The sequence below is a fragment of the Muscardinus avellanarius genome (genome assembly GCF_963383645.1).
Source record: "Muscardinus avellanarius genome assembly, chromosome: 3".
In the NCBI taxonomy this organism is placed as follows: Eukaryota; Metazoa; Chordata; class Mammalia; order Rodentia; family Gliridae; genus Muscardinus; species Muscardinus avellanarius.
Genome location: NC_137788.1, coordinates 34,165,247 through 34,289,553, shown reverse-complemented (window position 1 = coordinate 34,289,553; position 124,307 = coordinate 34,165,247). Strand labels below are relative to the sequence as shown.

The window sequence follows — 124,307 nt, the reverse complement described above, 5'->3', positions numbered from 1 at the left end:
GTAGGCACTACCCCTTGCCAGCCCTCAGATTATATATATATATATATTGGCAGTACTGGAGATGGAACCCAGGGGCATTTTAGTTTTTATTTTGAAACAGGGCCTCACTAAGTTGCTGAGGCTGGCCACAAATCTGTGAACCTCCTTTCTCAGCCCCACAAGTACTAGAATTACAGGCATGTGCCACCAAGCCAGCTAGCCCTTGGGTTTTTGCAGGTTCTTTACCCTAGCTCACTCCCATCACTGCACCTGGTCTTGCCACCACATGCCACCAGACCTCAGACCTCCAGCCCAGGGACAGAACCAGGCCTCGGAGCCACATGCGCGTGCCTGCAACACCAGAGCCACCGCACTGCTCATGGAGGCCAGCACCCAGCCCCAGGGACCAGCCGCTGTCAGAGCCCCAGGAGCCTCGAGGCACTGTGGAGACTGGTCCTGGACCCTGACGAGGGCCAGGCAGCAATCTACAGGCAGACCTTTGTGTGCGCGGGAGGGCTCAAGATTAAGGCTGGGGTGACATGGCTCCCAGGACCTCGGAGAGACTGCATCTGAAACATTCATGTGCAGAGTTTGCCCTTTAACTCCTGTGTCTCCTACGAGTGTCTGAGCTCATTCTCCCCTGTTCTTGCCCCTTGACTGGCCTCCCTGGGCAGTTAGCACAGACTGATTTAGGAGCTGGGAAGAAGAGGGAAGAGAGAAAGCAAGACACCCATCCCTGACAAGGGTGCACCAATCATGGCCGTGTAGACCACCAAGTTAGCACTCCAGGTAAGGTGAAGAGGCGTCCACAGCATCTGTGTCCCTCATCTGTGCCACCAACACACTTTCCTAGAGTCTTAAATTCCAGCGTTCTTTTTCTCGAGTGCCAAATGAGGTTTGTCAATAGGTCACAGACATCCAGTGGGAAGATTAAGCTTTCCCGTCTCCATCACCACCCTGAGCTGCCCGTAAAGCACCTCTGTTCCCTAATGCCATAGGAGGCGTGAGATGCTGTTAATAGCCCAATTTGGTTGTAATGCATTTCTGTATTTAAAAGATGATTTTGTAAGTATATTTCACACTTAAAAGACAAAAGAAAGTGGAACCGATTGCTGTTCAGCTCACATAAGGCTGTTACAGGCTGCAAAGCAATGGGTGACAGTGTGACTTAGATTGCCGGTGAGAGCAAGAAAGCCAGGAAGCTCAAGTCGGCGTGAGAGTTCCCAAACAGGATGGCTGCCCAGACAGGCCGTGAGACAACGGGTAGGACACTTCTGTTTGGTTCCTGTGTATGGTGGCCAGCTGCCTCTTTCCACACAGTCCAACAGGACTTGAGTTAACCATCCCCAAGTAGCTGCAGCCCCATCATGCGTCCGGTGGCTCAGGGCGGCAGGGTCCAGAAGGCTGGAGGAGGGCGGGCAGCATGAGGGCCTGGGCTCTGACTCCATGTGTGGACCGCTGAGCAGACCTGGCTGCAGGGATGTGCAAGGCAGACACCTGCCCAGCCTCCCCGGAGCCTCACACTGCCACCGCAGGTTCCCACACCATAGTCCCTTTCGGTGAGTCCCTACCCAAGCATCTGCCTCCTTCCCTAAGAGAAGCAAGACCTCAGGGACAAATTCATGGCTGCCATCTGTCATCTTCCATGGCTGCCCATGGGGAAGGCGGCCTTTTCTGCAATCAGTCCCTCAGCTACAGTGTAACCTGTGGCCTTCACATTTATTCCCAGTAATCAAGATTTCCAGAAGAAGCGTGGGAAAGCGTGTAAAGAAACACTTACCAGAGCCCCACCCACCCACCCACCAGGGGCCTCTCAACCCAGTAGCCTGGAGAGCACTGCAGAGGGAGGAAGGATGTCTTGAGCTCCTGGATTCTGGAAGCAGCCCATGGCCAAACAGCGCTGCTGGCAGGCAGCTGCATCTGCTTACAGGGTGTGGTGGGGCTCACAGGAGCTGGCCACCTGCAGTTGGCCTAGAAGGACAGCATTGTTGACCCTCATGAGATCACAGAGGCAGTGGTGTTGGCCCCGCCCACTTCCCAGGCCCCTGGCTCAGGCTCCCTGTGTGCCAAGCCCCGAGTGTCCTGGGAGCTGCTGGCCAGGGGCCAGGGGCCTGTGGGAGCTCAGGGCTGGCACCACCTATGCTCCCCCAGGAGCCAGCAGGACATGAAGGTCATAGGCCTCCTCCTCCCTCCTCCTCCATTTTTCCCTGAGTGCTCCCACCCTGGCCATGGTGGCTGCCAGGCCCTGCCTGCCTTAAACATCCAATCTGAAAGGATGCGGGCTGGTGAGACCTGCTGCCCAGCTGGAGGCTGGCTGTGTGGGGGTGCTGGCGGCGTGTACACCTGCATGCACAGCAGAGAGTGAGGCTCCCGGGCTGTGGGCAGGGCACAAGGGCCCCAGCTCCAACCCTCATTCCAAGCCGCCTCAAATTATGTATATACACAAAGGCCATTTGAAAGGGAGGGACCATAGCTTTTGTCAGTGCCCCAAAAAGCATAAGGACCCTCTGACCCAGGCTGACTAGTCTCAGAGCCCTGCTGGTCTTATGGCAGGCTTAGACCAGGCAGGGAGAAGCAGGCAGGAGGCCTCCAGCCAGCCCTAAGTTCTGGGCTGGGCCCTCTTTAAAAGCTTTCTCCAGTGCCTGGGGGCAACGAGAATCTTCTGGTTGGCAAGGGCTCCTAGGAGGCCCCTAGCAGAGGGTGAGGGAGGGAAGACAGCGCTTCTGGGGCCTTTGAGAGGCTATGCTGAGGCCCTGGGAGACCAGCCCTCTGGGAGAATCCCAGTTTGCCCAGAGGCTCTACGCTGGCTAAGTCCTTTCCGGCTTTTTCCTGCCCTAGGCCCCACATGTGTGGCAGGCCCCTTCCTGCTGGCCTCCGCCCTCCTCCTCTCTCCAGCCCCACCCAGCCTCCTCCAGTCTGTGAGCCCTCCAGGAACATCAGCACCCCAAGCTCCCCATGAGGCCCTGGGCTAACCTGAGAGCCTAGGGCCCTGGGAGGAGAGGCCAGCAGGGAGACATCCCACAATTTCTTCTGAGGAAGACCTCCCACCATGGCCCCCAGGAAGAGATTGGCACAGACTCCGCTGTGGGAGCCCCTCCTGGAGCTCCCAGGCCAGCCGCCCCTCCAGGAGCTGCCCCCAGAAGAGTCCCCGCCAGAGGACTCGGGCCTCAAGGAAGCTACACACACACACACCCTCTATGTGGGCCACCTGAACCCCCAGTTCTCGGTGCCCGTGCTCGCCTGCCTGCTGCGGGACACCCTGGAGCGACTGGAGCTGCCCGTAGCCCGGGAGCACATCGAGGTGGTACGGCGGCCAAAGACGGCCTATGCGCTGGTGAGGGTCTCCAGCAACGCGACTGCCCTGGCCTCCCTCCCCTGGCGCCTGCAGATGGCCTTGGAGGAGCAGCTGATCCTCAAGGAGCTGACGGCTCGCGGGAAAGAGCTGGTGTTGAGTGAGGCCGGGGGGCCCCCAAACTACAGAGAGGTAAGTGGGGCTTCCCCAAGCAGGCCCAGAGGCACACAGGGAGGCCCGTGTGTGAACAAGCCTAGAGTTCAGCGGAAGGGAGGGGTCTTTGAGAAGCCGGGGACTTGCAGGCTGCTACTCAAGTGATACTGGCCTGAGGCTCAGACTGGCAGCTTTCACCCGAGGATGCTGGCCCTTACTGTGGGCCTTCAGCCTGAGCTTGCACAGAAAGGCTGGGGTGGGGGCTCCTCCCTGCACCCTTTGGCATTCCAGCCTCTGGGCCTGGAGACCCTCAGACACACAAGGGTCCTGTTCTCCCCTTGGCCCACTTCATTTGTTCAGTTGACAAACACCCACACCACCCTCTCCCTGGGCTGCCCTCAAGGAGTCCTCTGTCTGTGAGCAGAGCCAGATTGCACCAGTCACAAGGCCAAGGTGGCTGTGGGAGGGCACAGGACAGTCCTTGCTGCTCTCTGGGCAGAAATTCACAGGAGACATGAGATCCAGGCTGGGACCTAGGGAACTAGACAGGCATTCAGGGAAGGACATTCCGGGCAGAGAGGCCAGCACATGAAAAGGGATAGAAGGGTGTTGTGCTTGCAGGGCAAGCTGCTTGGTGCCCCTGGAGCTCAGGCCAGAGGCTGCAGGGACTCTGAGAAAGGGGGCTGGGCCAGAGGGGGCCCAAATCACCACCGTATCGACCAGGGCAGAGCAGGGAGGGGCTGGCTTCGTCAGGGTGGGAGGCTCCAGTGCATGTGATCTTGGTTTCTCTTCTCTTTGGGTTGCAGCCCCAGGTGTTTAAACTGTTGCAGAATGACACACCTGTGCCACCTTTTGACACTTGTCTGCCTGTTTTCATGGTTATATGATCTTATGTTTCTGAGACTGCTAAGTCTTCTCTGGGGAGTTGCAGGGCTGGGAGGGCTGCACCCCTTAACTCCATGCTGACGTGGCAGCCCTGGAGAAATGAAGGCAGCTGGGAGCCAGGGACAGGTTTCCAGGGGGCATAGGCATCTGACTTGTACTGGGGGCGGTGGGGAGGACATGGGACGAGAAGAGCTCTCAAGGGAGGCCCAGACTGGGAAAGTGGCCAGAACTCTGGAACTGAGCAGAAGCCACAGAAGGGTGCTCAGAGGGGCCAGGAAAGCAGAGACTGGGGGACGTGTGAGTGGCCAGAAGTGGCAGGTGGGAGTTTTAGGGAGTTTGGGAAGCAGATGGGGCCTCTCAGTTCAAAGACATGCAGCTCAGCATAGAAACCTTTGTGTGCCAAGGCACCTCCTGTCTGCAACCCAGGTGGGAGCAGGTAGGCCTCCCAGGCCCTGGCAGAAGGCCCCTTACATCAGGCATCCCACAACTTGGGAAGAGCCCAGCCCAGCACCGGAAGGGACAGCAGCCAATTTGCATCCTTGAGCCAGCAGGGTGGCCCCATGTGGCTGCAGGAGAGTGGGCAGAACTGGGCCCCTCAGTCTAAAAGGGGGCTCCAGGATGCCACAGGGGCTGGGCCTCTGGCAGGGTGTGGTTGGGGGTTCGGTATCTGTCTCAAGGCAGAGGCCCATACACCCAGCTCTTGACTCGCACTCCAGCAGGAGGAGGACAGCGGACCCAGCCCGGGTCCCAGCCCAGGCCCCAGCCCAGGCCCCAGCCCAGGCCTGAGCCTGCCACTGCGGGCCCAGCCTGTACACTCTTCACCTAAGCAGCTCTGGGCCTGGCGGCGACAAAGCATTCCCCAGAACCGGCCTAGTGGTGTGCGCTCTGACAGCGCCATCGTGCACCAGGAGATCCTGGGCCAGGAGCAGCTCTTCCAGGGCACCTTCCTCGGCAGCGAGACCCGGAACATGGAGTTTAAGCGGGGCAGCGGAGAGTACCTCAACCTGGCCTTCAAGCACCATGTGCGGCGCTACGTATGCGCCTTCCTCAACAGCGAGGGCGGCAGCCTGCTGGTGGGCGTGGAGGACAGCGGCCTGGTGCAGGGCATCCGCTGCAACCACCGCGATGAGGACCGCGCACGCCTGCTGGTGGACTCCATCCTGCAGGGCTTCAAGCCCCAGGTCTTCCCCGACGCCTACACCCTCACCTTCATCCCTGTCGTCAGCACCTCCACCTGTGTGCCCCTCAAGGTGAGCCTGCGGGAAGAGCAGGCTGGCATCGTCATTGCCCAGCAGGAGGTGGCCCGAGCGCCTCTCTGAGCGCCGTGGGGTGGGGGGAAAGCGGGGTGGGGGAGCTCCACTAGGCTGTCAGAGCGGGATGGGGCTGCCAGCATCAGAAGAGGCACCCGCCTGAGCTGCCATTGTCCCTGCCTAGGTGCTCCGCCTGACCGTGCACACCCCCAAGGCCCAGGGCGAGCCGCAGCTGTACGAGACTGACCAGGGGGAGGTGTTCCTGCGGCGCGAGGGGAGCATCCAGGGCCCACTGTCCGTCAGCGCCATCCAGGAGTGGTGCAGGCAGGTGAGGTGGTCCAGCTGAGCCAGAGCCCTCTGGCCACTCACTGAGCAGCCACCGTGTGTCCCTGGGTCCTGCATCACCCTGCGAGCGGAGGGGGGACTTGGAGTAAAGCAGCCCCACCTTATGCCACACGGCGTGGTGGCTGGAGAAGAGGCCCAGGCAGTCTCCCATCAAAGGCCTCTGCCCCACTTCCCATGCATGGTGCTGACACTACGCCCCAGCCCGCTCAGGCAGTCAGGGTACTCCACTGTGGAGTGGCAGGGAGAGACGAGAGGTTAGAATAGCGAAGAATTAAGCCAGGCATGGTGGCGCATGCTCATAATCCCAGCATTTGGGAGGCTGAGGCAGGTGGATCAAGGTTTGCAGACAGCCTCAGCTACTTAGGCCCTTTGTAACCTAGTGAGATACTGTTTCAAAATAAAGAATAAGAAATAGGACTGGGAGTGTAGTTTGGAGGTAGAATGCTCCTAGGTTCCATTCCCAGTACCACAAAAAAAAAAAAAAAATATATATATATATATATATATATATCGAGGAGTTAGGACTGTGTCCACCCGCCTGAGCCTGGGGTGAACCCCTCTGGGGAAACCCTGCAAGGGGTGGGGCAGGAGAGTGCTGGATACAGTCTTAGGAAGAAGTTTTTTCAAGAAGGAACTACTAGGTGGGGGCCAACAGAGGCAGCAAGGGTCACTGTCAGAACAAGGGAAGGATGTGGCCAGGTGGCCAGCCCGCATCCTAGGAGGCTGCAGACAAGGTCTCTGTCCCAGAAGCTGTAACTTCTCAGGACAACAGGGATGGCCAGCTAGGGTGACACAAATCTGTAATCCCAGTACTTGGGAGGCTGAGACAAGGATTGCAGGTTTGAGGCTAGCCTCAACAACTTAGCAAGACCTTCTGTAATTTAGCAAGACCTCATTTCAAAATTAAAAAAAGAACTGGGGGGTGTAGCTCAAAGGTAGACTGTCCCTAGTGCAAAAACAAAAACAAAGCTAGATCCAGGCTGCAGCTTGGCCAAGGAACCTGGCTCCCCAGGCCCAGGTTCACCCTGACGGTGGGTGGGCAGCCTGGGATGGTGTCAGCTTGGCTGTCTACTGCCACACTGTCCTTCAGAAGTGGACGGCGGAGCTGGGGAAGCTGGAGGAGAAGGTGAAGGTGCTGACCACGGAGAAGGAACAGCTCCAGCAGCAGCTGCAGCAGCGCCAGCCAGTGTCCTGCACCTGCTGTGTCCTGTGAGGCCAGCGGGCAGCAGCGGAATGTCCGCTCCACAAGGCGAGGAGGGAAGTCTTGGTCTGGGCTACATCCACACAATAAAGGCACCAGGGCCGCACAGAGGCCAACAGGGCCCTGGCTTCCTCACTCCAAGCCCTGCTGGTGCCCACATAGCGCTACCCCTGAGCAGGCCCTGGTTTGCACAGCAATGGCTGCCCTCGGCGCATCCCCAGCGCATGTTACCTTCAGAAAGGACTTGGCCAGACGCCCCTGAATGGGCCTCTAGGGGCCAGCTGCCTGTCCCCAGATGCTCCATTTGCCAAGCCGGGGTCTGTGGCTCTCTCTCCTTGGCTGGACAGTGCCAGGAAGGAATTCACCATCTAGGAAGGTCCCTTGAGGCACAGTTGGTAACTGTTAATGGGGCAAACAGGCTTCTCTGAAGCCTTCACCCCTAATTTGCTGGAACCTGTGATTGTAAAAATTCCTTAATAAATTACTTACACCTAGGGTGCCCGTGGTTATTTCTAGGCCCCATAGTCAATCGGTCCTTGTCCCATGCCAGCCCACTTCTGTCCAGGAGGAAGAGCCCACAGTTACAAAGGGCCCGCAGCCTCCCCTCTAAAGTCTGTGTCCCACTCCCCATGCGCGGTGGCTGACACCCCACCCCTGACTCCTTGGGGGTCAAGAGCCCAGTCAGTCTCCAGGCCAGCTCTCATCTAGATGACCAGGTTCCTTGGGCAGGACGCTGACCTCTTTTGGCCTCTCTGCCTGTAGGACAGTGACAGTGGGCAGGGCAGGGGCATGTTATCACACCAGGAAATGCCCAGTGTTTCTGCTGGCCGCGGCACAGAGCAGCAGGTGCACAGGGTCTGAGTCCCATTGCAAGCCCCCTCCAGGCCCTGGAAAGGCCCCCTGCTATCTCCATGAGCTGAGCCAAGACTGAAGCCTGAGCCCGACCCTGCAAGCCTGTGCTCAGCCTGCTACACTCCCGCCCCTCGCACCAGCTGCGCCAACCAGCTTGGCTCACCCGCACTGCGCCTCGGCCTGCGCGCTGGCTGCTCCCCTGCCTGGGAGAGAGATGTTCCCCAGGCAGCTGGTGACTTGTTCCTCTCCACCATCCAGCCTGTGCTCGATCATCTCACCCCACCTCCGCTCTCCTCTCCCCTCCTGCCTCTTTTCTCTCCATAGGACTGTTAACTATTGGGTGTTTTCCCTCAGAGAGATACATGCTGAGTGGATGGGGATTTTTTTTTATCTATGTTCAGAACCTAATACAAGGCTGACATGTGGGAGATATCCAAAAATGATTAACTGGTTTGTCAACTTGACTGGATTATGAGAAATGCCCAGTTTTGTGACTGAGCGTGTTGGTGAGATGATTGGCTTATGTAATGGCCCATTGAGGAGGAAGTCCTGTCCTGAATGTGGACGGCACTGTTCTGATAGGTGAAGGACCTGTGGATGGATGAGTGGTTCTTCCTAAGCAAAACACGTCTGCTCTCACCTGGGATAGTGGCCTTCAGCCCTTTTGCTCCTCCCACCGGACTTTCACTAACATTTCTCTTTTCCTGGCCTTTCCATCTTAGACTGGGACTGTATCATCAGTTGCTCCTATTCTTTTATTTTTTTAAGGTACTAGGCATTGAACCCAGGGGTATTCTGCCTCTGAGTTACACCTCCAGCCCTGTTTTTTTTTTTGTTTTTTTTTTTTGCGGGTCTGGTGATGGAACCCAGGGGCATTCAACTTCTGAGCTATACCCCCTGCCCTATTTGTGTGTGTGTGTGTGTGTGTGTGTGTGTGTGTGTGTGTGTGTGGTACTGGGGTTCCTGGAAGCCCTTCTACTTCTGGGCTACACTCCCAGACCTATTTTATACTTTATTTATTTATTTATTTATTTATTTATTTATTTATTTATTTTGGTGGTGCTGGGGTTCCTGGAAGCCCTTCTACCTCCAGGCTACACTCCCAGGCCTATTTTTACATTTTTATTTGGAAACAGGGTCTCCTAAGCCAGCGCGTGCGGCTAGCTTCGAACCTGCACGATCCTCCTGTCTCTGCCTCTCAAGCGCGGGGATTACAAGCGTGTGCCACCACGCCTGGCTATTTTATACTTTTTATTTGGAAACAGGATCTCTTAAGCCAGTGCGGCTGGCTTCAAACCTGTGCGATCTTCCTGTCTCCGTCTCCCAAGTGCAGGGATTAAAAGCGTGCGGTACCATGCCCGGCCCCTGCCCGTTTTTTTAGTCTTTATTTTGAAACAGGGTCTCACTAAGTTGTAGAGGGCCTAAGTGGCTGAAGCTGTCTGTGAACCACGATCCTCTGGTCTCAGCCTCCCAAATGCTGGGATTACAAGCATGTACCACGATGCCTGACTCCAGCCCTATTTTTATTTTGAAACAGGATCTCCCTAGGTTGCTGAGTCTCAGGACATTGCTGAGGACATCTTCAAACCAGAGTTCCTCCTGTCTCAGCCTCCTAGGTACTTGGATTACAGGCGTGACCACTGTGCCCAGCTGGGTCGCTCCTATTCTAAGACTCCAGCTCTTGCATCCTCCAGCAGCTGCTGCTTCTTCCGGCTCTCCACATGCAGGCGGCCACGTGGGACATTGCTTTGGGCTCTAAGCTGATTTGATAAACCCCTTTACAATATACTTACCTTTTGAGTTCTGTTGTCCTAGTGAACCCTAATATACCCAATAAATATAGTGAAACAATCAAGGCTACACTAAATTTCTGATTTGAGCTACCAGAAAATCACACAACTGTCAAACGGCACCTTGCAGGATTGGGGTTGCAACCACTTCAGTTGATCGCCTCGCTGCTGTGGCCACATCCACGGGGTAGAAAGAGAACAGCTCTGGAGGCCAGCCCCACCCACATTCCTCACCAGCTAGGGACACCTATGGGACCAGTCACAGCTGCTCGGAGACCTGGGTTTCCCATACAGGACACAACCCCAGCCTCGGTCCCAACCCATTCTGGTGACAAAAACAGGTGAGACCACGATGCATGTGTCCTGACGGTTACCAGACTCCTGCTGACACCAGAGAACTAGGTTTTAACGAGGACTTCAGCAAGGGAAACAGCACCTATAGAGGGCCCAGGCTGCTCCAGGAACACAGGGAGACACACTGTCATTGATTGCTCAGGTGGGTAGAGTCTGGTAATTTTCCACTGGCACAGTTCCCAAAGTCTCTGGGGTGAGACTCAGAACATCGGGCAGTTACAATCAACTCGTCCTGGGAACCACCAAGTTAACTTTTGCAGCTGGCACCATCGTCCTGGGCAAACATCCAGCCTTGAGGCTCCATCTGGGCTTTATGATGGGACTGAAAGGCTGTGGGTGCTATCGCTGCTGAAAAAGCACAAGGGTGGGGGAGAAGAAAACACACACCAGCCCCAACAGGCAAGTGATGTGCTCACACACAGAGCCAGGCCGAGCCTGACTCAACAGTTTAGGCGGCAAAGAAGGACCAACATGAAGACAGGGCCCATCTCAGCCACCATCAGACACCTGCAGGTCCTCCGTGTTCTTCAGCAAAAGCAACCTGGGTGACCGTGGCTGTTGACCCACAGGCCCAAAGTCTTCTCAGGAGCAAAGCTAGGAGGAAACTGGTAAGGTATCCCTGCTGCATGGCCTCCAGAATTAGTGACTTTTAAGTGGACTAAGTGGAGCTAGGGTATGTTTAGGTTTCCCCCGTAACAATTTCACCTTGTGCAAACATCCTGCTTCTGTGGTTTTCTCAGGGCCTCACTGTTGAAAAGAGCACAAGGGCAGAGAAGCCCCCTGGCTGCTGCTGAGGGTCACAGTTCAGTGCACCCAGGGCTGTATTCATGTCGCAGCCTCAGTCCCTCCACGTGCTCCGTCTAACTGTTGCCCACTGTGCTGCTGCAGTCACCGGAGCTGCTTGAGGGCTACACAAAGAATGCATTCTTCAGGCTGGGTGTGGGGCTTCATGGTCGAGTGCTAGCCCAGCATTTACAAAGCCCGAGGCTCAATGCCCAGCACTGAAGGGGGGAGGGGACAAGCCAGAGGCACCTTTGGCACCTTCCCCATGACAGGTTCCATGTTTGCTGGTCCAGGCATCACAATCCTCACACTCACTACTGAAAAGTAACCATTTTCTGCACAGGCTGGGAGTCAGGCTTAGCTCAGCTGCTCCAGACTGTTCATAGCCACCCATCTAACCCTTGGGCCCAAAGGGGGCTATCTAAGCACTGGGGAGCATGTTGCTTGCTAGCTTTACTCCCACCAGGGAGTAGATGCTGGGCGTGGAGAGCTATCCTCCTAGGCCATCTGGCTTTGGCCACTGTCCCTCCTCTGGTCCCTTCTGCAGCCAGCATGGCAGGAGTGGCTGGGCTCTGCGCATGGCCTGTGCTTGGCAGTGGGTCAGTTCAGGTATTCTTTGCCCAGGGGCAGGAGTGTGACTACAGGAAACTCTTCAAAATGCCCACACTCGGCCAAGTCCTATCTTAGGGACACTCCTATCTGGATCCAAGGGGCATGTTGCCCCTCTGTGGGGACAGTGGGACCAGTGGGTGGGAAGGTCAGAATTACGCCCTGTTGGCCATACTCAAGCCTGAGTCAGGCGTTTGAGCCCTGTGGACATGAAGATGTTCAGCTCAGTCTGAGAATGGAGGTAGGCATCGGTTGTCAGAGGCAGGAAGACAGGCTCCAGGCCTTGAGGGTGGCGGTGGCCTTGGACCAGGGAGCAAGACAAATGGGAGTCCTGAGGTAGGGGGCTGAGCCAACCAGTAAGAGGAACAATTTCCTCCTCCAAACCTGGGCCTCAAATTTCGGCAAGTGAAGGCTGCTACTAGGGGGTTAAAGGCAGGGCCGGCTCTGAGAGGTGCCCCGTGGCCAGGTGGGTAGGTGCCATTAGTAGCACCCCACGACTTCACTTTGAGGAAATACCCCAGGACAGTGACCCTGAGCTGATGGGCCTGTCCCCTGGAGGTAGAGGATGGAGGCAGCGGGGAGAAGGCAGGCCTGCTGGCTAAGCCCTGGCTGGGCTCCCCACTGGAGGAAGGCCCCTACACAGCCACCTGTGCTTCCTTCCCCTCCTATGAAGCAGCGTAATCTGTGCTGACATGAGCCAAGAGGAGAGGCTTTGTTGGAAAATTCTGGTTCCTATTAACAAGGAAGACTCATCTATCAGATGAAAACAAACTGTAAAGGTATCCCTTGGGCTGGGCGTGGTGGCACATGTTTGTAATCCCAGCATTTGAGAGGCTGAGACAGGAGGATCGCAGTTCGCAAACAGCCTCAGCTAATTAGTGTGGCCCTTTGCAACTCAGTGAGACCCTGTTTCAAAATAAAGAATAAGCCGGGCGTGGTGGCACATGCTTGTAATCCCCACGCTTGGGAGGCAGAGACAAAAGACCCTGTTTCTAATTTAAAAATATAAAATGGGTCTGGGAGTGTAGCCCGGAGGTAGAAGGGTTTCCAGAAAGCCCAGTACCACCAAAAACTAAATAAATAAATAGAACCAGGGGTGTCGCTCAGAGGTAAAATGCCCCTGGGTCCCACCCCCAGTACCACACACACACATAAAAAAGATGCCCCTGGGTTTAATCCCCAGTAAAACACACACACACTCAGATCACTTGCTGGAGGCTGCTCCCGGTGAACAAGGGCAGGGCAGGGAGGGAGGTGCCTGGCATTGGCAGCTCGGGGCTGCACAAGGGACCCCAGCAGCATGCTGACTTCTCTCACCCAGCCAGTGACGTGAAAGGATGCATTGTTTATTTAAGTTAAGAGTGTACATTAAGTCCAGCCAGAATACAGTGGGTATGTGGCTGTGCCTATGACATCACCCTAAGAAAATAGCATTTCATGTTGCATTTCAACTGCAGTAACACCATTCTGGAAGAAGAAGGTACCCTTGAGTCAAAGCCATCTACCTGTGAGAGGGTCATAGAGGCAGTTTCTCCCAAAGATCCTTTGGGTTGTCTTTAAATGACCCCTTGATGCAAGGAGCATTCCTGGCCTCAGAACAGGAAGAGCAGCTAGTGCCCGAGGTTTATGAATCACACTTCAGAGACAGACTTCTTGCGTTTCATGTGGCATCACACTGACCATCCTCCGGGTGATGAGGACTGTGGCTGGCACTGAGAGTCCCACAACTCAAAGCAGGACTGATTTCTTTCAGCTCTGGTCTCACTCTGAGCGGCGAGTGGTGCCCACAGGCTGCCAGCCTCGCGTGATGGAGGTGCCAGCTACAGTGTCCGGGCTTGCTTCATCCCACGGCTTGCTGGGTAATGGCTGAGGTGCACAGGACAGCGCACTAGAATCCACGAGGCCGCGAGGTAGTTGGAGAACAGGGTGGTCAAAGGGCCTCCACCAGCCGTGGCCATCAGCGCCTGCCCAGACCCAGCTTCCCACCTCAGGAACGACTGGAGCTGCACGGCAGGCAGCGCTGGACGTCCACAGAGCCGGTGCACACGCTGGGACATGTGAATAGCAAAGTTTTCCAAATAGCTTTCTCCCCATAACAAAATAATCTTAATAAAAACATAATTTAAAGGAAGTGTCAAAAGCGAGTGTACAATCATAGCTGTAAACTCTATCAAAGTCGAAGGCTCTCTTGAAGAATCATCCCTGTTTAAAAAAAGAAGTTAGCAATTAAATGATGTAGATTAAAGCAGACAGACTTTGTAGTCAGCTGCCACGGGGAACAATGCCTATTTTCATACCAGAACAATAGTAGGAGCCTAGTATGAATAATTAGATGCTAAACTTGTAATTCTCACAGAATCAAACACTTTTAAGACCTCACAGTGACCTCAGCCCTGACAAGTGCTTTGTCCACAGCACCAACCTCCTCCAGGCCACTGCCAGGCGGCTCCAAAGACCGGCTTTGCTGTTGGGGTTCTCCTTATGTCAGCTCCTTGGACTGCCAGACACCTATGGCAAACTCCTTGCCTGAGAACTAGTGTGCACCTATGCTACATGTGTATCGCAGCCAAGACCTGCCCCATGCTGGCTGGCTTCCCACGCTGCCCACGGGTTCACAGCACAGGTCAGGTGGCCAAGCAGGGCAAAAGGGGAAGAGGTGGCCAAGCAGGGCAAAAGGGGAAGCAGTCAAGGCCATGGAATTAGATCAGCACTGGGCCAGCCTCAGAGGCCCTGGCCGTGAATGCTGGATCCAGGGTAGGCTGCTTGTTTGCACCTCAAGGCAAGAACTCAGCTTACCTGTGCTGGGACTGCCAACAAAAGGGGAAGATACTCAGAACCCGGGCGCTCCTTCCACCCGACTCCTGACACCTGGCCTCCTGCCCAATACTCTCACTAACAGAATGCACTTCTGCCAACACAGTCCACTCCCGTATCTTAAGGGACTTTTCAAATTCACGGCAGTGCCCACAGTTACTGCACTTTATAGACTTATACACACCATCACTACAAAGACATGCAAAGTCTGCACACCAGCTGATGGATTTTGAAGGACTTCTGGAAAAAGTAATCAACGCTAAGCTATTGCAAGCAGTGTCAGTTCTGAAGCAACTGCTGACGGGAGCATGAGGCACTGCAAAATGACACGCCATGCCAGCACGCCTGTCACCCCTGCAGTCTCCACGAAACAATGGCCTGAGGGCCCGGCCCCCAGCGTGCCCCAGCAAGTGGCCATGGGGTACCTGCCCACTGACTGTGGCCCCCAAGCCCCCAAGCAGGTGGGTGGCTTGGAGGAGGGATGGCCACTGGTGCCCACACCAACTTTACCACCTACATTCTCTGGCAGATACAAATCTTTAGCACTAAACTGTCACAATATTCTTATAATCCTGGTATGTTACCCCCGTTTTTGTAAAAAACTAAAGCTTAAAAATACCACTTACCTTACCAGCTCAGTCATGATTTATTGATGGAAACTTCAGTTCCGTGATTTCAGAGTCAGGGGAGCTGCTCCCGCTTCTGTCACTGTAGGTGTCCCTGTGGGGTGCAGATGCTTTATTCCTAGCTCCTGCCAGAAACAGACCTCACTCCCCTGTCTTTGCAGCCAGTTACTTCAGGGACACTGTCTACACACAAGTCAGGCTCCTTGCCACATACTACTATGCTTAGCTGGAGGCCGCTGAGGGGCCCTTCCTCTCCTTCCGGGAGAGATTACCCACTCGTGCTTCAGTTCTGGTTTGACAGCCATCGCTCAGCAGCCAGTGTGAGACAAGGGCAGCAATGGGCACAAAGCAGGCCACCCCCTGGGCTGTGGCCCACTCCCTACCAGGCTGGATGGGCCTCCGCCAAACACCATCTGCCCAACAGCACCACAAGAACCGGATGCTGCAGAGTAGAGGCCTCGCCAACATTCGGCGGGAGCAGCCTGAAAAAGGCCAGCCACAGAGCGGGGCCCTCCCATTACACTTCATCTGAGGACACCCCGCCTGGCACCTGGGGCTTCTCAGGACTGCCTGTGTGCAGTCACTGTGGTGAGTCAGTGACCCCCACAGGAATGAAGACAGGGGTGAGCTACTAAAGCATGTCCCCACCTGGGCGAGAGCCGGCAGCCTTTCTGGAGGTAGTGTGGGAGCCGCCCTACGGAGGCCAGGAGGAGGCCAAAGTAGGGCGGGGAGGGCTTGATAGGCCTGGACAGGAACTCAGGGTGGTACTGAACCCCAACAAAGTAAGGATGACCTGAAACAGAAATTCAAAAGGACCTATTAGATATGCTGTGCACAAAATTTAAAAGAAGAGAAAAAGAGTTTGTTAAATGGGCCCAGGGTAGGGGAAGCAGTTTAGTGGAAAGCATGCGTGAGGCCAGGGGTCCAACCCTCAGTACCACACACACCACCACCCCAAAAAAAAAGAGACCCTAAAATTATTTGAAAATATCACCCCCCAAGTGTGGGTGATCAAACACCATTTCCCCAGCACTGCCGCCCCTCCCTCCCAGCTATGGCTTGTCTCCACAGCCCCACTGACTCTCTGGATCCCATGATTTCCGCAGGTTGAGTTCAGCTCAAATGGAGGCTGGAAGGGGTTCAATACCAGGTCTAACCTCTGGGCCTGAAGGAGGAGCTCAGGCTGAGGGCAGCTGGCCGTGTGCGGAAGGCTGAGCATAGGGATGACTTCCCAGGGCTCCTGACCCCTTGCCACAAACACCTGTTCCCTCACAGGGCAGTGCTGTTTCCTAACTCTTCCAGATCAGAGGCAACAACAGTTTTACATTTTCCCACATACCAAGAGAACCTTCTGAGGTTTTCCATTAAACTCAACTGCCCAAGCAATCACCTTCCAGCTCCACGATCTCCATCCTCTCGCCTTCAACATCTTGGCCAACGAACTTCAAGCCTTGCTCTTCCAAGCACTTTTTCAGGACTGGATTCACCTATTTAAGCATGAGAAACAGCTGTGCTCATCTTGCCGTCACTGTGATTCCAGAGTAACGGGAAGGAGTGAGCACGAGGCCTCACCTCAAATCGGTGACGGTGCCTCTCTTCCAAGTAGTCTGCGTCTCCGTAGAGTTTCCCTGACAGAAACCAGGCTGAGTGTAAGTATCTGACTTCACAAATAACCTGCTCATACCACAACCTACTTCCCTGTCCACTTGTTATCGCCCACCAGGCTATGTACTATTCTAATTCTGCCAACCAAGCTAGCCTGCTCTTGGCAGAATTTATACATTACCTCAGACCTCAGCTCCTTCTAATCACACTAAGGAGAACCATAACAGGCTTTCATCACCTCCCTCGAACACATGACTGCAAAACGATAAAGCTGCTGGGAAACAGAACAGAACTGGCAAGCAGCCTGAGCCCTGACTGCAGCATGGGAGGGACGCAATTCAGAGCTCCACGGATGGCCTCTGAGGACACACAATCCAGTCACGCTCCTCCCCACAGATGCCCTCCAAGAAGGTGCAGTGTGCAAACAGGTGGCCAGACTGACTTGTTCTTAGTTGCCCAGTGAGGCCCCGAATCCACAGGACCATCAGAACTGGAAGGATACAAAGATCATGCTCAAGGAACTCAGACCAGGCTGCCACAGAATCCCCGCCAGACACAGGGGCCGCTGCCAATGGCTTACAGGCAGGATGGCCCTGTGGGCAAGGAAAAACCCAATGGAGTCATTTTCTTAACTGTTTTTTCTCTCAATGTCCCTAAATTTTTAACATCTATTGGTATGTTGTTAAAACTGATTCATTGGTGGCGCACGCTTGTAATCCCAGCATTCGGGAGGTGAGCCTGGAGGATTGCAGTTCGCAGATAGCCTCAGCTACTTAATGAGGCCCTCTGCAACTCAGTGAGACCCAGTTTCAATATAAAGAATAAACAAACAAACAAAAAAAATAGGGCAGGGGGTGTAGCTCGGAGATCAAATGCCCCTGGGTTTCATCCCCAGACCCACAAAAAAAAAAAAAAAAAAAATTGATTCATGCTAAACCACACGAGACTGGTGTTTTTGTTTTTGTATGAAAATCACATTTCATACATTTCAACATGAAAGTAAAGAAAAAAGAAAAGTAACATATTACAGGGGGTTTAATTTATGTCTCGTCCTGTTGAGGTGTCCACACCTCAGGGTTTGCCAGTGACCTCTGTAAGACCCACACTGCTGCCCTGGCTATTACAGTGCATCCTAAAGAGGGCAAATAAGAGTGGAAAAAAGAACTTCAAAAGCAAGAATAAAAACATCTTTTTGAGGCCACCCTGACTCTTCGGGGCCACAGCACCACCCTAAGACAGGCCCTGGATGAGCTGAGCCGCGGCTGGCCAGTGCAGGGTCTTACTCATGACCGAGTTCTTGGTCTGGAACAGGGTTCTCCTCTTGCCCAGTCGCATGGTTCCGCCCATCTGCCCAGGGTTGTGTTCTGGCATGTCTATGACCTGGAGAGGTTCGGAAAACAAACACAGATCTCCAAACTTTGCTTCTGTTGGGAGGTGGACCTCCTCTACGGAACAGAGCCCACCCATGAGCAGGCTACCTCTTCAGCCTTTCCTGGCAAGGAAACTGCCTCCCAACAATCATTCTTAACCTTTGGGCAGGGGTTCAGTCCTTCAGCCTGCCCTGATGCTGTTGCTGCCCCCAGCACCTGGGCTCACAAGGGCCACCAGGCTGTTATGCATTCTAAGAACTAATTCAGCAGCAAGGATATGAGACTAGCCATGCCATGAAGGCCTGTCATCGCCATGGCCCGAGCAACTGCTTGTAGCCCAGGATGCAGAGCCAGCAGGGGCTGGACAAGTGTCAGTGAGCGGGTGGACCATGGCACCCCAGAGAACACGGCACAGCTCCCCTCCTCCCCACCCCAAAGTCCCATGCTTCAAGATATCCGTCTTCCCCTCCTGAGGCCTTCCTAGTAGCAAAGTTCAGTCTCATGTCAAAAATCACTTCCTGATGCTAACTGCCACAAGATCAAGAACCTCATCCATCTTGTTATCAGTGCACACAGCAGGTACAAGACACTGGTGAATGCTCAAAAAGCAAATGCCTTTTAATATGACTATCACTCCTGGGCTGGGATTCAAAGACTAAGAAAGGCACTGCCCCTCCCCAGTGAGCCTTAATGTCACAGGTCGACAGTGCCACATGCCCCAGGACTGCTGCTAGAGATACCACGAGTTAAAATATACATAAAGTGATGAGAAACCACACATGGTGGCGCACATCAGTAATCCCAGGACTTGGGAGACAGGAAGATCGAAGGTTCAAGGACAGTCTCAGCAACTTAGCGGAACCCTGTTTCAAAATAAAAATTAAAAAGGGCTGGGATGTAGTTCAGAGGTAAAATGTCCAAGTTCAATCCCCAGCAGCAAAAAAAAGAAAAAGAAAAAAAAAAAAAAAAAGAAGAAAAAAAAAAAGAAAAAAAAAAGAGAACAGAGGTAAATATTCATAATAAATAGTATTATTTATTATGGGCTCCTAGGAACCCAGAGGAGCGAGAATGGAGAATTATTTTAATCAGGAATCCACTCTAGGTAGCTGGGCTGGTATCTTTCTTAAAGGCTTTCTGTGGTATGCTGGAAAGACCAGTAAAGAATTGCAAAGTAAATGAAAGTTTTTCTTATGTGTTAGGTGTGAGAACACAAGACCTTGGTGTCCTTTGGGAGGAGCTGTGTGGTCTAACCGCCCGTATTCCATCATTAGTCATATCATGAACCTCTTCTACCCCCTTCTTACCCCCCCAGGAGGTTTGAACACTTGACTCACCACGGGATGACTAGTCTTAGGGTCAAACTCTGTAGAATTGGCATCTGTAAAGTCAAAATACTTGGGTTATAGAAACAGTTATATAAGTAAAACTAAATAGTTTCATTGCTAAGCATTAAATTACGACCCCCTCGCTCATTTAAAATCAATGATTTGAATAAAAACTAGGGACAGCATTTTTAAGATATACAATCCTGAATACACAAACACAGGTTAGATATTTCCATCAAATCCTTAACTTTATGGGAAGTCAAGTTGTAGAAAATGGGGAGATCAAAACCAATGGCACAACCTAAGGCTCTTCACGTAGTCTTCAGGACAGTTCTTAGATGGGTGCCTTGATTTTCTTCACATTTTGTCATGGACGCCATCTCTCCAAAATGAGCAAGAAGATCTATCTTCTACTTTTCTTTCATCCTTAGCATCCAATATGCTGCCTTATTCAACTACCTGGCTCAACTGATAGCAAATTAAATTTTTTCAATGCTAATAATCTTTCTATCCATCCTTTATTGAACTTACCATCTAACACAAGCAAAACCACTAAAGACTAAAAGGAAAAGGACCGAGCTGCTAGTGCGTGTCGCTCCTTTCTGTGTGAACGCTAAGCACTGTTTCCCCGGGGTTGAACCAGAGCCTGGTCTCCACTCCAGTGTCAGCTCATCACCAGCCACCCACCCATCTGGGAACCCGAGGAGGAGGCAGGGGTCAGGTTGTGCGAAGGTCCAGAGAGCCTTGAGAGCCAGTTCTGAGGTGGCAGATGGAGCGCTGGTCCTGCCAGGACTCAGAAACCAGAACCAGGGGCTGCTGCCTGCCATGCCTGCCATGCGGAGCCACTGCCCCCAAGGCTGTGCAACAGCCTCCCAGAAGAAGCGAAATGAAACCCAGCCAGCCACAGCAAGCCACACAAGAATCACCTGTGCTGTGCAGGCCAAACTGCTTCGGGTCGCCTCACTTATTTTTCAGAGAACTGACAGGTCTTTCTGAAAATCTAGTACTTGTCACCTGGGCTAGAGAGAACAAGTGGCTATGCCAGGCCACTCCACTGTGGTGCCATGAGCCACACTGTGAGTACACCCTCTGCCTGGTCTGGCCTGTGACTTGCTTTGGCCAACACGACAGTGATAAGCTGGACAAGCGCTTGTGCAGTGGGCCCGTCCTTTCCTAGAGGAAAACTTTGGCTGAATTAATAAATGATGAGTGATTGTATGGAGACGCCATCTTGGTGTCTCTTACCTTGTCATCCCAGCACATTTCTTGAAAATTCAACCACTGCCAAGCAAAGGCTGAATCCCAGGCAGGAGTGAACAACCCCAGGACACTACACAGCAGAAAACCACCTCACAGAGTCACTTACAGGACACCGATATCTGCTAAGTCATGGCTACTCTAGCAGCTCTTGATTTTGGAGTAATTTGTAATATACAAGGCAGATTATGTGAACATTTCCTATTTGCTGTTAGGGACTATCTGCATGCATTATTTCAAATAACTTTTACCAGTATATGAAATAGTACCATTCTGACTTCCATTTTACACACACACACAAAACCAGAGGCCCAGTAAGTTGCCCAAAATTACCCATAATAACTGACAAAGTAGGAACTTAATCTCAGGTCTGACAGCTCCAGGGCCCCAGTTTGTAACAACTGAAAAGGCCTCACACAGGCTGAGTGTGCTTACCTGGAACCAGCTGGATAAAGTGAGGGACCATGGAGAATGGGAAACGCAGGGGCAGAGCTGAAGGACACTTGCCCAGCTGCTCCCTCCTGCCACCCTGTGTGGAGGAGCTGGAGAGTGGTGACCCCCCACTACACCCCCTCTCACAGCCCCACCTCCAACACACAACAGCTTCCCGCCCTCCAGGACACAGGTAAGCAGAAATATGAGTCTGTAAGTGTACCTTACCTTGCCATCCCAGCACATTTCTTGAAAATTCAACCACTGCCAACTGCATTCCTAGGCACACACCTTCCAGGGGGAGGAAAAAGCACATCAAACTCCACTGAGAAGGCACTTCCCACATTTCCCACCAGGACTAGAAGCACAAACTTGTAATCCTCTGCTATAAGCAAGCACCCCATGGTGTTACGTTCATCTAGATCTTTAACACTGGGTTTAGGTGTACATAAAGAATCCAGGTACTGCAAAGTTGTCCCTTTGGAGAAGTAAGCAATTTCCCTCCCTCCCATTTATTTATTTTGTGGTACTGGGAACTGAACCCAGGGGCTTTCTACCCCCAGGCTACACCCCCAACAGGATCCAAGCAGCAGAGGGACTCACTAAATCGCCAAGGCCGACTGTGAACCTGCAATCCCAGCCTCCCAATCACTAGGATTACAAGTGTGCGCCACCACGCCTGGTTCATTCAGTCTTTAAAAAATTTAGAACACTGGACGCCGGGTGTGGTGGCACACTCTTGTAATCCCCGCGCTTGGGGGCTGAGACAAGAGGATCGCGCAGGTTCAAAGCCAGCCTCCGCTGGCTTAAGAGACCGTTTACAAATAAAAAATATAAAATAGGTCTGGGAGTGTACCCCGGAAGTAGAAGGCCCTGGGTTCTATCCCCAGTACCACCAAAAAAAAAAAAAAAAATAGAACACTGGCAAGGACCCAAAATCATTTTGCCCAACTACAGTTGTCTGGTGTGTCAAGTGAGGGAGACATAAAACTCAGTCTCGCACTCAAACAGAACTTTCTAATACTTCATTCTCTCAAAACTCCACAGGACGGACGTGATGGCGCACGCTTGGAGTCCCCGCGCTTGGGAGGCGGAGACAGGAGGATCACACAGGTTCAAAGCCAACCGTGCTGGCTTAGGCCTGGGAGTGTAGCCCAGAGGTAGAAGGGCTTCCAGGAACCCCAGTACCACAAAAAAAAAAAAAAAAAAAAAAAAAAAAAAAAAATCCACAGTATCTACATGTAGTTCAAAAACTTCCTATTATTAGAAAGTCTCGATATCTCCCCCAAAGGCTTCTACTTGAGCAGCCACCTAGATATACAGCATGTATGCAGTGTTCAAATATCTCCCTTACTTATTTACAGACCCCAGGGCACCTTTTCTCACTCTTTCCTACTCAGAATAAAGAGTGCACACCACAGCTCCTTACCCAAAAAAGGCCTTTTCTGTTTCCGAGCCCAAGAGATTGCATGGATTTTTCCTTCAGTACCTCGAACACCAAATCCTCCTGGAACCAGCACTCCACTGCACAAGAGAACAAACCACAAGACAACTCCCCTTTTCCACTAGCCCAGCTGCAAGACCCACCAAACAAGCCAATGCCAAGGAGTTACTCCATATATTATACTACTGAGATTAAGACTGTATAGTTTTAAAGATACAATGTCAATGAGCTGCACCTGGAAACACTATAAACAGCACACAATACCATGGACTTGAGTCACATGAGAAAATGCTCATACAAGTAGAAAAAGGTAGCATACATCGCTGTAATACTGCACTTATCCCAAGCTCTTTATTCATATTTTTTTTTTTTTTTTGGTGGTACTGGGGTTCCTGGAAGCCCTTCTACCTCCGGGCTACACTCCCAGACCTATTTTTACATTTTTAAAATTTGGAAACGGTCTCCTAAGCCAGTGCACATGGATAGCTTCGAACCTGCGCGATCCTCCTGTCTCTGCCTCCCAAGTGTGGGGATTACAAGTGTGCGCCACCACGCCCGGCTTATTCATAATTTTTAACATACATTCGACAAACTCCCCTAAGTCAAAAGGGGGCCTCCCTTTTCTCCTAATAGTAGACTTTTGTGGCTATATTTGTGGGATAGATTAAAATCACCATGATCTGAAGTGGGAGGGTTTCACAGTGTCCTCCTCCTATATAAAATGGCTGAACAGAAAAGGGGGGGGCTCAGTAGCATGCCATACTGACCAAGTGCATCAACAGCAGTTGTACAGCAGTACAACTGCTCTAGTGAATTAAAAATTCTGGCTAATTTTTCACTATTATACATGATGCCACCACGGCAAGAGGTGTAGCTCAGTGGTAGGTAAAGTGCTTGCCAGACCCTGGGTTCAATCCCTAGCACTACAAAGGAAGTAAAATAACAACTGCCAAAAACAATTTATGAGACTCCAATGGTAGCTACTCATCAAATGTTTTGGAAGACCAATCTTTAAATAAGCTTCATGATGAGAGAGACGCACAACACAAACAGCATCAAAAAATTCAGAGGTTCTTTCTGACCCAACAATACGGAAAGCTGTATTTCTGTAAAGCTTAAATCATATGGTAGTCTCTTTAATATTTGAAAGACATTTTAACATTTGTAACATGAACAAAGCCCCTAAATGCCACTGCAGAGAACACTACTTACTGAGCGCTGCAGAGTTTCTGCCAAGCCTCGTGGTAGCGCACAGGCTCCTCTTGCAGGGTGCTGGGCTCCAGGTCTGTGGAATCTATGTACTGGGGCAGCGGGCAGGACAGAGAAGAAGCGGTGTGATGCCTACTGTACTTTCACAGTTCTTAAATCACAGTTCTTAAATAAGTTATCAATGTTCCATCTCCCATGATATGTGTGTGTGTGTGTGTGTGTGTGTGTGTGTGTGTGTGTGTGTGTGTGTTTGGTGGTACTGGGGTTCCTGGAAGCCCTTCTACCTCTGGGCTACACTCCCAGACCTATTTTATATTTTTATTTGGAAACAGGGTCTCTTAATCCAGCGCGGCTGGCTTCGAACCTGCACGATCCTCCTGTCTCCGCCTCCCAAGAGCGGGGATTACAAGCGTGCGCCACCACGCCCGGCTGATTTTGGTTTTAACTCTTCCCATTTGTCCTTTGGCTACTTGCCCATAGCACTTACCTTGAGATAACTTGTGGAATAGAAAAATTTATCACTCAAAAAATTACTGATCATCATCTACATTTCTATTACATTAAGATTAGAGGCAATTCTGTTTAAAATAACTCCAAAAACAATTTTTATATTTTATTTTCACATTGAAAACCAGTCAGATTTGCTTCTACCTCAAGGAGCATGTTTAGGTTAAATGAATGCAGCTGTGAAGCCGCAAATGTTAGTTAGTTAGTTAGTTTATTTATTTATTTACTTTGGTGGCTCTGGAGGTGAAACCCAGGGGCTTTCTACCTCCGGGCTATACTCCCAGACCTATTTTATATTTTATTTGGAAACAGGGTCTCACTAAGTTGCTGAGAGCCTCACTAAGTAGCTGAGGCTGGCTTCGAACCTGTGCGATCCTCCTGTCTCAGCCTCCCAAGCACTGGGATTACAAGCGTGCGCCACCATGCCCGGCGCAAATTTTTTCATTTAAAATTTTAAATACATGAGTTTCCTTCAAAATTGGTTAACTCCTAAACTCACCCTATCTGTCCACTTTGACTACTATTTTTTGTTTAAATGTTCTCTCTAGCCGGGTGTGGTGGCGCACACTTGTAATCCCCGTGCTTGGGAGGCGAAGATAGGAGGATTGCGCAGGTTCGGAGCCAGCCTTGCTGGCCTAAGAGACCCTGTTTCCAAATTTAAAAAATATAAAAACAGGTCTAGGAGTGTAGCCCAGGGAGGTAGGAGGGCTTCTAGGAACCCCAGTACCACCAAAAAAACCCAAAACAAAACAAAACAAAATAAAATAAATGTTCTCCCTAGACCATCTTCCACAGAGTTTTGTTTCTGTTTTTCTCAACTGCACTGATGTTTAATTCACATAAAATAAAACTCAAGCATTAAACTGGGTATCGTGGTTCATGCTTGTAATCCCAATACTTGGGAGGCTGAGACAGGAGGATTGCAGGTTCAAAGCCAGTTGCATTAACTGAGCAAGGCCTTCAGCAACTTAGTGAGAATCTATTTCAAATAAAGAATAAAAAAACAGGGCTGGGGTACAGCTCAGAGGTAGAATGCCCCTGGGTTCCATGCCCAGACCGGCAAAAAAAAAAAAAAAAAAAAAAACCCCACATGTAAGTGTAACCACTCTTCTCATCAGGATAGAGCAGTGCCATTATCACACAACATTCCCTCTGCAGACAGACCCCTCCCTGCATCTCCAGAAACCCCTGGAGCTGACTTCCATCATCGCCGGCTGGTTTCACCTGTCCTAAAACCTCATGGGGATGAAGTCAAACAGCATGCAGCCTTTCGTGTCTGGCTTCTTTTGCCTAGTATGTTTCTGAGATTCATCCACATTGCAGTACCAGAAGTTTGCTCCTTTTACTGACCTGCTAAAGGACATTTAGGTTGTTTCTGTATTTGGGCTGGTATGAATACCTGTCTGACTGTGTAAAAATCTTCTTTTGTAGACAATGTTTTAATTTCTTATGAGTAAATACCTGGGAGTAGAATTATCGGGCCATGTCTACCTTGGTTTGCAACTGCCAGACTGTTTCTAAAATGGCTGTCATATTTGACATTCCCAGCAGCAAGAAATTACAGTGGCAGTGAAGTATGTGAGTCCTTGTCCTAGTGGATGTGCAGAAATCTCGCTGTGCCTTAATCTACATTTATTCCCCTGACAACTAAAAATGCTAGGATCTTTTCATGTATATCACATGCACTTTCCTCTGGAAATTTCCGTTAAAATCTTCTGTCCACCTTTTTATAAGGCTGTACATCTTTTCTCTACTCCCCCCTACCTAATACCTCACAGTTACTTCTCTGAACCTCAGAGTTATACCTGGGCTGGCCCAGTTCATGGGAATGGTGACAAGGACTCGCTGATTGTCTACAGACTGCCCCCAGTTCACTTTTCTACCCACTGAGCTCGCACCTGCTCCACAAGAGCCCTTGAATGAGCTGCCTCTGCCTCTGCCTTCCCCACCCCCACCTGCCAGGGCCTCAAGGAAGCCTGCCCTCCCCACGTCTACCAAGGCAAGCCCGTCCTCTCTCCTGTGTGCTCCTCCTTCTCTAAGAGACGCAACATTCCTGAAAGGCAGGGATTGGTGATCTTTCCCCCCCGCCTCTGTCATCTAATACGATAGCAGTGGGCTAACTGCAAGAGTATAAAATAAATAAATGATGGAAATACCTAGCAAAAAATGAGATCATTTGACTCTTAAGCAAATAACAGGACATTCTGCAGGAACTTGAGCATCAGCACAAAGCAAATGAAATTATCACGCTGAGGAACATGTGGAAAACTGTAGCCGATGGTGGGGATGGCTGCATGGGGGCCCAACACGGAACCCGCTTCACTTCTAACTCTTCTCCTGAAAAGCTCCACCACGAGGGCTGTGAAGAGCAGATCTAAAGGAAAGAGCTGGGACCTGGGCACGGTGGCACATGCTTGCAATCCCAGCTACTCAAAAGACGGAAGAGGGGAGACTGCATGTTAAAGGCCAGCCTGGCCAACTTAGTGAGACTTCATCTCAAAAAGGGGGTTGGAATAGGTGGAAGGACTTCCTCCAAGGAGAGCAAACGCACGCAGTGCTTATTACTAAGGCCCAGTATAGGTCAGCACTTTGTTAATTCATTTTTGTTTCTTTGTTTTGTGGTAATCTAACTCAGAGCTACATCCCTCAGCCCTTTTAATTATTTTGCAACAGAATCTTGCTAAGTTGCTGAGGGTATCACTAATTTACTGAAGCTGGCCTCAAACCTGTGAACCTCCTGCCCCAGCTTCCCAAGTACTATGATTATAAGCATGCAACACTGTACCTGGCACATTACTTCATTTACTTCTTACAACCCAGGAGGAAGGAACAGTCACGATTTCCTTTATATAGGGAACTGTGACAGGAAGAGTGTTAAGGTTGTCCAGGGTCAGGCAACAGAACTAGAATGTGAGCTTTGGCCATGTGGTTATCGAATTTGTTTGTTTAGTGCTACTAGGGATTAAACTCAGGGGCATCCTACCTCTGAGCTATATGCCCAGCCCTATTTTATTTTTTATTTTTAAGCAGGGTCTAAGTAGTTGAGGCTGGCTGTGAACATGTGATCCTCCTATCTCAGCATCCCAAGTACTGGGATTATAGGCCTGCGCTACTGCACCCAACTGGAATCTGGAATCTTAACCATGATACTCTATTGCCACTGGAAGAGACAGGTAGGGCTAAGTCCTGACAGTCTGCCAGCTCGGCTTCTACCCACCGTGTCACAGAGAAGAAGAATGACTGGGAGCGGTTTCTAGGCAGTGCCAGTGCCGTCAACATGCAGTGGTCCTCTGTCGACCATGCCCTCCTACTCTACAGGGCAATTGTGTCTGGTCACCTGATAGTCAGGTCCAGGCATTCAGTCCTCTACTCTGACCATCTCTCCCCTTCAATATTTCTGAAAAATAGTTTTCTCAGAGTCAGGATCCAAACACAAACCCTTCTTATTCCTAAAAAGAAATCTAGAGTTCCAAAAACAAAGCAGAGATGCATGCAGCTTCTAGGTGAATGCAGACTGCTTCCCTGTTTGCCCTGTGGCTGAGCCTGCGCCATCCCTCCTTACCTTGATTTCCAATTTGTGGTTGATGGCCAATGCGGAATGCTCCAGAGCTTTAATGACAGAGGCATACGAGTCTGAGAATTTGGTATATTTTCCCACAAGGGCAATAGAGCAGGTCTCCAGCAAACGATCATATCTATCAAACAAAGATCAAGAAACACCAAATTACCTGGAATGTACACACCTTCATGAGACCAAAGTTGCTTTTGCAAAATAAGAAAAACGCGTCTGGGAAGACTACAGTGGGAGCAACCCCCACCCAAGTGCTGTGTAGGGACCAGGAAAGCAGAGCAAACTCCACATCAGGGCATCTTTGTAAAAATGGTAGGATGCAGTGGGCACGGCGGCACACCCCTACAGACTCTGTAACTGGGGGACAGAGACAGGAGGAAGCCAGGTTTGAGACTAGCCTCAGCAACTTAGCAAGATACTAGGGAGACTGTTTCGAAACAAAAAATAAAAAGGGCTGGGGCACAACTCAGAGTCTAGAAGCTATTTTAAAGAGATGGTTTCAAAAGATCACGCAAATGTGTTTTAAAAGAATTTCAATCCCAAAGGGCAAAAAAAAATTGGTATAGACAGAGAAAGACAATTCACAGAAGTTAATAAAGGGAAGAGTCAAATAAATCATGGGACATTCATACAACAGAGAAGTCCATACTCGTTAGAATTTTCATTGTGAAATTTAATTAGTAACAGAGCAAAATGTGTATAATGGTTTATGAAAAAAGGACTGTGTGGGCCATTTTGGTAGCTACATGCAAATGGAACTGTAAGATATCCATGTAAATGGAAAAAGACCCAAAAGAAAATGTCAAAATTAAAATATCACGGAGCAACAGAATGGACGCTTCCTCAGTGTACTTTACCATCTCCCCAGTGCCTCGATGCACCTGCGAGGCACACCGCTGCTCCGAGGTGCTGAGGGGGGAGCTCAGAAGATATGGGAAAGCATCTGAGCTTCAGGAGGGGTGGCAGCCCTGCAGAGCCCTCCTGGTGTAGGGTGAGCAGCATGTTCCCAAACACAGCACTGGGTCGGGGCATGTAACCTACAAGAGTTCCAGCCAAGGCCGGCATTCGCATGGGAAAGGATGCATGGTCTGAACTCACTGCCTGGAAGTCTGGGAACTGGCCCAGCGCTGCCAGGACCTCCTCACCTATGGTGGTAACCACAGGATGCCTTTAAAACCCTTTCTTAGCAAGCTGAGCATCTCTTACCATGAACAGCTCAATGATTAGAGAGCAGAAGTGCTAACAAGCTACAACACAACTGAGTTCCCTGCATCCCTACAAAGTAGGAAGGAGGCTGGCACTCCCAGCTCTTTATGGGGAAGCAAACCTGTCTGCCATCTCTTTCCACTTCATCAGCATTTTCCGTGGCTGCCTCTCAATAGGAAGGTCAAGTCTCCGAAGAAAATAATCTACAACCCCTTGCTCTTCTAGCAACAAAGGGACCCGGTAGATGGAGGAGACATCATGGACGCAGATTACCTGTTTTTAAAAAAGCATGTGATTTAACAATAACTAACTGGGCTTAGAACCTCCTATTAGCTATGAGATCTTTGGAAAAAGTTCTCATCTGAAAATAGAAAAAAGGGCAATTTTCTAGAAAAATTAAATTACCAAAACCAACTCAAGGCCAGGCGTGGTGGCGCACGCTTGTAATCCCCGTGCTTGGGAGGTGGAGACAGGAGGATTGTGCAGGTTCGAAGCCAGCTGTGCTGGCTTAAGAGACCCTGTTTCCAAATAAAAAAGTATAAAAAAAATAGGTCTGGGAGTGTAGTCTGGAGGTAGAAGGGTTTCCAGGAACCCCAGCACCACCAAAAAACAACAACAACAACAACAACAACAACAACTCAAGAAAAAATTTTTTAAAAAGTGACTAATCCACTAGAACACGGATATAAAATTCCAAAAAAATTTTAAAAATCACAAGCCAAAACAAAAATGTAGCTTAAAAAAATTGATCATCATGTACAAGGAGGACCTGTCCCAATGGGATCCTCAGGGGAACCGTCAAAACCCAAAGACCAGACCCCTGGACTAGTCTTCAGGGGTGGGAAGCACTTCTTGGTATCTCTAAAGCTCCCTGAGTGATTCCAATATGCAGTCAAGTTCAAAAACCAATGCATTAGGAAATTTAAGAGTAGAACTCATCACACAAACAGATAAACTTCTTGGATGCAGACTTGATAAAAATTCAAAACCAATTCATAATAAAATTCCTAGGTAAATTAAGAATGTTAGGGAAAATCTGAACACATAAAAACCTACATTAAATATAATATGGTTTTAATTAAGTTTAATATTGTTTATTATTAAAAGTGCAAAACAAGGTAACAATAGACAACCAGCACATTCAGTGCCACTGTAGAGAGTGGTCATTATAATTAGATAAGAAACAAAACTTGAACTGGAAAACAAGAACAATTACCACTAAGTGCACACACATAACTCATTCATAAAAAACAAGAGGTTTTACAGGTAAGCAAAATCAGACTTTACAGAATTTCAGTAAGGGTGGTAGAGGTTGTAGATAAAGGCCAGAAGTCACCAGAATGCCCTTTATGTGGCCCACCTCTCACCAGGAAACACAAGATTTTAAAATGCCATTATAATAACAAATATGAATAGCTATAAATAAATCTAAACAACTTTAGGAAGACAAATAGATATAAAAACACTTTTATGGAATATAGTCGGGCGTGGTGGTGCACGCTTGTAATCCCAGTATTCGGGAGGCTGAAACCAGAAGATCATGGTTTGCAGACAACTCAGCTACTTAGTGAAGCCCTTTGCAACTCAGTGAGACCCGGTTTCAAAATAAAGAATAAAAAAATAGGGCTCGGGGTACAGCTCAAAGGTAGAATGCCCCTGGGTTCCATCCCCAGTACCGCCAAAAAAAAAAAAAAAAGCACCTTTAAGGAATATAAAGAAAATTACAGAATATTATCAAAGAATAATTCAACAAATGGAGCTAGGACAACTGGATATCTGCATGCAAAGCAATGAATTTCAACTCTTACCTCATGCTACACACAAAAATTAACTCAAATGGAATATTTAAGCTGGGTGTGGTGGCGCGCGCTTGTAATCCCAGTACTTGGGAGGCTGAGACAGGAGGATCACAGGTTCACAGCCAGTCTCAGCTTCTTAGTGAGGCCCTTTGCAACTTAAGTGAAAACCTGTTTCAAAATAAAGAACTAAAAATAGAACTGGGGGTATAGCTCAGAGGTAGAATGCCCCTGGGTTCAATCTCCAGTACCATTAAAAAAAAAAAGGACCACTTAAGATACAAAACTATAAAACTTAAAGGCAAGTTACAGACTGGAAAATATTGCTAATCATACACCTGATAAAAGACTCATATGCAGGCTACACAAGGAACTCTTACAACACAAAAACATAAACAACCCAATTTCAAAAACAGTCAAAGATCTAAAATTAAAAATACCTCATATTTCTAATAGTGAATAATTTTAATGAAAATCAGTTGTTATAGAATTGAATTTCCTTTAAAATAATTTAAAGTACATGATAAAGGGCTGTTGAGAACAAGGAAATTACTTTGCACTCCACACATTCAAGTTCATTATAAAACAGAATCCTTCTGACAAAGCTCCTGGCTCAGGAATGACACCCAGGAGTCCTGACCCCAGCCCCAGATGACCCCACTCCCAGAGGCCACCTCCTCTTCCTGCTCTATTCACACCAATGCCAGGCCAGGGATTTCAACTGACATATTCACCTATGTCTTCTCATATTTGTGTACACTCTTGTTTTAACCCCACTGCTTCACTGTCCCCTCTCCAAGCCAGCCGGGTTCTGTTGCTCCTGACCCTCGGTCCTCTGTAGTAAAGCAAACTCTCCACAGTCTGAAATTCCTTGGCCTCCACTTCCCTCTGGTCTCTTTCAGTCCAACCTGCTGCTAGGGATCAGTGTCCCCCAACTGGCCATGTGACTGGACACCTGGTCCCAGATGGCAGTACTGGAAGGTGCTGGGGAACCAAAAAGAGGCCGGGCCTAATGGGAGGTCTCTGGGAGCCTTGCCCTCAAACGTAATTACTTCTTGAGTTCTCCTAAGAAAGTTATTATAAGAAGAGCAAACCTGGCCCCTCCTTCTCTCTCTACTTCCTAACTTAAGGTTTAATCCTTTCTCCACCACCAACCATGAGGCCTTCCTAGAGCATGGGATATACTATTTGGACTTTCAGCCTCCATAACTGTGAGCTAAATAAACCTCTCTTCTTTATTAAGTCCACTGCCTCAGGCATTTTGTCAGAGTGATAAAAAAAACTGACTAATACAAGGACCAATGCCACAATTCCAACTTATCATCACCAGAATTTCCATACTAAGCACTACACTTAGGTACCTAACAGGTTCCAAACTTCTGGATTTCCTGTACCACCGGTCCTCTCTTTTAGCATAGCAACAAACAGACTAAAATACATGTGAGAGTCCACAACACCCCAATGCCAGGCATCAAAAACAAAAAGATAAGTAAGATGGTTCTTGCCTTCCAGAAGCTTGAAAAGTCTGTGAAGGAAGGCAAACATGGACACCAAGAGGCATAGGGCAGGTTCACCAGCAGTGAGTGTGAGACACACAGAATAGGTCAGAGAAGGAGGTGATTAACCCTGGGGCTTGAGGGCGAGGAGGCTTGTTACCATGTCCTAGGTAGGCCCTGAAGGACAAGCATGAATAGGAGGCTTCTAGGCCAACAGGAAGAGAGGGACACTGAGTTCTGGCTGAAGTTAGCCAAGTGTAAAGCAGAACAACAGAAAGACTGTGAGGTATTAGGCGAACAGACACAGCCTGAATGGATCATAAAGAAGAGTGAAGTGTCAGGAGAGGTCCAGGCATGTGTGGGGAACCAGGAACAGGAGGGGATGGTGAATCACAACAATGCCCGTTCTACTCGGCCCCTCTAGCATAGAATATGAAATCACAGCAAGGCTCACGAAGTGTCCCCCAACTGGCCATGTGACTGGACACCTGGTCCCAGATGCTGATCATGGCCAAAAGGCTTCAAGTAACGAGAAACAAACACCAGTTTCCATAGAGATGCAATTTCTACATACCTGTTCAGGTTCGACATGGCAGAACATTGATATCTTCTCTTTCACTGACGTATCAAGAGGATTTGAGCACCTGCACACGATCTAGCAGTAAAGAAAACACGCCAGCTCAGACAGAAGGAAGGGTAATAAAACTGGGTTTTCTCACTGATGGAAATTAAAATAGACACCACATTGCTCAGATGGATGAAAACGTTAGCCCTCAGCACGCTGCACATAATCCATGAAAATATTATCTGTTTTCAAAACTGAAATTCCTAGCCGGGCGTGGTGGCGCACGCTTGTAATCCCCGCGTTTGGGAGGCAGAGACAGGAGGATCGCACAGGTTTGAAGCCAGCTGCGCACGCTGGCTTAGGAGACCCTGTTTCCAAATTTAAAAAATGTAAAAAATAGGTCTGGGAATGTAGCCCGGAGGTAGAAGGGCCTCCAGGAACCCTAGTACCACAAGAAAAAGAAGAAAAAAAAACAAAAAGAACAAAAAAACAAAACTAAAATTCCTAAATCCCAAGTTGGAGAAACAAGAGGATGACAGAATAAATAGACAAATGAATGAACCTTAGGAGCTAACTGGGATTTTCCTCTTCAATGACTGTTCTTGGGCAGAGGGAAAAGGAGTCTAAATGAAGGACAGAGGTGAGAAATAAGGCACAGGGAGTATAAGACTCACACATGCCAGTAAGAAATCTCACACCCTACAGCCCATTAAAGCACTAAATATACTTTTTCTCCCATCAACTATCATGCTAGGCCTTCCAAGCTGGGCTCAGTGGCACACACCTGTAATCCCAGTACTTGGGAGGCTGAGACAGGAGGATCAAAGTTTAGAGGCCAGCCTGCACACAGTAACTTAGCCAGACCCAATTTCAAAATAAAAAAGCCAGGTGTAAAAGCTGGGTGTGGTGGCACAAGCTTGTAATCCCAGCATTTGGGAGACTGGAATAGGAGGATCACAGTTTGAGGACAGCCTCAGCTACTTACTGAGGCTCTTTGCAACTCAATAAGACCCTGTTTTAAAATAAAGAATAAAAAATAGGGATAGGTGTAGCTCAAAGGTAGAATGCCCCTGGGTTCCATCCCCAGACCCGCAAACAACAACAACAACAATAAACAAGCAAACAAACAAAGGGCTGGGGGGGGGAGTAGGTGAGGGGTAGACTGCTCCCATGAAATCCCCAGTCTAACAAAACCAAAAAGCCTGCCAAGAAGACAAAGACTTGCCTATAACAAAGGTGTATGAATTTAGCTAGAAATGAAAGATCACACAGAAAACAGGCAAGCAGGAAATATTACCAGGTCTGGGGAAAGTCCAAGACCCCTGAGTTCCCGAACACTGTTTTGAGTGGGTTTCGTCTTCTGTTCCCCTGTTGAACTTGGCTAATATCCAAAAGAAAAAAAAAAAGGGGGTTAGTTTCTCTATGATGAAGAATTTCCATATATGTCTTTGACCTGAACTCCTTTTTAATATAAAATTTGATCATTTACAGTTTTGCTATTAATTTTGCTGAACTTACATACCCACATATTTACTCCAATAGTTTTAGGGGTGTGTCTGGAAGAACAGCGGAACCTGGCTTTAACCATCCTTCAACTCATCCTACAAAGGCTCTTCAATTCCTGGGGGTTTTTTGGTTCTGGGTATTGGATTAAGAGTCCTGCACAAGCTAAGCACAAGTTTTACCACGAGCCACACACACAGCCCACTTCAACTCTTCTAGCTGGCCCTTCCGGCACACTTTGTTTCTTCTTGACGTTTAGGGTGAGGCATTTCCTGTTCACTCCACTGCTAATCAGGGGTCCCTCCCTCTCATCCCCCTGCCCCACCCCGCTGTACCCTTCTGGTGTCCGCCACGGTAAACCATGTGCATCCTTTTTCTTTCTGTACTAAATTATCTTTATTTCAAGTATTGCTACACTGGTTCTTTTATGTATCTTTAGAACAAAGCTTTTCTTTAGAGCCTTTCTACCTCTTTATTTCTGCCTTCCCAATGATGTGTGGGGGCATTCTTCATCCAATATGCCAGGCACTTAGTGGGCCTTTTCAATCCAGAAGCTTATGCCTAGAAATTTCCATGTTAGATCAAGAGCCAAACAACTTTACAGAAAGGGCCAGGAAGTGAATGTTTTACGGTCTCTGACAGTGTTGGTCTGTCACCACTACTCATCTTTGCTATTTCCAAAAGCAGCCACAGACAACACATCAATGAATGGATACAGTTCTATTACCATCAAACTTTATTTTTTTAAAAAAGGTGATAGGCTGCTTTGGCCCTGAGCCAAAGTGATTTTAATTAGAAGAGATCACACAGATTCACATCATACTTCCCTTTCCATTTCTCTGTTCTTATTTCCGGATAAGCCTACAATTCTGATATTAGAACTCTGGGGCCAGTTCTCTTTCTCACCTTTTTTCTCCGACTTTCTGCCTCTGATCTCTGTCCTACTCCTGAGGCGTTTCCTCAACCTTCCTTCTCTGAACGTTTTCATCTCGCCTGTACTTAACTTCCAAGGACTCCTTTCTGTCTCCCTTCTTATGGCACCCAGTTCTTGTCCAATGCACGCCCTTTGTCTCCTTCTAACCCCTGGCTGCTGGCTTGCTCTTAAAGCCAAGTAGAAGATCTGTGTGAGGGGCAGGCAGGTCCCTGTGGCTATCTGGCTGGCCTGCTTCACTGTGGAACCCTGAGGGCAGTGCTTTTCACCTGACCTAGTCATGCACCAGAGAAGACTCTTACCATCTCCTACACAGAAAGGCCAAACCGGCCATGATGATTCTGGGAGCCAAAAGGTGGAAGAAGGCAAGGTGTCTCGACAATGTAACATCACACTGAACCCCAAGTTCGTAGCTCTGCATCAGTGCCCTCAACTGTCCCTAGTGCCTGCCTATTCAGGCCCCCACCAAGGCCTACAATTTTCCACCAAGGTGGAGAGTCTGATGCCCAAATGTATACACTAGGAAGGGGTGTTAGGGTCCACCTCTCTTCTGAAGCAGCAGTTATAGTGAGTGCTGCCCTCAATCCCACTCCCAAAAACGCCGACGCTGCCCAGCCTGAGCTTCTGGAGGATCTGCAAGGGCAAATGGGTGGCTTCTCTGCTTTCCCCGCTGCAGCCTGGGAGGCCTGACTATGTGACTTTCTACATGTCCATCTGTTTTCTGGCTTCCAAATTTGTATTATTAATGACTCCTCTCAATGATATTCTTACCTTTAAAAAAAAAAAAAAAGAACAAAAAGACGAGTGTGGTAGCACATGCCTGTAATCCTAGTACTTGGGAGGCTCTGAGATAGGAGGATCACAGGTTGAGGTAAGCTTCAGCAACTGGTAAGACTCTCATCAACCTAGCGAGACCTTGTTTCAAAATAAAAAACTAAAATAGGGATGGGGTATAGCTCAGAGGTAGAATACTCCTGGGTTCAATCCCCAGTACCACAAAACAAAACACCCTTGTACTCTGATTCTGCCATGAGTAACAAGTGTGCCTGGTCAATATACCCACTTCAACCACAATTGCTCCAATTCACTTTAAAAATATTTTTCAATGCCGGGCATGGTGGCGCACGCTTGTAATCCCCGCACTTGGGAGGCGGAGACAGGAGGATTCTGCAGGTTCGAAGTCAGCCGCACTGGCTTAAGAGACCCTGTTTCCAAATAAAAATATAAAAAATAGGTGTCTGGGAGTGTAGCCCAGAGGTAGAAGGGTTTCCAGGAACCCCAGTACCACCACCAAAAAAAAAAAAGTTTTTCAGTTATCTTCCCAAAACAAATGATTATGACAAACTTAAATTCACCAAGTCCTTTATCCCTTGCTTCCTACACTGTAAGCATTAAAAATGATTTGATGAGTGAAAATCAACCTTGTCTCCCCAAAGTCAAACTGCAAATGCCTTACCTGAGGAACTAGACTGACGTGGATATTACAGAAGTTCTCCCTTTTGACCTTGAACTGGAACTGGCGGAAGGCCTCGATGAAGGGCATGCTCTCAATATCCCCCACTGTCCCGCCAAGCTGGAAGAGCAATGCTATTTAGACACGAGCACTCAACCTTTCCCTGGTGGTTTCCTTTTCTAACACCTACTCTGTCACCTCGATTCAGCTACCAGGGCAGTGTAAGGTGGGCACCCAGCCATGCAGAATGTCAGTTCTTTGTGCTGCCAGTTGACTCTTTTTTGGGATAAGCTCATAATTCTCCAGTTATTAAAGATCTTTCCATGGCATTTCAAGAAAACAGTCAAATGTGAGAAGTATCAAGAATTTTATGAGAGCCAGCCGTGGTGGTGCACGCTTGTAATCCCAGCATTTGGGAGGCTGAGACCGGAGGATCGCGGTTCAAGGACAGCCTCAGCTACTTAGTGAGGCCCTCTGCAACTTAGTGAGACCTGTTTCAAATTAAAAAGAATACAAAATAGGGCAGGGGGTATAGCTCGGAGGTCAAATGCCCCTGGGTTTCATCCCCAGAACCACGAAAAAAAAAAAAAAGAAAGAAAGAAAGAAAGAAAGAAGAATTTTATGAGAGTTACAGAGCAAAACAAGCTAATCTTATCACCTTAGTTAACCATAAATCAATTTTATAAAAGCACCAGCTATAAGCAAACTGCTGGGACTTTTGAGTCTTCTAGTTTTGAAGGAATGTTGAGGTACAACAACTGTTATCAGCAGAGAGGCATAAAGAAAGCAAACCAAAGGAAGCTCATTTAGGGATGAACACTCCTGCCGGAGAAAAGCCAAGGAATGCCAATTTCTCAGGACACAAATGAAAACATCACACACGCCTTCTAGTACAGCTGACACTAAAGGGGCGCGGAAGTGCTAAAACAGACTTACCGTGTGGACAAGCATTTCCTTCTCCTGTCTGGTCATTGCCCACACTATTGTGTCCTCACTGCCACACACTGAACTGACAGAGATGGGAAGGGCAAGGGCTTTGTTGGGAATGGTCTTGCCAGGTGTTGGTGGCCAGCTAAGGAGATGAAAAAGTGTACGTGTTCACACACAGGTATCATACAAACCTCGATAACACACACTTGAGGTTCCAGGCCATCTTCGTCTACAGGTATTAATGCCTGTCTCATGACCCACTCCTGGATTGCATCTGTGATATGAGGGACAACTGTGAAAGAGAAGAGAAACCTGTAACTAATACTTGTCTGCCAGCACTGACTGAGGCAAACACATTTACTGTTAAAACAAAGTGCTACACTCTTTGCCTGGACAGAGTAACAATGGAATCATAAAAATATTTTTGAGGCTACCCTTAAATGGCCTCAACCAGCCAGGCGTGGTGGCGCACGCTTGTAATCCCCATGCTTGGGAGGCAGAGACAGGAGGATCGGGCAGGTTCGAAGCTAGCCGCGCTGGCTTAAGAGACCCTGTTTCCAAATAAAAGAAGTATAAAATAGGTCTGGGAGTGTAGCCCGGAGACAGAAGGGCTTCCAGGAACCTCAGTACCATAAATAAATAAATAAATAAATAAATAAATAAATAAATAAATAAATAAATAAATAGCCTCAACCAATCTTTGGGCTCACACTCCCCATGGCCTCTTCCCTGGGTTTTAAGTTGTAGCAGAAAGCATCCCACGAGAAGGAGCCCAAGAATGGTATCCTGCACCATCTCAGGGCACCCGCCTCTTGCAGAGTCTGCTCTTCTGGCCACACACAGACAAAAAGGACCACATGGCACCCCTACTGCTCACAGCTGAGGCCGAGGTTTTCAGTTCACTAAACAGTCAACAATCCACGGCAGAGTACAGCACAGCAGAGCGGGAGGGAAGCATCATCTGGGGTCTGGATTCCTGTCTCAGTTCACTGCTCAGTGGCTGAGGTTCTACTTACCTACTCTTAAGCTTGCTTTCCCCCATTTGTTCTGTGAAGATCATAGCTAACTCTTACTTCATGAAGTTGTGGAGATTTTATGAGATGGCTTAGCATGGTCAAGCTCAATGAATGCCAGCTGCTGATAAACACTTTGTGTGTGATACTAGGGACTGAACCCTCTTTGTTTTTTGGTACTAAGGTTTGAGCCCAGGGGTATTCTACTACTGAGTGATGCCCCAGCCCTTTTTTATTTTGTTTTTTTTGTTGTTGTTTTTGTTTTTGGTACTGAGGATTGAACCCAAAGACATCCTACCTCTAAGCTACAACCCCGGGGCCCATTTTTTTAATTTCTTATTTGGAAACAGGGTCTCACTAGTTTGCTGAAAGCTTCACTAAATTGTCAAGGGTGGCTTTGACCATCAAGATTCCTGTCTCAGCCTCTTAAGTACTGGGATTACAAGTGTATGTCACTACTCCTGAAAACTTTTTTATTTTGAAACAAGGTCTCAAAAAGTTGCCCAGGCTGGCCTCAAACAAGTAATCTTCCTGTCTCTGTCTCCTAAGTAGTAAATTACAAATTTGTACCACCATACCACCTTGAGCACTACTTAAAAATCAGAGTTGTGGGGCTCACATTGCAAATCCCTAAGGAGTGGAGATTACTATTTAACTCATTCTGTTTAGTTCTAGTAAACATGTGCAAGGCTATTCATTATTCCACACATAGCAGCCTAAGTGATCTTTTAAAAATGCAAATTACAGCTCAACACTCCCACATATAAACTTCAGCTCTCCCCATAGCTCTGAGTTGATTCCAAACTCCTGGCCTGACCCAGAAGGCCCACCTGCCCAACCTCTCAACAGTCTCCACTGGTCACTGTGCCTCAGCCACACCAGCGTCCCCTTCATTCCTAGAGCCTCCATACTTGCTGGGCCCCTTCCACTCTTCCCACGACCAACTCATCAGCTCAAACGGCCTCTCCCTAGAGGCTTCCTCTGACTTCCTGTCCAAAGTGGCTTTCCCCAGTCAAACCTCGCCTCACCCCATTAATTCCTTCACAGCTCCCATCAGGCTTCTTGTTTTGTCTGTTTATTTTTAATCTCTCCCACAGCCAACCTGAGTAAAGACAGTGACCTCTTTGGTCTTGTTCACTGCACAGTCTCAGGGCCATGAGGCGCTGACCGCACTGAGTATTTAATAAATATTTGATGAATAATGAATAGATGAATAAATACACTGGAGGCCTAGAACAAAGAACTACATAATAAACTTCACTTTATTTCCTAATTGATCCTTCCTATGTGTCAGAAACTCAGGGAGGCACCTTACTGATGTGGCTTCTTAGACCTCTCAGAGAAGCAGGTGCTATACTATCTCCATTTTACCGAAAAGGAATTCACATCTCAAAGACTATGCAATTGGTCCATGTTCATAAGGCTATTAAGTGTCAGGGCCAAGACCCAAATATGACTTGATTAGCCCAGAATTTAATCAGGACTGCTCCAGGCCAGAGCCAGCTGCCACTATGACCCTTAGCTTCCTTATTTTTTCTTTTTTTCTTTTTTTTTTTTGGGGGGGGGCAGTTCTGAGGATGGAACCCAGGGGCATTCTACCTTCAAGCTACATCCCCAGCCCTATTTTTTATTTTTATTTGGTGGTACTGGGGTTCCTGGAAGCCCTTCTACCTCCGAGCTACACTCCCAGACCTATTTTTACATTTTTATTTGGAAACAGGGTCTCCTAAGCCAGCGCGTGCGGCTGGCTTCAATCCTCCTGTCTCTGCCTCCCAAGGCGGGGATTACAAACCTGCGCCATCACACCCGGCTTATTCTTTATTTTGAAACAAGGTTTCACTGAGTTGCAAAGGGCCTCACCAAGTAGTAGCTGAGGCTGTCCTGAACTGTGATCTTCCTGTCTCAGCCTCCCAAATGCTGGGATTATAAGTGTGCACTACCACTCCCAGATGACCCTTAGCTTTCAATTTAGTAAAGTCTAAAGCCAAAAGCAGATCTGCTCTCACAACTCAGGAAAGCCTCCAAATTTTTTCAGTAACTCCCCAAATTTGGGTTGTTGCCATTCCATTAGACCAGTGGTTCTCCATTCCTACCCTTTTATTTTTAATTTACTTATTTATTTTTGCAGTACTGGGGATAGAACCCAGGGGCATTCTACCTCTGAGCTACACTCCCAACCCTACTTTTTAATTCTTATTTTCAAACAGGGTCTCATTAAATTGCTGAGAGCCTCACTAAAGTAGCTGACGCCTGCCACCTGTGATTCTCCTATCTCAACCTTATAAGTACTGGGATTACCACCACAACCGGCTCACCCCTACCTTTTTTTGTGTGTGTGGTACTGGGGTTCCTGGAAGCCCTTTTACCTCGGGGCTACACTCCCAGACCTATTTTTACAGTTTTATTTGGAAACAGGGTCTCCTAAGCCAGCGAGCGCGGCTGGCTTCGAACCAGCGCGATCCTCCTGTCTCTGCCTCCCAAGCACGGGAATTACAAGCGTGCGCCACCATGCCCGGCTCATCCCTATCCTACTTCTCAGGCTCTCCTGGGCCCATGACACTGATCATGATGGATGCTTGTCTCCTTCTCACTGTCTATATGTAGTAAGCCCCAGACACAGAGTCCAGGCCACCTGGCTCCATGTCCTAGCTTAGCTGCCTTCACCACTTCCCAGTCACTGCTGTGTAAAAGCAGTAGCTCTCTGGACTCACACCGTGCCACTGGCTGGACAGACAAGCTTCTGGCTTCCAACTATTTTTTAGTAAATTCCTAATTTTTAACTGAACCATATTTCAGTAATAATACCTTAACAAAATGCTGAAGTCACATAAAAAGTAGTATTTTATACTCAAAAGAAATTAAACTCATTAATATTTTAAAGCTTAAAGGTAAACCCAGTATTACCTTGGACGGTTTTCCCCAAGTAATCTCCTTTGCGTTCCTTGTTAATGACATACTGGTAAATCTTCCCAGTGGTCAGGTTATTGTCCTTGGTGAGACAGATATCAAGGAACCGCTCATAGTTGCCCAAGTCAAGGTCTACTTCTCCACCATCGTCCAGCACAAAAACTTCCCCTGCAGTAAAACATGAGAACATTTAGTTAAGTGAAAAATACATAAACCACAATATAACTTGAATCCTGAAATATAAACACTCAGAACAAAGTCTGCATTAACCTGATATGAAGAATAGAAATCCATTTCTCCAAACCTAAAATACAACACCAAAAAGAAAAATTACTAACCGTTCTTCAAGACATAACTTCCTACTTCCAGCTTGTCAACAAACTTGCTCTCTATTGGGAAGAGCTATAAAACAGCAAATGGAAGGAAACCCCAGCCCAGAAAGCTATGGGTAAAGGACACTACAGTAGCAGTATTGCCTCAGCTGCTTCCTAGAGAAAAGGCACTTTCAGAAAGCCTCCCACTTGAGCAAAATAAGTTTAAAGTATAACAAAAAAATGACTTTATCCAAAATTTCTGACACACGCATAGGAAGGCTGCAACGATTATAAAAACTAGCTTCTGTGTTATACTTTAGTTCTCAACAAGATTGGGAAACTGCCCCAAGTTTCCCCCATTCCCTTGTTTCATATTTATTCCTTCTAATTTTCTTCTAGAAATTTTGCCTAGAGTGATTCATTCTTACCACTGTAAAAGGAGACAAGCTCAAAACCAAGAAAGAAAAAAATGTTTGATTCTCCCCCCAGAAGATAATTCATCCTTTGCATAAGAACTTTATATTAAACATTCCTGCAAGGGCTGGATACAGATGTAGCACAGTGGTAGAGTGCTTGTCTAGCAAGCAAAAAGCCTTGGATTCAATCCCAAACATCTTGAGAAAAATTAAAAATCCCTCAAGTACATGGATCTTTTTCTGATGCTATCTGTTACACAGGGATTTCTGCACTAGTGATACTTATGCTCCTTATAGATTTTTTTACCTGGATATTAGAGAGGAGTACAAATATAGAATTTTTAAAACTTAAAGTTATATATATATAGTATATAGTATATATGTGTGTGTGTGTGTGTGTGTGTGTGTGTGTGTGTGTGTGTGTATTTTTTTTCCAGAACTGGGGATGGGCATTCTACCACTGAGCAACCCCTCCCCCAGCCCTATTTTTTTATTCTTTTATTTTGAAACACTGAGTTGCAAAGGGCCTCACTAAGTAGCTGAGGCTGTCTGCAAACTGCGATCCCTCAGTTTCAGTCCCCCAAATGCTGGGATTACAAGTGTGCACCACCATGCCCGGCTTAAAGTTATATTTTTAACAGTACATCTCCCCAATTTTAAACAATGAATATGAGGTAACTCACCACACAGTACAAGGAAGTAAAATGCTATTTTCCTACCTAACGGCTTTAGCTTTTCATCACTCACCTCAAAGTCTCTTCATTTATATTATTCAAGCTTCATCAGCAAAACAGTCCGAAGCTTAAAGATCCTCCTAACCAAGCATGTGCCTGTTACTGGAATCTCTACGAAGTGGCCCTTGGTCTACTTGGACGCTTCCACCAAAGGCAACTCACTGCTACTGCTCTTTTTTGTTTTGTTTTGTTTTGCTGGTGGTACTAGAAATTGAACCCAGGGGTGTTTTACAACCTGATTTACAGGCCATTTTTATCTTCTTACTTTGAACAAGTTCTTTACAACCTCTGAGCTATACCCCCAGCCCAATTTTATTTATTTTTACTTTGGAACAGGTTCTTACTATGTTGTTGAGGCTCTCCTGGAACCCATAATTCTACTGTCTCAGTCTCCCAAGCACTGGGATTAAAGGCATGTGCCACCATGTCAGGCAAGGAGCAGCAGCAGCTTCTTCTTCTTTTTTGCAGTACTGGGGATTGAACCCAGGGGCATTTTACCTCTCAGCTATACCAAGCCCTATTTTTTTTTTTTTTTTTTTTTTTTGGTACTGGGGTTCCTGGAAACCCTTCTACCTCCGGGCTACACTCCCAGACCTATTTTATACTTTTTATTTGGAAACAGGGTCTCTTAAGTCAAAGTGGCTGGCTTCGAACCTGCTCGATCCTCCTGTCTCAGCCTCCCAAGCGTGGGGATTACAAGCGTGCACCACCACGCCCGGCCCAAGCCCTATTTTTTATTCTTTATTTTGAAACCGGATCTCACCAAGCTGCAGAGGGCCTCAATAAGTAGCTGAAGCTGGCTGGGAATCTGCTATCCTCCCATCTCAGTCTCCCAAGTACTGGGATTACAAATGTGTTCCACCATGCCCAGATTAACTCACAGTTTCTTGAAGCTGGATCTTTCTTATACTGGGCCAAAATCTATTTCCTTACAACTTCTATCCACTCATGTAACTTCTAAAGGAAAGGTTCACAAACAATAAGCACACTCTCTCTTCTCAAACATATCAAGAAGGTTTTATGTTACTGGTACCTTATTTCAAGAGAAATGACCAATTTTCATTTTGCTGCTAGAAAAAGATCATTTCTATTACAGTACCTCCTATCCTCTAACCAATAAGTGGCCTACTAAGATTTCTGCTTCATGTCATTTAGATAAGAAAAAGCATTGCCGAGCCAGGCTTGGTGCCACACACTTGTAATCCCAGCATTCAGGAGGCTGAGACAGGAGGAGGATCACGGTTCACAGACAGCCTCAGCTACTTAGTAAGGCTCTCTGCAACTTAGACCCTGTTTCAAAATAAAGAAAAAGCACCACTGTCCACCTGGTGCTCAAGAGCTGACATGTTCCTACACACACAATTATTATTTAAGAAAAGGGGGAAGTCAGGTGTGGTGGCGCACACTTGTAATCTCAGTACTTAATTCCAGTACTTAGGAGGCTGAGACAGGAGAATCATGGGTTCAAGGCCAACCTCAGCGACTTAGTGATGCCCTCTGCAACATAGTTTCAAAATAAAAAAATAAAATAGGTCTGGGGGTATAGTCCATAAGTGGAAGGCCCCTGGATTTAATCCCTAGTACCACAAATGAGAGGGGGGGAGGGGGGAATGGCTTAGGCTTACCATGCTCATAAGGTGAGAAAGTTCCTGCATCAATGTTAATGTAGGGGTCGATTTTAATTGAAGTTACATGTAAGCCACATGACTTCAGTATTGTGCCCACACTGCTGGCAATGATTCCTTTTCCAATTCCTGATATAACACCACCAGTAACCAAAATGTACTTCATTTTCCTTTTTAACCTAGAAGTAAAAAAAAAATTAAAGACAAAACACATCTCGATAAATCAAACTTCACTTATACTGGTTGTGCCAGTTACTAGACACGAACCCACTTGGGCACATCTCATGACTTTGGAAGGTTCTTATCAGGTTCAAACAGGATTATAATACAGGTTTCTTGGATTACTGAATGATATTAGCCAAATAAGAATAGAAAAACAAGCACTACACTATAATTTTGTTTAAAGCTTTAACAATAACCTTGAGAGACAAAAAAAAATAGCTCTAAGCTAGTTGCTAAAATACTATACCACAACTGGGCATGGTGGTGCATGCATGTAATCCCAGTATTAAGGAAACTGAGACAGGAAGATCACAGGTTTGAGGACAGCCTCAGCAATGTACTGAAACTCTCAGCAACCTAGTGAGACCCTTTTTCAAAATCTAAATAATAAAACAGCGCTGAGGGGAATAGACGGAAGAATGCCCCTGGGTTCAATTCCCAGTACCACACACACACACACACTAAAACAACAACAACAATACTATGCCACAAATATTGACCAACATCACTGGCAGACAAGTGCCTCATTACTTTCCCTATATGGGAATAAAATTTGCAATCTTGGATAAGCACTCCAATTTGCCATAAAAGAAATGTCTTTGGCCAAACTACAATGTATCACAGAGAAAACAACTCCTCTAAGTTATGGAAGACAGGCTAAAAGAAAGAACCTGGACTTTTTTTTTTTTTGGTGGTACTGGGGATGGAACCCTTCTACCTCCGGGCTACATCCCAGATCTATTTCATATTTTTATTTGGAAACATGGTCTCTTAAGCCAGTGAGGCTGGCTTCGAACCTGCATGATCCTCCTGTCTCCACCTCCCAAGCACTGGGATTAAAAGCTTATGCCACCATACCCAGCGAACCTGGACTTTTAAGTTACAGTTATTCCTTCAATTACAGGTAATTCTCTTCTGTAATTTAACAGCAACTTGCTTCTTGACAGCAACCCCTCCCAGGTACACTACCAAGAGAGATGGAATATATATTGAAGGAAATGGAACTTGGGTAGTAAGCCAGTCTGAAGCACACAATGGGCAGAGGAGCCAGAAAGGGGAGACTAGAGTAAACCCAAGGAGTAGCACAGTCCTGGCAGGGGGTGGAAGAAATAGACTTGTTGAGAGATGAGTAGCAGAGTCAAGACTCAGTAGAAAACAGCAGGGACAAGCAGTGAGGAGACAGTGACAGGCTCAACAGAGAGGATTTATCAGTAAGTCCCCAGCTTCAGGGGCCCAGGAACATCATTTGATAGGCAAACCCAAATGTGACCCAAAGAGAAATGCAATCACCACGTCATAGAGAATGCTTGCTTTGGCATGGGAAGTATGTTTTTCTCCCCTAAGAATGTTCCAAGTGAAGCCAAATTATAACAAAAATAAACTGAGAAAGGAACAAGGAAAGGGGAGTTCTGCTTGAAGCATTCCCCTGCCCTACTCCTCACCAGAGCAAGAATGAACACACTTGACAAGGGAATGAGAATGCTCAGAATGCCTTCCTCTTGGAAGGAAAGACACCATTCCTGCTTTCTATACACCGCTGCAGCAGTTTAAAAAGTCTTGTTCTTTGGACTCCGCAAACCACGTAAGGGTTTCCCAAAAAGGGTTTTATGGACAAATAAATCAGAGAAATGCTGACTAAACACAGCCATACGGTTTCTTTAATGCAAGGCCCACCTCTGGGAGTATTTAATAAGTTAATGTGCACTGTTATCCCCCAAAAGGGAGATACAGGATGAAGATTCCTCAAACTTATTTGATCCAAGCTTCCTATTATTTGGGGGAGACACTACTCTCACCAAAACCTCACAGTTGAATGGTTTCTTACTGTCACAGAACACCACACCTAGCTACATTTTAGATTATGTCCTTACCAGACATGTCTTGCCATACCCTTGCCTCACTAACTAAACTCTGAATATTCCTAAAAATCCTCAGCCACCCTGAGATTACTTTTACAGAATGGGTTACTTCTTCAAAAGATTCATCTATTTGCAGCTTTTTCCCCAGTTGTATTCTAAGAGGGCAACACCTCTTGGGGGTGGGGGGCGATTCTGGCAGTTTCCCACAGAGGCTGACAATAAATATCTCAACAGAGATCTGGTGGAGTCTGAGAGGACTCATGCCCATAGTTTACAAACTACCTACTATGTGAGAGCTACTCAAAGTGTGTGTGGACCACAAAAATTGAAATTTGGGCTCAGACTTCAAGTTGTTGACATTCCAGTTTGACACAGAACATTTACAAATGAATGATGCAGAAGGACAACATATAAAGGCTATAAAAGGGAAAGAAGAGCAGAATGCCGGGGGCTGAGGTGGTGGCGGCTGAGGTGGTGGCGTACACTCTTAATCCCAGTACTTGGGAGGCTGAGACATGAGGATCGCGGGTTCACAGCCACCTCAGCTACTTAGTGAGGCCCTCTGCAACTTAGTAAGACCTTGTTTTATTTCTTTATTATTATTTTTTTTTTTGGTGGTACTGGGGGTGGAACCCAGAGGCTTTCTACCTCCGGGCTATACTCCCAGACATTTTTTATATTTTATTTGGAAACAGGGTCTCACTAAGTTGCTGAAAGCCTCACTAAGTAGCTGAGGCTGGCTTCGAACCTGTGCGATCCTCCTGTCTCAGCCTCCCAAGCCCGGGGATTACAAGTGTGGGCCACCACGCCCGGCTGTAAGACCTTGTTTAAAAGTAAAGAAAAAAATAGAAAATAGAATGCTCCTGGGTTCAATCCCCAGTACTGGAAAAAAAAAAAAAAAAGGAGCAGAAGCAGAAAGCATTCAGTGCCAAGATCAAGATAAAATACCATCGCCTATGAGAGGCCTGGGGTGGGGAAGGATCCAGACCTCTTCTGTCGTGTAGACCTGAGTTGTAATGGGCCTTGAAGGGCTGACTGCGTGGCCTAAAGCATGGGATAGGGAACAGAGTTAACATACAGGGAGAAAAAGGTAGCATCAAGAAAATGGTAGGGGGTGATGGAACCGGTTAGGCAAGGGGCCAATTCCTGCAGACTTGATCGCCCAACCTGAATTTATTCTGAAGGTGATGGGAAGACTTTGGAAGGTTTATAAGCACATAAGCAATATAAATAAATCAAGATACATCTGAGAAATTCACCAAAGATGAAAAAACCCTTTCTTTAAACATTCAAAGTTTTAAGGTCAAGTTCCAGCTCCATCGCTGGTTCGCTGAGGCCTCGCTCCGATCCCTCGAGCTGCCTGAAGCCCAAGTTCACACTGCCTTAAAACAGGGTGAGGACCTCCGCACTGCCCGCGTCACAGGCTGCCGAGGGTTCAGGAGGAGAACGAGTGCGACCTAAGTGCGCCACGCACACGTAAGCAACTTCTCCAGAACGCCAGCATCCTCACCCGGGGTGGCCGGGAAGGAGGGGAGAGCTGCGGAGCCAAGGGGCAGCCTGGGGGCCGTGGGTCCCTTTCTCCATGGGGTCGGTACTGGCGGGGGCCAAGGGCCGCCTGGCCCACTCCCACCGCTGCAGGCGGCGAAGGGCCCGGAGCCCCCTCCGGGAGGGCGAGCCCAGCGGAGGCCCGAGGGCAGCGGCAGCCGGGGTGGAGCGGCGGCCGCCGGGGTTTCCCGGACCGCAGAGCTCTGGGGCGGCTCCGCGCCTCTACGGCCCTCTCTGTCCCAGCGGCCAGGCGGAGCGGACCTAGCGCTGCCCGGCGCTGCAGCGCGGACCCCGCGGCCTTCGCGGCGGCCCTCTCCCCAGCCCCTCTTCCCAGCTACGCCCGGCCACGCGGCCCGCGCGCGGGAGCCGGCACCTCGCGCGCCGGGGCCGCCCGCCCCACTCCCATTAGGCAGACAGCCCATTGGACAGGACGCCGGGCCACCTCGTCCCTGATTGGTGGGCAGAGACGTCTGTCACCCGGTGCGGGGCCGTCCGCGCCGGGCTCGGCCGGCGCCGCCGATTCCTGCAAGGGAGAGCAATTCCTCCAGGATCCTCGAAGTCAGCCTACCTGAGACCCGCTTCAGATCCTTCTATAGGCTACAGAGGGAGGCCGGCACCGCGCGCGGCGAGCCCCGGGCAGCCAGTGCTCGGCCCCGGCCGCATGCGCCGGCTGTCTTTCTGGGAGGCGGGCTCTAGGCGGTGCGCACGCAGAGGGCGGAGGCGGGGCGGGCCCCGGGGCGCGCGGGCGGGGCCGGAGTGCGCAGGCGCACTGCACGCCGCCCGGCCCCGCGGGTCTGCGCCCGGGCTCCGGCCTGCGCGGTGGGTCCCTGCTGCCTCTGCAGGGGAGGTGTCTGTGCTGTGACTCACGCCTGGCAAATCCGCCGCCTGGCTTCGTCTCCTTCCGCAGCAGCCTTCGGAGGACGCTCCGCACTCTTTCTCTCATGGCTGCCAGGACGACATCTCCTAAAGTGTCTGCAGTGAACCATGTTATGAGTCTCTGGCGGTGCCACCCAGCCCCTTTCCTGCCCGGTCCTCAGGACCTAGGGACGCCGGCAGTGTCACCTCGGCCTGAAAGAGATGCTCCTCGTCTGCATCCCTTTCCCCACATGTGTCCTGATGGAGGGGGCTGCTTTAGAGGGAATAGGGTCGCGAGGCTAGTGTGGTCCAGCTGACAGTTCCTGAGCACCCACTGTGGGCCACGCGCTGCGCTAGGGACCCTGCCCTCGGACTAACGTTATAGTGAGGCAAACTGATGCATTCATTGTGCTTCATGGGGATTTTGATAAGTGCCTACTGCTGAAATGCCTAGTGCCAGGGCAGGGAGTGCCCAGCGGGCACTGACCAAGTGGCTAGGGGTCGGGGATTCGGGCAGGGAATTCTTCTCTGAAAAAGTGACTCTCCCTTGATGTTTACTAGCAAAGATGGGGAAGGGAGACGTGGCAAAAGAAGGTGAGGCAGAAGGGAAAGCCTGTGTACTGTACAGGCTATCTGGGCCAGAAGAGCATGGCACAGCTGAGTTGAAATGCCAGTGTGGCTGAGACAGACAGAGCAGGCTAGAGCTTGGGTAGGGCCACCCCCATACAGAGGGTTATAGAACAAATCAGGAATTATCTTTCTCCTAAGGTTAGTGGAAACCCATAGAAACGTCTGGGGAGAGGGCTTTGTCTTTGAATAGTGAAGAACTCTATGCACAAGGTTTGTTTGTTTTGTAGTAGTAGTTGTTGTTGTTATTATTATTATTATTATTATTATTATTATTATTATTATTATTGTGGTGGTGCTGGGGATGGAACCCAGGGGCATTCTACCTCCGATCCACACTCCTAACCCCATTTTTTTATTCTTTATTTTGAAAGAGTCTCACTGAGTTGCAAAGGGCCTCACTAAATAGCTGAGGCTGTCTGAGCCTCCCAAATGCTGGGATTACAAGTGTGCACCACCACACCTGGCTTATTTAGTTTTTTGTTTGGTTTGGTTTTTTGCCAAACACTACACAAAGGTATCCATGAAAAGCCAGTCTCAACCCTAAACCCTAGGATCCCCGTTTTCTTCTCTGGAAGCAATTTTCCACAGCTCCTTCATTTAAAAGAGTTAAAAGAGCCGGGCGTGGTGGCGCACGCTTGTAATCCCCGCGTTTGGGAGGCAGAGACAGGAGGATCGCGCAGGTTCGAAGCCAGCAGTGCGTGCTGGCTTAGGAGACCCTGTTTCCAAACAAAAATGTAAAAAAATAGGTCTGGGAGTGTAGCCCGGAGGTAGAAGGGCTTCCAGGAACCCCAGTACCACCAAAAAAAAAAAAAAAAAAAAAAAAAACAAGAGTTAAAAGAAATATAGGACATGCTCAAGTTTGGTTTTCAGGAAAATGACTCAGGTGGATTCCAGGAAACCAGCTAGGATGCTTCTGTAGTGGCCTCTCTTAGAAGCCTCTGGCTCTTCACATTTGGACCACTTCTCCCATCTTGCCAGCCTGCCCCCGGCACTCAGCTCAGTGCGGTGTGTTTGAAGATGATCTACAGCCACACATTATTTCCAGATGCATTTGATGTTTATCAGAGTGCCTGGAACATAGTAGACACAAAATGTACTTGCTGACAAAATCAAAATGCTAGAAGAAGTAACAAAAGTGAGCCCAGATACTCTTCTGGGAGACCACTTCACACTTCTTCCTAAAACCTCTCCTAGCCCCCCCCCATTCCCTCTCAGTTGCTGATCTTCCCATTTCACCGAAAAAAATAAAAGTCACCAGGAGCACTTCCATATCCATCAATCAACTTTTATTTGAGTGGACAAACTAATTTCTTCTGTTACTGGACAGACTGCCTGTACTCCTGGAGGTCAACCTCTCTTTATTGTTTCAAATGTCATGTCCTCTTTTCAACCCAAGAATGCTTAGTCGTTTTCCTGCATTATCCATGTTTCCGTCTCTACAAGATCATTCCCATTGGCGTGATGAAAACATGATGGAATTTCTCCCATCTTAATCCAGAGCCCCGCTCTTGACTCTGCATCTTTCTCTGGCTACCTCTCTACTTTTCTGGGTTGCTTTTCGGCACAATTCTTAAAAACACGTTGGTACTTGCTAAGAATCTCCAATTTCTTTCTTGAACACATTCCAGTCAGGCTATTGCTCGTGTTCTGTAAAATGCACTGAAACTGCCCCCATCAAAAATTAACCTCCAGGTCCGGTGTGGTGCCACCTGCCTGTAATCTCAGTACTTAGGAGGCTGAGACAGGAGGGTTGACTGAGGCCAGCCTCCGCAACCTAGCGAGACCTTGTTTCAAGAGCAAAAATAAAGGGCTAGGGTTTCTCTCAGAGGTAAAGTGCGCCTGGGGAAGGGAGACGTGGCAAAAGAAGGTGAGGCAGAAGGGAAAGTACCGATCCCCAGGACCAAGAAAAAAATTAATCTCCATGTTTCCAGACCTCTGTATATCAGAAGTCTGAAACAGGTATTTGCTCACAAGTCCTAGACAAAAGTAAAAGTGTGGCTATAGGTGCAAGGTGTGGATGCAAGTGTGTGTTTACCTATTTGACCTGTTCCTCTTGTCCATCCTGGGTTCAGTCTTCTTGTGACCTTCTGGTACAGCCATACCATCCCTAGAGCCTGCCCCCAGATAACCTCTGTCGTAACAATTGCTATAGCTGCCCACTCCCTTTGTAAAATCTGTTCTCTGCTTGGCTTCCAGGAAGCCACATTCAGGTTCTTCCAATTTCACAGCCCTGTCCTTGGTCTCCCTTCCTGGATCTTTACCTTTTCTTCTTCCTGACCCGTGAACATTGGTTTGCCCAGGGCTTAGGCCTAAGGTCTCTTTCTCTGTTTACAATCATCTCTAGACATGTCGTCTTATCCAGACTGTGTGTGTGTGTGTGTGTGTGTGTGTGTGTGTGTGTGTGTGTAGGAAGGATACCAGGGACTGGCCCAGGGGCATTCTACCTCTGAGCTACACCCCCCACCTCTTGTTTTGTTTTATTATTTTAAGAGAATCTTGCTAGCTTGCTGAGAGCCTCCCTATGTTGCTGAGGCTGTCTTCAAACCTGTGATCCTCCCGTCTCAGCCTCCCAAGTACTGGGATTCCAGGTGTGAGCCACCATGTCCTGCATATCCAGACTTTAAACACTAGACTTTAAATCCCATCTTCATTCTGAGGACTTCCAAATTTGTATTCCCAGCCTGGATTCCTTAGAAGTGTAAGGTCCTTCTGAGGACAGTCCTGAAGTTGCATTGCCTTCAGCTGGGACACCACTCCACGCGGACACGGACAGTCTAGAGTTCCCGAATGGAATCAGGCTGAGGCAGACTTTCTGTTAACATCCAGGTAGTCAATACTTTAGACCTCATGAACCCTAAACTACTCAACTCTGCCTTCATAGCATAAAAGAAGCCACATAAATATATGAGTGTGGCTTATCCCAATAAAACTGGCTGTGTTCCAATAAAACCCTTATTTTCAGAAATAGATTTGGTCTGAAGACCAAAGTTCGCCAGCCTCTGAGCCAAACACACATCTCAAATAGCTTCGTCCCTGCCTGTGCTGTTCTTTCCCTTCCTCACAGGTGCTCACACAAAGCTAAGATCGCTCCTCAGTCATCACATACACAAGAACCCCAGCTCAGGCTTTGTTCTGGGAAGCCCAATGAAGACAGTGCCCCTCCTTAAACATCCCGCAGCACATCAGAGACCTATCCTGGGGCGTTCATCACAGTGTGCCAAAATTGCCTGTTTGTCTTCTCTACACCAGATTGGAATCTCTTTGAGGTTACTTAACCTTAGGTCTGCCTCAGTTTCCTTATCAGATACAGTCCTGTTCACCTCTTAGTCACCAGGATCTCACAAATTTAATTCCCCTATTACCCTATAATGCAAATGTCATCAATATTACTATATTTTAAATGATAAAGGTACTACAAAACAAAGACAAATGCCCTCCTGGGGTCAAAGGTGAAGGCTCTCTTGAATCCTTGTTCTGATTTGCTCCCCTCATTCAAACCATCACCAAATCTGTTTATTTTCTCCTCGCCAAACTTCCTTGACTTACCTTTTTTTTTTTTTTTTTTTGCAGGTCTGGATATGGAACCCAGGGGCATTCGACCACTGAGCTATACCCACTGCCCTATTTTTTTATTCTTTATTTTGAAACAAGGTCTCACTAAGTTGCGGAGGGCCTCACTAAGTAGCTGAGGCTGTCTGCAAACCGTGATCCTCCGGTCTCAGCCTCCCGAATGCTGGGATTACAAGCATGCACCACCACACCCGGCCTTGACTTACCTTTTTCACTCTACATTGATATTTTTGTCACTCTTAGCTGATCTTCTCACAGATTATTTGGTGAGAAATAAGGCAGGAGAGAGACCACAACTGTGTGTGTCTGTGTGTGGCACAGTGGGAATTGAACTCAGTGGTATTCTACCTCTGAGCTACACCCCCAGCCCTTTTTATTTTTATTTAGAAACAGTGCTTCACTAGGTTGCTAAGGGTTGTGCTTGCCAAGGCTGTCCTCGAACCTGTAATCTTCCTGTCTCAGCTTCCCAAGTATTGGGATTACAGGCATGTGCCACCCTGCCTGGCTTATGTAGTGTTTAACAAGTATGCAAATTATACAAAATTCAAAAGGTATAAGGAATACATGGAGCCAGGCGTGGTGGCGCATGCTTGTAATCCCTGCGCTTGGGAGGCTGAGACAGGAGGATCGCACGGGTTCAAAGCCAGCTTCAGCTACTTAGTGAGGCTCTCAGCAACTTAGTGAGACCCTGTTTCCAAATAAAATATAAAAAAAAGGTCTGGGAGTATAGCCCGGAGGTAGAAAGCCTCTGGGTTCCACCCCCAGTACCACCAAAAAAAAAAAAAAAAAAAAAAGAATACATGGTAAACAGCTTCCTCTCACACTTGTTCTCCAGTTCCTAATTTCAGAGATTACCAATATTAGCAGTTTCTTATTTATCCATGAAAAAATATGCTGTGAGCCGGGCGTGGTAGTGCACACTTGTAATCCCAGCATTCGAGAGGCTAAGACTGGAGGATCACAATTTGCAGACAGCCTCAGCTACTTAGTGAGACCCTTTGCAACTTAGTAAGAACCTGTTTCAAAATAAAAAATAAAAAAATAGGGCTGGGGGTGTAGCTCAGAGGTGGAATGCCCCTGGGTTCCATCCTCAGATCTGCAAAGAGAGAGAGAGAGACAGCGAGAGAGCGAGAGAGAGAGAGAGCGAGAGAGAGAGAGAGAGAGAGAGAGAGAGAGCGAGAGAGAGAGAGAGAGAGAGAGAGAGAGAGAGAGAGAGAGAGAGAGAGAAAGAGGTGCATACATATATGTCTTTTCATATTGCTTGCTTACTACTTTAATATCACCGTGTTATATTGGGTTTTCCTCATTTGAGCCAACTTTCTTTAATGATGCTACTTAGTGAATCATTTGGTTATATTCTCACTTTGTTCAAGAGAGGATTTAAATCTGTGTGTGTACAGACGCATATGTATATGTGTGTGTAAAACATGAAAGAAAAACAAGGCAAAGAAAGAATAAGGGTAGGAATTTTTTTCTTCAGTGACATTTCAGTTCCTTTAGGATAAAGTCAAAACCACACCATGCTATGAGGCTGTGCACAAACTGGCCTCAGTTTACCTCTCTAGTCACATCACCAACCCATGCTGGAGCCACAGTGAACTCCTGGTTCCCCACACATGCCGTTTAGTCTCTCTCCCTCCCACAGATCTTTGCATCGACTCTGCCCGCACATTTTCTCCAGGTCCCTTTGTCTTCCTGACATCACATCTCAGCTTGGTTTTCACTTCCCCAAAGTAATTTTCTGGAGAGCCTCCCTCCCACAGTTGATATTAAAACTTCTCTTCCATTCTTCTACTGCTGACTAGACTTCCCCAGCTTAGCACTTACCAAATCGTCTTTTAATAATTCATTTCCTTTTCTAAATGTCATACTTTTTTGTAAGCTCTGTGAGGTCAAGGACCCGTTTATCTTATTTGCTATTGCATGTCCCTTCTGTAGCTGGGCCCAGCCCACAATGGAATTTTAGTAAATACTTGTTCTACAAGTGAATGTGTTCAGAAATTAAACTAGGTCACAAACTCTAGAAGTGAGACACAAATTTAACTTCCTGGCAATCCAAGTAAATAGGATCACTAGGAATAGGTAGAAAACCAGCCGGTCATGGTGATTCATGCCTATAATCCTAATACTTGGGAGGCTGAGACAGGAGGATTGCAGGTTCCAGGACAGCCTCAGCAGTGTAGGGAGACTCTCAGAAACCAAGCACGACCCTGTTTAAAAAAAATAAAAATGTCTGAAGATGTAGCTCAGAAGTAGAATTCCCCTGGGTTCAATCCTTGGTACCAATAAACAAACAAATGGTAGAAAACCAGTTATTGCTCAGGAGAAATAACATGTCCTTAAATAATCTTTCATTGACTCATAGTTCTCCTTACTGGCACTCCTAGATCTCCTCTATTTTTCTTGGTAGCACTTATCCGAATTGTAATAGTCAATGGGGTAATTGGTTAGTTGAGGCCTGTCTTCCCCACGAGACTGTACTTCATTTGTTTTTGCTTTTATTATTTATTTATTCATTCATTTTTTTATTGTGCATTGTAGTCATACATCTTAATGGGGTACAAGATGGTAGAGGCATACATGCACACATCACTCACTTAGCCCTTCCCCAATTCCTTCCTCCCACCCGATTCCTTCCTCCTTCCCTCCTTCTCAAGTCTGACTTAGTGATTGACTTTGATATGTTTGTGAATGTACATCATGTACATTCCCTCTTCCTCCCTCTCATTCCCCTCCCTCTAAGCAAGTTAGGTCACCTTATTTGCTTATCTATGGTTTCCCCTTCTTCATCTAGAGTTCCTCCTATGACCCTTTTTCTCCCTAGTTCCACATGTTTTTTACTTTTTGTGATTGATTAATCTCATTTAGCATAATGTTCTCCAGTTCCCTGCAAATGACATAATTTTATTTTTTTATAGCTGAGTAAACTTCCATTGTGTACATATCCCACAGTTTTGTAATCCCTTCATCTGTCGATGGACATCTTGGCTGGTTCCATACTTTGGCAATTGTGAATTGTGCAGCTATGAACATAGATACGTATACATTAGTTTGGTAATTTGGTTTCCATTCTTTTTTTGTAGATACCCAGAAGTGGTATTGCTGGATCATGTGGTAAGTTCGTTCCAATTCTTCTGAAGATCATAATGTTTCCCAAAGTGGTTGCACTAATTTGCAAACCCACCAACAATATATTAGAATTCCTACTTCTCCACATACTTGCCAGCATTTGTTGTTGTGTTTTGAATGATTGCCATTCTAGTTGGAGTTAGTGAAATCTCAGAGTAGTTTTCATTTGCATCTCTCTGATTGCTAATGATGTTGAACTTTTTTTATACATTTATTGGCCATTTGAATTTTCTTCTTTTGTGAAGTGTCTATTTAGTTCACTGGCCCATTTTTTATTTATTTACTTTTTAATTGGTGCATTGTAGTCATATATCAATCACATTGGAGTACAAGACTTGAGAGGATATACAAGCACACATCATCCAATTAGCCCTCATCCAGCCCCCATCCCATTCCCTTCCCCTCCCTCGATCCCATGCTTGTTTGGTGATTAACTTTGATACATATGTTTATGTATCTCCTGCTTTTTAAAGAGGCTCCATCCTCCCCTATTCCATACCCTCTGATTGGTCACCTTAGTTGCTTCACTATAGGGCCCTTTCTATAGCTCAACCTCTTCCTGTTGCCCCTTTCCTCCTAGTTTTCGCTGATTAGGGGAAGCATCTGATTTTTATTTTCTGCGATATTTCTCTGTGCATGCCACGTTGCAAGTACCGATTCCACTCTTGACGGCCCCAGTAGTGGCCTGGCTACCCGGTGGACTGATCCAGACCTTGCTGGCTCAAGCAGCGGCCTTGCCTCATGGGAGGCCCTAATTCTGGTCTCACTGGCCCCGGCACCGGCCTAACCCCTCGGCAGGCTCCGATCCTGGCCTCGGAGGTCCCAGCACCGGCCTAGCCTCACGGCAGGCTCCGATCCCGGCACTGGCCCATTTTTTGATTTGGTTATTTGTTTGCTTAGTGGTGAGTTTCTTGAGTTCTCTGTAAAATCTAGATATTAGTCCTCTATCAGAGGATTATTGGCAAAAAATTTCTCCCATTCTGTCGCTGGCTCTCTGCTAAGGTTCTTGATAGTTTTCTTTGCTGTATAGAAGTGCTTCAGTTTAATGCAGCCCCATGTATTGATCCTCTTCTTAATTTCTTGTGCCTTTGGAGTCTTTTTGAGAAATTTTTACCTGTGCCTGTGTGTTGAAGTATTGGACCTATGCTCTCATCAAGGAGATGCAAAGTCTTTGGTCTGATTTCCAAGTCTTTGATCTATCTTGAATTGACTTGACTCTTGTACAGGATGAGGGATGAGAAAGTGAAGCTTATTTCCTTTTTTTTTTTTTTTTTTTTTTTTGCATATGGTTAGCCTGTTTGCCAACACCATTTGTTGAAGAGGCTTTTTTCTCAGTATATATTTTTGGCCCCTTTGTCAAAAATCAATTGGCTGTAAGTGTGCAGATTTGTTTCTGAGTCTTCTATTCTGCTCGATTGGTCTATGTGTCTGTTTCTGTGCCAGTACCATGCTGTTTTTATTACAATGGCTTTGTAGTATAGTTTTTTTGTGGTGGTACTGGGGGTGGAACCCAGAGGCTTTCTACCTCCGGGCTATGCTCCCAGACCTTTTTTTAAATATTTTATTTGGAAACAGGGTCTCACTAAGTTGCTGAAAGCCTCACTAAGTAGCTGAGGCTGGCTTTGAACCCGTGCAATCCTCCTGTCTCAGCCTCCCAAGTGCAGGGATTACAAGCGTGAGCCACCACGCCCGGCTCTGTAGTATAGTTTAAAGTCAGGTACTGTGATGCCTCCTGCATCGTTCTTGTTACTGAGAACGACTTTGGCTATTCTGGTTGGTTTTTTTTTTTTTTTTTTGGCATTCCAAATGTATTTAAGGACTGATTTTCCTACATCTGTGAGGAATGACCTTGGTAATTTAATGGGTATTGTGTTGAATCTGTAGATCACTTTTGAAAGAATAGCCATTTTGATGATATTTATTCTGCCTATCTAAGAATATGAAAGATCTTTCCATCTCCTAAAATCTTCTTCAATTTCCTTTTTTTATGTTTTATAATTTTCTTTGTAGAGGTCTTTTACCTCCTTGGTTATGTTTATTCCTAAACACTTTATTTTTTTAAGTTGATGAAAAGGAACATAATTCCTGTCACTGAGCTTGGAAATCAGTTTATCCTGGGAGCCTTCATGGAGAGGACACAGGATGAATGGTCTCAGTGACATCTATGCAGCAAACATACAGGTGAGAGCCACAGACCTGATCCTCACAATGACTTGTGGTGTGGCTGATGGCAGCGCCACTGAGTGCAGTTCAGGCAGTGTGGTGCTACAGCGAGCCACCAGGGCGCAGCTCTGGGGAGGCCACCTGAGGACCTGGCTGTGCACAGGGGTGTATTACAAACCATCCTACTCTTCCTACTTAAAGCTTCTCTACCCTAGTGCTGGGAAGACTTTGAGAGGTGTGGAAGGAACCTATTCCAAACATCAAGTCAAATCCAGAGACTTTCAACAGGTAGTTGAGCTCAGGGGTAAAATCCATATTCTCCACAGAATTAATTGATGGCCTCCATAGAGAGCATGATGCCATTTAAGACTAATCTGGCAGAGACATCTGTCTTATGCAGTGCCTATAATAATGTATATTGCTATTACATATGACCATACAGTATAATCATATACTATGACCTCAAGATATCTAGGAAAAAAAATGTAGTAAAAAAAGAAAATAAAGCCACGTTATCAAAACACATGTTCAAGCATAATGATGAACTCTTCGTGACAGGCATGCCATAGCTAACATCATTATACATTCTAGATTTGGGGGGAAATTCTGATTTATTAGAATTTTTTTATTTTTAATAAAAATATTGTACTACTTGTATAGGTATGAGACACCTCCCCCCACCGTGGTAATGGGTATTGAACCCATGGACATACTACCTCTGAGCTACACCCCTGGTCCTTCTTGAATATATTTTTCTTGCTTTGAAATAGGGTCTCACTAAGTTGCTAAGAGTCTTGCTATATGGTTGAGGTTGTCCTCAAACCTGTGATCCTCCTGTCTCAGCCGCTCAAGTACTAGAATTATAGGTGTGCTCCACCACACTCAGCAATATGTGTGACTCTTTGTGAAAATAAATGGGCAAATGAGAAAATTGAAGTTTTCAGATCATATGTCTGCCTTTTGAGTTTAAACAAATGTGGTGAGCCAGGTGTGGTGGCGCACAATTGTAAACCCAGCGCTTGGGAAGCTGAGACAGGAAGATCGCACAGGTTCGAAGCCAGCCTCAGCTACTTAGTGAGACCCTGTTTCCAAGTAAAGTATAAAATAGGTCTGGGAGTGTAGCCCGGAGGTAGAAAGCCCCTGGGTTCCACCCCCAGTACCATCAAAAAAATAAAATAAAATAAAAAAATAAACAAATGTGGTGAACGGAACTTATTTCTAGTCTCTCCACATGTGAGAATCTCAAGCCTTTACAGGTAGTTCAGACACCCCTCATTTCTGAACCTATCTGCAGCACCTGTCACATTGTCTGCATGCAGCAGATGTAATGGATACCCTTCCCCTGACCTACAGAGTCTTTCTGGGTTCTTCTGTCCCAGAATTTATAGCATCCTATTGCGATTATCTGTGTTTGCTACTCTCTGGACTGAGCACAAGAATTGCCTCCTTTCAGCTCTAGTCCTGCAATAAGGGATGGTAAAGTCTACCTAAATCCTTCCCGAGGCCTCCAGAACCACCTCAAGCATACAGTCTACATAGACTGGCACTTGTTATTCAACAGAGCTCCAAGACCAACTCCACCATTTGGTCCCAACCAAACCGTGGCCTCCAACACCCTTCTAGTATCAAAGCTGTAGAGAAAGAGCCCATGTCTAAGGTTCCTAGCACAGAGCTGGGCACATATCAGACCCTCAACAAATAATTGATGAATGGAATTAAGATTATAAAATTACCTCATGACTTTTAACTTCTCTGTGGTCTGGCTTTTTTCCACCTATCTGACCAAGACAGATGAACATTCTTGTAAGAAAGCCAATGATTATATTTCAGTTGGTTAAAAGATACCACAAAAGCCATCCTTACATCAGCCCAGCTCAATAACCCCAGGGTCTCAGTGTTTCCAGGCAATGTCTCCCAGAGGTGATTTGTGGAAAAGAGATCACTAAGGGGTCAGTATGGCAAGATTCCCTGGGCACCCACTGTGCACACAGCATTCTCCCAGCTGCCAGAGAGGCAAGTGACCTAACCTAATGACACACAGGAGATGGACGGTCAGGAGATGGAGAGATTTCAAAGGCAACAAGCACTTAGCGAAGCTATTGTAAGTGCACAAAACTCAATAGTTATAATTTCACATTCTGGGCCAGGCTCCAGACATCTGTATCCAAGATCTATCCAAGAGATATATTTCTGTCTCTGAGAGCAATAGTTCATGCTCCTGTCATTAGTGAATCTCATTTGAAAGATATATTTTAAACCTGGGGGGGGGGCAGGCCACTTCACAACCCCAAGTTTACGTAATTAGCACTTGGATTTCAATTGCACATGATGAGAGGTTTTTTAAATGATTCAACCTTTTAAAACACTACATTCAACATATATTTAACCTGAGCTTAAAGGGATATGGAAAAACTCCCATCTGCTTGTGGGTTTAAGTAACTGGAAAGATTGACGGGAATGACATGGTGAAGGCGGTGTTCTGGAGAAAAGTTCAGGGCTGGTTCTGTGTTGTTTCACTGATTAGAAGTTACTTATATTTTGTAAATTTTTCTGAAGTCTAACAGACATATGAAGAAGTGTGACAGTCATATAAAGTTAGATCTTACATATGTGAGCACACCTCTGTAGCCAGCAGCAGATCAAGAAACAGGACAGTATCGGCACCCTAGGAACTCCCGGCGGCCACTCAAGCGTCATCAAGCAGAAGCTACAACTTGACCACTGCCTCCGTAGATTAACTTTCTCAGGACTCTTCTTAAAGCTAGACTTAGAAGAACGTGGTTTTCTAATAAATCTCTGAAAACCATTTGCTAAAATGGTAAAATACGCCACATTTTGTTTGGCTCCTATAAGCTCTCTGTGTCTCCTTTCTTATTCTCTTCCATGCAGACCCTCTTCCCTTTTAGGTAAACAAATCTTCTTCCTCTCATTCTCATTATGCAAACAAAGCAAAGGACTCTGTAAAATTGGTGTTTCATTCATTCACTTCTCCCATGTGCCAATCACTGCCACGGGCACCAGGTTTACAAAGATAATCCCAATATTGAACCAAATATAGCAGTAGTGAGTGGTGGGGTGCCTTGGAACCCAGAAGGGACCCCTCACCCAGCCATGTGGCCCCAAATCTTCCAGAACGGGCTCTCTAAGGACGGGCAGCCGTCAGTACAGGGATGAGGAAGGCCATGCTGGCCAGGTCAGGGGTCAGGAGGTGTGATGGAGGGAGTACTGAGTGCAGAGGCGCAGAGGCAGGAGGATCAGTCCATTTAAGGAAACTGAAAACTGTTTCTTCCATGTGAAGGAAGAACACATTGAGAAGACATCTGGGTTAAGATGGTAGACGCTGAGCATGGTGGCACACACCTGTCATTCTAGTACTTGAGAGGCTAAGACAGAAAGATCGCAGGTTAGAGGTCACCCCGGACAACTTATCAAGGCCTTGTTTCATAGAAATAAATAAATAAGTAAATAAATAAATAAATAAAAGGCTAGGGGTGTAGCTCAGTGGTAGAACATTCCTGGGTTCAATCCCCAGCCCCCCCCCCACACACACACATACACACACACACACACACACACACACACACGATGGCAGGGTAAACAAACATCAAATATTCCTCCCCACTTGGAACCTCATTCAAACTATAGTAAAAAGATGATGATTGAAGCCAGGCATGGTGGTACATGCCTGTGTAATCCTAGTACTTTGGATGTTGAGACAGGAGGATCTCAGGTTTGAAGCCACTCTCAGCAAGTTAGCAGAGCCCCTCAGCAACCTAGCAAGACCCTGTTTCCAAATAAAAAATAGAAATAGAGCTGGGGGTGTCGCCTGGAGGTAGAATGACCCTGGGTTCAATCCCCAGCACCCACAGAAAGGAGAGAGAGGATTTAAAACTACCTAAGTCTAGGCAGGCAAGGAGAATAGGAAATAGGACAAGAGTAAAAGTCCTAGAAGCAAGAAATCAGATGAGTGTGTAAAATCTGAGCGAATTTCAAAAGAAAGAAAACGCAGCGCCTAAGTGAGCAGTGGGGAAAAACCCAGGATGAATCTGATCACGGACCGGACCAAGGGGACGAGGTGCTGGTTAGCAGGACGGCAGGAAGAGCCGAGGAAATGAAGAGGAACCGGCCACAGCCCTGCTGAAGAACTGCCAGGGTGGACAGCGGAGCTGGCTGGGAAATCTGAGAAGCCAGGCATGTCCACGGCTGGAGCGAGGCCTCCTGGAGCGGGGGTAGAGCTGCAGTCTGTGGAGTGCCCGCCAGTGGGCAAGCCTCTGTGCTGGGCCTGGGGCTCCTGTGGCCACCAAAGCCAGAATGTGGCAAGAGGAGCTGCGTGTGGAGGTGAGAAAGGACAGGCGGGACCCTCCCAGCACCTCTGCATCTGGCCATCGCTGCATCTCCCTTCCTGGGCCAATCCTCACCCCAGCTCCTCTCGCAGCCAGATCTCACTAAGTAGGGAAAAGGCTTCTGGGAAACACAGCCTCAGCTTATACCAGTGCAAAATCAACCCTGGGCCGATCCATGCAGGGCAGCAACAAGACGCAAGGGACCCAGGCGCTGCCACCAAGGGGCCACCATGCCGGGCCAGGACCGCCCATGCCTGGAGAACTGAGAAAGGATCTCCTTCTGCTTAAGCTATTGTGACCCGGATCTCTGTTCCTTCCCTGGAATGCAAAGCCAGGGAAACACCCTCTACTTTTCCACTTGTAGTCATCACTTTATTTTTGCATTCCCTCTGAGTTGTGGATCTGCAGTTTGACATCCGTCCTTTGTCAGACCCTGGGCTTCCCATTCTGGTTGGCGGCCCCCACACACACCCGCGGTCGCTCGCGGTCCAGGCTCAACCCAGCCCTGCCCCCACCCAGGTCTTCCTTCCAGGCAGAAGAGGACTCCCACCACCCTTGACGTTCCTGTTTGCTGCTAGGCTGAGCTCCTGCCTTTCTGGGCTCCTTCTCCCCTCTCTGGCCACTCACAGACATATGAAGTTTTCCCCTGGTGTAACTCCCTCCTCCAGTGTGGTCTCCTGCACATCGTGTGTGTGTGTGTGTGTGTGTGTGTGTGTGTGTGTGTGTGTGTGTGTATCACTGGGGATTGAACCCAGGGACATTCAACCTCCAAGCTACACCCTCAACCCTCAGCCTCGCTCCCATTTTTTATTTTAATACAGGGTCTCGCTAGGTTATTGAGAGTCTTACTAAATTGCTGAGGCTGGTCTCAGACCTATGATCCTCCTGTCTCAGCCTGCCAAGTACTGGGATTACAGGGGTGTGCCACCACAGCCAGCTATATCCCGCACTTCAGAGGCCTCCTTCCCAGGCAGCTGTGGAAAAGGCTTCAAAGGCCCAGTTACCCCCCACAGCCCAGGCCATGCTTCCCCTCCTCATTCAAAGGCCACCATGGCCCCCACCTTACAGGGCTCCAGGATGGAGGCCCAAACCTGTGGAGGCTTTGCTACGATAAATATGCATTTAGGCCCTGGCTGACAGGACGACCTTCCAGGGACCAGGTTCCTTCCATCTTCCTCCTCTGCTTTCCCACGGAGCACTGCCCTGGTCCACCCGCTCGAGCCTGGTTTCTGCCCTGTCTGAGCCCATCCTCACAGAGACGGGGAAAGAAGGGAAGCTTAAGAAGGTTTCCTGTCAAGCAATCCAGGTGGACGTTGCCCCCTGCCCTCTGTTACATCTGAGGCCCCATCTCAGCTGCAGGGGAGGCTGAGAAATGTAGCGCCTGGTAGGGCATCATCTCCCCAGGCAAAAGCTGTTGCTACAGAGGGGTGAACAGATCTGAGGTACAAGTGGAAGCCCCCCATGGCCTGGCTCCTGCCTCAGGCCCTGCAGGAGGACCAGCACTCCCCCTGCTCACCACATTGTGAGCCCAAGCTTTTTCGCTAAAAGCCCAGAGGTTTTTCTCTAAAAGCCTAAAAATGGTCTTAGCTGGTATGGCAGGTGCTGTCAGCTCCCTGCCCAGGTCCTGAGCCCTCCCGGGCATATTACTCTGTCCAAATTAATCCCGAAATCTTCACGCAGGGCTTCCTGTGGCTGCCAGGGCTGGCTGTGGCCGCCCAGCAGGCCTGCTGAGCTGGTAATTAACGCCCTTTCCCCTGAGCCCACTTGAGTCTGTCTCCACCAGCACTGACACAGGCCTTCCTGTTTCTGGGAATGCTCCAGAAAAGCCTGCGCTCCCTTCAGCCCAAGCTCACTGCCAAAGTGGCTCTGAGAGCTGCTCCCCGTTTCCCATTTCATTCTCGCCGCAGCCCTTTGTGGCCGGTTCTCTTCTCCCCATCCTACAGAGGTGGAAACTGAGTCTCAGAAGGACGGACACCTTTCCAGAACATCTCTGTAACCAGCAGAGATGGGGTTTGGACATATATCTGTCTGGCTCCACGCCTGCTCTGTGTCTGGCATCTAAGGAGAGATTCTCCCTACACTGAGAGTCTATAGTCGATAAATACAGGATTTGAGCAGCTAAGGAAAGAGGTAACAGTAACGTCGAACATAGCAGTAGACGTCTGTAAGACTAGGTAGATGATGGCTTCCTGTGCCTCCTTCTGGCTGAGTGCATTTGGGTATTGAGCTAAGGAATCCCCACTCATTCGGGATTGCTTGTGGTTGGACTGTTACTTGAGAGGGGAATAAAGTAAGTGCTATATTTCAAGCCATTATTATTTTGAGTCTTTTTATATTTTAAGCCATTATTATTTTGAGTCTTTTTATATTTTAAGCCATTATTATTTTGAATCTTTTTACATCAATAAAATGATTTTTTAAAATTAGTGCTCCCATTTTTTTTTATGGTACTGGGGATTAACCCCAGGGGCATTCTGCTTCTGAGCTATACCCCCAGCCCCTTTTACTTTTTGATTTGAAGCAGGGTTTTACTAGGTTGCTGACCATCTCTCTATGTTGATCCTACTTATGATCATCCTGTCTCAGCCTCTCAAGTACTGGGATTACAGACATGTACTACCATACCTGGCCCCAATATTTTTTTAAAATTTGAATTTTGGGGAGAACCTATGAAAGACGGCAGCATTTATATGGCCCTGTTAGTGTAACCTTAAGATTTGAGAAAGTCCATATAGGACTTGCTGAAAACAATATTTACATTTTCCTTATAATAAATAATCATAAAAGAAGTAAAATACAAAGTATTTAGGAAGATAGTAAATATTTAATTATAATAAAATTTCCAAATAACATCAATATCTTTTCAAAAATGTTCATGAGAAATCAGCTTTCTACCATGAACATGCTTTTTTTTTTAATATTAGGTTTTATGCCTGAAACGGCTACAGAAGTTCTGATTCTGTTTTTCTAATTATGCTTTCATCAAGTTCATGATCTTCATCATTGACAAGAAACTTTGCCCAAGTACATGCTACAGACAGCAGCGTGTCTATCATTCCCCTCCAGGTGTCAGGAATGCCTTTCTTGTCCTTAATAGAATTAGGATCCTTTGAATTTCCCTCTAACAATGCAATTGTTCTCCAAAACCCCAAAGTTCTGCCTTTTGTTTCATTGACAACATATAATGTTGAATTTTTTTTTTATGATAACATAAAGGGCTTTAGGAGACAATACTACGTTTTTCACATCAAGTGGTTTTTTGTTTTTTTTTTTTTTTTGGTGGTACTGGGGTTCATGGAAACCCTTCTACCTCCAGGTTACACTCCCAGACTATATATATATATATATATATATATATATATATATATATATATATATATATATTATACATACACACACACGCGCGCGCACACACACACACACACATGTATTTTAAATTTGGAAACAGGGTCTCTGAAGCCAGCCTCGCTGATTCTCCTGTCTGCCTCCCAAGTGTGGGGATTACAATCGTGAGCCACCACACCCAGCCACATCAAGTGTTTTTAAACTACAAATTTTTCTTCAAACATATATAGATATACTGCCCATAGAAGTCTAATTTTTCTTTAGGTTTCATGTAATAGCTTCAACCTGGTTCACAGGTAAACCATTTATAATTTCACTTCTGCAAAGGTAAGTCTTTTTCTTTGAGTCCGTAAGTGTCAGCACACATTAATTAATATTGTGTTAGCGGACCCAAGACCACCTTCGGATCTGATGACTTGCTACGACTCACAGAACACAGAACAGCTGTTATACTCGTCATTACAGTTTGTTACGGTGAATGGACACAGATTGGGGTTAGTGAAGGGGAAAAGTGCCTGGGTGAAGTCCAGGAGAAACCAGGCTCGAGTCTCTCGTCTTCCAATGGAGTCACCTAATTCTCCTGACAGCCATGTGGACAAAGATGGCAAAGTGCCGTCAAACATAGAGGCTCACCTGGCCTTGGCACCTGGGATTTTTAATTAAGGGTGAGTCACACAGGGATGCAGCGCCTGCATGGATGACCTTAGCCGTTGCTCTGGCCCACCGAGGTCAAGCGGCATAGCATTGTCCAAGGCCTGAGGCACAGGGATACAGTGTCAGGCAGACATTCCAAGGCTCAGGGGTCATCTTCAAGGAACTGGACCAGGGCTAGTCCACTTGGGCTCAGGAAACACAGGGGTACATAGTTAACCCTTTCTCATACACGCTTATGTGATTCTTAAAATTGCTGATCAGATCCATTCAGAGACTCAAAAATGTCAATTAAGAGTTTGAAAGCTGGGCATGATGGCGCTCACTGTAATCCTAGTACTTGGGAGGCTGAGACAGGAGGACCGCAGGTTTGAGGACAAGCTCAGTAAGTAGTAATACTCTCATCAGTCTAGCTAGACCCTGTTTCAAAATTAAAATAAAATAGGACTGGGGCTATAGCTCAGAAGTAGAATACCCCCATGCTTAATCTACAGTACAACACACACACACACACACACACACACACACGATTTGACACTAAGCCATGTGTGGTAGTGTATACCTGTAATTCAAGTACTTGGTAAGGCTGAGACAGGAGGATTTCAGGTTCGAGGACAGCCTCAGCAATTCAGCAAGGCCCTCAACAACTTAGTGAGACCCTGTTTCAAAAAAAAAAGAAATAAGCCGGGCGTGGTGGGGCACATTTGTAATCCCCGCGCTTGGGAGGTGGAGACAGGAGGATCGCGCAGGTTCGAAGCCAGCCGCGCTGGCTTAAGAGACCCTGTTTCCAAATAAAGTATAAAAATAGGTCTGGGAGTGTAATCCGGAGGTAGAAGGGTTTCCAGGAACCCCAGTACCACCAAAATAAAAATAAAAATAAAATAAATAAGCCGGGCGTGGTGGCGCACGCTTGTAATCCCAGCATTCAGGAGGCTGAGACTAGAGGATTGTGGTTTGCGGACAGACTCAGCTACTTAGTGAGGCTCTCTGCAACTCAGTGAGGCCCTGTTTCAAAATAAAGAATAAAAAATAGGGCGAGAGGTGTAGTTTGGAGGTCAAATGCCTCTGGGTTCCATCCCCAGACCCGCAAAAATAAATAAATAAATAAATAAATAAAGGCTTGTGGTATATCTCAGAGGTAAAATGCCCCTAGGTTCAATCCCTAGTAACACACACACACACACACACACACACACACACACACACACATTTTGAAACTAATTATTATCCTTCAAAAACATTGTAAAGTGAGAGTGATGCCCAATTTTAAATTTTTATTTAATTTTTATTTATTGTCTGTTTGATGCTGGGGAGAGGCATCTTACCTCTAAGCCCTATTTGGGCTTTGTTTTGCAGTACTGGAGATTGAACCCAGGGGCATTCTACCTCTGAGATACACCAACCCTATTTTTTATTCTTTATTTTGAAACAGGGTCTCACTAAGTTTCAGAGGGTCTCACTAAGTAGTTGAGGCTGGCCGCAAACCTGCGACGATCCTCCTGTCTAAGCCTCCAAGTACTGAGATTATAAGTGTGTGCCACCACTCCTGGCTTGGGCTTTGGTTATCAAAGGAAAAAACCTTGCAACCAGTTCCTCCTACTCTTCTTGCAAGGGATGTAACAAAGTTCTAGCTTTGCAATAATAGACACTTGCCATAGATCAAATGTTCTCCTGCAATGGCGGAGTGGTTTGCAGCTAGATACATGGTGTACAGTTAGGTGCAGTGAGAAATGGCCCGGCCACCTTGCATCATGTGACGTTTTCTAGGACATACCACTGTGGACCAAGGCACAGAACTGCAGGGCCCCAAGCACAAATGGGAAATTAACTCTTAGTATATTTGTTGCCTACTGAATGAGGAACATTTTTCAGATCACAGTATTAGTGATTCTGATGACGTCTCAAATATAATTATAAAAAATTCCATTATAGTAGGAAAAGAAATATCCATAAAAATTAAATCCACTTAAATATAAAACACTGGAGGTTGCAATAGGCCTTTATGCCCATAGGCCTTTCTGCCTTTCTATGGATGTTTTATAAACATTTTATTGTATTTGCTCATTACCACTTTAAAGCGTTAGTAAACAAAGTAGGAAATGCTGAAATACTGGTTTTCATTTGACTTAGTAATTAAAATTCTGAAAATTCAACACATTTAAGTAGTACTCATACTCAAGTATTATAAAATATTTTGAAAGTCGGTTTTCTGGAGCTGTAAAATCTGAGAGTCTCTTAAGCAATTGATTTAGTTAATTTATGTCAAGATGTTTTTGTTTTTAAACATAAGATTTAAGTTGTTTTTATTTTTAATTATTTTTATGAGACGTAAAATACACATAACAAGGTGTGTGAAGTTCATGAATCTACATACCTGGTGAGTTTTTACACACGGATACACCAGAATTAAATAGAAGCCGTTTCCATCCCATCACCAGTAACCACTGGTCCAGTTATCGCACGGATTAGATTTGCCTGCTCCACGCGTCACATAAGTAATGCATGTGGCCAAATACATATGTGGTATGTGCCCTTTTACGTGAGCTTTTCACTCCACATCATGCTCAAGAAATTCATCCTTGCTGCATGTGGACAGTGTGTTTCTTTCTCTTGTCAAGTAGTATTCCACTATCTGCATACATAATAGTTTTTCATTCATCTGTTGATGAGCATTTGGGTTGTTTCCCGTTTGGAGGTATTATGAACAAAACTGCTACTTCCTTGTTTGCACAGGTCCAGTCGTGCTATTGGGGAAATAAATCCCTAGAACTAAAATGTATAGTTAGTATACATAAGTTTAATGGCAGAGACAATTTCTTATTTAATTTTTTTCAGTACTAGGGATTGAACCCAAGGGCATTCTACCTCTAAGCTACATCCCCAGCTCTATTTTTCATTCCTTATTTATTTATTTGTTTTGTGGTACTGGGGATGGAACCCAGGGGCCTTCTACCTCCGGGCTACACTCCCAGACCTATTTTATATTTTATTTGGAAACAGGTTCTCACTAAGTTGCAGAGGGCGTCACTAAATAGCTGAGGCTGGCTTCGAACCTGTGCGATCCTCCGGTCTCAGCCTCCCAAGTGCTGGGATTACACAGAGATCTCATGAAGTCCCTGAATATCTCTTTCTCTCTGGGTAGCCATGAAGAAAGGAAGTGTGAAAGTCTCAGCAACTCTGCCTGAGGTGGGGACAAACTGAGGCAGAGCTTACACACCAGGGATCGAGGCCACCCTCTGGGACTGAACGCACACCCTCGCCGGCCTTCCTCTTCCCCCTGCCCTAAGGGAGCACTAATGACTCACTGATGGATCTTCATCTCTGTACCATCAATGAGGGTTTCCTTGACCACGCTGCCTAAGGGAGGCTCCCCCCTCCATAGCTATTCTTTATTTTGCTTAATTTTTATATACCAATTATTACTGATTAAAAGAATTTAATATATTGCATTTCTTATCCCTTCTGGCAATGTCAACTCAAGGCCAAAAGCTTAACCAGGTTTTATTCTCTGTAGCCTCTGCATTGAATTAATGTTTGCCTGCAGGAAGACCTCAAATACATTTGCTGATTAAATAGACAAAGGAATGGCTGGGCGTGGTGGCATGCTTGTAATCCTAGCATATGGGAGGCTGAGACCTGAGGGTAGTGGTTCATGGACAGCCTCAGCTACTTGTGAGGCCCCTTAGCAACTTAGTGCGACCCTGTTTCAAAATAGAGACTAAATAGACAAAGGAATGAATGATCTCTAAGGATCTATGCAGCCCTAGGCACGAGACAGTGATTTTTTAGCTTTGAAAATGGACCAGACAGAACATTGGTGGGTTTTTTCAGGTGGAAAACAGCTTTTTTAGATTCTAAAAGTGCATATTGAGTTAAGTGGGGACCCCCAAGGAACGCATGGTCTCAGAGAGGACCCAGACCCCACATACAGGTACTTAAATGCACCACGAGGCCTCTGACATGGTCTGTGCATGGGGATATACTGACCAGAGGGAGAAAATGCCCCTTCTGCCACGGTAGGTCCAAGAAAGCTTCCTGGAAGAGGCCACCTTTTACATCGAAAAAATGTTTCTCTGGTGGTTTGGGGGGAGGTGGATTTTCAGTCCATTAAAAGGGAGAATGGGAAGACATATAGGCCATAATCTGTCTGTGTAAGTGCCACAGAGAACACCGGGAAGGGCCAGGAGACAGGAGAGTCATGGGTGGCATGAGGACTTTCAAGCCGAGCTTTGTCTAGGAGGCAGTGGAGAGCCACGGGTGGGGCTCAAGCTGGGGGACGGGCCAAGGGAGTATGGTTAGAGCTGGGTTTCTAGCAAGTTACTCCCGGGGGTGACATGGGTGAGGCAGAGAGGGGACAACCAGGGCCTGGGAGGTCGGTGGAGGGCTCCCTTGCTTGTCCACCAGTCCACCTGCAGCTCCAGGTGCAGAGCTGAGATGCCGGCACCAGAGGGCGCTGTGACCTAAGACACCGGCCTCCTGCCATGCTGCCCCCTTTAGCTCACCTGCAGCTGGAGACAGTACCCTGGAGCTCAGGGACCCACCGCTGTCCGGCAATCAGCACACAGGGCCAAGGGCAATCTTTTGTTCCTTGACTTTCTCTTTCGCCGTAACAGTGGCTGAGACTGGGAGGTGCTTGAGGGGAGTGGGGCACAAGGAAAGCTCCCTGCTGCTGTAGAGGATCTGCTCCAAACCCACAATCCTCCCAGTGTGTTCCCTGGGCAGCAGCACCACTTCTTCAATGAACATGTGAGAATTCCTATTTATACAACCCCCGTAACCTGCTGATCGGGCCCTCAGGGGCCCTGCCCCGCTGTCTCTGTACGAGCAAGCCCGAAGTGATTCTGATACAGACTGTGAGTCACTGGTCTGAGAAGGTCCTGCACCACTTACTGAGTGTCACAAAGGACGGAGTCCAACAGTCCTGCATCAGGAGGGTCCGACTCAGAGGAACAAGGGCACCGAGGCTTCCTGTTGAAGCAGGAGTCGGACACGCAGAGGGGGACAGAAAGGCTTTCCCAGCAGAAAACACTGTGCCAAGACCCAGAGGAACAAGAGTTGAGGCTTCCTTTTTTATTTTTTTTGTAGTGGAGACTGAACCTCAGGGGCATTCTACCTCTGAGCTATACCCCAATCCCTTTTTATTGTTTAACTTGAAACAGTTCTTTTTCTTTTTATTTTACTAGTTTGCTGAGAGTCTCACTACTTGCTGAGGCTGTCCTCCAACCTGAGATCCTCCTGACTCAGCCTCCCAAGAACTGGGATTACAGAGCATTGGCCACCATTCCCAGCTCTGATCCTCCTGCTAAACACCAGCTCCAAGGGCCTAAGGCAGACGGCTCAAACTCCGTCCCACCAAATACATTCTTCTGGCTTCCCCTTAGGCCAGGTCTCAGGTTTTGAAAGATGTCATCCTCCAAACAAGTTGTTCTACATAATTAATAATTCATTCACTTCCTACTACTTATTAATCAATATATATATAGCTCCCATCAGAGTTTCTGATTAGTACGAGAAGTCCAGACTTCCTATTCTGAATTAATAATGATAGTGACTGCCATTTGCCTTGGGCCGGCTCTGGACCGGGTTCCCTGCCAAGGCTTTACGTGTACTCACTCCTTCAATCCCCACCACAGACCTCAGAGCCGGGTACTCTTATCACCCCCATTTCAATGAAGAAGAAACTGACACCAGGAGAAGCTATGTCCCTCGCCCGAAGGCATCCAGCTGGATGCGGCCTGGCCCAGGGCCGGTCCTCCTGCGGAGCAGACTCCATCCAGATGCCTCCCTGCATCTTGGGAGTGATGGAGTTCCAGCCCCAAAGGATACCTGGCCTGTCAGCACATACAGTCTTATCCTGCGCAAGTGCTTGACTCCTGCTGTGCATTTAGAGGTCCTAAAATAGCTCATGGTGCCCGTTTCTATCTTGGGAGTTCCCTGGGGTTCTGGGACTCCAGGTCAATCACTGCAACTGCATAGTCCAACCTCTCTCTGTCTCTCCTCCCCCGCCACCTGCTCACAGATGAGAGCGGGGGCAGCTCAGCAGGCAGCCTTCCAGAAGCCCCCTCGAAACGCCCCAAGACTGTGAAACTAGAAAAGAGCTCCCTGCTCCTTGGGCCATCAGTACATCGCGTCCCTCCCTTCCTCCCTGCTTCCTTCCTTCCCAAGCATCTACTGAGCCCCTGCTGCGTCGGGCCTCTGGTGCAGGGGACACGGGGGCAAATAAGTGCTTCGTGCCATTATTTTAATTTCTCATACGTCACAGCATGTCGTTGTGACACGCTCTCGCCACCACAAGGCAACTTCTACCAGGTATCACCAGCAGCAACGCCAGCTACAGTCCTCTATTACTATTCTGCTGAGTCTGGCCTTAAACCTGCGATCCTCCTGCCTTACCTTCCAAGTACTGGGATCACAAGTGTGCACCACCACAGTAAGTATCTTTTAGAGACAGGGATAGAGAAAGATTTCTTATACAGGCTTAAAAGACATTTACTACAAAATACAAGATCAATACACTTGACTGTATTATAAAGTTAAGAATTTGTGTTGAGCTGGGCATGGTGGTGCATGTTTGCAATCTCAGTATTTGGGAGGCTTACACAGGAGGATTGAAGGCTCACAGCCATCCTCAGCTACTTAATAAGGCCCTCTGCAACCTAGAACTCTGTTTCAAATTAAAAAATAAAAAATAGGGCTGGGGGTATAGCTCGGAGGTAGAATGTCCCTGGGTTCAATCCCCAGTATTGCAAAAAAAGAAAAAGAAAAAGAAAAGGAAAAGAATTTAGGTTGAAGCCAAGGCACCTCAGAGAAGGTTAAATGACAAGCAGGGTTGGGGGAATGAGCAAGAAGGTCTTGAGTGTGGAATTCTGAAAGAGCTCCAATTCAGTAAGAAAGGAGACTAAAAAAAACACACAAGGTGTGGAGGCACACACCTATAATTCCATACGTGGGTAGCTGAGACAGGAGGATCACGGGTTCAAGATCAGACTCAGCAGAACAGTACAATTTTCAGCAACTTAGGGAGACCCTGTTTCAAAATAAAACTTTTTTTTTTTGTGGTATTGGGTATGGAACCCTTCTACCTCCGGGCTACACTCCCAGACCTATTTTATATTTTTATTTGGAAACAGGGTCTCCTAAGCCAGCACATTGGCTTCGAACCTGCGCGATTCTCCTGTCTCTGCCTCCTAAGCGCGGGGATTACAAGCGTGCCCCACCACGCCTGGCTCAAAATAAAACATTTAAAAAAATAAAAAAAAGAAATAGGGATGTAACTCAGAGGTTGAATGCATCTGAGTTCAATCTCTGGTACCACAAAAAAAAAAAAAAAAAAGAGAGAATAAAAGTGAAAATGAGCAGCTGTTTTGGTGTTTGGGAGGAGGAGACACATTCAGCTAAAAAGTGTGAGGAGATTTGAGATCATTGCTAATCCAGAAAATGCATATCGAGGCCTCAGTGAAACAGCATTTAGCATCCAGTCACTCTGCAACAAGTAAAAATTGGTAACACCAAGCTGGAAAGAATGGGTGTCCCTAGACCTTTTGCAAACTGTCGGTGGGAATGTATGTTGCTGAAACCATTGTGGAACATTCTGGAATCTTCTCCTTCTCCTCCTCCTTCTTCTTTTTCTCCTTTTCTTTTATTCTTGTTGTGCTGGGAATGGAACCCAGAGGTATTCTACCTCACAGCTCCACCCCCAGTGCTATTTTATTTGGAAACAGAGTCTCACTGAGTTGCTGAGGGCCTCACAAATTGCCGAGGCTGGCTCTGAACCTGTGATCCTCCCATCTCAGCCTCCCAAGTGCTGGGATTACAAGTGTGCACCACCACACCTGGCTTCTGACATTATCTTTTAAAGATGAACAGCCACACAGTGTTTTAGTCAGGCTTTTTGTCACTGTTACCAAAATACTAGACAAGAATAATTTATAGTTGGAAAGGTTTATTAGGCTCACGGTTTCAGAAGTTCAGTCCATGGTTGGCTGTCTCCAAGGCAGACACAGCATGGTGGCAGAGAAAAGCTGCTCCTGTCAACAGGAAAGCAGAGAAAGACAAAGGAGGAGCCAGGGACAGATGTAGTCCCCAAGGTCACACCTCCAGTGACATACCTCTTCCAGTCACACCTCACCTACTTACAGTTACTGCCCAGAAGTTCATCCCAGTTATTAATTCATCAAATGTATTTAGCCACTGACAAGGTTAGAATCCTCACGATTCAACTCCTTCACCTCTGAACATGGCTGTGTTGCCAACACGCGCACTTTCTGGAGGGACAGTCCATCTCCAAACCCTAACGCATGGCTCATGACTCAGTAGCCTCACTCACCACTGTTTACGCAGTAACACCAGAAAACATCTGGGATTGACTGCACTATTTCTTTGTAATTATTCATTACCTCTTCCCCCTGACAGCCTCTTTTTGGCAAAGACCCTTTCCTAGGAGAATTACGGCCAGCTCGCTGCCTCAGAGTGAGAACCAGAAATAAATGTTTGTTGCTATACGCCACCAGAATCTTGGGGCTGTTTGTCCCCATAGAGAATGGTGAAAAATATCAATCCCTCAAGGGATAGTGATGTGCAGACGGCGTCATGCACGTATATGGCACACACAGGCAGCAGTCAAGATGCAAGAACCAGAGAGGTGTGCCCGGTAGGAACTTATCTTGCCAATCTAATAGCGGTCAAGAAGAGTAGCTCTCAGAAGGTTATGCACAACGTGATATCCCTTGGTTGCGTTAAAAATGACAATAAAAGCATGTTTTAATGAATACACATAGTTATATTAAATCATAAGAAGGAAAAGCAGGAAGATAGAAGGAAAACAGGGTTCCTGGGTGGTAGGTTCCTCAGGTCAGGGGTGGGGAGGGCCAGTTCACCCATTAAGTACAGTAGGTACCATGCCTACAGCCCATCAGACTTTTAGGAACTCACAAAACTTCTTTAATATCTTTTACAAAAAGGAAAATGAACTTTCAGATCAAAGGAAATATATAAATATAAAATATATATTATCCAATACCAAAGTAATCATAAAATATACATATGTGTGTATGTATATTTATGTGCATGTGTATATGTGTGTGTGTGTGTGCACATGTGTGTGTGCCCCAAAAGGTAAAAGTGTCCAGGATCCATGAAAGTCAAATACAGTATGGAGGGGAAGCAGCTGAAGGGTTGGGATTGGGGGACTTATGGTTATGTGTAGGTTATGGTCAAGGTATGTACTAGTTTTGCTTTTAAGTGACATGTTAATTATTATAAATAACTAAATTACAGGTGTAATATGCTTGAACCAATGGAAAGAGTGAGTCATAAACCAAAGAAGATGATCATCTAATTTTGTGTGCCTGGGATTCCCTGAAAAACTATTAGCAAAATCTGAATACGTGTAAAAGTATGACTGTAGCATGGTCAACCTGGACACTCATTGTTGGGAGGGGGAGGGGGAGCGGGGGGGGGAGGGCACCAAGCACAGTCTAAATGTATGCCAATTGCAATATGATCCACATAAAAATAAAAAATAAACAACAAAATCACTGAATGTTGAATTTATAAATACTTCCCAGTAAAACCTTGTCAGCACTTTGGTTAGAGATTTGAGCTTGAAAGCTGGGAACATAGCTGAGGGGTAGAGCACTTGCTTAGCTTACATGAAGTCCTGGGTTTGATCCCCAGCGTGGCGGAAGGAAGGAAGGAAGGAAGGAAGGAAGGAAGGGAAGAAGGAAGGAAGGAAGAGAGGAAGGGGCATTTTGAGTTTGTGTCTGTGAACACTGGTTTTTAGCCCAGATTTTGTTTTGAAATGGCTACATCGAATTTCTGATTGAAATTTTAAAATAATCACCTCTACAGATTACTCTCACTGTAATTTTGCAACCACTTAAGTACTTACAACAATTGAAATTTTACTTAAAAGAATCTAGCAACACTTATTTTTCTGTCATAAATGAATGAAATTGCTTAAAATGATGTAAGTGGTCTTTGAATTCAATAGAATGTTGTATCAGGTATTTCTAAATACTAACGAAGCTTTTATTTGCAGAAAGTTCATTATCTGAGCAGTCAGCCTGCAGCTACCTTGGGTGTCATTAAAAGAATAGAGCCCCAGGGGCAGATTCGGGTTTGGGGAAGCCTGGGGTTTTTACAATGGGGGGGTGCTCTTTAAGAAAAAGATCATAAAATTCCAAGCATAAAACTAGTACTACAGGAAGTTTCATGACTGGACCTAATTATCTACCCCTTTTGTGTCTACATCTCTGCCATGTGAGCTGGCAGTTCTGGCCACTAAAGAGGCAGAATATATTTCCACCTTCTGACTCTGGTTTTAGCCCTGTGACTTGCTTTGCCCAATAGAACCGGGCAGGAGTGACACCATGAATCTGGGTTTCTCCTGCTGGTCGCTTTTCAGCTTGAGAGAGACGTTCTCTGTTGAGCACACTGGTCCCAGCAGGAAAATGAGCGACACATGGAGCAGAATCATCCCGCTGCCCCAACCCGGATAACTTGACTCCCAGCTGCTGTTGGCTAAAGCTACTGATCTGCAGATCTGTGCAAAGAAGTCATTGTGCTTGCAAACCCCAGATTTAGAGGTTTTCAAATTTTGTGTATGTTACACAGCGGTATTGCACAATAATTAACAAATGCAGGTATAAATGGGAAGGCATATTTGTAACAAGAATGATCACAGCCGGGCGTGGTGGCAAACGCTTGCAAACCCTGTGCTTGGGAGGTGGAGACAGGAGGATCGCGCTGGCTTAAGAGACCCTGTTTCCAAATAAAAATATAAAATAGGTCTGGGAGTGTAGCCCGGTAGAAGGGTTTCCAGGAACCCCAGTACCACACACACACACAAGAAAAGAATGATCACAATGGAATATAGAATTCTAGCAGCTGATATATAGCTCAAAAGTCTTAGCATCCAGAAAAACACATTCCATTTTTACGGATTGCTGGCTGACATGCCTCTGTAATTTCCTACATTTTTGGCTCCATTCTTTTGGTTGCCTCTTCATTTATGACAACAGTTTTGGAATTTAGTGTTTCTAGAAAGAAGATTCAGCCTTTTCTCCAGCATAGTTTATTTAAAAAATTTTATAGGTCGGGCGTGGTGGTGCACGCTTGTAATCCCCCCTCTTGGGAGGCAGAGACAGGAGGATCGCTCAGGTTCGAAGCCAGCCGCACTGGCTTAAGAGACCCCGTTTCCAAATAAAAAAATATATATATTTTTTTGGTGGTACTGGGGTTCCTGGAAGCCCTGCTACCTCTGGGCTACACTCCCAGACCTATTTTTACATTTTTATTTGGAAACAGGGTCTCTTAAGCCAGTGCGCGCGGCTGGCTTCGAACCTGCGTGATCCTCCTGTCTCTGCCTCCCAAGCGCGGGGATTACAAGCGTGCGCCACCACGCCCGGCCAAATAAAAAAATATTAAAAAATAGGTCTGGGAGTGTAGCCCGGAGGGGTAGAAGGGCTTCCAGGAACGCCAGAACCACAAAAAAAAAAAAAATTATAATTAAGAAAAGTATCAGTTAGCTTCACATCATGCAATTGGCCACATCACAAAAATTTGGGGGGCTGTTGTCAAACCTCAGTTTCTTCAGGACATTTGAAGTTTTCTTGTGCAGTGACTAATCCTAAACCCCCTTTTAATGGATACTCATTATCCAGTTTGTCATCAACACCCTTTTGAAGTAGCGCACTCCAACTCTTAATGCTCTTAGTCAGTTCAGTAGTTTGTGTCAAATCAGCAAGACATTTAAATTTTCCCCCTCATGTATCCAGGCGATGGACTTTTTATCAAGAAAACAAAGACTCCAGGAACCTCTTCATCCCTGCTTTTCCAGTGTATTCACTGCTAATGAGTTACTGCTTCTGGAGCATTTGGAAACATTTGCATTGCCATTGGGTTCTGTTGATTTTCTATGGATTTCTACCGGTTTCATTATTCATTTTATTACTGGAATAATTAATATGTGTTAATTATACAAAATAATGGGTTTCATTGTGAAGTTTCCATACACGCATATAGCCTGCTTTGATCATATCCAAGCTCCCTATGGCCCTCACCTGCCTCACCCTGGTCCTTAATAATCCTGCTGAGTTAATAATCATGTCATCTACCTCTGTATTCCACATATGAGAGAAAACATGTAAAATTGTTTCTGCGTCTATCTTATTTCACTTAACAAGATGATCATCAGATTTTCAAATTTTCCTAAGAAAGCTATGATTTGGTTCTACTTTATGGCGGGGTAATACGCCATTATGTATGCAAACACATAGTGGAGAATTATTGTATACCTCACACTTTCTTGCCCATATATCCATTGATGGGCATGTAGGTTTTATTGCGTGGCTTGGCTATTGTGAATAGTTCTACAATGAACACGGGTGTGCAGGTATCTCTATAGTCTGCTGACTGATTCCTGTGGGTGTATACCCAGGAGTGGTAGAGATGAGTCACGTGGTAGTTCTTTCAGTATCCTGAAGAGCCTTCATGGTGTCTTCCAGTGGCCGTGTTCACTTCCATTCCCATCAACACTGTGTAAGGGTTCCTCCCCTGCCCACTCTGTATCCTTGCCAGCACTTGTTATTTTTTGTCTTCTTGATAATAACCATTCTGACTGGGGTGAGATGGAAGCTCAGCATAGTTCTGATTTGCATTTCCCTCATGGCTAAAGATGATGGACATTTTTTCATATAATTATTGGCCATTTGCACTTCTCAGAAGTGTCCCTTCAGCTCATTTGCCCATCTATTGACTCGGTGACTTGTTCTGTTGGTGCTAAGTCACTGATCATTTTTATGGTTTCTATTTCGTAGTCTACTAAGTTTTAAATATGTTCTGTTCAGTCATTTGACACAGAAATGTAAAGATGGCAAAAACATGATGGTAAACTTATCTGTATTTCCAATCAGAAATCTGCCATTTCTTGGTTGTTTTATTAAAACCCAAGTGTCAGCCGGGCAAGGTGGTGCATGGCTATAATGCCAGTACTTGGGAGGCTGAGATAGGAGGATTGCAGGTTTGAGGACAGCTTCAGCAAGTAGTGAGACTCTCATCAACCTAGCGAGACCTTGTTTCAAAAAAAAAAATTTTTTTAAATAGGGCTGGGGGTGTAACTTGGAGGTAGAATCCTCTAACTAACTCGCTAAAAATAAAAACAAAACAAAACAAAAAACAAAAAAACAAGTATCTCTCAAAGCACAGAGCTCTCCTAGACACTTTCTACTCTTGATTCTATCATCTTTTTCTCTACAGCAGTTAATCTGATGTCAAAGTATACACCTTATTTGCTGTCTGTGTCTTCCAGTAAAAACTAAGCAGTTTTTAGCCAGGCATGATGCTTGTAATCCCAGTACTTGGTGGGCTGAGACAGGAAGAGAGCAGGGTTGTGGCCAGCCTCAACTACTGAGTAAGGCTCTCTGCAACTTAGTGAGAATCTGCTTCAAAATAAAGGATAAAAAAGTAGGACTGTTGGTGTAAAGATGCCTCTGGGTTCAACCCCCAGTGCCAGAAAGAAAGAAAGAAAGAAAGAAAGGAAGAAAGAAAGAAAGAAAGAAAGAAGGGAGGGAGGGAGGGAGGAAGGAAGGAAGGAAGGAGTTTTTAGATCTCTGTTATGTCCCCAAGTCCTAGAACACTGGCAGATGATAAGTATTTATTGAGTGGTCTCCTAACAGACACCATGTGTCTTATTGCCACGGACCCTGTACTCATTTCCTGATCTGCAAAAGCCAGCAACTGTGGCCCCAAGCAGCAGAACTCCTCAACCACATCACCTTTGTACTGAAAGCATCTCCGTTGGTAACCTCATTTCCATAAAAAACGGAGGGGGCTTTTGGATATAACACACTAGTAATCTCTCTCCCAACCCAAAGTCTCTGTTCAACCTGTAATTATCTCGCCCACTTTTATATTCTTAATATAGTATGATTTGACTTAAACATGTTAATTTTACTCCTTCTAAATGATTAACCCCATCTACAACAGCAAATTAGGCATATTCCAAACCAAGCGCATCACGCCCCCTGCAGGAGAGTTGGCGCGCTTTCCAGAAGCATCCCCAGCACCCACCCAACACCACCACCACCCTTTCCTCAGCCCTCCTGCCCCTCTCTCCCATCTCCCCACCACTTCCCAGTCTCACTGCTACCTTCCCTCTCCTGGACCAGCCCCCCCCCATGTCCTCTGGCAGTCTCTGCAATGGTCCATTAGGATGCATGGGAGAGGGGCAGCGGTTTGTAGACTCGGTTATTCTGTGTCTGTCTTCCCCATCTGGAAACTCTGCAAAGTGAAAACCATCCATTAGAGTAACAACAGCTGACCCAGCCGTTGTCCTTGCTGTGGGCTGGTACTGTTCTAAACACATCCCATATATCATCTGACTGAGTCCTCACAAGAGCCGTGGAAGATAAGAACTTCATCTCTCCCTGTTTAGGAATAAGGAGGATGAAGGAAACACTTCCACTGGCGTCATGCACATACAGGAAATTATCAACACCAGTCTCAGTCTATGGGGGTGGAGGGAGTGGAGGGGAAGCCAGGGGGAAGCTCACCAAAAGCTGAGTGCATGCACCTTCCGGTCACTCTGAACTACATTGTACGTGAGGCTATAGTGCACCAATAAAAGTATAGTGAACAAGAGAAAGAAGCTGGGTGTGATGGCGCACGCTCAAAATCCCAGTACTTGGGAGGATGAGACAGGAGGATCTGGGTTCATGGCTAGTATTGGCTACTTAGTGAGGCCCTCGGCAACTTAGTGAGACCCTGTTTCAAAATAAAGAATAAAAAATAGGGCTGGGGGTGTAGCTTGGAGGTCAAATGCCCCTGGGTTCCATCCCCAGACTCACCTACCCCACAAAAAAATAGGGCTGGGGGTATAGCTCATAGGTAGAATGTCCCTGGGTTCCATCCCCAGTGGGGGGGGGGGAGAGAGAGAGAGAGAGAGAGAGAGAGAGAGAGAGAGAGAGAGAGAGAGAGAGAGAGAGAGGAGAAAAGGGAGAAATGAAGAGGCCATAAACAGTGGCATATGCCTGTAATCCTTGGGAGGCTAAGACAGGAGGATGAAGGTTTGAGGACAGCAACCTCAGCAACTTAGTCTCTGTTTTAAAAACAAAAATCAAAATGGTCTGGGGATGTTGCTCAGAGGTAAAATGCCCTTGGGTTCAATCTCTGGTATCACAAAAAAAGTAAAGAGGAAAAAAGGAATAAGGAGACAGAGTGGTCAAGTAACTGTCCAGGGATGCCCAGCTAGCGTGTGGTTGGCAGGACTGGAGCGAGCGCTCTGGTCCAGGCTCCTCAGCTCTTCCCTCCCCCTCTCCTTCCAAGTCTGTCTTGTTTTTCACTATACTCCCAGAGGTCAGCACCGGACACATGATAGGGGTTCGATAAGCACTGGCAGGAGAACGAATAAGTGTGTCTAAACTGTGTACCTACTATGTGCGCAGCACTGTGGGGACACTAAGAATATGGATCCTGCCCTTGGCAAGCTTTCACTTTGACTTTTTTTTTTTTTTTGTACTGAGGATTGAGCCCAGGGGCATTCTACTTCCAAACTGATTGATTTGCGAGAGATCCACTGACACGCGAGATCGGCCAGCCCCGCCCCTGTCCCATATGGGGGTCGAGGACCTAACACAAACTACACCCCAAGCCCCTTTTAACTTTTTTTTTTTTAAAACAGGGCCTCATGGCCGGGCGTGGTGGCGCACGCTTGTAATCCCCGCGCTTGGGAGGCAGAGACAGGAGGATCGCGCAGGTTCGAAGCCAGCCGCGCGCGCTGGCTTAGGAGACCCTGTTTCCAAATAAAAATGCAAAAATAGGTCTGGGAGTGTAGCCCGGAGGTAGAAGGGCTTCCAGGAACCCCAGTACCACCAAAATAAATAAATAAATAAATAAATAAATAAATAAATAAATAAAACAGGGCCTCACTTAAGTTGTTGAGGCTGGCCTCGAACCTGTGATCCCTCTGTCTCAGCCTTCCAAGTACGAAAATTACAGGTGTGTGCCACCACACTCGGCTCACTCTAACTCTAACTCAAAATCACAAGTGAAAGAGAGATGGTTTTCCTGCCTGAGGGATATAGAAAAGGTCCTCAGGCAGGTGCTTTTTTAAGTCACCCAGGAACAGACAGGGCTTACACTGCAGGGGCAGGAGGAGCAGGGCAGGGGAGGGGAGAACCGGCAGGCCTCAAAGGAGCCCCCAAAGGTGCCCGGGGTGCTGGGTGGGAAAGCGGAGTCTGCATTTCTGGGCTTCCAGGGCTGAGGGAGGCGGGCCAGGGAGGAAGAGGTGCCCAGGAAGGGGAGATGTTTTCTTGGGATATGAGCAGGGCTCCACATTTAGGACATTCTGGATCGAGCAAGGTTAAGCCAGATTTCTGTCCTCAAGGGTTTCTTAGAGCCCTTAACATGCTAAAAGTGCCAAGGGCCCACAAACCTGAGATTTATGAGCAACATTTCCAAAATGGTTTATTAACTTAACAACACATTCGTTATAAAGGGAGGGAGAAAAGCAAGTTGGCAAAATAGCTCAAGGCAGAGGAGGGCGGTCCTGAGGCCAGAGAGAACTTTTGACCTCGGCTTAGTGCTGGGAGAGTAAAAGGTTGGTAAGCTTTGGTGACAGCGGCTGAGGCCCAAGCTGGCCGGGCTGGGGAAGGGAGGCAGGAGGTGGAGGCTGACTCTACTGGCCTGCATCTTTCAGCTCTGCGTCAGCACCTTACCTACGTGTGATGCGGTTAACCCTCATCGCTCTGCAAAGGTGCCTCTATTTTCCCTACTTTGAAGTTGAGGCTCTGAGGCTCAGAGAGGCTGCTGGGCCTTCAGTCCTCACCTCACAGCGTCAGTTCCTGAATCCAGACAGGGAGCAAAAGAGTAGGCCTGGCTGGGGCGGGAGCACTGGGGTGAAGAGGGGCCACTCCGTGGAGCCGAGCCTGGAGCTGGGTGGAGCCTGCAGAAGTCCCCAGCGGCAGCACGGCCTCGCGTCCACGCCCCAGGGGAGCGGAACGGGAGGCCCGTGGGCTGGCAGAGGCCGCTGGGCATGGAGCTCCATCACCCTGTCTGCCACAGCAGAGCCATGGTCCCGGCCGGTCATGGTTGGCCACCACCTGCTGGGTGACCCAAGCAAGCCACTGCCCCTCTCTGGGCCTCAGTAGACGTTCACCAGCATTCCTCCCAGCCCTGGATGCTCTCCTCTAGAGTCCTGTCCATACTGACGCTCTGTTGAGGAATCCCAGCTCCCATCCCTCCTAAGGAATTCTGAAAAGTGCTGGGCAGACCTGCTTCATCTCTTCTCTCACTGCAGCTCTCAGATACTTTGGGTCACGAGTGTTTTGACAGTCTCTCCTTTGCAGACACTGTCCCCAGAGCTGGGCTTCTGCTGTCGCAGAGTCCACCCTGTGGGCTGGATGCCCCATGGTTTGCCCACAGGAGCCCGGCCTAGGTTTTCACCCGGGGTAAGATTTGAAGTCAGGTCCGCCTACGCCACATCCCAGCTCCTGAGCCCCGGGCTCAGGGCGGTGTCCAAGCCTGCTGGTCTGGGGATGCTGAGTGGGGCCAGTGCGGGGATGCTGAGCGGGGGGGGAGGGGGAGGGCCGGTGCGGAGAGGCTGGGGGGGGGGAATGCTTAGCGGGGCCGGTGCGGAGATGCTGGGGGGGGGCGGGAATGCTGAGCGGGGCCAGTGCGGGGATGCTGAGCAGGGATTTGGGGGGGGGGGATGCTGAGCGGGGCCGGGGCGGAGATGCTGGGGGGGGCAGGGATGCTGAGCGGGGCCAGTGCGGGGATGCTGAGTGGGGGGGGGATGCTTAGCGGGGCCGGTGCGGAGATGCTGGGGGGGGGAAATGCTTAGCGGGCCGGTGCGGAGATGCTGGGGGGGGGGGCGGGGATGCTGAGCGGGGCCAGTGCGGGGATGCTGAGCAGGGATTTGGGGTGGGGGGGGATGCTGAGCGGGGCCGGTGCGAAGATGCTGGTGGGGGGGATGCTGAGCGGGGCGGTGGGTCATGACTTCAGTCAGACCCGGTGCGAGTCTTAGTTCAGTTACCTCCCAGCTGCATTGCACAGGGAGAGCATCTCCCCACCCCCAGCTCCTTGGTTCTCTTATCTGTGAAAGAACCTTGGCAGGACTTGCCCGCAGAGTCATGGGAGGAAGGACATCACACGTTCCAAGCCTCTTAGCACAGCCCACATAAGTGTCTCCCTGTTTTTAAAATTAAAAAATTTCCCCCAAATGGTCTCATCTTCTCATGCTCACCCCCATGGGCTTGCCAAGAACGACCCAGAAACAAATGAAGAAAGCAATATTCTAGATTCTTTGAACCCTGATGTTAGAGGCATGTTGTCCTGTGAGTCCCTGCATGGCCTGGGAGTTTTACAGTTGTAGAAGTTTAATGGGAGCTGGGCATGGTAGCACAGACCAGTAATCCCAGTACTCAGGAGGCTAAGACAGGAGGATTCCAGGTTCGAGGCCAGCCTCAGCAATCTAGCATGACCCTGTTTCAAAATTACATAAAATAAATGAATAACAAGTAAATAGATAATCAAACTGAGAACACTTCAGGGCTTATGTCTCAGTACCACAAAAAAAAAAAAGAAAGAAAAAGAGAAAAAATCTGGGCATGGTGGCTCACCTTGGAGTCCCAGTACTTGGGAGGCTGAGACACGAGGATCGCAGGTTCAAATCCAGCCCCAGCAACTTAGCAACACCCTTAGAAACTTAGTGAGATCCTATTTCCAAATAAAAGTAAAACTTTAAAAAAGGAGAAAAAGAAAAGAAACACCATGACAACTGAAGTCCACGGTTTGCATCAGGCCCCACTCTGTGCCACGCGAGGGCCCTGGCAATGTGTGACAGGATCCCCCACTACAACATCACACAGGTTAGTCTCAGTGCCCTACAAACCCTGCCCCCATTCATCCCTCCCAACCCCTTGGCAATCTCAGATCTTTTAAGGGCTCCCAGAGGGCCCCCTTCCCCCAGGGCATCCTAGAGTTAGCATCACAAAGTACATAGCCTTTTCAGGCTGGCTTCTTTTACTTGATCTTTTTTTTTTTTTTTTTAAAGATTGTGTTGGCTATGCTGTTGAGAACCAATTAGAAAGAGACAAGCCAGGTGTGCACACTTGTAATCCCAGCATCCAGGAGGCTGAGCCAGGAGGACCGCAGTTCAAGGACAGCCTCAACTACTTAGTGAGGCCCTTTGCAACTCAGTGAGACACTGTTTCAAAAATAAAGACCAAAAAAAAAAAAAAAAAATAGGGCTGGGGGTGTAGCTCGGAGGTAGAATGCCCTTGGGTTCCATCCCCAGTACCACAAGGAAAGAAGGAAAGAAGGAAAGATGGAAAGAAGGAAAGAAAGAAAGAAAGAAAGAAAGAAAGAAAGAGATTAAGAGCAGCAGCAAGGTGAGGAGATGACTCAGGGCCAGCTCGAGCCCTGGCTGGCCCAGCTGGAGGCAGGATTACGAGGAAGGATGCACCTGGACCTGTGCTTGGGAGCTGCTGCCTGCGGGAAGAGCAAGGGTCACCAGGACTGACGGGCATCACAAGGGTTACGCCAGGCCTGGAGAGATTGGTGTTTTCATAGATGTTGCTGTGTTTTTTAATTAACTTAAACACTCTTGTTTTTCCTCTTGGAATTGGAGGTGCCCATAGGACCAGAGAGGTCTACGGTGTGTCCAGGCCCACACCGCCACGCTCGCAGCTCGGCCTGGATGGCAGAGCTCCAGCTCTTTCTCCAGAGGCTGCTGTCAGCTCCTGCTCCACGGCCTCCCTGATGCCTTTGTTAGCACGTTCTCCTCTCGGTGGTCGTCTTGGTGCATAATCGATAAACCACTAACAGAAATAAAAGGCTTCCTGATTTACACACTGCTGACTCCCTGCCTGGAAAACCTCCCCCTTGCCCTCCTTAAAACCTTCCCGGCTTCTCCTTGTACCTGGGGTGGGGTGGGACCACACAGTTTGGAGTCTCAGCAAAATGGCTTGTTAACTTATCCTGTCCTCAGAATTAGTTCAGCTAATTTGAGTCTCAAGGAGCTACCTTAAGCCAAAAGTGGGTGGGGGACGGGGAGCAGTGGAGACAGATCAGAGAGGAGTGTGAGTCACTGTGGAACCTGCCTGGCCTGGTGGCACACGGCCGCAATCGCAGTACTTGGGAGGCTGAGACAGGAGGATCACAGATTCGAGGATGGCCTCGGCAATGTAGGGAGACTCTCAGTAACCTAGTGAGAACCTGTTTTAAAACAAACAAAACGACTGGGGGGTATCTCAGTGGTAGAGTGCCCCTGGGTTCAACCTCCAGTACTATGGGAGGCGGGGGGAACAACACAGTCAGTGTAGAGGGCACATACGTATGTCTCCAGCAAAAGTCCACTGGCCCAGGGCACCCAGTGGCTCCAGACTGTCCTGTGTCCTCCACTCGGCTCTCAGAAGGCACCAAGTAGTCCCCAAGTCTGTGGGGAAGCACAGTGCCACGTGGTACAAACAGGGTGGGAGGGGCCTGTTGCAGGTGGCTCCCAGTGCCAGCCAGTCCTTCCCCGGAGATGGACCAGCCAGCTCTCCACAGACAGTGTGGACCACCCTGTCCCAGCAGCCCCACGGCTCAATTGCAGCACTCCTTAGACGGTGTGGAAATCACTTCTGGACACTCATGTCTCTCTCCCTCGACTAGGAGCTCTTCCAAGGTTGTAGCTTAGACTTACTTATGTGGCACTTTGCAGCAGGAACGGCTTTTCTACATTAATAGGAACCAGTTTTTAATGAGATTCATGGCCTCTCTATGTAACGGTATGTCCCAGCCTAACTTGCGGCTAGGGTGACCAAGTGACAGAGTTTTGTGTGATGCATAAGAATAGAGGTGGTGTGACGGGCCCGATGGCTCATGCCTGTAATCCCAGTACTTGTGAGGCTGAGACAGAATTGTCAGGTCAAGGCCAACCTCATCAACTTAGCAAGACCCTTGGCAACTTAGTGAGATCCTGTTTGAAAATAAAAATAGAGCTGGAAGTGTAGCTCAGAGGCAAAATGCCCCTGGGTCCGATCCCCAGCCATACACATGTGTACACACACACACACACACACACACACACAAGTGGAGTAAACAACTTGTGCTAGACCTTCCCTGGAAAGGGGTGTGCCATGCCTGGCCAGAATGTGGCCATGGTAGTATGTTCTCTTGGACCATGTGGACAAGGGTAATTCTGTAGGAATGGCTGAGCCACCAGAGAGCCATGGTCCCTGATACCTTGAAGATACCACATCAACTTTGAATTGCTTCTAGGAGGCAATAAAAGCTCTTTTTCTCCTTAAGTCTTCCTGAAGCTCAAAATAATCCACCGAAGCAATCATGCCTAACTCAGTGATTGACACTTAGTAAGTGCCCAATAAATTATGGATGGATTATTAAGTCAATTACAAAAAGAGAAACCCTGAATTCCAGCACTTAACACATCGGCTGTTTGCATATTCCCTCTCCACTTTTCTTGACACGCGGATGATACCTTAATAGAGGTATAATTAGAGCAGAAATAGAATTTTTACATCCAGCATTTTTCCTGTAATAGTAATTGCATAATAAACATTTTCTGTGTAAAGTCATATTATCATCATTTTAAACGAGCATGTAATTTTCCACCAAGGAGATCAACCATATTTTATGTAACCACTCCCTCATTACTTGATATATACATTTTCTCCAGTTTTCATAATTACAGAGAATGCTGCAAGGCAGTTGCTTATGATTCTGGTTTTAGCCTCCTCCTTTTGACAGTTTCCTTGCGAATAGGGTTTCTTCCTTTTCTAATATCTTAGGACACCCTCTACCCTCACCAGCCACTCCAAGGTTTTTTCCAATTCAGTTCTGAGCAACATCCACAATGAGATTAAAAATTACAGTAGCAACAGTGGCCCATTACTGGCCACCATATATAACATGCCACACTAGGCACTGTATCTGAACATGCTTTATCACACACATGTGCAACACACATGCAATCCATGCCAGGCCTGGAGAGCACTCATTAAAAGCACAAACCCCGCAGGGACAGTAGTGCACACCTCCAATCCCAGTACTTGAGAGGCTGAGACAGGAAGATCATAAGGCTGAGACCTCAGCAAAGTAGCAAGACCCTGTTTCAAATTAAAAATAAAATAAGGCTGGAGTGTAGCTCAGAGGTAGAATGCCACTGTGTTTGTCCCCACTACCAAAAAAAAAAAAAAAAAAAAAGGTACAAATCCTAGAAACTTCTTAACAGTAAGACTTTGGGTAATTTACTTAACTTACCCAACTTAAGTTACCCAAATGGCCAACTCATTTTCTCATCTATAACATGAAGGTATTAATGTTTTCCTCGGAGGGTTGCTGTGGGGATTAAGTGAGATGCAGTAACAGCTGGCATTTCCTGAGCTCTTACTACATGCCGAGCACCGTACTAAGCTCGATGCTCATTGCCCCTCTGGTCCCCTGCCCGAGCACAGGAGGCCAGCATTTCCATCCCCCGGTTTGCAGCCCAAGCACAGGTAGCGGGAGCCCAAAACACACCTGCCTGGCCGGCTCCGCCCTGAGCGGCTCTCCCAGGGGTCAGCAAAGCCCAGGCTCCTTCCAAAAGGATTAACCTCTTTACCATGCCCATCACGCCGAGCCTCAGAAGCCCAGCTTCTCGGTGTACTCCTTCCCGCCACAGGGCAGCCTGCTTTTCAGGCCTACCCAGCAGTTCTCCCCTCTCCCCATGGTCGCCACAGCAGCGGGAGATTCTCCAGAAACTCAAGGAGGAACAACGACCATTTAGTGAGCATTTCCTCTGGGCCAGACCCTGCACCTGGTGCTGGGACGCAGCAGAGCACACACACATCCAGCTGTGCAGGTCAAGAGAACCAGGCACTGAGCAGTACTGCAAACTGCCCGGTGCGCGGGCCGGGACACACGCACATCACACACACATCCAGTGTCCAGGTCAGGAAAGCCAGGCATGTACAGTACTGCGAAATGCCCGGTGCGTGGGGCCGAGCCACCCCGCTGGCTGGCTGGCAGTGCAGGTGGAGCCCTCACTATGCTCGCCCACAGGTGCCTGGGCTACCGGTTCCCAGGGGACGAGAAGGCCGTAGCGTGATGGTCCTGGTTGCCACGCCAGCAGCCGTGCGGAGGCTACCAGCACAGCGCTGGCCAGCCTCCTGGCCTCTCAAGCCCCAAGGCACAAAGGCAGGGCCAAGACAAAGCTGTGGGACGTGCTTTCTGTGCCCTGAAATAGCGCGGCCCCGCTCCCTGGTCCCGCTCTGCCCCAGCAGACCGGCCTGGAATAGCTCTTTCCCACAGCAAGGTGACCTAGTTAGCAGGTTTCTCCTGTCATATGAGGTTGCCTGAGCGAGACGTTCACCTGCCTCCTTCTACCCAGAGAAACCCCACCCAGCACTTCCTCCCTAAGGCAGCCCCAGTCTCCTGTCTTGGGAGGGGGTAATCATACACAAAGGTACTTTGTAGCTTCAAAGCATGTTCACAAACACTGTCACACTTCCTTCTCGGGGCAGGCTGGGGAGTGAGGATTCATTCTACCTCACAGCTAAGGAATTGAAGGCACAGAGAGGGGAAGCAGCATCAGCAAGAACACACAGCTGTGAGGAGGCAGAGCCAGCACGTGGCCCCGGGCTCCCGAGGCCCAGACAGGGTCCTCAGGGCCCTGAGCGTCCTGGTCATGATGCTGCGCTCTGGGGAGACGCAGTAGCTAAGCCTTCCTCGCCCGGCCATCGCCCGCAGTGGCACTCACCAGTACCTGGTGGCAGAGGCTGAGATCAAGGACTCGGGCTGGGGCCGGGGTTTGAGTTCCTGTATTCATCAGCTCTGTGACCTCGCCCAAGTTGATTCCCCTGTCAGAGTCAGTTTCTGCATCTGGAAAGTAGGAGTAACAATTACACCTGCTTCATAGGGTTGAATACAATATATGTATTCCTTATAGTATCCGTGTCTTTGAGAAAATAGCTATTGTTGTTTATTATGATCACTGATTCCCTGCCCTAGCTAAAAGTAAAACATTTAAGATTGGCTGGTGCCTGCAAAGCTTGACTGTAGCAAAGGCCTTTCTGACTCTTCCCATGCCGTGGGACCAACAGCTGTTTTTACAATAACCCAGCTCTAGCATCTGGTGACTTTCAGAAGCACCGGGACCTGGTTCTGCTGGATGGCCGGAACCATCCCCTTGGAGTTCAAGTGCCACCACAGGGTCTTCTGACTCTCAAGGCAGGGCCCTGTTGAAGGAAGGGAAGGAGGCGTGGGGACAGCGCCCACCCGGGGCACCCCTGTCCCACGCGGTCAGCCATGCATGTGCTCATTTCCTCTGCAAGTGGAACATCACTTTGGTGGGAAACACAGAGAAGGGCAGCATACGCAGCACACGCAGCCCTGACGGCCCCCAGGAGTGGGGCCTTGTGAAGAGAAGATGAGGAAGGAGGCTAGCGCAGGCTGAGCCGCCGCATAGCAGACCGGGTGCCTCCAGGGACTGCCGGCCAATAAGCACGGAGCCAGGCTCACCAGGTCAGACGCGTCCTCTAGGCCCCATCTCTACCAAGTCCTTTTTTGTTTTCTTTACAAGGGACTGAACACAGGGACATTCTAGCTCTGAGCTAACCCCCCAGCCCTATTTTATTTTGAAAAGTGGTCTCACTAGGCTGCTGAAGCCCTCTCTAAGTTGCTGAGGCTGGCCTTGGACTCGCAATCCCCTCTCAGCCTCCCAAATCCTGGGATTACTAGCATGCTCCACCACGCCCAGTTCTACCACTCTTTATACACGGTGCTGCAGATCAGCTTCTTAACTACTTGCAGCCTCAATTTCCTCCTCTGTAAAATGGGGGCACAACAGACACCTCTTGGGGAGGCGGTGAGGACCAGAGGAGTCACCAACGTGCAGCAATCGTGCAGGGAGAGGCTCAGCGGGGGCCAGGTCAGTGTTTGGGAATCTGAACTTGAACGGCCTAGGAAATTAAGCCCCAACATCAGAGATCCATATCAGTATTTGGAAGGAGAGAGACCATGGTCTGGAGCAAACACGGAAGGCTTTCAGATGATGGCGTGTCGGGCCTTGGGTCCTGGTGTTCACGTGTGACCAGGATTGACAGAGAGGTGGGGGGAGGGATTCAGGCTGCAGGCCTAAAGGGCTGAGTCTGGCGGTGGGAAGGTGGCTTCTAAGGAGAACTAGAAGGTCCCATTGGCTTCTAAGAAGAACCAAAGGAGCGTGTGACAAGCTGGGCATGGCGATGTGTACCCAGAGCCCAGCCACTCAGGAAGCTGAGGCTGGAGCCTGACTTTCAGCAAGACCCTGTCTTAAAAAATAAATAAAAATGAAAGGGACTTGTGACCAACCGGGTATTGAGTTGGTCGGCCTTTCAGACCTGGATGACTAGCAGAAATCAGTTCATTTGTCCCCCAAGACGGACCTGTCTTTCTGGGTCAAGTTCTGGGTGGGGCATGGGGGGTGCAGACACCAGCCAGCCACATTCCTGACCCACCAGCCCCCACTCCAGCAGAGCCTCATGGGAAGGGTTTCAGCATGGAAAAACCTGGAACTACGACTCCCATGAGCTCTGACAGGGCGGCCAGAGTGACGGGCAAAGGGGCCAGTCTTGAGGAATGACAGACGAAGGCAGGATGTGGAGGTTCCTCCGGAGCAGGGTGGCTGCCCTGTCCCACGCTTCCCTCCAAGGTCCCTAGGAAAGAACCATGGCCTGGTCTCGTCCTACCTGACCGCCTCCCCTATGGGCAAGGACACAGAGGAGGAGGGGACCGGCTCAACAAAGGGGCATTCTTTGAGCCATGACCGGGAATCAATAGAAGCTTGTTTGTCCTGCTCCCCAGGGAGGGGCCGGGGGCAGGCTGGGGCCCTGGGTAGCCAGAGAACACCTAGTCCTGGGCTGTGTCAGCCTAAAGCAATTGTTTTGGCCTTCGGGGAGCCACACCTGTGGCCCAGCGTACCCAAGCCCACAGCTGCAGGCTGCTCAGGGAAGAAGCAGGTTACCCTCCTGGTCTCTTGGCTCCAAGGACTGCCCACAGTTGGAGAAGACAGTCCCCAAATTGTCCCCCGCTTGAGAAATAGAATGCCTCAGAGTGCCAGCCGGCATCAGTGTGTGTGTGTGTGTGTGTGTGTGTGTGTGTGTGTGTAGCTGGGGACTGAACTCAGGGACATTCTACCTCCAAGCTACCCCCAACCCTTTTTATTCTTTATTTTGAAAGAGGGTCTCATTATGTTGAAGAAGGCCTCACTAAGTAGCTAAGGCTGTCCTTGAACCTGTGATCCTCTGTCTCAGCCTCCCAAGTACTAGGTTTACAGGTGTGTGCCACCACACCTGGCTCAGCATTTTATTTTAAAAAGATGGGTGGGGCCATTGCAGATTCATGGCCAGCCTCAGCTACTAATTGAAGTCTTCTGCATCTTAATGAAACCCCGTTTCAAAATAAAGAATAAAAAAATAGGGCTGGGAATATAGACCAGAGGTAGACTGCCCCTGGGTTTTTAGCTCAGTACCAGAAAAAAAAAAAAAAAAAGTGGAGTGGGGGCTCCAGAGAGCATCTGGCCCATCTTTACCTGCAGAAGCATCTCTAGTGAGGAGGTAGAAAAGAAGTAGGTAGGTAGGGAAGAGGCCTTGGTAGAAAAACTTAATTTCCTGAGGGGCAACGAATACTGATTAACTTCTAAGGCTCCTAAAAAGAGACCAGCTCTTCCAAGGTTCAGAGATAAGAATGACCAAAGCTTCACAAAACCATCTGTTTACTAATCAACAAACCCAGGAGACATCCCTGGAGCAAGTCTGACACTTCTACTGAAAGAAGGAGACCCCTCAAAGACATGCAAATACCCTATGCAAATTTTAAAAACTGCCTCCCAGACTCCAAGTAACAGAGGACTTATAGAGATATATAAACCCCTAGCACAGTCACCAGGACGGTTACCCACTCTGGGAACCCCTCCCCTTTGGGGAGCTTTTCTCTCTCACAGGTCGCGTTGGCTTTGAGAGAAGGTGGGGTGCTATTGAAGGCACTTGGCCCGGGCTATACTTGGGTAGTGACCTGAAGGCCTCCATTGGACATCAAAGCCAACCAGGGCCCCTAGGGGTGACCTGCAGATTGTGTGGACTTTGGGAGAAAGCAGCTTGCAACTGAAGGCATTTGGTTTGGGCAACCCTCAAGTATTGTCCTGAAGGCAGCTGCTGGGCACCAGAGTCCCGACAGCCCTGAAGGGTGTTCTGCCACTTTTCCCTATTCCCTGCTGTTTCCAATAAACTTCTTGCTCCCCTTCCTGCCATCTGCGGGTGTCATTCTTCACTCGCCGCAGACAAGAATCCGGTAAGGAAACGACGTGTTTCTTCTCAAGAAACCCCATTTCACTAGGACTTGGGGACTTGCCCACAATGGTGGGGTGAGTGGCCACAGGGCCTGGTTTGCCCAGTGCAGCAGCAGCTTGGCTTTGTGAAAACAGCACTTATTGGACCAAGCGTAGAAGGCCTGAGACTAAGTCTCAGGCTCGGATTCCTCAGCTGAAAGATGGTAATAACTGTACCTCATCATAGGTAGAATTGTTGGGTGGGGGCAAAGAGGCTCTGGCGTGTGGGCTTCCCAGGCTGTCTAGAATGCTCCCTACCCTGGGGGCTTTGAGGAAAGGGCTCTCAGCTTCACTCTGCTCAGCCAGCTGGGCCAGTGCAGCCCCACCCTCCAGCCCAGCATCTCCCTTGGCACAAAGGACATCCCTGAGTCACCTACCTTCTTTCCTCCACCCGCCATGTACATCAGCCTGGAAGCTCGCAGGGCTGCAAGACCCAGCCATGGCTCCCTGTGCTGAACACATGAGAAACAGCGGCCACTTTACAAAGGAGGAAACCGAGGCTCGGAGGCATGGATGGACTTGGCCGCTGTCACCCAGCTCGAGCGTGGTTGAGCCTGGAGGGAGCCATACATCGCAGAGTCCAAGGTCGACAAATGCAGCTCTTCCTGATCTAAAGTGTGTCCTTCTTCCCAACAGCCCCTTTGGCTGCTGTAGTGTACCCCCAGGCCTGTGGCTTCCACACTTTTGGATAGTTTAACTTTTTCTTATCTGAAACCCAAAATGGCCCCTTGTGTTTGGGTATATGGTGGGACACAGGATGCAGGGGGGGCAGGCTTCGGTACCAGCCAGCAGGTGTGGGGAGGCAAAGATGGCCAAATGGCCTTTACCTGGGCCTTGGCTTGCTACAGATGTACTGCCCGGGGCATCTTCTTCCACCTCCCCAGGTGGCAGGTCCTTCTGGTGAGGCCAACCTGAGAGATGAGGTAAGGCGACACGGCCCTTGCTGACGGGTCCCACTGTAACTCATGCTTGCTTGACCAATGTTCCTCAGTCCCTGGTGCTGTCTCCTCCAGCCAACTCTCTCCTGCCTTCCTGTCCACTCCTCAGGCCTCCAGCCTCCCTTGCCTTGAGCTCGCTGTGACCACAGCACTTGACAGGAGAGTCCGTGTGCACCAGGGTGTCTCACCCTCTGCGCCTGCACCGCATTCTTTGCCCTCCTTCCTGCTCCTAGGGGCGCAACATCTGAGCACCTGTAAAAACCCGACATCCAACCCACCCCCTCGCCTGCACAGGGGTGGACCCCAGAGATCCATCCCCTCTCCAGACTCACCTGATCTCAACGCCTTCGCTGGGTCTTCCTCACAGGTTGCACAAGAGCTACTAATTCTCTTTTTATTTTATTTTTTATTTTTTTGAGGGTCTAGGGATGGAACCCAGGGGCATTCTACCTCCAAGCTACATCCCCAGCCCTATTTTTTATTCTTTACTTTGAAACAGGGTCTCACGAGTTGAGAAGGGCCTCGCTAAGTAGCTGAGGCTGTCTGTGAACTGCGATCCTCCAGTCTCAGGCTCCCGAATGCAGAGATTACAAGCGTGCGCCACCACGCCCGGCTGACTTCTCTTATCCTTAAAACAAAAACAAAGACCACTCTGGACGCCCTCAGTATCCAGTCCCATGGTGTGGCTCAGCGCCCTGTCCTTCATGCCACGAACTCAGGGTTCATATGACCTCCTGGTCTCTCCCTCCCCTTCTGCCAACAGGCTTCATATCCAGCAGGCCTCTGGAGCTGCCCTTGTCCAGTGACACACATGCACAACTACACACACACACACACACACACACACACACACACACACCTGACCCCACACAGCCAAACACACTGTTCAATTCTCATTGCTCACCGTCCCTCCAGACATGCCGCCTCTGTCTCCTTGCTTCCCTCCCTGCTGCGTCCGCTCAGTTCCTCCTCCTCTCTTTCACTTTCCTGCCTATTTCCCCTTCCTGGGACACTTTTCCTTTGTTTCCTCAGGTTCTATCTTCTTTCCTTCTGCCCCTGACAAGATCCTGTCTGGGTTAAGGATTGCCTAGCAGCCACTTACACCTGAGCATGAATTTCAGTCACACACCCTCTCTGGCTGGTGGGAAAGGGTCCATGGCAGTGGTTCCTGGGTTGCAGTGGCCCCCAAGTGGCAGGGTCCTGGGTGTATCCTGAGATTTGGGTTCTGCAGGTTTGGGTCAAGGCTCAGAATTTGTCCTTTCATATGAACAAGCCAAGCAGTGGGGATCCAGGTGCTCTACTCACGGCACATGGAAGGACACTGACTTCTAGAGTTAGGAGCTTTGAGAAGAGATGGGGAGGTGCTTGGGGGGGGGCACCTGAATTTACACCCACACTGAGTCCTGGGTCTTTCCAGGGTGGGTCTCCACGGGCATCAGAGAAAGTCTCACTTTATCCAGAAGCACAGCTATTGCTGCCAGCGTTACAAAGCCTTCCATCCCAGCCATCCCTCCCTGAGCCCTGGGAGGACAGGTGAAGGATGCAGGTGAGGCTTCTAAAGGCCAGGTGAATGACAGCAGCAGGTGAGAACCCAGTGGAGCTATATGCTCATGGGCCAAAGCCGCCCAATGGCTCCTCCTGGGTCCTGCCCTGGCCTCAGCCATCCTGATCTGGTCAGGTGTTGGCAGGAAGTGTGTGTGGTCCTCCTGGAACCTCATTCCCCTCTTTTAATCTTCACTGGGTCTTAAAATATCTGCTTCCTAAATATTTCTGGAACCCAACCGCTCCTCCTCATCTCTATTGCCAACACTCAGGTTCTGGTCCAAGAGCAAGTTCTGGCCTGACAGGTCCACTGTCACAGGACAGTGAGCACTGAGAAGTGGGCATGTCAAGGTCATGGACAAGGGCAGCTTCAGGGCAGATACAGAAGCCTGTGGGGAGAGAGACGCACAGACAGCCAGTGTAGACCCTTGGCTGCCAGACGAAGGCTAGTTCGCCTTCTTCAGTATTGCCCAAGGTTCGTGGCCCTAAGCACTCAGGTACAGATTTTATTTCTTTATAATTCTTGTCATGTCCATTGAATCTGATTCTCACTGAAACCTTGAGACGTAGAGAGGAAAGTGACCATTGTCCCCATTGCACAAGGGAAGGAAACCAAGGCTATAACGCAAGTCAGGTGGGCTGCCCAAAGCCACTCCTCGTCAAGCATTCGTTGACAGCTGATTGGGCTCCAGTGCTGGGAGTCAGAGCTGAAGGAGGCCCATCCCACCAGACCAAAACCAAGAGTGCCCTGCCACACGTGGGATAGAATCCTGTGTGCCCTGCCTGGTCCCACTAGGGACCTATCAATTTTCTAGCCTTGTCTTTTTTATACATTTTCTTCTGTCTTTTGATTCTAGAGACTCACTGGGCATGGTGGTTGTATGCCTGTAATCCCAGTACTTGGGAGGCTGAGACAGGAGGATCACAGGTTCAAGGCTAGTCTCAGCAACTTAAGACCCTCAGCAGCCTAGCAAGACCCTGTTTCAGAATAAAATAGGGCTGGGGTGGGGTAGCTTAAAGGTAGAATGCCTCCAGGATCGATCCCCAGAACCACACACACAAAAAAAACAGAGGCTGTGTTTGATGCCTTGAGGGTAACTGTCCAATAAAAAGGGGTAGAAAAATCTCTCCACGAGAAGGAAACATTTCTTCATATCTCCCATGGGCACAACTAAGGAGTTAGATGTGAAGCCCCCAAGAAAGGATCTTGAGCCGGGCGTGGCGGCACACACTTGTAATCCCCCCCCCTTGGGAGGCGGAGACAGGAGGATGGCGCAGGTTTGAAGCCAGCCGTGCTGGCTTAAGAGACCCTGTTTCCAAATTTAAAAAATATGAAATAGGTCTGGGAGTGTAGCCCGGAGGTAGAAGAGCTTCCAGGAACCCCAGTACCACCAAAAAAAAAAAAAAAAAAAAAAAAAAAAAAAAAAAAGAAAGAAAGAAAAAAAGAAAAAAAAAGAAAAAGAAAAAGTAAGAAAGGATCTTGGGATTGCAGAATAGAGCAGGAGGAGCCAGGGGTCCCTACCTCCGCTTCCTGGGTAGGAGGGGACAAGGGGATCTGGACAGATACTGGGCAAAGGTGGGCTGAGGGCCGGGAGGAGAAAGCAGGTCTTTTCTGAGCATTTGTTTACGTTTTGCTCGGTGGCATGCAGTGGACCCTGACTTCACTTATTGGTGTTGGTAGCCTTGGATCGACTCTTGGGGTCTGGGCTAAGGTGCCAGGCCCTCTTTAGGGTGGCCACAGAGGCTGTACTTGGGCCTCTCAACTCTGGTTTCCATTCTCAGGTAATTGAAAATGGTTCAGCACAAAGCCGAAATAGAGGGACCTTTTGTCTCAAATACAATGAATAATGGAAGCCCCATGTCCGCCTGAGCGGTCATCAAAGGTGACACTGCTCTTCCACAAGACTGAAGCTTTTTGGTGGCAGGTTATTTTTCCTCCTAGTTCTGTTTTTCCTGGCTCCCACCTCCTCAGTAGAAGTCCCTTTCTGTGTGCCTCCAAGGACCACGCCAGCCAGGGCCTTCCAAGTGCCCAGCCGCTCTGGCTCAGTGCATACAAAGGGGCTTTGTGGGTTCCTGGTGAATTAAGCATGGCTGGGTGATGGGGAGGGGAAAACTTGGTGATCTGGTGTGTTGAGACTTGTCAAGTCCCCATTCCTGCAGTCACTGTCCCCTGAAGGGGTGATGTGACAGGATGTCACTGTTAAACTTCTGTAGTGGGAAAGAACTCTCAGGTGCCTTAAAGAGCATTATCCGAGCCAGGTGAGGTTGCACACACCTATAGTTGAGAGGCTGACACAGGAGGATCATAGTTAGAGGCCAGCCTCAGCAACTTAGCTGGTTTTTGTTTCAAAACAAAAAAATAAAAAGGGCTGGGGGAGCAGGTGTGGTAGTGCACACTTGTAATCCCAGCATTCGAAAGGCTGAGACGGGAGAATCCTGGTCCGTGGCTAGCCTCAGCTTTGATGTGTACTCATAACTTAGATGCCTGAAGAGGTTTGTTGTGTTCTGTTCTGTTTTAGCTGCAGAGAGGTGGGAAGAGGTTTGCAGAGGCCTGGGGAGCAGTGGGCCTTGCAGCAGGGCTGGAGCCAGAACTATTTGCCAGAGGGGGTAGAAGGATTTCAATAATTCAGAATCAACAAGGTCACAGTGGTGGGTCCCAGCTCTGAATGAGCCCCGAAAACATTTTAAATTTATCTAGACCATGTGGATTTTATTGTGGTTAATACAGTGCAAAAACTGATTTCACTCTAGCTTATTGACATTTTGTATTTTCCCAAACAATGGATAATGTGAGGGTTTGTGTCTATGTATATATTACAAGGGTTCCCCTATTGCACGTTAATAATAGCTACAAGCAAAATCCACGGATGAATGCTAAAATGTGGGTGACATGTAATGAGAAGTAGAATATGGGTATAGCGCAAAGTATCCACTTCAAATTATTAATTACTGTGGTGGTTTTAACAGATAACAGATGTACACCCGTCCTTTGCTACTCCTCCTCTGGGAAATGGAACTTCATTATCTCTTCCTTGAATGTGGACTGAACTTAATAGCAACTTTACAGTGGCGAATCCTGGCAGACATGATCTGATTAAGGTCGACGTCACCAGCAACAAGTCATATTGATATCATATACCCCCAGTTACTCCAGGAAAGCAGCACTTCACCTCTGTCATCTGCTTCCCCAAGAAACATCAGACAAAGTCTTGGGGGCCATTGTACAAAATACACTTCAAAAGAGTACAAGGTCATACACAAAGAGAACTGAGAAATTATCACGGATTGGAAGAGACTGAGAAGTCGTGATGACTAATTTTCATTTCATTGACAGGTAAAAATGATACCTATTAATAGGATACCATCTGGTGTTTCAATGCATATATACATTGTGTAATGTTCAAGTCAGGGTAAGCATATCTGTCTAGGCAAACATGTGTCGCTTCTTTATGGTGAAGATATTTGAAATCCTTTCTTCTAGCATTTTGAAAATTAAGTACATTGTTGTTGTCTCTAGTTGCCTTGTTATCACAATAGAATACCAGGACTTACCCAGTCTCCAGCTTGTCCCCACACGGTCTCTCCCTTAGCTATCCCCTCCTTCTCCTCTTCCTCCTCCTTCTCCTCCTTCTCCTCCTCCTCTTCTTCCTCCTCCTCCTCCTTCTCCTCCTCCTCCTCCTCCTCCTCTTCCTCCTTCTTCTTCTCCTCCTCTTCCTCCTCCTCCTTCTCCTCTTCCTCCTCCTCCTCTTCCTCTTCCTCCTTCTCCTCCTCTTCCTCCTCCTCCTCCTCCTCTTCCTCTTCCTCCTTCTCCTCCTCTCCCTCCTCCTCTTCCTCCTCTTCCTCCTCCTTCTCCTCCTCTTTCTCCTCTTCCTCCTTCTCCTCCTCCTCCTCTTCCTCCTCCTTCTTCTACTCCTCTTCTTCTTCCTCCTCCTCCTCCTCCTCCTCTTCCTCCTCCTTCTCCTCCTCCTCCTCCTCTTCCTCCTTCTTCTTCTCCTCCTCTTCCTCCTCTTCCTCTTCCTCCTCATTCTCCTCCTCTTTCTCCTCTTCCTTTTTCTCCTCCTCCTCCTTAACAAACCCGTCACCTCACATACTTACCTCTTTTTATGCATGGTGATCAAGTTGGGCCTGTAAGAGAGTCCAGAGAAAAGCTTCTTGGAAGATCTAGGTATTCAATTGAAAGAGTCAGTAATAGGGAACAGTTTGCTCAGAATTTCAAGTTCTTCTCTTTAAATATCAAGAAATGAAACATGGCAACACAGAAAATAAAGTTCTGCTGAAGTCAAGGAGTAGGATGTTTCTGTCAGACAAGGAATTCCTCTCGAGGGTGGAGAGACGGAAGGAAAGAGCTGAGCTCAGAATCCAGGTTGTGGGCTGCTCCAGAAACCCCCTCAACTGGTCCAGTGGAGGCAGATGGGGGACCCTGGAGCAGACATCAGTCAGCTGTCCCCTGGTACTGGATACAACGCTGCCTTGCGGTGGGCCTGGCCACAGGAGAGCAAAGGAGTCTTGGGAACAAGGCTGTCTAGGGAGCAGGACGCTCCTGTCCTCTGAACCACAGCCCCACCCCCACTTCTCCACGTGCCAGGGGTTAGACTAGGAGCGCTCAGCTGCAGACGCCCCTCCACATTTATGAGGGGATGCCCGGGCTGGCTCTCAGCCAACCTCATCTGTTTACCCTGCTCTTCCCCCCCCATGTAAGCCCCACCAACAGGGGGCACCAGAGAGTGCAAGACAGCGGAGGAAGGCAGGACTTGCAGGGGTCAGCTTGCTCTCTCTCTGTTGAGCTCACTGCTGCAACAGCCCTTCCGCCTGACAGTGACAGTCGGTTCCAGTTTCCAGGCTTTCCCCACATACCTGGAACCAACCTCATGAAGGTTCCTCAGATAAATCAGCACAGTCAGGCATGCCACAGTCGCAGGTTCCAGACCAGCCTCAGCAACTTAGCAAGACTCTGTTTCAAAATACAGAATAAGAAGGATGGGGATGTAGCTCGAAGGCAGAAGGCCCCTGGGTTCAATCCCCAGTACCAAAAAAAGGCACACCAGGAAAGGCAGGTGACCATCCTTAGGGCCTGAATCACCCTCAGTCCCTACCTCTGCTTTCTCATTGTTTGTTTTTCCAGTTGTCAAATACTGCTTAGCCGATTCTTTTGTATTACATTCTTTCTCTTAAAACAAGTGGTGTGATTTCTGTTTCATGGATGGGACTGACTTGTATACGTATCTCTCTCCCTCACAGCCTCAGTGGGTCATGGCTAAGCATCACAAGTCTCCAGGGGGGCCTGCCTACACCCTAGTAAGACGAGATCATGAGAGCCTTGGAGTCAGGAAAGAAGGCTCAGCATCCATGGCCTTGACCACAGACTCATGACTATAGACTTCAGGAGTGATACAGGCACAGGCCTTAACCCAAGATGAACCTGTTATACCACAGAAGCAATGGGGAGAGAACAGCCGACACCAAAGACCAGAGAGGAAGGGAGAGGCAGCCAGCCCAGCCTTGAAGTCCCTAAATCCAGGCCCAACACCATCGAGGTTAAGGAAGGCATCTCTGCTACCACCTGTCACCCTGAGGGGGCGGGCTAGGGCGCACCACTGAGAGATGAGAAACTCTGAGGGAGAGTTCCCTATTTTTCCCAAACAAGGGTAAATTTTGCCTTTGTTATTGTTGTTTTGACATAATTTCAGATTTACAAAAAATATATTTACAAAATACCCTTCCTCCAAATGTTATCATTTCACTACAGTTGCTTTAGTCTTCTGTGAGCATGTGTATTTTTTTTCCTGAAAAGATTAAATGATTCCCTTTTATTCCTAACTATTTCAGTGTGGTTGTGGCTTGGGGCAGGGATGTCCCCCAAAGGCTCATGTGTTGGAGCCGGGAGCCCAGTGCAGCAGTGTTCCCTAGTAAGGCTGTGGGGAAGTGACTGGAACGCGAGGGTTCTGATGTCATCGGTGGATTAATCACCGATGAGGGAGTGGACTTCTGGGAGGCATTGGAAACTGTAGGCAGTGGGGCAGGGTTGGAGGAAGAAGGTCACTGGGAACACACCTTGGAAGGGTATTTCATGCCCCCAGTCTCCTTATCTCTCTCCTGGCTGTTTTGAGCTAAGCAGCGTCCCTTCACCATGATGTTCTGCCACACACCAGGCCACAGCAGTGGAGGCAGCCCACCATGGACTGAGCCTCTGAAGCGTGAGCCAGAACACAAATCCCCGAAATTCATTTTCTCAGGTATTTATCACAGTCACAAAAAGTTGACTAACAGTATTTCCCAAGAAAAAGAAATTCCTCCTTCTTAATTGCAGTACAGTTTTTGAAACTGGAAAATTAACATTAAACATCACAATTAATTTATAGACTTTCTTCAGATTTTACCAATTGTCCCCAAAATGTCTTCTGTAGCAAAAGAAAATGTAAAATCACCCATGGTATTCAGTTTTCATCAAGAGAATAAAATTTTTTGTGGCACTGAGGAGGAGAAATAGATTTTAACCCCCAAATAAATTAGGGGACAGGGAGTTGTGATTAGGTTGACAGTTACGGAAGAAAAGTCTTATGTCTGCAAATCATAGAGTATAAATGCTGATGCTACTATGTTAGTAACCAGTAAAGGTATTGTTGAAAATAACAGTAGCAGTCCATCGGCCATCCCTCCTGAGTCTTTATCTCTTTGAGATCACACTAATAAAGAAAGGTTTTATGGAGACAATGTAGCACAGCGGGAAGGGTGGCAGTTGGACAGAGCTGGGTGGGAAACTAGCTTTGCCTTTTGCTGGTGGTATGGGATGAGGTGGGGTTTGAACCTGAGTGTCTGTTCCCAGGAAGGTGAGGTTAACACAGGGAGCCGAGTCCCTAGAGATCTAGGCCCCCACCTGGCCTCTGTGCTTACTGGTTCTAGTCCAAGTGTGTTTAGTGGCTCGAGTTCTGTTCTGCCCATTGTAAAACAGGCACCTTGCTGGGCCATTGAGAAGAGGCATCATCCACATGTGGAGATGTCCCTGTGCAGAGCGAGGTCTCAGTGCAAAGTCAGTTTCTATCAGCCCTTCTGAATTTGGGTATGTGATTCTTCCTTTCTGAGCCTCAGTTTCTTCATTTCCAACAGAGCCAGGAGTACCTACCTCTGGACATTGTCAAGAATGAGAAGAGACTGGACATGGTGGTGTATGCCTAAAATATCAATATTTGGGAGGCTGAAACAGGAGTATTGCAAGTTCGAGGCCAACCTCAACAGTTTAGTGAGACTCTATTTCCAAATAAAAAATAAAAGCCGAGCATGGTGACACATGCCCATAATCCCAGTACTTGGGAGGCTGAAACAAGATTGAAGATTCAAGATCAGCCTCAGCAGCTTAGTGATTCTCAGCAACTAGCTATTTGTTTCCAAACAAAAATTTTAAAAGGCTGGTGTTGTGGCTCAGAGTTAGAAGCCCCTGGATTCAAACCCCAGTACCAAAATCATTGTTGTTGTTGTTGTTGTTGTTGTTGTTGTTGTTGTTATGATTATTAATGAGAAGGGCTGGTGGAAATGCTTGGTGCTGGAAAGAGCCTGGTGTACTGTGACCTTAGCAGAGCATATGATTGGCAAGACAGTGACAAAAACAGAAAGTGCTTTGGAATCTTGGAGCGGCCAAGAATGCGGGCGAACCTGTTCCCTCCACTGCTGCCCCAGGCTCCACACCTCTGTCCTCTCACCCCAGCCAGGTTCCTTCCCTCCCCCCTGGGTGCGGCGGAGGCTGGCTCAGCTTGCTCGCCTTCTTGGAAGCCACTCAGTCCCACCTCCAAGAAGGGAGGAAGGACGTGCCCTTGTTCTGAGCAAGCTGTTGAGTAGGAGAGCGGAGCTCTGGCCCTGTCCACTGCTGGGGAGAGTGGAACCAGCAGCCCTGGTGGGCTTTGCCCAGAGGATCCTCGCCTGTGGATCCAGGCCCCCAGGCTTTGCCCTGGCTCAGCACATACTGAACTCAAGGTCAGACCAGAAGAGCCAAGACACACAGCCACAAGGGCTCTAGCCCAGCCGGGGAGGAAAGCCCACCACAGCGTTTACAGGACCAAGGGAGGGCTGGAGCCAGACACAGTGGCACATACCTGAATCCTAGTGCTTGGGAGGCTGAGAGAGGAGGATTGCAGGTTCAAGGCTAGCCTCAGAAACTTAGCAAGATCCTGTTTCAAAATAAAAAATAAGCTATATGTGGTGGTACACAACTATAAACCCAGTACATGGGAGACTGAGACAGGAGGATTACAGGTTCACGGGTAGCCTCAGCAACTTAGTAAGGCCGTTTCAAAAATAAAATGGGGCTGAGGGTATAGCTCCGAGGTAGAATGTCTCTGGGTTCAGCCTCCAGCACTAAAAACAAAACAAATAAAATAGGCCTGGGGGTATATCTCAGAGGTAAAATGTTCCTAGGTTCAATTCCTAATAAGGAAAGAAGGAAGGAAGGAAGGAAGGAAGGAAGGAAGGAAGGAAGGAAGGAAGGAAGGAAGGAAGGAAGGAGGGAAGGAAGGAGGGAAGGAAGGAGGGAAGGAAGGAAGGAAGGAAGGAAGGAAGGAAGGAAGGAAGGAAGGAGGCTGGGGTAAGACTTCTGGGTAAGAGGCCCACAGCAAGAGTCGGCTCTAGGGTCAGGCAAGGGAGGCAGGAGGTAGCTGTGTCTAGAGAGCAGACATGCACTTGGGGGCAGACCTATACTGTGTGCCAGGTCTTTAGCCAAGCTGTTGCTCTACACTTGTCCCAGGATCCCAGGACTTATGACGGTTCTGTAAGTTCAATAAGAGGGCAAACTGAGCTGGGCATGGTGGTGCACGCTTGTAATCTCAGCATTCAGGAGGCTGAGACCAGAGGATCGCGGTCCATGGACAGCCTCAGCTACTTAGTGAGGCTCTCCACAACTTAGTGAGACCCTGTTTCAAAAAAAAAGAATAAAAAAATAGGGTTGGAGGTATAGCTCAGAGGTCAAATGCCCTTGAGTTCCATCCCCAGACCACCCCCCTCAAAAAAGAGGGCAAACTGAGGCTCAGGGAGAGACGCTTCCAGCTTAAGTTGGTGTCTGCTGAGGGTGGACATCTGGATCGCGGGACTTGCTGTGGGATGGCCCGCCCTCGCCTCAGGGCCAGCGCCTGGGTGCAGCCCCGTGCGATGCTCCTTTCCCTGCATGACACGCTCTGGGGACCCCAGATCTGGTGAGGACTGTCCTCAGCAGGTGTGGAGAGTACCGGAAGTCACACCTTGCTGTGTTCCTTAACCTCCACCTCATCCGAATGTGGGTGATTCCAGGAACGAAGTCAAATTCCCCTGTTTATCTTCTCACCTAGCAAATGCAAGAATGCTGTAGGAGCCGGAAAGCTTTTGATGGAATGAAAGATTCAGCACCCTTCCTTATCAGAGGGAGCTCTGAGTCTCTGCACAGGAGGGTGGGGACTTGCCCAGGGTCACCCGGTCCCATCCAGGGAGTTCCCTCTATTGCCCAGTCCCGGGCAGGCCCAGGGCTGTGCCTGAAGAAGGGCTTCATTTGAGGATCCTGGTGGGAAGGCAAAGACGCCATCGTGTCCCTGAAGACCCACCACTCTGTGGGACCAGGACACGTTCAGAGCCCCAGGGGAGGAAGGGCAACCAGACCCCAAGATGCTCACTATAGAAGATCGAATCGGTGGCCCCTGCGGCAGGGATATGCTGAGCTGGAAAGGAGAGCGCAGCATGGTAAAGGATTTCTGTCCACACAGCAAAGCATGGTGCCTGCGGAGGCTGAGCCCGTGTTTCCTGGGATCACGATGCTTCTCCAACTGGAAAGGCAAGGACTGGGAAAGAATTTGGAAATAAAACCCCAAGATTCCACTGTTGTCCGTGATCTCAGTTCCTTGCTCACTCACTCAGGCATCAGTGTAGCTTCCCAAACGCCGTGTCTCCTTGTGTTTTCATTGTCCTGTCTGATCCATGGCAACCTGTTAGATTTTCTTACTCCATGGTTTTCTGTACTTGGTTATTTAACTTCAGTGGATTTAGCCTCCATCTAAGCAAGAGCACAGTCTATTTAAATATAGCTATTATAGCCAGGCACAGTGGCACACGCCTGTAATACCAATACTTGAGAGGTTGAGCCAGGAAGATCGCAGGTTCAAGGCCAGCCTTAGCAATTTAGCATGACCTTGTTTCAAAATGAAATAGGGCTAGGGGTGTAGCTCAGAGGTAAAGTGTTCCTGGGTACAATCTCTAGTATGATGATGATAATAGTATAGTTATTATAACAACAACATGTTTGTCCACAAAGTGCCTGAAACCCTCCCCTGGACCACCTTGGGCGTGTTTGCATTTATTCATCAGGTCTCTGTGCATCTTGGTTTCTGCATCCAAGATATGAGAACGTTGAAACACTGTGACCTTCAAGTCCTAACATGTTAGAAATCTCTGATTCAAAGAGACACCCAGCAAAAGAGAACAGACTAGACAAAACCAGCGGGGAAATAGCTGGTCAAAAGCAAAAAAAAAAAAAAAAAAAAAAAAGTTCTGCTTCTAAGGCTGAGCAAGAAGGCAAGATGGGGAATCCTTTGAGATTGGCCTGGAAACCACTCTTCAGGATCTGCCTGGAAAGCCAACATAGGAGGATCACAGGTTCAAGGCCAGCCTCAGAGGCACAACTTGTAAGATTCTATTTCAAAATAAAAAGAAAAATGTTCTGATATAGAATGCCCCAGGGCTCAATCCCTAGTACCAAAAAAAGAAAGAAAGAAAGAAAGAAAGAAAGAAAGAAAGAAAGAAAGAAAGAAAGAAAGAAAGAAAAAGAAAAGAAGAACACAAGCAGGTAGGCAGTCATTGGAAACCTTACACATCCCAAATCTTGAGATATATATACTTTGCTGGACTCTTAGAATCTTCCAGAGTTTCTGGAGGCATGAGGATTCCATATAAAAGCATTTTATTCACTGGTCCACTCAACACTGGGCAGAAAAATGATACAACTAGCCTCTTTCTAGTTCCTAGCAGGACAAAGCCCTTCCTCCTGGGCACCTGCTCAGTCCACAAGCTCCTTTTCTGTCCACAGCCTGGCCGGGGCACTCTGGGTCTGTGTTGCTGCTTCGTGCTCAGCTTTCTTTTCTCCAGGTAACAGGCCAGAGGTGGGCACCTAAGTCAGGGAGAGCCACATCAGACACCAGGCTGGGCAATCAGATTGCAAACTTTGGAAAGAGGACAACGAAAGCCTGGACAGGTAGCAGTAGGTCCAGGTTGTGTAAAAACACACAGACTGAGCCAGACCCGCTGGAGACACCTGCCCAAAAGAGAAGAAGGACCCAGGGTCCCAAGGGAAGCCAGGGGAGGTGGGCATTCCCAGAGAGCCATCTGCTCTGAGGACTTGCCAGTCCCAGGAACGAAGTCCTTGTGTGACTCCCCTGCCCTTGAGGTCTGTGACACAGCCCTAACTCCCTCTACTGAATTACACTTTGTGCTTAAACTAGCTAGAGTGGGCTTCTGTTTCATGTAAGCAAATCAATTGCTGACACAGTGAAGCCCGTCCGTCCTTCAAGTCTCCCAAATTAGGTTTGGTAAGCTGGAGGTGGGCGTGGAGTGGTGATGGCAAACCTCCTCAGGTTTGATTGGTACCTTAGAATTTTATTAAAGTCCCAGCCAGGTGTGATTTACTCACACCTGTAATCCCAGTACTTCAGAGGCTGAGATAGGAGGATTGCAGGTTCAAAGCCAGCCTCCTCAACTTAGCAAGACTCTCAGCAACTTAGTGAGACCCTGTTTCAAAATTTAAAATAAAGAAAAAAAAATTTAATACTGGGGGTGTAGCTCCTAGGTGCAATGTCCTGGTTCAACTCATCACGCGAACCCGGAGTGCCTTGCCTCAGCCTGACGCATGCTCAGAAACCTTTGCAAGGGCTCCCCTCTCCAAGAGCATAGTCGGAATAGCCCGGCTTTGGGTCCAGGCAGAGGTGAGTCTGCATCTCCATGTATCCATCACTTGCTAACTATATGACCCGGGGAAAGTTATTTAACCTCTCTGAGCCTTTCTGCAAACTAGAAGCAGGACAGTGCAGACCCTAAATAGTCAACGCCTGGCTCTGCCACCTACTGGCTGATGGGCTTAAAAATGATGTCACTCCCCAAAGCCTGGTGTCTTCAACAGTAAAGCCAATAAAGCCTGTTTTAAGTGGTCTTTGGAAGCCTCGAATGAAGCATGCAGAGTGTTTAGCACAATATTGGGCACACAGTAAAAGTGCTCAGTGTGTGGTAGCCATAATGTTAATTCATTATGTAAAGTACCTAGCATGAAACTAGACACATAATTACCAATAAAAAATTATGTATTATAGAGTGTGCGCTGGTTAGGCCAGAGGATTTGACTTGGCCTGGCTTTGCAGGTTCATTTATACAACAGAGGAGTTTTAGTTGATGGCACGTTCTAAGGGAGTCAACAGTAACCACCAAAAAAGCGAATGTGATCTCAGGTCTCAAGAAAATGGGAGGTGTTAAAACCTGCGCCCCTCAGCCCTGATCAGACCACACCTAGAGCTGGGAGCGGGGGAGGCCTGGTAAGTGGACATGCAACTGCCCGACTTCCCACGGAAAATAAGATTTCTTCCTCAGTAAGTGTGCTTATTTGAAAAAAATATGTATTTGTAACATATATAGCATATATATTTTAAATGCTTAATATACATCTTATATATTTATATGTAAAATATGTATATATTGTATATAAATATACCGTAACTTTTCTCCTTTACCAGTTATACCTTTGACCTGGAGTAGAGCAAGCTCCGGCCATCTAGATAAGGCAGTATTGATGTCAAGAGAGGTGACTACGGCAATGAATCAGGACTGAGAATCCGGAAATACACACACACATGGACAAGTGATTTTTGACAAAGATGCGAAGGCACAGAGGAGAAAGGACAGTGTTCAACGAATGATGCTGGACCAATTTCTTAAACATGTGTTGAAAGCAAACCACAACGACGTGCACAAAAGGGTCGCGGGTTCGGAGCCCGCTTCTGCAACCCACCGAGATTCTGTTTCAAAATGCAATAGGGTTGAGTGTAGCTCAGAGGCAGAGTTAAGTGTTAAGTTGGGTCCTGCACTCATGTGACTTTGTGTCACATGACCTCTGCAGGGCAAGGGAGGGGCTGAAAACCCCGCGAGAATTGGGCATTCCCGCGAGTAAACCCCCATCTCACGAGATGCATGCCTTTAAAAGGAGAGCCCGCGTCCTCAAGCTTCGGACAGGCGCGCGGGCCCCACGGTGCCTCGCCCTGATCCCCGGGAGAGCCGTGCCATTAAAACTTTACATGCCACGTGTACCGGACCTCTCTCGTGTTTTTCACACTCCGCCGTACTCACTTATTTTTATTTTACTCGCATTTAATTTTTTATTTTACTTATCATTTGGTGCCGAACCGGGAGAACTCTTGGGTCCCTCCGCATTTTTTTTTCCTTTTTTTTTTTTTTTTCTGCTTTCTCTTTTTATTTTTACTCTCTTTTTGAGCCCCGGACTCTCCGACCCGCCAGCAGCTCGACTGTGAGGTCCCACACCAGCGCTCCGCTTGCAGGCGTTGCTCCCACCACTGCCGCCGCTGCTGCCCCGTGCCTGCCCGGACCGTAAGCCATCTTTTCAGCCCCGCGCTCTCCGGGAGAGCCGGCGGCCTTCTTCCAGCCCCGAGCTCTGCTGAGAGCTCACGGCCATTTTTTTGGCCCCGCGCTCTGCTGAGAGCTCAAGGCCGTCTTTCCGGCCCCGCGCTCTCCGGGAGAGCCGGCGGCCTTCTTCCCGCCCCGGGCTCTGCTGAGAGCTCGCGGCCATCTTTCCAGCCACGAGCTCTGCTGAGAGCTCACGGCCATCTTTTCGGCCCCAAGCTCTGCTGAGAGCCGGTGGCCATCTTTCCAGCCCCGAGCTCTGCTGAGAGCCCGCAGCCATCTTTTCAGCCCCGCGCTCTGCTGAGAGCCGGTGGCCATCTTTTCCCGCCCATGTGCTCTCTTCCGGAGCGCCGGCGGCCATCTTCCGCGGCCACCACCGCCGGGGCGTGCAGGCTCCACTGGCCGCCAGGCTGCTAGTTCCACCCGCCCGGAGCCAGGCTCCTTGGGTGATGCTGGCACCTGTTCTACTTGCTGACCTCCTGCACGGGCCAGGACCTCTGCCTGCTGCTTGGACCTCCTAAAACCGCCGTTCCCGCCTGCCCACGCCGCCCGCCGCTGGAATGGGAACGCGCCACCCGCGGACTGCGCCACACTGCGCGCCTATGTCTTCTCCACGCCTGGCGTTGCTTAGACCCGCCTGCCGAGGCCGCCTGCCTCCTCCATCTAGGCGGCCGCCACTCTGCTAAACAGCCCCCAGCCTGCCAAGTCCAGCCCGCGCTCCAGCTGGTTCCTCCACTCGGACTCGCGCCCTGGCGCCCTTCACCCTATGCCTGCCCACCCCTGCTGCCTGGGCCTGGCCATTCCGGTAAGCAGCCACATGGAATTACTGGGGGGAGGGTCGCCAGCTTTGGCCCGCCATCTTGGACACGTGGAATCACTGGGGGGCCGCCATCTTGGCCCCACCATCTTTAACCCCTCCCACCTCATGGCCTCACTGGAGGCCTCTCCATCCTTAACCCCTCCCACCTCATGGCCTCACTGGAGGCCTCGCCATCCTTAACCCCTCCCACCTCATGGCCTCACTGGAGGCCTCGCCATCCTTAACCCCTCCCACCTCATGGCCTCACTGGAGGCCTCGCCATCCTTAACCCCTCCCACCTCATGGCCTCACTGGAGGCCTCGCCATCCTTAACCCCTCCCACCTCATGGCCTCACTGGAGGCCTCGTCATCCTTAACCCCTCCCACCTCATGGCCTCACTGGAGGCCTCGCCATCTTTAACCCCTCCCACCTCATGGCCTCACTGGAGGCCTCGCCATCCTTAACCCCTCCCACCTCATGGCCTCACTGGAGGCCTCGCCATCTTTAACCCCTCCCACCTCATGGCCTCACTGGAGGCCTCACAATCTTTAATCCCTCCCACTCCACCTCATGGCCTCACTGGAGGCCTCACAATCTTTAATCCCTCCCACTTTCCACTCCTAACCAATCCTAGGAGTCGGCAGCCATCTTTCCGGCCCGAGCCAGGCAGCTTGGCACTTGCTCTGCCTGCCAACCGCCTGCGCGGGCCAGGACCTCTGCCTGCCGCTTGGACCTCCTAAAGCACCGTTCCAGCTTGGTTCTCCGGTCACCACCGGGACCTCTGGCCGGTTTGCCCCACCCGCCCCGAGCCAGGCTCACTGGCGGTGCTCCTTGGGGCCCAGCCTCAGCGTCTGGCGCGTGCCTGGAAGCCATTTTGTCTCCACGCCGCGGGCCCGGCAAGCCATGCCGCCTGCGCACCCCCACTGATCCCACCTGCGCCAGCCGCCAGTGCCGTCTACACCAGCCACCGGCATCCACGCGCCCCAGCTCCACCACGCTCCCAGCAGCTTCTCAGCGCTTCTGTCGCAGCCAGCGCTGGCTGGCAACACTTCACTCCGGTAAACTGCCTCCTTCCCTTGGTTAGCGGGTTCCGGACTTGGGTCTTCCGGTCCACTGGGACCTAAAAATCCAAGCGCTTGGTGACCCATTGTCCCCCGGTCCACTGGGACCACGCTGCGGATGACCAGGTCATCCTCCGGTTTTGAGAAGGAATGAAGACGTTCTTCCCTATCTCTTAACCTCTGTTTCCGAACGATTGAGCAGGGAAACCGGGGACGCCCATTTCCTGTTCTTCGTTTCCGCCCGCGAACCAATTATGGGGAGTCGAACCTTTATACTAGCAGATGCCCTGAGAGCCTGTCTGCCTTGATACGAGTTGGGAAATAGGTTGCGGTGGCCCAGGAATAGTTAGGAACTTTTATAAGCGGTCTGGTATCCTTCCAAATGCTCTCCCCCATCAGCTTCCATTTATTTTCCCGCCAGCTGCCATTTTGTGATGGCGCGTAGTCACTGCCTGGTGATGTCACAGTCGCCATCTTGGCCCGCGCCAGACTGCAATTTTGCTGGGCGGCCCGCGTGGGCGCGCCCTAGGTGCTGTGGGAAACGCCGGGGCTGGGGCGACACCCTCTGCCCGTGGGGAGTCTGCGTTGCCATTCTTGCCGGACACCAGCCCCGGGACGCGCTCTTTGTGAGTATAGGTCCATCACAGCTGACAGAACCTTAACATAGCATCTAAGTTTTAATTCCAGAGAGAAACAGGTGGAAATGGAGCATACACTCCGACTTTGCCAAAAAGCAGATCCCTGGTAGCTGCCCTTTGGCTGGCGGTGGCGGCTCAGCCCCCTGGAGCGCCACCTAGGTGTGGAAGACTGCAACAACAACTACCTCCAGGAGCCTGCCTCAAGTGGGGCAAAGCCACGCCTACCAATCAGACTGTGCCCGGCGTGTGGCCAGGAGGGCCACTGGAACAGTGCCCTTGGAAAAGGGTGAGCCCCAGGTGCCTCAACACAGGGGGAGCACCTTTCCAGACCAGGCCCCGCCGCTGGCCCTACTCAGCCTGGCTGAAGACTGATGGCTCCTGGATCCCTCAACCTCCATCCTCTTTGCCAGCTCAGGGTAGCTCTCCAGGTACTGAGTAAACCAGTCTCCTTTTTGGTCGCCTTGCTCAATCTCATGATTTGTTTTTTTCTTTAATAGCCCTTGCCTGTTCAAGCCTCCTCAAGCGCACATCACTAAGCTGTCCAGGGTAACCTCCAATTCGCACTGCAGCTATGCACCCACCTGCACCCCTTCTGGGGGACTGGACTCCCAACTCCTCCCGGCCTGGGGCCCCTGACGACGCCCCTTGACAGCAGGAAGAAGCTAGAGGGTCCAACGTCATCCATTATCCCTACCATCAAAAGGCCGGAATGTTAAGTTGGGTCCTGCACTCATGTGACTTTGTGTCACATGACCTCTGCAGGGCAAGGGAGGGGCTGAAAACCCCGCGAGAATTGGGCATTCCCGCGAGTAAACCCTCATCTCGCGAGATGCATGCCTTTAAAAGGAGAGCCCGCGTCCTCAAGCTTCGGACAGGCGCGCGGGCCCCACGGTGCCTCGCCCTGATCCCCGGGAGAGCCGTGCCATTAAAACTTTACATGCCACGTGTACCGGACCTCTCTCGTGTTTTTCACACTCCGCCGTACTCACTTATTTTTATTTTACTCGCATTTAATTTTTTATTTTACTTATCATTAAGCACCCAGTACTACAGACAAAAAAGCAACAGATTCTTAATTTTTAAAAGGTCAATTTAGGGTCTGAAAGAGTAGCTCAGTGCTAGAGCACTTCCCTGGCAGGCACAAGGGCCCCGATCTCATCCTCAGCACAGGAGGGGGGAAATTCAACCTAGTTATTATGTCATACATGAAAATTAACTCAGAATGATTCATAGGCCTAAATGTAAAACCTAAACCTCTAAAACTCACAGGAGAAATAAAGGAGGAAATATCTGTAGCTCTAGGGTAGGCAAATATATCTTAGACATAACACCAAAATGATCTTTTGCGTGTAGTGGAGGGGAACACTGGGGAATGAACCCAGGTGAATTCTACTTCTGAGCTACACTTCTAGCCCTATTTAATTTTTTATTTTTAAATAGAGTCTCACTAAACAGCTGGGAACCTCACAACATTGCTGAGGCTGGCCTCAAATCTGCAACACTCTATGTAAGTCTCAGCATTCTAAGTACTAGGATTCCAGGCACATGCCACCACACCCAGCTAAATATGATCCTTAAAGAAACAAATTGAAGCCAGGCATGGTGAACATGCCTGGAATCCCAGAACTTGGGAGGCTGAGTCAGGAGGATCACAGGTTCAAGGCCAGCCTTGGCAACTTAGGAAGACTTTGTTTCAAATTTAATAATAAAAAAGGTTTGGAGGTGTGGCTCAGAGGTAGAATACCCTTGGGCTTAATTAATCCCTAGAATCAATAAAAGAATGTAGAGGCTGAGACAGGAGGATCAAAGTTCACGGACAGCCTCAGCTACTTAGTGAGGACCTTTGCAACTCAGTGACACCGACCCTGTTTCAAAATAAATAATTAAAAAAATTGATCTGGGGGTATATCTTGGAGGGCTCAATCCCCAGTACTGAAAAAAAAAAACAAAAAACAAAAAAACATAGACAGCTGGGCATGGTGGTGCCCAGGATTTGGGAGGCTGAAACAGAAAATCATAGGTTTGAGGACAGCTTCAACAAGTAACAAGACACTGTGAAACCTAGTGAGACTCTGTTTCCAACAAAAATAACTTGAAGATAGAATGGCTCTGGGTTCAATCCCCCAGTACCCCCCTCACGCACAAACACAAAAGAAAAAAAAAACAAATTGATAAACTGAACTTTATAAAATTAAAAATGTTTGCTCTTTGAAAGATACTATTAATGCTGGGCATGGTGGTGCACGTTTGTAATCCCCGCGCTTGGGAGGCGAAGACAGGAAGATCAGGCAGGTTCGAAGCCAGCCTCTCTAGCTTAAGAGATCCTGTTTCCAAATAAAAAGTATAAAATAGGTCTGGGGGTGTAGCCTGGAGGTAGAAGGGCTTCCAGGAACCCCAGTACCACCAAAAAAAAAAAAAGTAAAGAAAAGAAACTTTTTAAATTTTTTTATTGGTGCACTGTATTCATACATCATAATGGTATAAAGAAAATACTTTTGTAGACATACATGCACACATCGCCCAGTTAGCCCCTACCCGATCCCACCCCATTCCCTCCCCATCCCTCCTTCCCATGCTTGGCTTAGTGGTTTACAACTAGTTTTATAGCAATTTATCCAATATTAATGATGATAATCTCACATAACAGTTTCATTTGTCTGATACCAAGCTTTTGATGACTTAAAGATAACATTTCAATATTTCTTTTTGCTTTCTTTCTTACCAGAGAATTTTTTTTCTTTTTTTTTTAGGTGAAACTATCATACATTTATTTATTTATTTATTTATTTTTCAAAAAAAAAATCTATCCTGATATGGAATGTGGACTCTAGATACCCAAAACAATCTCGAAGAAGAACAAAGCTAGAAGATATATATTTTCTGATTTCAAACCATATAAAGCTACAATAATAGAAACAGTATAGTACTGTTATAAAGGCAGATATATAAACCATTGGAGTTAAATAAAAGCTTAGAGATAAATTCTTCCATATATTGTCAAGTTATTTTTGACAAGGTTTCCACGAACATTTGGTGGAGGAAATACTAATCTTTTAACTAAATATTGTTGAAAAATAATAATTACATGAAAAAGAATAAAATTGGACCCTTACCTAACACCATATACAAATATTAACTCAAAATAGATAAAAGACCTAAATATAAATCTTAAGACTATAAACTTTTAGAAGAAAATCTGGGTCATAAAACCTCACAACATTGAAATTGGCAGTGATTTCTTGGATATGATTTCAATGGCACAGGCAACAGAAGGGTAAACAAACTCCCTAAAAAATAAAAAAATATTGTATATCCAAAGACAATGTAAACAGAGTTAAAAGTTACTGATAGAATGGGGTAAAATATTTCCAAATGCTATATCTGAAGGTATATTAATATTCCAACTAGAAATCCTAAAAATTAGCAACAATAAAAGCAAACAATACAATTTAGAGATAGGTAAAAGACTAACATAAATAATGAATCTCCACAGATAACCAGTCTTAGTTGTCTGTTGGATGGAAAATCTTGTTTCTCTGGTTCTGGTGTGTGTTACCTATTTCTTCTTTGTAGTTAATCTCTTTGAGTATTTTCTCTAGTGCTGGTTTTGAAGACATAAATTCCTTCAGTTTCTGTTTGTCATGGAAGCTTCTCATTTCCCCATCTAATTTGATAGAAAGTTTTGCTGGGTAGGAAATTTTTGGCTGGAAGTTGTTTTCTTTCAGAGTTTGGAATATGTTACTCCAATATGTTCTGGCTCTCATGACTTGGTTTGGGAAGTCTGGAGTGATTCTAATTGGTTTGCCTCTGAATGTCACTTGGCCTTTTGCTTTTGTTGCCTTTAAGATTCTCTGCTTGGCTTCCACATTGGTCATTTTGACAATTATGTGGCGTGGGGATCCTCTTCTCCGATCCTGTCTAAAGGGAGTTCTATAAGTTTCCTGGACCTGTGTATCGATCTCTTGCTCTATGTTTGGAAAATTTTCTGCTATTACTTCCTTGAAGAGATTGTTGATCCCTTTGGTTTCACTTTCTTTTCCCTCCTCTATTCCAATTATTCTTAGGTTAGCTCTCTTAAAATGGGCCCATATTTCTTCAATGTCAGATTCCTGCTGTCGGATTTTTTTTTCTAAATTAGAAACTATGCGTTCATTTTTGGAGTGATCATCTTCTAGGAGTGAGATTCTATTCTCCATGTGGTCTAATCGGTTGTTTGTAATTTGAATTGAGGACTTTACTTCATTAATTGCATTCTTTATCTCTTTTTGGCTCTCTCTGAATTCTTTTTGAAACACCTCTATTATTTCTACAGTTATTTTCCTTATTTGATCTTCTAGAAATCTCTGAATTTCTGTTCTATCGGGTTCTGATGTTGTGGGGTTCTGGGCATTCACGGCTCCATTGCTATTCCTCTTTCCCATGATTGTGGAAGTTTGTGCCTTCTCTGGGTTCTTCCCTTGGGTCACTACAACTTTACTTAAGGTGCTCTGGATCTCGAGTCTGTGGTATCTCAGTCCCCACTACTCCTTTACTGGGTTGTATCGCAGAGTCTCAGACCCTGGGAGTCAATCGAGGCTGCTTTAGACCATGGTGGGTGCCAGGTTGGGCGTTCTCCTATGGTGTGATAACTCTGCCACCGCCACTCCCCCACTGGGTCAAGTCCCAGGGAGTACAGTACTGGGATTTCTCCTCTAGGGGCCACAATTTGAGTCACTGTTGTTGAGTGCGCAGATGGAGCTGTAGTGGACTCGGTGAATTCGTTGTTGCTGCCGCCGGTGGCAATATGGCGCCGCTGTCATGCCCTTGGCCGTGAGGCTGGCGTATTTCTTCTCTGGTTTTGAGCTCTACTCTGGGTCCCTGCAGGGTGTGCTGAGCCCAGCCACTGGGAGCTTTAGATGCTTCCTGCGCTGAGAAATCTGCCGAATTCCTCCCGGCTGATCTGCCGGGGAGGGGGAGGAGGAGGAGGGGAAAGAGGAGGAGAAGGAGGGGGGGAGGAGGAGGGGGGAGGAGGAGGAGAAGGAGGAGGAGGGGGAGGAGGAGGAGGGGAAGGAGGAGGAGGAGGGGGGAAGAGGAGGAGACGACACAGGGATGGCAGATAAACACAGGAACAGTTGCTCCATCGATCAGTCACTGGGTAAGTGTGAGTTGAAGCCACACGAGAGAGCACCATATGTCTCTTAGGGTGGGTAAATTTGGGAAAGCCAACCACATCGAGTGGCGGTGAGGATGTGGGGGAGCTGGAGTGCTTGCACACTGCTGGTGGGGTGTAAGCGGAACAATCCCTCAGTAGAACAATTGGGTGGTGTCTTTAAAACTTCAGTACTACCATCTGACCTGGCCATTCCCATCCCAGGAATTTACTCCAGAGAAACAAACCCAAATGGCCATACAATGACATGTACATGGCTGTTCAGAGCCGCCTCACTTGTAATGACCCATCAACAAATGAATGGACAAACAAATCGTTGTATACACAGCAGATGCTAGTAAGCAATAAAAATAAACTGTCCACAGACGCAAAATGGGTAAGTCTCCGTATAATTTAAACCAAGTGAGAGAAGCCAGACAAAAAGATTTTATGAGTCCATTTCGATAAAAGTCTCAAATACAGAAAGATTAGTGGTTGCCTGGAGAAGAGGGGGAAGGCTTGAGGGAGGGGTCATAAAGGAGCTAGAGGAAGCTTTGGGAATGATCAATATGTTCAGTATTTTGATAGTCTCACAGTTGTATGCATATATAAAAACACGGAAAATTATTTTAGTTACTTATATTTATTTATTAATTTATTGTGGTAGTGGGAATTGAAATCAAGGGCAGTTTACTTCCAAGCGATATCCCCAGATGTTTTTGTTTTGTTTTGAAACTCACTAGGTGCTGAGTCTCTCTATATTGCTGAGGCTATCCTCCAACCTGCAATCCTCCTGTCTTCGCCTCCCAAGTACTGGATTGCAGGTATGCACCACCACATTCAGCTAAGTTCTATAATTTAAATATATGCAGTCTATTATATGGGAATATAGTATTTCAATAAAGCTGTTTGGGTTTTTAGTTTATATTTACCCATTTATTTTGGTGCTGGGAATTGAGTACAGGGGTGTTCTACTTCTGAGCTACACCATTTTATTTTATTTTGAAACAAGGTCTCACTAAGTTACTAAGGGCCTTGATAAACTGATGAGACTGGATTGTGGTTGTTGTTGTTTTGTGATGGTGGGGATTGAACCCAGGGACATTCTATCTATGAGCTATACCCCTAGCCCTTTTTAATTTGAAACGGGGTCTCACTAAATTGCTGTGGCTGGCCTCTAACCTTCAATCCTATCTCAGCCTCCCAAGTACTGGGATTATAGGCATTTGTCAACGTACTCAGACAAAATGCTCAGTCTTCAAGGGCTTCTGACCCCTCTCTGTCCCTTCGCTGAGTGCCACCTGAAGGTGGTGGCGTTGGGGTCTTGGTAGTGCCGTCGCCGAGGAGGGGGTCTCTGGTCCCAGGGTCTTCTCTTGGTGCTCACCTCTGCAGCTGTAGCTGGTGCGCATGCCCGCCCATGACTACGCGCCTGGCCACAGCTGCCACAGTCTCTGGACTGGCTCTGCCCTCTTCTTACCCACAGTCCTCCGAGCATTTCTACCCATCTCCTGGGCTCCTGGAAGTCCTTTGGTGCTTTTTTCCCTCCACACCTTCATCCAGGCCAGGGCGGGCTCTGGGGGGCTGCCCTGTGGTGCTGAGTGTCTACGTTAGGGCTGCTCCAGTGTGTCCGGCGTCATTTGTTAGAAACTTGCAGACCCCCCCCCCAACCCAGCTACTGAGTCAGAAGCTGTGGGGAGGAGCCCAGCCTCCCAGCCCTGCCTGAACACGCCCTCCAGGTGGTTCCCATGCGCTGATGCAGATGGGAGCCTCCCACTCCACCATGGACGGACCCTGAGGGCTCACAGTAAAAAGTCCAGGCTCTGCCTTGGTTGGACTCCGTGTCTTGACATTTAAAAGGAGGTTGGGGTGGGGGGGAGTTCAGAAAACTCTTTTATCCCTCTGAGGTGTGGCAGTCTTTTCACTGAAATTGTAGATCCTAACACCATTGTGTTTAACAGGCTCTTTCAAAATATCCATTCAGAGTTGAAGCAGGGCTGCATGCTCACTGTGCATCCACCTCCCTAGAAGCCATGACTACCCCTGCATGTGAGTGGGGAAGGGTGGGAATACTGCTAGGATTTACTATTGATGTGTTTATTCATGATTTTCTATGAGATACATTGGATTTATGTCATGTAGGAATATTTATTTACTTATTCATTTATTATTTATTTGTAGTACTGGGGATGAAACTCAGGGGCATTCTACCTCTGGGTAACTCTACCAGGACTATTTTTTATATCTTATTTGGATCCCCCCCCCCCGGTGGTACTGGGGATGGAACCCTTCTACCTTCGGGCTACACCCCCAGACTTATTTTATATTTTATTTGGAAACCTGGTCTCTTAAACCAGCGAGCCTGGCTTTGAACCCGCGCGATCCTCCTGTCTCTGCCTCCCAAGCCCGGGGAGTACAAGTGTGTGCCATATGCCTGGCCCTTACTGCTAGGATTTAAAATCCAAGGGACGCCGGGCATGGTGGCGCACGCTTGTAATCCCCGCGCTTGGGAGGCAGAGACAGGAGGATCGCGCAGGTTCGAAGCCAGCCGCGCTGGCTTAGGAGACCCTGTTTCCAAAAATAAAATAGGTCTGGGAGTGTAGCCCGGAGATAGACGGGCTTCCAGGAACCCCAGTACCACCAAAAAATAAAAATTAAAAAATAAATAAATAAATAAAATCCAAGGGACAAGTCAGCCATGGCGGCCACACCTGTAACCCCGGTACTTGCGAGGCTGAGACAGGAGGATTGCAGGTTCGCGGCCAGCCAGAGACCTGTTTTGAGACCCTGTCTTGAAATTGAAACTTGGAGGGGTTGGAGGTGTAGCTCAGAATGGCACTGGGGGTTTAACCCAGTGCCATAAACAAACAAACAAACAAGCAAACTCTAAGGGACAGTTTTTCCAAATTTTTGCATATGCAATGTGTTTTCACTTTGCAGCTCATTGACCTTTGTGTCACCCCTAAGAAGTCCCCCAACATCAAGGCCGCCCCTGGTGCAAGGTCAGTCCTTGGAGCCACTCACCGAGGCCCACTGGGTCCCTGCTCTGAGCCCTCGATGCTGTCCCTGACTATCTTCTGGTCTCGTCATCCCACACAACCACCTCTGCTGGACCTCTCTGTGCCTCGGCGTCCTCCTCTGCAAAGTGAGGATTTTGTACACAACATTCAGAAGAATGTGCAGCAACCTGTGATATGCTAGGCACGGAGATATGGCGGTGAAAGAAAGGAACATCCTGGTGCAGCTGGCGCTGTATCGTGGCCAGGGGAGCGGAGGGGAGAGAGACATTAAGCAGAAAAGTGGAATGAAACATAAAAGGCTTCAGGCTCTGTGTGCTATAAACAGCGCCCAGAGAGGGCAGAGAGGGCATGGGAGGGGGAGGGGTTGGCATTTTAAGTGGGTGGTTAAAGGGATCCCACTGATAAGGTGCCATTTGAGGAGAAATCTGAAGGAGAAGATTGCATGGATGTATGGGTCATAGCATTCCGGGCAGAAAGAATCGCAAGTTGAGGAACGCTGAGGCTAATGGGTACGTAGAGTGATGGAGGATTAGCAAAGAAATCCCTGTGGCTGGAGGCGAGTGAAGGAAATTTCTGGTAAGTGGCCGGGGGAAAGAGGGAGCGGATGGTGTGGGATCTATGTACCTGCTATCACCAGGACTTTTTTTTTTTTTTTTTTTTTTTTTTTTTGGTGGTGGTACTGGAGGTAGAACCCCAAAGGCTTTCTACCTCTGGGCTATACTCCCACACCTAATTTTTTATATTTTATTTGGAAACAGGGTCTCACTAAGCCGCTGAGAGCCTCACTGAATAGCTGAGGCTGGCTTCGAACCTGTGCAATCCCTCTGTCTCAGCCTCCCAAGCTCAGGGTTTACAAGCGTGCTCCACCACGCCCGGCTTCCCCAGGACTTTGACTTGGGTTCCAGGGAGATGAGAGCAGCTCTGAGTAGTGAAGGGACTTGACCTGGCTCTACTTGAAGGCACAGAAGCAGGGAGCCCAGTCAGTAGGGGCCCTGCAGCAACCAGGCAAGAAACTGCAGGGGCTTGGGCCAGCTGGTGGTAGTGGGGAGAGAAGCGTTCAGACCAAGGATTCCTGCTGAAATTAGAATCAGCAAGATCTGCAGAGAAACTGGATGTGGGGAGTGAGAGAAAAAGTACAGGGCCCGGGGGTGGGCAAGGATGACTTCAAAGTTTTTAGCCTGAGCAGCTAGAAGAATGAAATTGCTATTGACTGAGATGGAGAGGGCGGAGGGAAGAGCAGGGCTGGGAAAATTTGAAGGTCAAGATACTATTAGAAAGCCGGGTGTGGTGCCGCACACTTGTAATCCCCGCCCATGGGAGGCGGAGACAGGAGGGTAGTGCAGGTTTGAAGCCAGCTGGGCTGGCTTAAGAGACCCTGTTTCCAAAAATAAAATAGGTCTGGGAGTGTAGCCCGGAGGTAGAAGGGCTTCCAGGAACCCCAGTACCACCACCACCAAAAAAAAAAAAAAAAAAAAAAAAAAAAAGATACTATTAGATGTCATTGTAGTACTTGGGAGGCTGAGACAAGAGGATCATAGGGTTTAGAACAGCCTCGGCAATGCAGTGAGACTCTCAGGAACCTAGTTTCAAAAACAAAAAATAAAAACGAGCTGCGGGTGTATCTCAGATGTAGAATGCCCCTCAGTTTGATCCCCAGTACCACACACAACACACACCACACACACACACACACACACACGCACGCACGCACACACACCATTAGACAATCTAGGCTTGGTGGTGCATGCCTGCAGTCCTAGTATTGGGGGGGCTGAGACAGGAGGATCGCAGTTTTGAGACCAACCTCAGCAACTTAGCAAGGGCCTCAGCAACTTAGTAAGACCCTGTTTCAAAATAAAAAACAAAATAGTGTTGGAGGTTTAGCTCAAAGGTAGTATGCCCCTAGGTCTAATCCCCTGTACCCCCCAAATAAAATAAGATGCCATTGGACATTCAATAGAGATCCAGTGGGCTGATGGACATGTTAGCTCAGAGGGGAGGTCTAGCCTAGAGATATACAGGAGAGTTTAGTGTACACACCATATTTCTAGGAGATCGTGAGAGCACATTTATTGCAGTCATTAATGTGAGAAAGGAATTAAAACAGGTAAGCATTTAAACACAATTGGCACACAGGAGGTACTTCATGAAAGGTAGCTATCATGCATGTCACTTGTGTCATCTGTGCCCCTCCACTCGCTGCCTGCCGAGCCCCCACCACCACGCTGTCCTCCACACTGCCGGTCACAGCCATCTTTCTAAAGCCGGGACCTGACCACCCTCCCTGCTCAAACCTGCAATGGCTCCCTACTGCCTACCGGAAAAAGTATGCACTCCACTGACTGTCCCAAGGCCTTCCCACCACCGCCACCCTCACCAGCCCCAATTTCTGCAGCACCCCCACCTCCCACTTTGTCCTCCAGCAACAATAGAAAGCCCTTTGTTCCCAGCTTGGTGTCTTTGAACATGTGGCTGCCTCTGCCTTGACTTGTCCAGCAGCACACCTCGAATGGCTCTCACATCCTGTGTGAAGCCTCCCTGCCCGCCCAGGCGCTGTGCCCCTTCCCTGCAGGACTGCTGCCTGCCCAGCTGGTGTTCCTGGAGGGGAAGGGCTGTGTCCACCCCCATTCCCGCAGCTCCCAACACAGTGCCTGCCAGGCAACCGGTTCTGGGGAAAGCTGATTTGCTATGATGAGTTTTATTTTTATTACAATGTTTAAGCTCATGGAGGCCCAGAGGGGTGAAGGCATTTGTTGGTTCACTCAGCTGATAAACTTTATGGCCAACAGTGGACTCCACGCTGGTGCGATCAAAGTTCTGAGCTCAAATTTTTATGCACACTTGTATATTTGTACATGCGTATGTGTGCACACGCACACAGACACACACACACACACACACTCAGAATTGACACAATCTCAGGCCACTTGAGGGTAAGATTTTTCCCTACTTGGGAAGTGATCCAAGTAGAGGGTTTATGCTTGTAATCCCAGCATTGGGGAGGCTGAGACAGGAGGATCCAGGTTCATGGACAGACTCAGCTACTTAGTGATGCCCTTTGCAACTCAGTGAGACCCTGTTTCAAAATAAAGAATAAAAAAAAATAGGGCTGGGGTAAGGAGGTGGAATGCTCGGAGGTAGAAAGCCTCTGGGTTCCATTCCCAGTACCAGAAAAAAAAAAAAAGTATGCTCAGGCCGGCGTGGTGGTGCATGCTTGGAATCCCAGCATTTTGGAAGCCAAGACAAGATCGCAGTTCGTGGACAGCCTCAGCTACTTAGTGAGGCCCTTTGTAACTCAGTAAGACTCTGTTTCAAAATAAAGAATAAAAAATAGGGCTGAGGGTGTAGCTCAGTGGAAGAATG

General features: G+C 48.1%; 2 protein-coding genes across 2 annotated transcripts; one reads left to right on the top strand and one right to left on the bottom strand.

Moving 5' to 3' along the window:
- Nucleotides 1-3,028: 3,028 nt before the first annotated feature.
- Nucleotides 3,029-7,117, top strand: SLFNL1 (schlafen like 1; the record flags this gene model as incomplete). The annotated part of the gene is made up of 4 exons (XM_080690520.1): nt 3,029-3,439; nt 5,026-5,559; nt 5,744-5,887; nt 6,995-7,117. The coding sequence occupies 4 exons, from the start codon at nt 3,029-3,031 to the stop codon at nt 7,115-7,117; spliced, it is 1,212 nt and encodes a 403-aa protein (XP_080546646.1).
- A 7,825-nt stretch (nt 7,118-14,942) lies between these two features.
- On the bottom strand, nt 14,943-44,711 carry CTPS1 (CTP synthase 1; the record flags this gene model as incomplete). The annotated part of the gene is made up of 17 exons (XM_080690763.1): nt 44,543-44,711; nt 41,451-41,621; nt 37,725-37,825; nt 36,607-36,723; nt 34,014-34,097; nt 32,726-32,806; nt 28,981-29,132; nt 27,645-27,777; nt 23,579-23,667; nt 22,352-22,446; nt 21,151-21,213; nt 19,243-19,286; nt 17,822-17,918; nt 16,506-16,561; nt 16,324-16,420; nt 15,582-15,726; nt 14,943-15,027 (listed from the first exon to the last, which is right to left on the bottom strand). The coding sequence occupies exons 1-17, from the start codon at nt 44,706-44,708 to the stop codon at nt 14,943-14,945; spliced, it is 1,776 nt and encodes a 591-aa protein (XP_080546889.1). The 5' UTR covers nt 44,709-44,711.
- Nucleotides 44,712-124,307: the final 79,596 nt, after the last annotated feature.